We start from the raw sequence: 144179 nt of genomic DNA, 5'->3' as shown, positions 1-144179 counted from the left end.
CCAATACTCTATCTGCTGACTTTGCAAAACCCATACACACTATACCTCTTTTGTGGTCCTATTTCTGGATGAATTCACCAAAGCATGTAGTGCAAGGGCCTGCCTGATTACCTTCAAATTGTAACGTAGTAAGTTTTTGTCTCATATTATCTTGATAGGTAATTTATGAATGGCAAAATGTGCTTCAATTTGGACAGTGTGTATCCATATTTTTAGATTATGACACTTCTTGCCTGTTCACTGGGTTGCCAATAGTGTAAGTAAGGGGGGCTGGCCAAAGTATCACACATTATTTATGCATTCAGCTCTCATGGAAGTGGAGAGGGTTACCTGTCCAAAGCATCAATCTATTACCTCCCCCCACTATAACATTTTTTCTAATGGGGCACCAGAGGGGGTGCTGAATCTGAAAATTTGACCTTTTGTCTTTAAATACTCATTTCAATTGTATACTTATACTGGCCAAGAATGTTTCTGTCAAATCTGCTTCCAATGTTATGGTCAAAAGTAGTAATTTCTTCTTTCTTTTTTTACTCCACAGTTTGTGGAGCTATTGATGGGAAACATGTGAGGATTGTCCCACCACCTGACTTGGGCTCATACTACTACAATTACAAAGGCTTTTGCAGCATACTGCTGCTAGCTGTTGTTTCTGCAATGTATGAGTTTCTTTTGGATGTTGGGAAGAACGCTGCAACTCGGATGGAGGTGTCATCATGCAGATGAAGTTTTACCATCGGCTCCAGAATGGCACCTTAAATTTGCCACCTGCTCAGGACAATGTTGAGGCCCTCAATTTTGTTTTTGTCGCAGATGAGGCCTTTGTTCTGGGGGAACATGTTATTAAGCCCCTTCCTATGAGGAACCTCACCCCAGAGCAAAGACTCTTCAACTACAAGCTCTCTTGCGCCAGAAGGGTTGTTGAAAATGCCTTTGGCATCCTGTCAAGTCGCTTCAGGCTCTTTTTAACCCCCATCAACCTGGCCCAATATAAAATAAACTATGTTGCTTTGTGCTGTTGCATCCTCCACAATTTTTTATGGAGGAATGCAAGCAGCTATCTTTCATCACTTCCAGCTGATGTTGACCCTGCAGTGTCAGGCCCAGCTGAAGAGGCTGCAGCTTGTCCATCGGTGGGAAACATGATGGCTCTGGAACCTGCCCGTGCTGGGTTGCCCTCACAAAATTCCCATGATATCCGCCAAAAATATCTTGAATATTTTGTGGGTAGAGGGGCAGTGGCTTGGCAGCAAAATGTAGCTGATCAAGAATCATAATTTTATCATAAACTACTTTTTCAGTTGAACTACTGTTGTCTGTGTTTCTTATCTGTATAATAGGTTGTCAAATGGCCTTTTTTTGTCCCTTTTAGACAATAGTGCAAACGTGCCTTATTTGCTACATGTGGTGACAATCTCTTCTTCAACTAACTATTATGTTGTGCTGTGGGTCTGCTACAAACACACAATGCTTTTGTTCTTAATGTATCTAATGCATTCATTTCAAAAACATTATGCTTTTTCAACTCCTTAATTTCTTTGAGGCCATAAAATTGCCTGAGTTTGGCACATTTTAGAGCATATTGTTGTCACTGTAACACCAACTTAACAAATATACTGGTAATGAGCATTGAAATAGTAAGCCACACATTGTTTATTAAAAAACATTTTACTCAAAGCACATTCACATGCATTTTAAGGTTTTATAACAAACCAACATCTTGGTGTATAAACATGTGTTTGCCATTATTTAGCCTTTTTTGGGGCTAAACAGGCATGTTTCAAAACATAAGATACACATCCCTCTTACAAAGTTCGAGTTTGTTAAAGTAAAGGCCATATGAGACATTAGTATCACAAGACTATGTTGATGTTGCCTTCCTCAGATGGGGTGATCTCACCCCTCTAAAAGCCAAAATTTGAAGCCACGAACACGTAGAGGCATAACTGTTAAATGTCTCTTATTTAGGATCCCCTGCCTCAAATGTGTGTAGTTACAAACAGGTTAGTTTCTAAAGCCCCAAAACACACAGTGGGAGTCATTTACTATAGCGCCGAAAAATGATCCTGCGGTCCCAGAAAATAGCGCCCAAATAAGGCCAATAAGACTTCAATTCTCAGAAACTGAGCGGTAATGCAAATGGAAAGCAGCAATATTGCTGGCAAAAATGCCTGTCAGGTCACATATGCGAAAGTCAATGGGGCTCGAACCTGCAAAATCCAAAGTTTTCACTGAAGGCTAATATGCAAGTTCTTTGCCATAAAAAGTGGATGGAGACCTGGGTCCTGCCCCAGGGGACATGTATCAATTGGAAAAAATTTTTTTGAAACGGCCGTTTTTTCAGGAGCAGTGATTTTAATAATGCTTAAAGCGGGGGTCCACCTATCTATCGTTTTTGTTTTTTTTTGAGTTCATTCACAAACTTTTCTTCTCAGCATTACATACTCACATATTGTGTGTAATATGTCCGCCTGTGTCAGATTTCGTCGGAAAGAATAACTTATATTATTCACTGCAGGCGGTTTCCATCTTCATTGTGGGCATTTGAAGCCCACAAGCATTTATTTCCTGGATGCGGTGAATGCTGTGCTCCCAGCATTCACTGCTCGTTCCCGCACATGCTCAGTGGCATCCTGGGAAGCCTGAGACTACAGTGGGTGCCGCCGATATTGTGTCAATCTCGCCTCTGTTAGCGGCGAGATTGACACCTGCGAGCCCCGTCGCGGGAGCCAGCGCTGAGCTCTGTCGCTCATTCATTGTTTTATTTCCTCTGGATTCCTGCCTAAATCACTTTCACCGCTAGGTGTCGTACGCGCCTTGTTTTCTGTTTGGCTTTTATGCCCCCTTTGTCTCATGACGATGCATCTCGTGGGTCATCACACTACTACTGTGGCAAATGAAGGACGTGTGAAGGTGGTCCAGCGGCTGCGTGCCAGCCTTTAATGCCCAGTGTCCAGAGTTCGATTCCCCAGTTAATTTTTTTTATTGTCTTTTTTTTAATAGAGTATATTCGAGTACAGTACTGTATGTATAGTATTGGATACGTGTTACTGTATGTTTTAAATGTCTAATAATATATGCTTATTAAATAGAGTATTGTAAATGCAACTGTATGCAAATCATGTCTGCACAGATGTTTTTACTGTACAGTATCTTATCAAATATCTTAATGCTGTTTCAGGGTCCTTTCATACAGTACATGCACCAAGCATTTCAGTATGGGCTGTATTACAGCACAGAACCCCCATGATCCCGGCCTGCAGACGGTGGGGAAATGACGTGCAGGATTGTTTCCCTACTGTACTGTACAGTATAGTACAGTACCTGTACTCCTGCAGCCCTCCTTCGCCAGCTGAAGTCAGCATTGCACCCTGGCCGGGGGGGGGGGGGGACTCTGCACGGACCAATTAAAGTGTGTCTGCTCCATGCTCTTACACAACTGCTGCCCAGCCCGTTCACTGTACAGTACTGTACATGTGTGCCGCTCCGCGCTCATGCACCCTTCAGCCGGCGTGGGACGCCATTCGGCAACACTACAGTATGAATTATGGTCTTTGTAGTTCTGCCATGCAGTGACGTGTTCATGGTCTTTGTGGTGGAAGGGGCAGTTACCCTGTACAGTACTGTATTTGCTACAGGAAGTTATCACTGTCTTGTAAAAGCAGCCTAACCTACTGTAAGCCAGCGAGAAAACTGAATGTTTTTTTATTTTTATTTTTGTCTTCTCAAAACCTAATACTGTATAAACTAAGAGTACAGTACTGTACGTCCCAGTGCCTCTTGGATGCTTTTTTTTCCTTCGTCACAGGCATAGAACAAATCAAGACAGGCCGATCAACAGCTGAAGGCATGATACATCTCCACCCCATAACTGTATCTATTTTCCCGTAGAAATTTGCAACTTGCATTCCAATACACTGTACAGTACACGTGATGTACAGTACAGTACAACTGGCAGATACAGTACAGTAAGCAAGAGTTTGAATCTACTGTCAATCGGAAACCTTCTGGCTTTTAAAAGAATCATGGCGTGTTGGGAGACCGATGTCTGGGAGGTGCACATACTGTACAGTACTGTACAGTACACTACAGTACAGTTGCAATCATCAATTCAGAAAAAGTGTGAACCTTTTTCTCTAGCAGAGTCCCAACAGCCATTGTTCATCAATCTTCAAAACCAAGTCCTGGCGACATCATGTCTGGCACCATGACAACGTTTCCATTCAAATACAGTACAGTACAGTACCTGTACTGTCCTGGCTCAGCATTCTACTGTAATGGTTCACATTGCTGTACAGTAAAGTACAGTACTGTATCTTGTCTATCTGCCCAGATTTGTAGGTACTGTACTGCTTTTAGTAGTGAACCCGAAATGATTTCCCAGGACATACTGTACTGTAAGTAGACGAAGGCGGGAGAGGCATCTTGCCGGACATACAGTAGCATGAAACAGATCCAGTCATGGCTGCTGACGTGGGATATACAGTACAGTGCAAGCATCTCTAAGAGGTTGCAATGTGAACAGAGCGGGGGGAGGGGAGCGGTAATTTAAGCTTGCTGAGCCAGAGCTGTGAGCCACACAAATCAACAGCACATCCATGTCCTCCGCTGCCTATACTGTAGTGTTGCCAAACAGCCCTTTCCATGCTGTTTGCATTAAGGGTAAAAAGGTTTTAGATTATTATTATTATTACATTTTAAAGATACTGTACCTGTACTTTAGAGTATTTGTGTTTTTTTTATTTACTGTATGTTTAATGTGTACGGTAATTTGGTGTAAGGTTTTCCACCTGACAACGGGTTCAGTACAGTACTCTGCCACTCGAAAGGTTTGCTTGTGCCCCAAGGTCTGGCTCATGACATACAGTACTGTACTGTACAGTGTACAGTACTGTAAGCTGAAGGTTAGCACATTTCAACTACAGTAGTAAGGTTGGCAAAGTGAATAAATATTACATTTTATATACTGTATAAATAAACATGGTCTCTCATACTGTTCATAAACTATTTTTATTTAACGGAGTCCAGCAAAAATAAACAGTACAGTACAGTAATCACATATTGGTTGCTGCACCATTCCTCTCAATCACCACCGGCAAGACCTTCTTTATGTGGTCAATTGTGTCACAGCAGATTTTAATGGTCAGAATGTCTCTCCAAAACTTAAGAATCCCATCAATTAGCTCCACCTTGTGTGTCGGTTTGTGTACCCTTTTGAGGTACCCCTTCAGATGTGCCCACACCATCTCAATGGGGTTCATATCCGGTGATCTGTAAACACAGTGAGCATACAGTAAGTACACAAGCAAAAAGGTTCAAATTGCAATCTTTGTACAGTGTCAAAAGTGGAAAATGACTGAGCATGGTTGTTGTTAATAATTACTGTAAGTGTTAAACGTGTCTTTGGACTCTTACAGTACAGTACTGTGTTTTGGGGATTGTTTACTACTTTATATACTGTACAGTAAGCACATAACATGTACAGGTACTGTACAGTACTGTACAGTACAGTACTGTACAGTATGTTTAGCACTGTTAATGCACTTTGCAACCTACTGTACTGTAACCGTTGGATGTCTAGCCCTTGCTACACAGTACTGTACTGTACAGTATGTTTTGTATGTAATTCTCATCTAAAAATATTTGTAATAAATATTGGTTAAAAAACAAAAGTGGCAAATGAAACACAGAGACCAAATGTTCAAAATATCAAAACAAATGGACAAAAATTAATTAGAAATCATTGTAAAAAAAATGACAACAATAAAGAATAAAAAATAAATAAAAATTATTACTCTGGGGGTGTCCGCAACCAGTTAACCCCATTACTGGCCATAAATGGTGCAGCACAGGAATGTTTCGGATCATTGTCCATTATCACACGGCATCCATCTGGGTATACTTGCTTTAGGTATGGAACCAGCGCATTGGTGACTATATGCTCTTTGAAAAATGCGGTGTCCATAATACCTGTGATGACAGAAGACGCACGACATTAAAGCAATTGAATAAAAAGATTGAGGGAGTTGTAATCAGGTTGTGGCAGCTGTACAGTACTGTACCTTCAAATAGCACCAATGGTCCAGGTCCAAACTTTGAGATGCCACCCCACACATGGATTTTAACGGGATGTTTTGGCTGTGGCTTAGTAGACAGGTGTCCTTTTTTGCAGAATGCCATTGTATTGAATCTCACAAGCGAAATTGTGGATTCATCGGTGAAAAGCATATGATGGAAATTTTCGCCTGTTTCCAACCAGAGCTTGGCGTGCGCCACCCGTTTCTGCTTGTTGATTTCTCTTGTCATTGGTGAAAACCTACGGTAACAATGTACAGTACAGTAAACACAGAGGATTGTCATACTGTACAGTATTATTTAAAAGCGCATTTAAAAATCACACATCATACAGTAAGTGGGATAAATGGGGTAACGGATTATACATTAGTTATAATAAATTTTAAAATATTCATACTTAGCTCGTTGCCACTGCCAACCTAAAGCCCGACGGACTTTGAGAACAAGTCCTTTACACACGCTAATCCCATGCTCAGACAGCAGCAACCTCTGTACTTGTGCAGCAGTCTGTTCATCATCCTCACGCATTAATGCATCAATATGCACAGACAGAACTCTGCAGAAAAAAGAGGGGTGGTCAGTCTGGTTTTCTTGAATTCATGTTTTTGTTAAAAAAGAAAAAAGGAAAGCTCAGCCACAGTGCCCCCATTCAGTACAGTTTAGCTTGCACATGATTGGATGATAAAAGACTGCAGAGCTTCCCCTCATTTCAGATCTACTGTACCCCTCAGATCCACAGCGACTGCACTTCCAAGTGCACTTTCTGTGGAATTTCAAGTGCACTTTGCACTTGTAGTGCAAAGTGGATTTGCCTTTTGTACATAATGTGTCCTCTAAAATCTAATGTTTTTAGAATGTTGTACAGTAATTGTGGTTTGTGAGAAATAGAAACATACAGTTTTAGAAATGAAGAAAGCATTATTACTACTGTACTAAAGACATTATTACAACTAAAGAACTGACCGCAATACTGTATTTATAATCAACAGTTTCAGAAGAGGGACTGGCTCTCACAGAACGGCTGAGGAAGGGAGAGGAGCTAACATTTTGCCCAACACCTAAATTCCATGGACTCCATGCTGCACCTGAAATCTATGCACTGTTGGCTCCATCAGAAGCGCTTGCACGTAATGTAACCCCTGCACAGCCAGCAACACTTGAAGTGGATGACCTGCCTGGGCTTTCTGCAGCACCTGCATCCATAGTGCCTGTGCGCACTGTAACCCCAGCACAGCCAGCAACACCTGAAGTTGACAAACTCCCTGCATCTGAAGTAAAAAGGGTTCATGGACTTCAAAAGAGAAAGCATTTTTTGAAGCAGGCAGTTGACAGACAGCATAATAGTGAACCCCTTATGCATCTCAAGCGGCTGGAACGCCAGGTGCGCTTACTGCGTAAAACACTAGTGGGAGCAGTGGAGTGCATACTGCAGATTCACACTGGACATGAAGAACTTAAGTCTGGACAGGAAGAACTCAAGGCTGGGCAAGAGAGGCTGGAGCAGGAGTTTGCGAACACTTGGTTGCACAGAATTAGCCAGATGAATTTGCAAGGGGATTACATGGCACCACAAGAGATGGGTGGCGATTCACAGATTCCTCTTTCTCCTATTTTGCAAATACCTCTGACACCACCAATGTATGACAAAGTTACTGCTGTGGCACCCTTGGATTCTATGACGACCCCAGTCAGAAGCAATCCAAATCCAGTGTCCTTCACATCTGTCACACCCATGGATTCTATGACCACCCCAGTCAGAAGCAATCCAAGCCCAGTGTCCTTCACTTCTGCCACACCCTTGGATTCTATGACCACCCCAGTCAGAAGCAATCCAAGCCCAGTGTCCTTCACATCTGTCACACCCATGGATTCTATGACCACCCCAGTCAGAAGCAATCCAAGCCCAGTGTCCTTCACTTCTGCCACACCCTTGGATTCTATGACCACCCCAGTCAGAAGCAATCCAAGCCCAGTGTCCTTCACTTCTGCCACACCCTTGGATTCTATGACCACCCCAGTCAGAAGCAATCCAAGCCCAGTGTCCTTCACTTCTGCCACACCCTTGGATTCTATGACCACCCCAGTCAGAAGCAATCCAAGCCCAGTGTCCTTCACATCTGCCACACCCTTGAATTCTATGACCACCCCAGTCAGAAGCAATCCAAGCCTAGTGTCCTTGACATACCCAACGACAAGCGCTACAGGCAGCAGGGTATCGTCGGTGTCAAGGATGAAAAAGACCATGTCTCCATTACCAGACTGTGCCCTCCCAGTCATAACTGAAGAGGATACAGCCCTTATAGTCCTGCATTCGGTCAACAAACCGGGCAATATGGCCCGGCTTGTTTTTAAACATTTAATATCATGGGAGCAATACCAGCAGTGGACCAAGAGGGTTAATTTTGATGGTGATAATCGCAAACCAGGAATCCCCGCAAATCTGAAAGCAACCATTCTTGACTTTGTCCACAAAAGATTCCATGGGGACAATGTGCAAGCTTGTAGGGACAAAGTTAACAAATTCCTCAGGATGTCACGAGAATGCCCTTGGTCAAAGTTGTAATAAAGACACTAAAGTTACAGTGTTAAATAATATCATGTACAGTAGTTACAGTAATGTGCTTTAGACACTGCAGAAACTGTACTGTACCATTTTGCTGTGCTGTTGATTGGTGTGGGTGGGAGGAGGGACACCTTTCAGTGCTAGACAACCTTGTGGCCTACCTACAGTAACAGACTGCCTAAGGCTGAAACTTTTTATCTTTTTTCTCACAGCTCTGGCTTAGCAAGCTTAAATTACCGCTCCCCTCCCCCCGCTTTGTTCACATTGCAACCTTGAGAGCCGAGGAAGAGAATGAGCGCCATGGGCGGTGCCTGTAAATTGGCCCAACACCCCAACTGGCTGAGTAGTTGGGGGGGGGGGGGTGAAGTATGTTTCCTACTGTACTGTACTGTATGTCTATGGTACTTTTAATTTGGTCTTTCTACCATACAGTACAGTACATTATGTACAGTATCTATTCCTGGCACTGCTTAGACGGCAGAACCTCCTGGCAGGAGCAAAAAATAACTACTGTTATTAAACAATTTGTACAGTTTATTTTTGCTGGACTCCATTAAATAAAAATAGTTTATGAACAGTATGAGAGACCATGTTTATTTATACAGTATATAAAATGTAATATTTATTCACTTTGCCAACCTTACTACTGTAGTTGAAATTGGCTAACCTTCAGCTTATAGTACTGTACACTGTACAGTACAGTACTGTACAGTATGTCATGAGCCAGACCTTGGGGCACAAGCAAACCTTTTGAGTGGCAGAGTACTGTAGAGAGTAGAGATGCTTGTACAGTAAATCCCACGTCAGCAGCCATGACTGGATCTGTTTCATGCTATGCCCGGCAAGACGCCTCTCCCGCCTTCGTCTGCTTACAGTATGTCCTGGGAAATAATTTTGGATTCACTACTAAAAGCAGTACAGCACCTACAAATCTGGGCAGATAGACAAGATACAGTACTGTACTGTACTTTACTGTACGGCAATGTGAACCATTACAGTAGAATGCTGAGCCAGGGCAGTACAGGTACTGTATTTGAATGGAAACGTTGTCATGGTGCCAGACATGATGTCGCCAGGACTTGGTTTTGAAGATTGATGAACAATGGCTGTTGGGACTCTGCTAGAGAAAAAGGTTCACACTTTTTCTGAATTGATGATTGCAACTGTACTGTAGTGTACTGTACAGTACTGTACAGTATGTGCACCTCCCAGACATCGGTCTCCCAACACGCCATGATTCTTTTAAAAGCCAGAAGGTTTCCAATTGACAGTAGATTCAAACTCTTGCTTACTGTACTGTATCTGCCAGTTGTACTGTACTGTACATCACGTGTACTGTACAGTGTATTGGAATGCAAGTTGCAAATTTCTACGGGAAAACAGATACAGTTATGGGGCGGAGATGTATTGTGCCTTCAGCTGTTGATCGGCCTGTCTTGGGCAACTTCCAGTTAAACGCAACAGGAAGGTGTCAGAGAAAAACAAGGAAAATGTAGTTAAAATTGGCTAACCTTCAGCTACTGTAGTACTGTACTGTACTGTACTGTACAAGGTCTGTGCCCCCAGACCTTGGGGCACAAGCAAACCTTTCGAGTGGCAGAGTACTGTACTGAACCCATTGTCAGGTGGAAAACCTTACACCAAATTACCGTACACATTAAACATACAGTAAATAAAAAAAACACAAATACTCTAAAGTACAGGTACAGGTACAGTATCTTTAAAATGTAATAATAATAATAATCTAAAACCTTTTTACCCTTCATGCAAACAACATGAACTGTTACAGATAAAGCTTTCCACAAGCTGTAAATTTTTATACTGTACTGTAATTGGTGAATGGAAACATCTCCACTGCTCCCTGTGGAGAGCATGCGGGGGATCTGAGAAACGCATTACGAGTCTGGAGTGAAGCAGTGTACTGTATACTGTACAGTACTATACTGTACTGTACTGTCCAGTACTGCAGATTAAGGTGGATTTGTATAACAAAACTAGAGTATGGAGGTCCAGTAAAAGCCCTGTCAGATTTGTTCTATGTCTGTGACAAAGAAAAAAAAAGCATCCAAGAGGCACTGGGACGTACAGTACTGTACTCTTAGTTTATACAGTATAAGGTTTTGAGAAGAAAAAAAAAACATCCAGTTTTCTCGCTGGCTTAGGCTGCTTTTACAAGACAGTGATAACTTCCAGTGGGTGCCCATAAGGTTACCAGAAAAATAATATGTACAGTACCAATAGGAGTGCCAGACCAATGATAAGAGTCTGAATTGATTTATTGGCTTGCATTAAAGACATTCAACACATTTGAGAGACCTGAAGACCCCCCCAACTTCATCAGGGCATAAGGAAGTTACAGTACTTGCTGGACCAGGAGAGTTACTGTACAGTACTAGCCACCAACTTGGTGAACAGCGGTAAAGATCTTTTTGGGATTTTTTTTTTTTTTTGCATACAGTACAGTATATATACAGTATATTTATTTCATTTTCATTTCATTTTCAAACAATGGAAAATCACTCCCGATTCTGCTACAGGTGAGCACAGAAACAGTGTTTAGTACTGAATACTGTAGCAAATACAGTACTGTACAGGGTACTGTAACTGCCCCTTCCACCACAAAGACCATGAACACGTCACTGCATGGCAGAACTACAAAGACCATAATTTATAGTGTTGCCGAATGGCGTCCCACGCCAGCTGAAGGGTGCATGAGCGCGGAGCGGCACACATGTACAGTACTGTACAGTGAACGGGCTGGGCAGCAGTTGTGTAAGAGCACGGAGCAGACACACTTTAATTGGTCCGTGCAGAGTCCCCCCCCCCCGGCCAGGGTGCAATGTGTGCTGTACCGTGCCCACTGACTTTTTACCCTTAATGCAAACAGCATGGAAAGGGCTGTTTGGCAACACTACAGGCAGCGGTGGACAAAAAAAAAAGTACATACAGTACAGTACAGTAGAAGTACAGGTACTCTACTATACAGTACAGTAGGGGAACAATCCTGTACTGTACAGTACGTAATTTCCCCACCATCTGCAGGCCGGGATCATGGGGGTTCTGTGCTGTAATACAGCCCATGCTGAAATGCTTGGTGCATGTACAGTACTGTATGAAAGGACCCTGAAACAGCATTGAGATATTTGATAAGATACTGTACAGTAAAAACATCTGTGCAGACATGATTTGCATACAATTGCATTTACAATACTCTATTTAATAAGCATATATTATTAGACATTTAAAACATACAGTAACACATATCAAATACTGTACATACAGTACTGTACTCAAATATACTCTATTAAAAAAAGACAATAAAAAAAAAATTAACTGGGGAATCGAACTCTGGACACTGGGCATTAAAGGCTGACATGCAGCCGCTAGTCCACCTTCACATGTCCTTCTTTTGCCACAGTAGTAGTGTGATGACCCATGAGATGCATCGTCATGAGACAAAAAAGATTGGCCATGGCTGGGATCGAACCGGGGTCTCAGAGAAAGACTGAACAAAAGCTGACAGGTGTCCTTAGTATGCCTGTAAAGTAGCGCACTTTTCCCTTGTTTATTACTGTACCACAGCAAAATGACATTTCTAAAGGAAAACATTTCATTTAAAAATTGCTTGCGGCTGTAATGAATATAGAGTTAAAATCAAAGAAAAAAACGGTGTGGGTTCCCCCCCACCAGTCCATACCAGGCCCTTCGAGTCTGGTATGGATATTAGGGGAACTCCACGCCAAATGTTTTTTAAATAGCGTAAGGGTCCCTCCAAAATCCATACCAGACTCTTCAGGTCTGGTATGGATATTAAGGGGAACCTGGCGCCAAAATAAAAAAAAAATTGGTGTAGGGGTCCCCCCAAAATCCATACCAGAACCTTATCCGAGCACACAACCTGGCAGGCCGCAGGAAAAGAGGAGGGATGAGAGAGCGTCCCCCCCTCCTGAACTGTACCAGGCCACATGCCCTTTAACATGGGGAGGGTGCTTTGGGGTCCCCCCAAAACACCTTAACCCCATGTTGATGGGGACAAGGGGCCTCATCCCCACAACCCTTGCCCGGTGGTTGTGGGGGTCTGTAGGCAGGGGGCTTATTGGAATCTGGAAGCCTCCTTTAACAAGGGGACCCCCAGATCCCGGCCCCCATGTGAATGGGTATCGGGTACATTGTACCCCTATACATTCACCAAAAAAGCAGTAAAATGTGACAAATGACAATAGGCGGTTTTTGACAATTCCTTCATTAAAAATGTCTTCTTCTTTCCCTGCTTCTTCCTCTGGTCTTCTCCATCTTCCTCCGGCTTATTTTTCCCCCGGTCAGTCCTCCTGTCTTTCTCCTCCACTGCTCCCACTGAACATTCAAAAAATGAACCTCCTCCGATGCAGTAATGGGGCGGATGACGTGACTCTGAGACTCTGCCCCAACAAGGCCCGCCCCATAGCTATATATGAAATGTGCAAAATGGAAACGGACAAATCGGCTGGCCGCAGCATTGGAGGAGGTTCATTTTGATAGCAGAAAGACCAGAGCCGGAGGAAGATGGAGAAGACCGGAGGAAGAAGCGGGGGAAGAAGAAGCTGGAGGAAGATGGAGAAGACCGGAGGAAGAAGTGGGAAAAGAAGAAGACATTTTTAATAAAGGAATTGTCAAAAACCGGCTATTGTCTTTGGTCACATTTTACTGCTTTTTTTGGTGAATGTGTAGGGGTACAATGTACCAGATATCCATTCACATAGGGGGGGCAGGATCTGGGGGTCCCCTTGTTAAAGGGGGCTTCCATATTCCGATAAGCCCCCCACCCGCAGACCCCCACAACCACCAGGCAAGGGTTGTGGGGATGAGGCCCTTGTCCCCGTGTTTTGGGGGGCCCCAAAGCACCCTCCCCATGTTGAGGGCATGTGGCCTGGTACGGTTCAGGAGGGGGGTGCTCTCATGTCCCCCCCTCTTTTCCTGCAGCCTGCCAGGTTGCATGCTCGGATTAGGGTCTGGTATGGATTTTGGGGGGACTCCATGGCATTTTTTTCAAATTTTGGTGCAGGGTTCCCCTTAATATCCATACCAGACCTGAAGGGACTGGTATGGACCTTGGGGGGACCCCTACTCCATTTTTTGTTTACATTTTGTCGTGGAATTCCCTTTAAAGTCCATACCAGATCAGAAGGGCCTGGTATGCACTAGGGGGGGACCCCACGCCGTTTTTTCCCTTGATCTTTGAATAGCTGAATTTTTTAATTCCACACGATAATATTATTGAATAATTACATACCATTGTATGCCCTTGAAGAGTTAAAACGATGGAATAAACCAAACTGATGTGCATTCGCTAATTATGCTGCTGAGTACAATGTACGTTTTCAGGAGGTGAGACCATTGGTGGGATTCAAACCCATGGCTTGAACCTTTGAAGGTAGCAGGGCATATAACTACACTATGGTGCTGAGCACTATCATACATAGAAAATACTATCACTAATGTTTGATTCTTTTCATTGTATACAATAATGTTTTGAATTTGAGATATTAATATTATGGTACCAACCATGCTCATGTGCCATTGGGTAGGGATTAGCCGAACACCCCCGGTTCGGTTCGCACCAGAACTTATGAAGAGGCCAAAAAATGTGTGTGAACATCGTTAAAGTCTATGAGACAAGAACATGAAAAATCAAAAGTGCTAATTTTAAAGACTTATATGCAAGTTATTGCCATAAAAAGTGTATGAGGACCCGGGTCCTGCCCCAGGGGACATGTATCAATGCAAAAAAAGTTTGAAAAACTGCAGTTTTTTCAGGAGCAGGGAAACAATACAAATGAAATATTCCTTTTAATATCGTGCCTGGGGGTGTCCTTAGTATGCCTGTAAAGTAGCGCATCTTTCCCATGTTTAGAACAGTACCATAGCAAAATTACATTTCTAATGGAAAAAAATGTCATTTAAAACTGCTTGCGGCTATAATGTATTGTCGGATCCTGGCAATATAGATAAAAATCATTGAAAAGACGGCGTGAGTTCTCCCCCCAGTCCATTACCAGGCCCTTTGGGTCTGGTATGAATATTAAGAGGAACCCCACATCAAAATAAAAAAAAATTGCGTGGGGGTCCCCCCAAAATTCATACCAGGCCCCTTAGGTCTTGTATGGATATTAAGGGGAACCCCGCATCAAAAAAAAATTGTGTGGGAATCCCCCCAAAATCCATACCAAGCCCTTCAGGTCTGGTATGGACATTAAGGGGAACCCTGCATCAAAATAAAAAAAAATTGCGTCAGGGTCTCCCCAAAATCCATACCAGACCCTTATCTGAGCACGCAACCTGGCAGGCCGCAGGAAAAGAGGGGGGAACAAGAGAGCAGCCCCCCTCCTCCTGAACCATACCAGGCCACATGCCCATAACATGGGGAGGGTGCTTTGGGGTCCCCCCCAAAACACCTTGTCCCCATGTTGATGGGGACAAGGGCCTGATCCCCACAACCCTTGCCTGGTGGTTGTGGGGGTCTGCGGGCGGCTTATCAAAATCTGGAAGCCCCCTTTAACAAGGGGACCCCCAGATCCTGCCCCCATGTGAATGGATATTGGGTACATAGTACCCCTACCCATTAACCAATGAAATGTGACAAAAAACAATAGCCGGTTTTTGACAATTCATTTGTTGTAAAATAGCTCTGAGTGGTCTTCTCCCCCAAGCCGTGTCCTCTTCTCCTGGTGCTGTCTCTCTTGCCACCATCTTCTGTCACCGTCTCTTCCTCCACCGCCTACTTCTCCCGCTGCCGTGATCTTCCTCGCCGCCGTCCTCCTTCGTTGTGTTGTCCCCACTGTCTGGTGTCTCTTACACAGCCATGGGGCGTGACCATCCGTTGATGTCACACACAGAGCCCGCCCCTTTATTTTCTGGAAAAAAGAGGGCGGGCTTTCCGTGTGACATCAACAGATGGCCACACCCCATGGCTATGTAAGAGACGCCAGATAGCGGGGCGAACACAATGAAGGAAGGCAGCGTGGGAAGAAAAACATGGCAGAGAGGAAGAACGCAGCAGTGGGAAAAGTAGGCAGTGGCGGGATAGCAACAGAAGATGGCGGCAAGAGAGAGCGCACCAGGAGAAGACGGCGGGTGATACGGCTCGGGGGAGAAGACCACTCAGAGCTATTTTACAATAAAGGAATTGTCAAAAAACAGCTATTGTTTTTTCACATTTCACTGCTTTTTTTTGGTGAATGGGTAGGGTAGGGGTACAATGTACCCGATATCTATTCACATAGGGGGGGCCGGGATCTGGGGGTCGCCTTGTTAAAGGGCCTTGTTAAAGCCCCCCGCCCACAGACCCCCACAACCACCGGGCAAGGGTTGTGGGGATGAGGCCCTTGTCCCCAACAACATGGGGACAAGGTATTTTGGGGGGACCCCAAATCACCCTCCCCATGTTGAGGTCATGTGGCCTGGTATGGTTCAGGAGGAGGGGGGCCCTGCCAGGTTGCGTGCTCGGATAAGGGCCTGGTATGGATTTTGGGGGGACCTCCACGCAATTTTTTTTGATGCAGGGTTCCCCTTAATATCCATACCAGAACTGAAGAGCCTAATATGGATTTTGGGGGGCCCCTACGCAATTTTTTTTTGATGCAGGGTTCCCCTTAATATTTATACCAGACCCAAAGAGCCTGGTAATGGGGGGAACCCCACTCCATTTTTGTTAAATTTTGGCATGGGGGGTCCCCTCTGAATCCATACTAGACCCGAAGGACCTGGTATACTGGTATAGACTGGGAGGGGACCCCATGCAGTTTTTTTGCAATTTTTTTTTTGGCTGGCATTTTTTTGTACTTTCAGTGGGGAAGCCGCTGACAGCTCAAGATTCATTGGTTAAGGACACGGCAGCTGGCTTCCCGCCCCCCCCCCCCCCCCCGGTTAGCAACCAGCTACATACAGTGTTAAAATAATAACTGCAAAACACATCAAAAATCACATCACAAATGCAATAGTTGCATTTCTGGTGCAGTTCCATTGAAATCTATTACCCGCAAATTGTGTGAAAAAAGTCCCTAACCATTTCCAAATGTACCATAGGAAACCATGTTAAATGGGCTGTAGAGTGTTACTGAAAACTGTAAAACACACTAAAAAAGCATAGGTGTGAACCTAGGGTCAGGGCCAGTTCACACTGGAGTGAGAGGAGAGGCTCTTTACAGGTGCCATTTTTAGCATCTGTAAAGCGCCTCCAGTGTGAAAGCAGCCTAAGATGTAAAAGATCTTGCACTTCCCCAAAACCACTACCCCCAAAACTTATTAAAAAGAAGAAAGAAAAGAGAAAAAAAAAAACAACAAGCTCAATAATTTACTTTTATTTTGCCAGCAGAAACAAAATTATGTACGTTCATTTACTAGCTTCGAAAAAAATTTCTACAGGATATATGGTGCTACATTTCAGGGCCCTGCTCATAGGAGTTTACAATCTAAAATTTGTCTAAACCATAGAGTGGACACTAAGCTTTACTTTCAGTGTATAACGGGCAACACATCACATTTTTATCTGCAAGATTATAAAAAACATACTTAAAACGATGTTCCAGCCGCATTTTTTTTTTTTTTTAAAGTCAGCAGCTACAAACACTGGCAGCTACATCCTAGCTTTTATTAGATATTCTTTTATTCTTTCTTTTTTCCCCTCATCCCATTGTTCTTTCTGGTTTACTGAGTATTGTTGTCCATTGAAGTCTCGGAATACCATCACTATGTCCTTTGTATTATAGATCATTTCCCCTTTTTTATTTTGTATTTTTTCTATGAAGTTCGTTGATTTTTTTTTTCTTAACATCCTTGCTAGACACGTGCTATTTTTATTCCCCCATTGATATCTTTCCTTTGAGATTTTATTGAAGGTTTTCCTTATTTCCTGTTCTAATAATTGTTTTAATTCAACTCTTTTTATTACTAGTTCTTGTGACAGTTCCTGATCTTGCCCTCTCCCTTTTTTGTGTCTTTGCTCCAATAGATACATTTCTTCTATCAATTTAATCCTCTTTTTTATTCTTTCCTTCTTTCTCTTAGTTCCCATTGAGATCAGGATTCCCCTTATGTAGGCTTTATGAGCCTCCCACAGGGAATCGTGACTGGTTCCGTTTAAGCCAAAATATTGCTCTAATTCTTTTTTTATTATCTCCTCCCCTTGTTTATCTAGGAGATCTTCATTTTGCCTCCATGAATATGCTTGTATCTGAGTTTCTGGTATCTTTATTTTCATGGTCATTGGGACATGGTCAGATAGTGAAGTTATTTCTATATTGGTGAAGACTACCAAGTCTAGCATTCTATGTTCTATCAGCCAATAATCGATCCTAGTGTATGTCCCGTGTACAGGGAAGTAGAACGTATAATCTTGTGTCCTGGGATATTGTATCCTCCACATATCTACTAACTAGTGTTGGTATAATTTCTGTTTTATTGCCTTCAATTGGACGTTCCTCGTCCCCTGTACATGGAACATACTATCTTGTTTTGGATCCATACAAAAATTCAGATCCCCCACCATGAACACTTTCCCTTTTTTAAATTCCGATAATTTTTCCAGGGCTCCCCCCAAATATACAGTTGGGCCTTTATTAAGGCAATAAATATTAGCCAATGTGCATTCCATTCCCAACAGCTTCCCCCTTAAGAAGAAAAATCTTCCCTCCGGGTCAGTTAATCTGTCCTCTGGGGAGAACCGAACTCCCCTATCTATTCCAATTGCAAACCCTTTTGCCTTATTTGTCATTGAGTCGCCATAGTATCAAATTGGGAGCTGATGGGAATACAACCTCACATTAGTTTCATGGGACAGGTGTGTCTCCTGCAGGAAGACCACCCCGGCCCCATGATGCTTAATCTCTTTCAAGATTTTATGCCTTTTTGTTGGTGTATTCAGCCCTCGCACATTGTAGGTCAAAAAATTAACTGTAGTCATATATTTATTTGCAACCTGTTTTCATGGAGATGGGTTATTTGCATCCTATTTTCAAGTAGATGTAATCTGTTTCTGAGTTTACGATTATTCTTTATGGGGTCTAAGTCTAAGTTTTGTCCCCTCCCTCCCCCCCGCCTCTCTCCGGCTCCCGACTCACAAATGGAGTCCCTCTCCATTTCCCTCCTACAAGTCTCCAACCCTCGGGGTGTTACTCCAACCGTGGCGGCCGTTTTACCGCCACCCCCCCCCCACAAGGGGGGCGGGGGCGGCCCGCTCTTCCCTGGGGCACTCCAGGCTTCCCAACTGCTCAGGCAGCTTCTCCATTCCCATCTCCCCCCATCTCTCTCCTCCCCAACCCCCCCCCCCCCCGAGTCCACTTGAATAGTCTCTTCCCTTTTTTTTTTCCTTTCCTTTTTTCTCTGTTTTTTTTCTTTAGTGTTTCTTGCGGTTTTCTGCTAATATCTTTTCCCTCCTTTTTTATGACTTCATCCTTCTGTCTATCCCGGTATATCCAACTATGGAACACCTATTTCCTTACAGAAATCTTCTGCAGAAGTCCTCTGGGTATTTTAGTCTCACAGATCTACCTTCTTTCTTGGTTACTAGGGACGACGGGAACCCCCAGCTATATTTAATATCAGCCGTTCTCATTTGAACCAAGAATTGCCTTCTTCTTTTCAGTGTTTCTACTGATAGATCTGTGAAGATGTGAAGTTCTGCACCCTTGTATTTTAGTGGTGGTCCATCTCTCAATCTCTTCCATATCTCTGCCTTATCTTCTTATAGCTGAAATCGTACTATGATATCCTGGGGTATTTCTGCATTTAGATGCGGAGGTTTCCTAATCCTATGCACTCGGTCCATTTTGAGTTCTTGCTCTTCTCCTCTGACCAGTAGAGGGTTAAATATTTCCTTCATAGTTTTTTCAGCTCTTCACCTCTCTCTTCTGGAAGCGCTCTTATCCTTAGATTCTGGTGTTTGCTTTGGATTTCTTGATTTTCTATTCTGTAAAATATTTCTCTCTGACTGGTTTGCAAAGTTTTAACTTGTGTTTTTAGTTCTTGTATTTCTGAGGCTTGCTTTTCTAAAATGTTTAGAAACATTGTGTGTGACTAATCCTCTTTTAATATTGTTTAAATGTTCGGCTATGCGAACTCCCATAGGTCTGGAGGTTCTACCTATATATTGAAGACCGCAGTCGCACTGCAACATATAAACAACCCCTACTGTGTTGCATGTAATAAAATTTTTTATCTGATAAGACTTATTCGTGGCTGATGCTGTAAACTCTTTTCTCCTTTTGAGATTGTGTCTACATTGTTTACCTGCAGGACATTTCCCACAGGCGTAGAAACCTGATAGGAAATTAAAAATCTGGTTGTCTTCTTTAATCTTAGGGGGGTCAATCACACTTGGTGCTAAAATATCCCTTAACGTGGGAGGTCTTGCAGTGCGACTGCAGTCTTCAATATATAGGTAGAACCCGTGTGTACGCAGCATCAGACTTTTAAAGATGTTTAAGTGTAGAAATCACATTTTTCACAAGGTTTAAAAGTTTTTCAAAAAGTTTTCGATTTTGGAAAAATTTTCTCACCAGCGCTATAGTGAATACCGTTTTAGCACTAATTAGCGCTAATTTGCAGCAATTAGCGCTATAGTAAATGACCCCCAGTGTGTCAACATGTGCTATCTCCCACCACAGGGTATAAATGGATGCGTTTTGGGGGTGCAACTCCTTCCTCATAACTAAAGTAGGTAAGAGGAAGGGGTTGCACCCCCCAAAACGCGTCCATTGATACCCCATAATGGGAGCTAGCACATGTTAACCCACTGTGTATTTTGTGGCTTTAGCAAACTAGATGTAGGGAAAGACACACGTTAGGCATGGGATCATGAGGGAAATAAGAATATTTGGTCACCATTTGTGGGCATCTTCAAATTTTGGCTTTGCGATTCTTAAAAACACATAAAGATCACAATTAACATTACTTAGGGCAGTGTTTCCCAACTCTCATGTCTTCTCTGCTCTTTTACAGGTAAATGTCTTCTATCCATCTGTACATCTCTACTGAACTGACACTGCTGTAACATTTTTGGTAAATGTCTTCTATTCATCTGTACATCTCTACTGAACTGACACTGCTGTAACATTTTTGGTAAATGCCTTCTGCTGCCATATCTTTAAACTTCTATATTTAATGCTAGCTCTATAACAACCACACTGCAATAGCAATATTACTGGTGATTGATTCTCAACCTCATTTGGCTTGAGTGATCAAGAGAGGTAATTATCTTTATGACCCTAGCCTGTGTCTGTAGCTGGTCTGGTATTGGCCATCTCCTCTTCCATATTCAGGTGTCTCAAATCAGACCCAATGATGACCAACTGAGAAATGCATGCCTGCTCAGTTTACCTATAAATTGAAAGCAGCCTATGGGGTGGCGCAGACATCATGGCCCTGTCCTGAGTGGCTCTGTCACGAGTGATCACCGACGCAGTTTAACGAAAGCAGGATAACTAAAGCTGGATGAAGATACAACAAGCACTCTGCTCCACTCTGCAAGACGACAAGCAAACCGGCTTTTGACATTTTAGATTTTATATAAAGTCAGTTTCCCACTCTCTATCCACTAACATACTCCTTATTCTCTTCCTTTTCACATTGGTGTCTTTTATCCTCAAATTATCTTTACTCTACCCCTCCTCTCTTCCCTGCAGCATGCACATATCACCCTCACTCCTACCCTCTCCCTACTATGGCACCCATCATCTCCTGCATTTGCTGCACCCACATGCTGACATAAACACCAGGTCACTAGACACGTGCGCTCATGCACATCCCACTCCCATGTTGCCTTCTTAGCCCTCCTCCTTCTCCTAGTCTCATGTGACATTTCTCCTAATCCCTGTCCGACATTTTCCAACTGCAAGTCACATATCCAATACCCCTCCCCCTCTAGCAACCACCGAAATCCACTCAGTTTAATTTCTATCCCCCTGCTTCCTCAAGGCAGCCCACCAATCTCATGCGCCCTTTGGAACGCCCACTCCATCTGTAACAAGCTAACATCTGTACATGACCTCTTCATCTCTCATGGCTTTAACATACTCGCCATAACAAAAACCTGGCTTCAAAATTTGGACTCAGCTTCTCCTGCTGCCCTCTCCCATGGTGGTCTCCATTGGACTCACTCCCCCAGACCCAACAGACAGAAAGGAGGTGGAGTTGGCTTCCTTCTATCCCCACAAAGCACCTTCAAAGTCCTTCCTGTCCCTCCCTCTCTATCCCCCTCTTCTTTCGAGATGCACTGTATTTGTCTGTATTCTCCCATTTCTCTGATATTTACAGCAATTTATCGGCCTCCTGGACCGGTATTGTGCTTTCTTGATGACTTTGCTCCCTGGCTACCCTACTTTCTCTCCTCTGAAATACTCACTATCATTCTAGGTGACTTCAACATTTCTGTCAATGTTAACAGCCCAACTACAGCTAAACTTCTCGACTTAACCTCATCTTTTGACCTAACCCAATGGACACATACTTCCTCTCACTCCAATTGTAATACCCTTGACCTTGTATTCTCCCATCTCTGCAACCCTGGCAACCTCACCAACACCCCCTTTCCTCTCTCTGAACACAACCTCATTAATTTCACTGTATCCTTGCCTCCAACCACCCATTCCTCCAAGCAGCAAACAATTACTTGTAAAAACCTTCGCCACTTTAACCCTTCTCTTCTCTATTCTGCTACTGACCACCTATATGACATAATCTCTCCCCTGTCCTGTCCTGACCTGGCCACCTCTGTCTAAAACAGTTCACTCTCATCATCACTAGATGCACTTGCTCCTCTAATCACACGCAGAATCAGGCCTGACCGTTACAAGCCTGGCCAACTGACAACACTAGAAATCTCAAGAGACATTGCCATGCTCTTGATCGACTGTCTAGTAAAACCAAATGCCTGCAAGACTTCACCCTATATAAATCTGCCCTTCTAAAATACAATTCCTGCCTCCATGCTGCCAAACAAGCCTACTTTGTCTCTCTTATTAATTCCTTGTCATCCAGTCCCCGTCGGCTCTTCTCAACCTTCAACTCTCTGCTTCGTCCCCCACCCCCTCTACCCACTAACTCACTCACTGCCCAAGAGATTGCCAATCACTTCAAAGACAAGATTGATGCAGTTTGTGAGGACACCTCCACTGTGCGTACATCTTCCCCACCCAACATACCTTGCCTAACAGCACATTCAACACTCTCCTCTTTTGAACTGGCTACTACTGAAGAGGTTAAAAACTTTTCTCAGATGCCCACCTAACCAATTGTCCCTTGAATCCTGTTCCCTCACAACTACTACAGTCACCCTCTTCTTCTATCCCATGCTCCCTCACTCACATCTTCAATCTCTCCCTCTCTAATGGCACCTTCCCCTCCCCTCTAAAACATGCACAGATCACTCCCATACTTAAAAAGCACTCACTGGACCCTACCAACCTGAACAACTTAAGACCAATCTGTCACGAACACGTACTCACCGAGGCCGAGATGCCGAGAGCGGCTCGCCCTTACGACCACGCGCACCCAGACCCCCGAAATGGGTACAGGAGGCTGAGGGCACGCGGAGGCACGGGCTTCCGGACGGATAGTAGGTTCAGAAGCTGGAAGCGGGTATCCTGGGATCCGCAGGGAGCAGGGCTGCGAACACAAGCAGAGGTTAGGCAATAGGCAGGTAATAATCAGGGTGTCACAAGACCCAGCAGTGCGGTGGTTAAGCAGACCAGGATTCGGAGCACAGATCTGGCAGGTATAATCAGGACAGTCCAGCAGAGCAGTGGTTTAACAGGCCAGGGGTTTGGTACACAGATCAGGCAGATTATTGATAGGATTGTCCAGCAGAGTGGTGGTTAAACAAGCCAGGGTTCGGTACACAGATCAGGCAGAAGTACAAGGGAAAGTCCGGGAGAGTAGTGGTTAATCAGGCAGCAGAGGTTTGGTACACAGATCAGGCAAGGTACTTAGGGATAATCCGGGAGAGTAGTGGTTAATCAGGCAGCAGAGGTTTGGTACACAGATCAGGCAAGGTACTTAGGGATAATCCGGGAGAGTAGTGGTTAATCAGGCAGCAGAGGTTTGGTACACAGATTAGGCAAGGTACTAGGGAACACAGGCTCAGAGAACAGGGGAGAGCTGACGACAAACCAGCAACCCGACTGGGTGCTGGAGCCGTCAGATATAGTCCCCCTGCCCGGCGAGCGCGTCAGTGTGACGCGCTACCGGGCACCCGCACGGGCTACGGCGCGCACACGGGGACCGCCGTGCACCCGCGCGCGCCGCACCATCAGGCCGCGGACGGGTGTGCGGCGAAGCGCTCGTCCCGTGCGCATGCGCACCGGAGCCCGGCGAGCGGAGACGCTCCCTGGCTCCTGACAGTGCCCCCCTCCTAAGGGTGGACACTGGACGCCAAGGCTGGCCATTAGTTCCGGATGATCTTGATGAAACACTCGAATTAACTGTGGAGCGTGTAGATTCCTAGCGGGCTCCCAGGAATTATCTTCAGGGGGGTACCCCTTCCATTGAATCAGGTACTGTAACTGTCTGCCCCTCTTCCTGCAACCAAGAATGGATTCCACTTCAAATTCATTCTCGCCATCGATTCTGACTGGCGGAGGAGGAGGTTCTTTTCTTCCTGGAAAAGGGCTGGGCACCACAGGCTTCAATAGTGACACATGGAAGACGGGATGAATCCGGTATGTCTTGGGAAGTGTCAATTCCACAGCCACAGGGTTGATAATCCTCCTGACTTGAAAAGGCCCAATGAATTTAGGCCTGAGCTTTCGAGATGGCAGTGGCAATCTCAGATTAACGGTGGACAGCCAGACCTCGTCTCCTACGTCAAATTTTGGGTTCGCCTTTCTGCCCCGGTCGTACTGTTTCTTGTAGTCCTCCTGGGTTTTGCGTAATGTATCTTGAATTCTTTGAAAATTGGACTGTAACGAATTTATCCTATCCTGGACTGCAGGAACTGCCGTTTCGGGAATGTTGTTAGCGAAGGATGTGGGATGGAAACCGCAATTGGTCCAGAAGGGAGTCTGGTTGGTGGAGGCATGGATAGAGTTATTGTACGCAAATTCAGCGCAGGAGAGGAGGCTCGCCTAATCATCCTGAGAACCCGAACAGAAGCATCGGAGGTACTGCTCTAGTGTCTGGTTGGTCCTCTCTGTCTGGCCATTGCTTTGGGGATGATAAGCTGAAGAAAGACAAATGTTGATACCCAAAGCCTTGCATAGTTCCCTCCAGAATTTGGACGTGAACTGGACGCCTCTGTCCGACACGATGCTCCTTGGTATTCCATGGAGCCTAACAACCTCCTTTAGAAAGATGTTGGCCGTGTCTATGGCAGAGGGAGTACCCCTCATGGGCAGAAAGTGGGCCATTTTGGAAAGGCGGTCGACAACAACAAGGATAGTGGAGAAACTCTCTGAGCTGGGTAGGTCAACGATGAAGTCCATGGACACGTCAGCCCATGGTCGTTCCGGAATGGGCAAAGGTCTGAGCAGACCCCAGGATTTGGTGTTCTGGCCCTTGTTTCTCTGGCACAGGGAACAGGACGCCACATATTCCCTACAATCCCTTCTCCATCCTGGCCACCAAAAAGAACGAGAAAGGAGTTCAGCCGTCTTCTTATTCCCAAAATGTCCTGCCATCTTGTGATCATGACACATCTGAAGGGCTAAGGGCCGAGTCACTTGGGGTACAAATATTTTTCCTTTAATCCAGAAAAGGTCTTCATATTTTTTCAGGGAATGCACAGCTGGTTCCGTACATGCGCCTGATGAAGATTTGATGGAGGATATTAAGTCTGTTTGAGTTAGTCCGAGAAAATTTTGAGGAGAGAGGATCGTGCTGGGTGTTGGTATTTGGGAATCTGCAGAAAACATTCGTGAAAGGGCATCGGCCTTCCCGTTCTTTGCCCCAGGTCTGTATGCTATATGGAAATTAAAACGAGAGAAGAATAGGGCCCAACGGGCTTGGCGGGGTTTCAACCGTCTTGCTGTTCTGAGGTACTCGAGATTTTTGTGATCCGTAAAGATCATCACCGGATGAACTGCCCCCTCCAGCAGATACCTCCATTCCTCCAAAGCAAACTTTATAGCCAACAGCTCTCTGTCACCCACATCGTAATTGAGTTCCGGTGGGCTGAGTTTCCGAGAAGCGAAAGCTACTGGATGTAGGATGGCCTTTGGTCCCTGTCTCTGGGAAAGAATTGCTCCGGTTGCGATTTCTGATGCGTCTACCTCCAGTACGAAGGGTTGAGTCGGGTCAGGATGGCAGAGGATTGGAGCGGAACTGAATAGTTCTTTTAACTTAAGGAAAGCTTCTTGAGCGGCTGCGGACCACTGGAAAGAATGATGCTGCCGAGTTAGTTGGGTAATAGGTGCCACAATGGCCGAGAATCCCACGATAAATTTCCGATAGAAATTGGCGAATCCTATAAACCTCTGTACTGCTTTTTTATTTGATGGAGCTGGCCACTCCTGAATTGCCTGAATCTTCTGGGGGTCCATTGCAACCCCATTGGTGGAGAGTATGAATCCCAAGAATTGTATGGTTGATCTCTCAAACTCACACTTTTCGGCTTTTAGGTATAGCTTGTGTTGCAGAAGAATAGCAAGAACCGTTTTAACGTGCCTCCTGTGCATCTCTAGCGTAGGGGAAAAGATGAGGATGTCGTCCAGATATACCACCAGGAAGTCATCTAGATATTGTCGAAATATATCATTCACTAGATGTTGGAAGGTAGCTGGAGCATTGCAGAGGCCGAATGGCATCACTAAATATTCGAAGTGACCGAATCTGGATCTAAAGGCCGTCTTCCATTCGTCTCCAGCCCTGATCCTGACGAGATTGTAGGCCCCTCGGAGGTCGAGTTTGGAGAACACCTTGGCCGATCGGAACCTTTGGAATAACTCAGGAATGAGCGGCAATGGGTACCGGTTCTTAATTGTGATGTTATTGAGTTGTCGATAGTCTACGCAGGGTCTTAGGGTACCATCTTTCTTCCCAACGAAAAAGATACCTGCTCCGGCGGGTGAGGATGAAGGGCGGATGAAACCTTTCTCAAGATTTTCGTCTATGTACTGCTTTAGAGCCTCCAGCTCGGTTTCAGAAAGGGGAAATATCCGGCCAAATGGAATCTCGGAACCAGGAAGAAGGTCAATTGGACAGTCGTAGGCCCTGTGAGGTGGTAGGCGGTCAGCCATTTGTTTACTGAAAACTTCTTGAAACTCGAGATACTCGGAGGGGACATGTTGGAGGTTGTTTGGCGGTACCGCCATTGTGGCGCAAACTTTGGAATCCGGAAGCAGGCAGTGTTGGGAGCAATACTGAGAAGAGAAGGATACTGACTTGGTGCTCCATTTGATTAGTGGATCGTGGGCTTGCAACCATGGTAGGCCAAGTATGATGGGAAAGATTGGTGAGCGAATTAGGTCAAGCCGTAAGAACTCCCGGTGGCCGGAGTCTGTGACTACTGAAATAGGTTGGGTCTCCTGGGTGATGGGACCAGAGCAAGGAAGGGATCCGTCGGCCAGATGTATTTGTAGATCCTGCTCTTTGGTTTGTAGAGGGATCTTCAATCTGTGTGTCAAGGCGGAATCTATGAAGCAGCTGCAGGCCCCGGAATCAACGATGGCCTGCAGGCGAGTCTCCCTTTCCGGAAGCTGCAGAGAAACAAACAACATCACATAAGCCTTGGGAATGTTATGGTTAGGAAAGTTCAATATGTTTGACTGAGGGAACTTACTAGGCCTGATCGGACAGCTGCGCAGGAAGTGTCCGGTTCCTCCGCAGTAGAGGCAAAGGTTAGACTGCCGTCTGCGCTGCTTCTCCTCGGAGGTCAATGGACCTCGGACCAAACCAAGCTGCATTGGTTCGACTTCAGGGACCGATGCAGTGGTAACTGAAGATGAAGTTGAGGGTATCGTAGAGTGAGGTCTTGGCGACGCCCAGGCAGGGCGAGGCTGCTGAAACCGTTCTGAGCGCCGCTCCCGAAGGCGCCGATCGAGCTTGGTAGCTGCTTGAATGAGTTCCTCTAGGGAAGCAGGGGTCTCCATCCTAGCTAACTCATCTTTGAGTAATTCAGACAAGCCTTGGCGGTACTGGTAACGCAGGGCCGGCTCATTCCAGTTGGTGTCGGCCGCCCACTTACGGAACTCCACTGTATAGTCCTCAATAGGTCTCCTTCCTTGGGACAAATGGTGCAAGATAGCTTCGGCGGTGGCCATGCGTTGCGGATCATCATAGAGCTGGGTCATGCTCTCAAAGAATGCCTCGATAGTGTTCAGGGCAGGGCTGCTCTGTTCCATCAGGCTGTGGGCCCAAGCCTGGGGTTCTTCGGATAGCAGGGAAATGACAAACCCCACCTTGACGATTTCTGAAGAGAAGGTTCTTGGCTGTAGGGCGAAGTAAAGGGAACATGCGTTTTTAAAAGCCCTAAACTTCTTGCGATCTCCCGAGAACCGTTCAGGTGTAGGGACCCTGGGCTCAGGAAGGGCCATGACCACAGTTGGATTGGCCGGAGCTTGGGGAAGCGGACCCCCACTGCTGGGTGCAGGAGCTGCGGCTGCGGAGGGTAGTAACCCGGTGATCTGCTGCAGACGGTTATCAATTTGTGTATAACCTTCTTGTAGCTTCTGTACGGAGTCCGCGAGGGTAGATACTTGTTGGCACAGGATCTCCAGAGGAGAGCGCGCTCTGTCGGCCTCAGACATCTGGCTGGTTTGTACTGTCACGAACACGTACTCACCGAGGCCGAGATGCCGAGAGCGGCTCGCCCTTACGACCACGCGCACCCAGACCCCCGAAATGGGTACAGGAGGCTGAGGGCACGCGGAGGCACGGGCTTCCGGACGGATAGTAGGTTCAGAAGCTGGAAGCGGGTATCCTGGGATCCGCAGGGAGCAGGGCTGCGAACACAAGCAGAGGTTAGGCAATAGGCAGGTAATAATCAGGGTGTCACAAGACCCAGCAGTGCGGTGGTTAAGCAGACCAGGATTCGGAGCACAGATCTGGCAGGTATAATCAGGACAGTCCAGCAGAGCAGTGGTTTAACAGGCCAGGGGTTTGGTACACAGATCAGGCAGATTATTGATAGGATTGTCCAGCAGAGTGGTGGTTAAACAAGCCAGGGTTCGGTACACAGATCAGGCAGAAGTACAAGGGAAAGTCCGGGAGAGTAGTGGTTAATCAGGCAGCAGAGGTTTGGTACACAGATCAGGCAAGGTACTTAGGGATAATCCGGGAGAGTAGTGGTTAATCAGGCAGCAGAGGTTTGGTACACAGATCAGGCAAGGTACTTAGGGATAATCCGGGAGAGTAGTGGTTAATCAGGCAGCAGAGGTTTGGTACACAGATTAGGCAAGGTACTAGGGAACACAGGCTCAGAGAACAGGGGAGAGCTGACGACAAACCAGCAACCCGACTGGGTGCTGGAGCCGTCAGATATAGTCCCCCTGCCCGGCGAGCGCGTCAGTGTGACGCGCTACCGGGCACCCGCACGGGCTACGGCGCGCACACGGGGACCGCCGTGCACCCGCGCGCGCCGCACCATCAGGCCGCGGACGGGTGTGCGGCGAAGCGCTCGTCCCGTGCGCATGCGCACCGGAGCCCGGCGAGCGGAGACGCTCCCTGGCTCCTGACAGTGCCCCCCTCCTAAGGGTGGACACTGGACGCCAAGGCTGGCCATTAGTTCCGGATGATCTTGATGAAACACTCGAATTAACTGTGGAGCGTGTAGATTCCTAGCGGGCTCCCAGGAATTATCTTCAGGGGGGTACCCCTTCCATTGAATCAGGTACTGTAACTGTCTGCCCCTCTTCCTGCAACCAAGAATGGATTCCACTTCAAATTCATTCTCGCCATCGATTCTGACTGGCGGAGGAGGAGGTTCTTTTCTTCCTGGAAAAGGGCTGGGCACCACAGGCTTCAATAGTGACACATGGAAGACGGGATGAATCCGGTATGTCTTGGGAAGTGTCAATTCCACAGCCACAGGGTTGATAATCCTCCTGACTTGAAAAGGCCCAATGAATTTAGGCCTGAGCTTTCGAGATGGCAGTGGCAATCTCAGATTAACGGTGGACAGCCAGACCTCGTCTCCTACGTCAAATTTTGGGTTCGCCTTTCTGCCCCGGTCGTACTGTTTCTTGTAGTCCTCCTGGGTTTTGCGTAATGTATCTTGAATTCTTTGAAAATTGGACTGTAACGAATTTATCCTATCCTGGACTGCAGGAACTGCCGTTTCGGGAATGTTGTTAGCGAAGGATGTGGGATGGAAACCGCAATTGGTCCAGAAGGGAGTCTGGTTGGTGGAGGCATGGATAGAGTTATTGTACGCAAATTCAGCGCAGGAGAGGAGGCTCGCCTAATCATCCTGAGAACCCGAACAGAAGCATCGGAGGTACTGCTCTAGTGTCTGGTTGGTCCTCTCTGTCTGGCCATTGCTTTGGGGATGATAAGCTGAAGAAAGACAAATGTTGATACCCAAAGCCTTGCATAGTTCCCTCCAGAATTTGGACGTGAACTGGACGCCTCTGTCCGACACGATGCTCCTTGGTATTCCATGGAGCCTAACAACCTCCTTTAGAAAGATGTTGGCCGTGTCTATGGCAGAGGGAGTACCCCTCATGGGCAGAAAGTGGGCCATTTTGGAAAGGCGGTCGACAACAACAAGGATAGTGGAGAAACTCTCTGAGCTGGGTAGGTCAACGATGAAGTCCATGGACACGTCAGCCCATGGTCGTTCCGGAATGGGCAAAGGTCTGAGCAGACCCCAGGATTTGGTGTTCTGGCCCTTGTTTCTCTGGCACAGGGAACAGGACGCCACATATTCCCTACAATCCCTTCTCCATCCTGGCCACCAAAAAGAACGAGAAAGGAGTTCAGCCGTCTTCTTATTCCCAAAATGTCCTGCCATCTTGTGATCATGACACATCTGAAGGGCTAAGGGCCGAGTCACTTGGGGTACAAATATTTTTCCTTTAATCCAGAAAAGGTCTTCATATTTTTTCAGGGAATGCACAGCTGGTTCCGTACATGCGCCTGATGAAGATTTGATGGAGGATATTAAGTCTGTTTGAGTTAGTCCGAGAAAATTTTGAGGAGAGAGGATCGTGCTGGGTGTTGGTATTTGGGAATCTGCAGAAAACATTCGTGAAAGGGCATCGGCCTTCCCGTTCTTTGCCCCAGGTCTGTATGCTATATGGAAATTAAAACGAGAGAAGAATAGGGCCCAACGGGCTTGGCGGGGTTTCAACCGTCTTGCTGTTCTGAGGTACTCGAGATTTTTGTGATCCGTAAAGATCATCACCGGATGAACTGCCCCCTCCAGCAGATACCTCCATTCCTCCAAAGCAAACTTTATAGCCAACAGCTCTCTGTCACCCACATCGTAATTGAGTTCCGGTGGGCTGAGTTTCCGAGAAGCGAAAGCTACTGGATGTAGGATGGCCTTTGGTCCCTGTCTCTGGGAAAGAATTGCTCCGGTTGCGATTTCTGATGCGTCTACCTCCAGTACGAAGGGTTGAGTCGGGTCAGGATGGCAGAGGATTGGAGCGGAACTGAATAGTTCTTTTAACTTAAGGAAAGCTTCTTGAGCGGCTGCGGACCACTGGAAAGAATGATGCTGCCGAGTTAGTTGGGTAATAGGTGCCACAATGGCCGAGAATCCCACGATAAATTTCCGATAGAAATTGGCGAATCCTATAAACCTCTGTACTGCTTTTTTATTTGATGGAGCTGGCCACTCCTGAATTGCCTGAATCTTCTGGGGGTCCATTGCAACCCCATTGGTGGAGAGTATGAATCCCAAGAATTGTATGGTTGATCTCTCAAACTCACACTTTTCGGCTTTTAGGTATAGCTTGTGTTGCAGAAGAATAGCAAGAACCGTTTTAACGTGCCTCCTGTGCATCTCTAGCGTAGGGGAAAAGATGAGGATGTCGTCCAGATATACCACCAGGAAGTCATCTAGATATTGTCGAAATATATCATTCACTAGATGTTGGAAGGTAGCTGGAGCATTGCAGAGGCCGAATGGCATCACTAAATATTCGAAGTGACCGAATCTGGATCTAAAGGCCGTCTTCCATTCGTCTCCAGCCCTGATCCTGACGAGATTGTAGGCCCCTCGGAGGTCGAGTTTGGAGAACACCTTGGCCGATCGGAACCTTTGGAATAACTCAGGAATGAGCGGCAATGGGTACCGGTTCTTAATTGTGATGTTATTGAGTTGTCGATAGTCTACGCAGGGTCTTAGGGTACCATCTTTCTTCCCAACGAAAAAGATACCTGCTCCGGCGGGTGAGGATGAAGGGCGGATGAAACCTTTCTCAAGATTTTCGTCTATGTACTGCTTTAGAGCCTCCAGCTCGGTTTCAGAAAGGGGAAATATCCGGCCAAATGGAATCTCGGAACCAGGAAGAAGGTCAATTGGACAGTCGTAGGCCCTGTGAGGTGGTAGGCGGTCAGCCATTTGTTTACTGAAAACTTCTTGAAACTCGAGATACTCAGAGGGGACATGTTGGAGGTTGTTTGGCGGTACCGCCATTGTGGCGCAAACTTTGGAATCCGGAAGCAGGCAGTGTTGGGAGCAATACTGAGAAGAGAAGGATACTGACTTGGTGCTCCATTTGATTAGTGGATCGTGGGCTTGCAACCATGGTAGGCCAAGTATGATGGGAAAGATTGGTGAGCGAATTAGGTCAAGCCGTAAGAACTCCCGGTGGCCGGAGTCTGTGACTACTGAAATAGGTTGGGTCTCCTGGGTGATGGGACCAGAGCAAGGAAGGGATCCGTCGGCCAGATGTATTTGTAGATCCTGCTCTTTGGTTTGTAGAGGGATCTTCAATCTGTGTGTCAAGGCGGAATCTATGAAGCAGCTGCAGGCCCCGGAATCAACGATGGCCTGCAGGCGAGTCTCCCTTTCCGGAAGCTGCAGAGAAACAAACAACATCACATAAGCCTTGGGAATGTTATGGTTAGGAAAGTTCAATATGTTTGACTGAGGGAACTTACTAGGCCTGATCGGACAGCTGCGCAGGAAGTGTCCGGTTCCTCCGCAGTAGAGGCAAAGGTTAGACTGCCGTCTGCGCTGCTTCTCCTCGGAGGTCAATGGACCTCGGACCAAACCAAGCTGCATTGGTTCGACTTCAGGGACCGATGCAGTGGTAACTGAAGATGAAGTTGAGGGTATCGTAGAGTGAGGTCTTGGCGACGCCCAGGCAGGGCGAGGCTGCTGAAACCGTTCTGAGCGCCGCTCCCGAAGGCGCCGATCGAGCTTGGTAGCTGCTTGAATGAGTTCCTCTAGGGAAGCAGGGGTCTCCATCCTAGCTAACTCATCTTTGAGTAATTCAGACAAGCCTTGGCGGTACTGGTAACGCAGGGCCGGCTCATTCCAGTTGGTGTCGGCCGCCCACTTACGGAACTCCACTGTATAGTCCTCAATAGGTCTCCTTCCTTGGGACAAATGGTGCAAGATAGCTTCGGCGGTGGCCATGCGTTGCGGATCATCATAGAGCTGGGTCATGCTCTCAAAGAATGCCTCGATAGTGTTCAGGGCAGGGCTGCTCTGTTCCATCAGGCTGTGGGCCCAAGCCTGGGGTTCTTCGGATAGCAGGGAAATGACAAACCCCACCTTGACGATTTCTGAAGAGAAGGTTCTTGGCTGTAGGGCGAAGTAAAGGGAACATGCGTTTTTAAAAGCCCTAAACTTCTTGCGATCTCCCGAGAACCGTTCAGGTGTAGGGACCCTGGGCTCAGGAAGGGCCATGACCACAGTTGGATTGGCCGGAGCTTGGGGAAGCGGACCCCCACTGCTGGGTGCAGGAGCTGCGGCTGCGGAGGGTAGTAACCCGGTGATCTGCTGCAGACGGTTATCAATTTGTGTATAACCTTCTTGTAGCTTCTGTACGGAGTCCGCGAGGGTAGATACTTGTTGGCACAGGATCTCCAGAGGAGAGCGCGCTCTGTCGGCCTCAGACATCTGGCTGGTTTGTACTGTCACGAACACGTACTCACCGAGGCCGAGATGCCGAGAGCGGCTCGCCCTTACGACCACGCGCACCCAGACCCCCGAAATGGGTACAGGAGGCTGAGGGCACGCGGAGGCACGGGCTTCCGGACGGATAGTAGGTTCAGAAGCTGGAAGCGGGTATCCTGGGATCCGCAGGGAGCAGGGCTGCGAACACAAGCAGAGGTTAGGCAATAGGCAGGTAATAATCAGGGTGTCACAAGACCCAGCAGTGCGGTGGTTAAGCAGACCAGGATTCGGAGCACAGATCTGGCAGGTATAATCAGGACAGTCCAGCAGAGCAGTGGTTTAACAGGCCAGGGGTTTGGTACACAGATCAGGCAGATTATTGATAGGATTGTCCAGCAGAGTGGTGGTTAAACAAGCCAGGGTTCGGTACACAGATCAGGCAGAAGTACAAGGGAAAGTCCGGGAGAGTAGTGGTTAATCAGGCAGCAGAGGTTTGGTACACAGATCAGGCAAGGTACTTAGGGATAATCCGGGAGAGTAGTGGTTAATCAGGCAGCAGAGGTTTGGTACACAGATCAGGCAAGGTACTTAGGGATAATCCGGGAGAGTAGTGGTTAATCAGGCAGCAGAGGTTTGGTACACAGATTAGGCAAGGTACTAGGGAACACAGGCTCAGAGAACAGGGGAGAGCTGACGACAAACCAGCAACCCGACTGGGTGCTGGAGCCGTCAGATATAGTCCCCCTGCCTGGCGAGCGCGTCAGTGTGACGCGCTACCGGGCACCCGCACGGGCTACGGCGCGCACACGGGGACCGCCGTGCACCCGCGCGCGCCGCACCATCAGGCCACGGACGGGTGTGCGGCGAAGCGCTCGTCCCGTGCGCATGCGCACCGGAGCCCGGCGAGCGGAGACGCTCCCTGGCTCCTGACACAATCTCATTGCTCCCATTCACCTCTAAACTTCTAGAACACTTAGTGTACAACCATCTTTGCTTCTACCTCAGTGAAAATAACCTTCTTGACCCCTTACAGTCTGGCTTTCGCTCACAGCACTCCACGGAAACTGCCTTACTAAAACTCACTAACTGCTAAAACCAACAGCCAGTACTCCATACTCTTACTACTTGACCTCTCTGCGGCCTCTGATACTGTTGACCACCCGCTTCTTCTCAATAAACTAAATTTCCTTGGCCTCCGAGATTCTGCTCTATCCTGGTTCTCTGCCTATTTATCACAGCGCTCCTTCAGTGTCACCTACAACTCTGTCTCCTCCTCTCCATTGCCCCTTTCTGTGGGGCTCCCCCAAGGCTCTGTTCTTGGACCCCTTCTCTTCTCTATCTACACCTCCTCCTTTGGTCACTTGATAAATGTCCATGGCTTTCAATACCACTTATACGCTGATGACTCCCAAATCTATCTGTCTACTCCTCACCTCACTCCCTCAGTCTCCTCTCGCATTACAAACTTACTGACATATCAGCATGGATGTCGCACTACTTCCTTAAACTAAATCTTTTTAAAACTGAGCTATTAATATTCCCCCCTGTATGTGCCCCCCCTCCATGACTTTTCCATCAAAATCAACAATGCAACCATCAGTCCCTCCTCTCATGCCAGGGTACTAGGTGTAATCCTAGACTCTGACTTATCATTTCAGCCTCAAATCCAATCGTTGTCAAATGTTTGTAGAATACACCTCCGTAACATCTCCAAAATGTGCCCCTTTTTAACAAATGAAACCACCAAGCTCCTCATTCACTCCCTTGTTATCACTCGCCTTGACTATTGCAACTCCCCTCTAATTGGCCTGCCTCTCCATAGGCTATCCCCTCTTCAGTGTATCATGAATGCTGCTGCCAGATTTATCCACCTTCCCAACCGCTCAGTGTCTGCCAACCCTCTACTCCAATCCCTACACTGGCTCCCAATCACCCAGCGAATTAAATTCAAAATACTAACCACAATATACAAAGCCATTCACAACTCTGCACCGAGCTACATCACCAATCTTGTCTCCAAATATCACCCAAATCGTCCTCTCTGCTCTTCTCAAGACCTCCTTCTCTCAAGCTTTCTCGTCTCCTCCTCTCATGCTCATCTCCAGAATTCTCCAGAACCTCTCCCATCCTCTGAAGCTCTCTACCTCCACCTGTCCGGCTATCCCCTACTCTTGCTACCTTCAGGCAATACCTGAAAACTCATCTCTTCAGGAAAGCCTATCACGTCTCTAACTAATCTTTTACCACTTCCATCAGCTCATTCCCCACAGTTACAACCTTTTGTACCACCTGCCCCACCCTATTAGATTGTAAGCTTGTCTGAGCAGGGCCCTCTAATCCTCTTGTATTTTATTGTATTATGTAATGTACTGTAATAATAATAATGACAAGTCGCAGCCTATTGGAGGCAGTGGCACTGTTCCAATCGGTGCAACTACCGAATTAGCGGCGCCGCAAAAATTTGCAAAAGTAGCTATTGCACTCCTTTTGCCGATTTCAGGTGCAACTTCAATAGATATCTGGGCATGAAGCCACACAAATGTCTATCAGGTAGCACCTGAAATTACAATGACCTTGCTACTTAGAAAATGCACAACTTCAAGTGAAGTAATGCGATTTCCAAGTAGCATCAATGTGAACCAGGGCCTTAAAGTCATAAAAACATGAGAAATATTAAAAGTGCAAACAGGAGCCAACAAGTGGAACGAAACTTTAGGCCAGATGAACTTAAAATTTGGCAAGCATGTCGACATAATCAGGTATTCTTCTCTGTAAAGCAATGGCAGCTTCCTTTATTTGCTCAAGATCATTTAAACAGTGCATCATATCTGCACTCATTCAGCCAATTGTGCATCTTGGAAGTTCGGGACCTTGTAAGAAGAGAAAAAAGTATTAAGGGAACGATGGTCAAGTGGCTGAGGCCCTACATAGTGAAATATGGACAAGTTACTAGTCAAATTGTGTAAATACTTACCTACCCAATCTATTGCTGCTTGCAACCTGCTTGCCCTTCAGACACTTACACTACTAGGAATGTACACACTGCAACTACTCTGTAATCCTGGCCCTGGTGCCTGTGTCTCCAAAACTCGGGTACCTAGCAACACTGCCAGCTCCTTCCACCTCTTCCTTCTCCATGGTAATGTTAACGCACTACATACTTTGCTAATGTGTGGAGTGGGTGTTTGTTTTGGACATCTAAACACTTGACACGTAGACACATTTGAAACCAGATTCAAAGAATACTTACTTGTGCAAACAAGAGGCTCACAAATATATAGTTTCTTCCACTTCTGGGTCTCTTTGTCCCTCTGTTTGAATTGCTTCAGGGGATGTTACATCAACAAGTGGAAGGTCTGTGCTGGGTCAAGGTGTCAGATTCCACGCCTCAAAACCAACATCCTGGTTCAGCTGAACACACTCACTTTCCCATAAAAAGAAATAATACACCATTCATTAATCCACCCCAAGTCACATCTGTTTCTAGCATCCATTTTGCTGCATTACTTGACCAACCTTTCACTAAGGACAATGTTTGCTCATGACTAGTGGACTACACCATTCTGCACTGTGTTTTTTTTCCCCTTAAAAATGCATCTAAAGGGGAAGGAAGGAAGGAAGCAAACACTGAAAAACTCTTGCAGTTGCCCCCCACCCCTCTTGTCTCCTATGGGATAGGGGATATATGAGGATCATTCTAGCAGGCATGACTCTGTGTGACTGCGATCCCCGGGACCTCTCCTCTACCCATGTCTACACTGGCAAGGCTGCATTAATGGGCACTGATGAGCCAGGCAGCAACCAGAAAGTGTTCTTTAGCCCTTAACTTCCTCACCAAGCCCATGGCCTTTGGCCCACCTAGAATCACCCCTGTCCAGGGCCGATCCCAGACGGGGTGCAGTGCACCCCAGCGCCAGAGAGGTGGGGGCACTGTAGCGCCAGAGTGCTCCCTTCCCTCCTCCTCCTCCTCCTCCTCTTGTTTGTGTCCTGCGGCGCCTCTCCACTGGTGTTCTAAGAAGAAAGGCGCCGCTGTATTCAGTGCTCAAGCCACTCCCTCCTTCAGCCAGCCGAAGATGAGAATGGAGGCAGAGCGGCTGGTCTCTGTGTGGAGAGAGACCAGCCGTGCAGTGAGTGATGTTGCGCGTGCGGGGGGGATGGAGGGGGAGCGGAGCGGTCCGTGCTGACACATTCTCCTCTCTGTGTCTCTCACTCCTGCTGTGTACTCCTCTGTTCTCCACCCGGGCGGCGCAGCTGCACACTCTCCTCTCCAGCTGCCGCCCGGGTGTTTTTATGTACTGTACCCTAATGGAGGGGGGGTCTGTAGTAATGGAGGGGGGGTCCTGCCCTGGGGGGTCATTACTAATAGAGGGGGGCTCTGTCCTGGGGGGTCTGTAGTAATGGAGGGGGGGGCTCTGCCCTGGGGGGGTCTGTACTAATGGAGGGGGGCTCTGCCCTGGGGGGTCTGTACTAATGGAGGGGGGTTCTGTCCTGGGGGGTCTGTACTAATGGAGGGGGGTCCTGCCCTGGGGGGTCTGTAGTAATGGAGGGGGGTTCTGTCCTGGGGGGTCTGTACTAATGGAGGGGGGTCCTGCCCTGGGGGGTCTGTAGTAATGGAGGGGGGCTCTGTCCTGGGGGGTCTGTAGTAATGGAGGGGGGTCTGTAGTAATGGAGGGGGGTCCTGCCCTGGGGGGTCTGTAGTAATGGAGGGGGGCTCTGTCCTGGGGGTCTGTAGTAATGGAGGGGGCTCTGTCCTGGGGGGTCTGTAGTAATGGAGGGGGGTCCTGCCCTGGGGGGTCTGTAGTAATGGAGGGGGGTCTGTCTTGGGGGGTCTGTAGTAATGGAGGGGGGTCCTGTCCTGGGGGGTCTGTAGTAATAGAGGGGGCTCTGTCCTGGGGGGTCTGTAGTAATGGAGGGGGGTCCTACCCTGGGGGGTCTGTAGTAATGGAGGGGGGCTCTGTCCTGGGGGGTCTGTAGTAATGGAGGGGGGTCTGTAGTAATGGAGGGGGGTCTGTCCTGGGGGTCTGTAGTAATGGAGGGGGGCTCTGTCCTGGGGGGGTCTGTACTAATGGAGGGGGGGTCCTGTCCTGGGGGGGTCTGTAGTAATGGAGGGGGGTTTGTCCTGGGGGGGTCTGTAGTAATGGAGGGGGGCTCTGTCCTGGGGGGTCTGTAGTAATGGAGGGGGGTCTGTCCTGGGGGTCTGTAGTAATGGAGGGGGGCTCTGTCCTGGGGGTCTGTAGTAATGGAGGGGGGCTCTGTCCTGGGGGGTCTGTAGTAATGGAGGGGGGCTCTGTCCTGGGGGTCTGTAGTAATGGAGGGGGGCTCTGTCCTGGGGGTCTGTAGTAATGGAGGGGGGCTCTGTCCTGGGGGGTCTGTAGTAATGGAGGGGGGTCTGTCCTGGGGGGTCTGTAGTAATGGAGGGGGGCTCTGTCCTGGGGGGCTGTAGTAATGGTGGGGGGCTGTGTCCTGGGGGGTCTTTAGTAATGGAGGGGGGCTCTGTCCTGGGGGTCTGTAGTAATGGAGGGGGGCTCTGTCCTGGGGGGTCTGTAGTAATGGAGGGGGGCTCTGTCCTGGGGGGTCTGTAGTAATGGAGGGGGGTCTGTCCTGGGGGGTCTGTAGTAATGGAGGGGGGGCTCTGTCCTGGGGGGGTCTGTACTAATGGAGGGGGGGTCCTGCCCTGGGGGGTCTGTAGTAATGGAGGGGGGCTCTGTCCTGGAGGGTATGTAGTAATGGAGGGGGGCTCTGTCCTGGGGGGTCTGTAATAATGGAGGGGGGCTCTGTCCTGGGGGGTCTGTAGTAATGGAGGGGGGCTCTGTCCTGGGGGTCTGTAGTAATGGAGGGGGACTCTGTCCTGGGGGTCTGTACTATTGGAGGGGGGTCTGTCCTGGGGGGTCTGTAATAATGGAGGGGGGTCTGTCCTGGGGGTCTGTAGTAATGGAGGGGGCTCTGTCCTGGGGGGTCTGTAGTAATGGAGGGGGGCTCTGTCCTGGGGGGGTCTGTACTATTGGAGGGGGGTCTGTCCTGGGGGGTCTGTAGTAATGGAGGGGGGCTCTGTCCTGGGGGGTCTGTAGTAATGGAGGGGGGCTCTGTCCTGGGGGGTCTGTAATAATGGAGGGGGGTCTGTCCTGGGGGGTCTGTACTAATGGAGGGGGGTCTGTCCTGGGGGGTCTGTACTAATGGAGGGGGGGCTCTGTCCTGGGGGCTTCTGTACTATTGGAGGGGGCTCTGTCCTGGGGGGTCTGTACTAATGGAGGGGGGCTCTGTCCTGGGGGGTCTGTAGTAATGGAGGGGGGTCTGTCCTGGGGGGTCTATAGTAATGGAGGGGGGCTCTGTCCTGGGGGGGTCTGTACTAATGGAGGGGGGGTCCTGCCCTGGGGATCTGTATTAATGGAGGGGGGCTCTGTCCTGGGGGGTCTGTAGTAATGGAGGGGGGCTCTGTCCTGGGGGTCTGTAGTAATGGAGGGGGGCTCTGTCCTGGGGGGTCTGTAGTAATGGAGGGGGACTCTGTCCTGGGGGGTCTGTACTATTGGAGGGGGGTCTGTCCTGGGGGGGTCTGTTGTAATGGAGGGGGGTCTGTCCTGGGGGGTCTGTAGAAATGGAGGGGGCTTGGGGGGTCTGTAGTAATGGAGGGGGGCTCTGTCCTGGGGGGGTCTGTACTATTGGAGGGGGGTCTGTCCTGGGGGGTCTGTAGTAATGGAGGGGGGCTCTGTCCTGGGGGATCTGTAGTAATGGAGGAGGGCTCTGTCCTGGGGGGTCTGTACTAATGGAGGGGGCTCTGTCCTGGGGGGTCTGTACTAATGGAGGGGGGCTCTCTCCTGGGGGCGTCTGTACTAATGGAGGGGGCTCTGTCCTGGGGGGTCTGTACTAATGGAGGGGGGCTCTGTCCTGGGGGCGTCTGTACTATTGGAGGGGGGTCTGTCCTGGGGGGTCTGTACTAATGGAGGGGGGTCTGTCCTGGGGGGTCTGTACTAATGGAGGGGGGTCTGTCCTGGGGGGTCTGTACTAATGGAGGGGGGGCTCTGTCCTGGGGGCGTCTGTACTATTGGAGGGGGCTCTGTAGTAATGGAGGGGGGCTCTGTCCTAGGGGGTCTGTACTAATGGAGGGGGGTCTGTCCTGGGGGGTCTGTACTAATGGAGGGGGGTCTGTCCTGGGGGGGTCTGTACTAATGGAGGGGGGGGTCTATACTAATGGAGGGGGGGTCTGTCCTGGGGGGTCTGTATTAATGGAGGGGGGTATGTCCTGGGGGTCATTACTAATGGAGGGGGGGTCTGTCCTGGGGGGGTCTGTCCTAATGGAGGGTGGGGTCTGTCCTGGGGGGGGTCTGTACTAATGGAGGGGGGTTTTCCTGGGGGGGTCTTCACTGAGTAAGGTCTGTACTGAGGGAGGGGTTTATACTTAGTGTGGGTTCTGCACTGATGGAGGGGGTCTATACTGAGGGGCGACTATAGTTGGTGGAAGGGGGGGTGACCCCAACCCTAGTGATGCCAATGCAGCTGCGGGCTCTTCTTTCCCCCTTCCCTCTCCCCCCTCCCTCTCCCTCTTGCGCACGCTGCTGTACAGCTGCCCACTATGTATCTTCTCCTGCCTTCATATACCCAGAGAAGAAACAGAATAGAAAAAGGAGCAGAGAAGAGGATTGTGGGACATGTAGTCCCGAGGACTGGCAGCCCCACTGTAATATGGAAACTGCAGCTCACACAGCATGCTCAGCTAAATGGGAGAGAGAGAGATACAGGAGCCTGGGAAAGCTTTCAGGGAAGTACACCCAGGACTCCAGAGGGAGAGGACAGTGCTGAGGGAACACCATCAGAGAGAGAACCCCGCTGACCTGCGACACCAGAGGGAAAGCCACACAGCCTAGCGCCATCCCTGGCAGAGAAAGGAATGGAGTCATTGCCGGAATATAGATCTGGGCTCTACCCAACGGAGTCGCCACGGGCAATTCAGAGTGAGCTGACTCCTGATCAGAGGAACCATCGCTGTATCGCTGGGTCAGGTGAGAGGGCCGATCGGCCATTATCTACTAACGTTCATAGGAAATGCAGTCTCTGATCATCTCCTGTATTATGTCTGCAGTCTCTGATCATCTCCTGTATTATGTCTGCAGTCTCTGACCATCTCCTGTACTATGTCTGCAGTCTCTGATCATCTCCTGTACTATGTCTGCAGTCTCTGATCATCTCCTGTACTATGTCTGCAGTCTCTGATCATCTCCTGTACTATGTCTGCAGTCTCTGCAGTCTCTGATCATCTCCTGTATTATGTCTGCAGTCTCTGATCATCTCCTGTACTATGTCTGCAGTCTCTGATCATCTCCTGTACTATGTCTGCAGTCTCTGATCATCTCCTGTATTATGTCTGCAGTCTCTGATCATCTCCTGTATTGTGTCTGCAATCTCTGACCATCTTCTGTATTATGTCTGGGGGCTCTTTCTAACAGACTCTCTAACAGAAGCCCTCTCTGTGTGCATCAGAGAGACTCCCCTCCAGGTCTCATTAGTGTACCCTCTTCCTGTATTTTCTTGATTAAAAGATCACAGGAGGATCCTAGGGTAACAAAGACTTCTTAGGGGAGCATCTCTGTGTTTGAGTCGTTGCCATAGAAACATTTGTAAAGGGGAGAAGTTGGTAAGATGACCACGCCCATGTGGGGGGCGCCAGAAATATTTCTGCACCCAGGCGCCGGTGACTCTAGGATCGGCCTTGCCCCTGTCGGTGGCTAAATGAGTGTGTTTGAAGTTGGCACTTACGATTTTGAGGGGAAGATGGCCTTGTGGTCTCCCCTGTTGGGCCCGAGCGAGGGTAGACTCCCTTCGTCCCCTCTGGTGGCTTGTCTGTAGCCTCATTTTTTTGTGCCTCCCTGTTGAAAGAACAGAAAAACAATAGTTAAAAAAAAAAACAATTGCAACCCCCCCCAAAAAAAGGAATTTTCATATCTTCTTTATATCCACTTCAGCCCAGGAAAGATTTACCCCCTTCCTGACCACAGCACTTTTTGCGATTCGGCACTGCGTTGCTTTAACTGACAATTGAATGGTCGTGTGACATGGCTCTGAAACAAAATTGACATCCTTTTTTTCCCACAAACAGAGCTTTCTTTTGGTGGTATTTGATCATCTCTGCGATTTTTATTTTTTGCGCTATAAACAAAATAAGAGCGGCAATTTTGAAAAAATCACATTACTTTTGCTATAATAAATATCCCCCAAAAATATATAAAAAAAAACATTTTTTTTCCTCAGTTTAGGCCAATACGTATTCTTCTACATATTTTTGGTAAAAAAAAAATCGCAATAAGTGTTTATTGATTGGTATGCACAAAAGTTTACAAAATAGGGGATAGTTTTATGGCATTTTTAATAATATTTTTTTTTTTCCTAGTAATGGCAGCGATCAGCGATTTTTATCAGGACTGCGACATTATGGCGGACACATCGGACATTTTTGACACATTTTTGGGACCATTGTCATTTATAAGGCAATCAGTGGTATAAAAATGCACTGATTCCTGTGTAAATGACACTGGCAGTGAAGGGGTTAACCACTAGGGGGTGGGGAGGGGTTAAGTATGTCCTAGGGGAGTGATTCTAACTGTAGGGGGGATGGGCTGTGTGTGTCACTACACTGATCTCTGCTCCCGATGACAGGGAGCAGAGAACAGTGACACTGTCACTAGGCAGAACGGAGAGATGCTGTTTACAATGGCATCTCCCCGTTCGTCCTCTCCGTGAGGCGATCGCGGGTATCCCCACGGCGATTGAGTCCGCGGGACCCGCGACTCGACTCATGGAGTTTGTGGCAGGCATGCACGCGCACACCACCAGTGGGGCACGCACGCATACAGCGGCAAATTCAAAGTAACGTGCGGGTACGTTACTTTAAGCAGCTATGCCATTCTGCCGACTTATATCTACAGGAGCCGGTCAGGAACTGGATATTTAACTTCATCTTTAAAAAACAAATTCAGACAAAGGTTAGAGAAAACATTAACTCGATTTTTCAAGGCCTACTTGGAGAAAGCACATATACAGACAGCTAATTTACACATATACATATTGTTTAAATACAAATATTGCTTACTTTTTTTGATTATGTGATGGATGAACTCCATCTGTTCTTGCTTGCGGTGCTTTAGATCAGACCATCGCTTTCGGATTTGGTCCTTTGTTCGTTGCACCGAAAATTCTCCCTCCAAAACGGCGATGACCTTCTCCAAAATGAGGTCCTTTCGGCTGTTGGGCCTTTCATAGTTGTGCAGCTTGCAGTCATAGTCGTGCTTCTCAAAGATACGCACCATCTTCACAATCTCATCCTCGCTCATGGGGTGGCTTTGTGCCTCCTATAAGCTCCACCACCGTGGGCCTGCCTCGAATTCTCGGAATTTGCCATGGTGTCACTCCCAAATCTTCCGCCGTGTGTGTCTCATGCAGAAGAGAGGTGGTCACGCCCCAGCGTCATGATGCACTGAGAGCGGAGTTTCTGTCAGAGCTGGGCTCAGCCCTTCTTTCTCTGAGCTGGCCGCTCAGCTGTTGGCTAATTGCCAGCTCCTTTCTCTCCACAGTGACTCAGCTGTTGATGATCTGCTCGTCAGTCCTGGCTACTTAAAGCCGTCCAGCTCACTTCATCTCTGCCTTCGCCTTTTTGTCACATCTCACAGACTTTCTCCTGCATTCCTATTGAAGACCTGCTCGGCTGACGTCCCTTCTGGTTCCTGTTCCTGCTTGCTGTACTACTATGTTGATCTCTGGCTCTCTGACATTGGCTGACTACCCGATCTGGTTACTGAACTCTGGCTATGTATTGACTATGCTTACTCTGTTTACCTTTTTATTATTATTAAACAAGTGTGATTAACTGTACTTCTGTCTCAGTCTGATTCATGGTTTCTGACAGTTTCACTTATGCGCAGTGTATATAAAGCCATAACACGCAGTCGATGTAACAGCCGTAGGAACTACTGTATCTGGGAGTGGAGGATGAACAATCGCCATCGCCAACACGCAAAAGGAGCCATAAAACTAAGGTACAATTGTAAATTGGGGCATCGCTGTTAAGTGGCCTATACTGCTTAGATTGAGGCCTATATTTGGACCAGATTATGAGTTAAGCTTGACATTATGGTTTGTCTTGTGTTCTGTCTTGCAGGCATCAGAGAAATCATTGAAAATAGTGGATAAATTCACTGCGCCCGACTTTTTGCCTCAATTTATCGACCAATACCGGAAGCTTCCCTGTCTGTGGAAGGTGAAAAGAAGGGATTACGCTAATAAAATCAAGAGGAAGGCAGCGATGGAGAAACTTCTGGAATTGATGAAGCCTCTGTACCCCAGGGCAGACATCAATTTTGTGAAGAGCAAAATTTGGAACCTGAGGAGTATGTTTAATAGGGAGCAGAAGAAGGTCCAGGAATCACAGAGATCGGGAGCATCAGCAGATGACATATATGTCCCGGGGCTGTGGTACTACCACAGCCTGCTTTTTTTGTCCAACCCAGACCATCACTGTCAACACTCCCTTCCACATTTGCATGAGGCCACAGCTCCTGAGGTCCACCCTGGTCCTTCGACACAGGATGAAGATGTGGAGGTGCCCAGCTTGACCCAGGTATAGCATTGTTTAACATATTTGTATTCAAAAATAGAATGATGATAACTAGATGTTATTATTCCTTAATTTCTGCCTTAACTACTTCCCACCTGGCCACTATACATAAACGGCCGGGTGGGCGCTCTCTCCTTCTGAGTGGACGTTCAGGAATGTCCCTCAGAAGGAGGGGGATTGTGCGCGCGTGCCCGCTCAGCGGCGCAGTCCCGATGCGCTTGTGTCACCCAGACACGGCACATCTCCAATCGGCAGGAGGGCTCTGTGTTTGACCCTCCTGATCACATGACAGCCGTGTCCAATCACAGCCGTCATGTGTAGTAAATACAGAGTCAGTTGCTAGGCAATCGGCTCTCCTCTCCTCACACAGAAGTTGTCAGTGAGGAGAGGAGAGCGGATCGCTGCAGCCGGCTGGTAATCAGTGAGTAGGAGCTGTTTTTTACAACTTTTTACTCACTGATCACCAGTCTAGTGTCCCCACACAATGTAAAACACACATGTCCCCACACAATGTCCCCAAAACACATGTCCCCACATGTTCGATTTTATTGAATTTCTTTTAAAATAGAAATAGGAAAATATTGTTTTTTTTTCCAAATTTCCGCTCTTTTTCCGCTTATATCGCAAAAGAGAAAAAACAGAGTCATGAATAAATACCACCAAAAGAAAGCTCTATTTGTGTTAACAAAATGATAAAAAATTAATTTGGGAACAGCATTGCATGACCGCGCAATCGTTATTGAAAGTGCGAGAGCCCTGAAAGCTGAAAATTGATCTGGGAAGGAAGGGGGTGAAAGTGCTCAGTATTGATGTGGTTAACAAAGTGGTTTCCATATCAATAGACAGTAGTGGCAAAAAATGATTGGGACAAGAAGGAAAAATGCTGAGGTCAGAATGATAGTCTCTTCTATCTCTCCACATTCAATTTGCAACAGTCATGAGCTCAAAATTGTGTGTGATTGATGACCAAAATTTTTACAAAAATAATAATTATGTCCCATTTTCATACACAGGAAAGTGCCAGTTTAGAGGAGCCCATAGCCAGCAGCCGACACGGAGTCCCAGATCCCTCTCCTACGCCCTCCTGCTAAAAGGGCCAGGAAAAACAGAAACCTAGACTAGGCCACAGCTGCCTTCCTTAGCCACGCAACAACTGCCATCAGTATGGCCTCAGATGCAACTGAGGCATTTGGCTGTCTGACAACAAATAAGTAGAGGAATATGAATGTGGACCAAAGGAGGATATGCGAGGAACTAATCCTCTAGCTCCTCAAAAAGGGGGGAGAGGAGAAATTTCATTAAGAACCCAGATCTATGATTTGGATGCCCCACCACAGCAGCCCCACCCACCACAGCAGCATGCCGGACATTGGCAGTTCCAGCCCCAAGACCCCCAACAACCCCAACAACCCTGCTGGGCTGGGGATTTTCACTTCCGGCTCGTCTTTGCTTCCGAGCATGCGTCTTTGGACTTTTGTCCAACGGACTTGTGTACACATGCTCAAAAAATCCGACAATAGACATTTGTCCGCAGAAAATTTTAAAACCTGTCATCCAACATTTGTCCACGGAAAATCCGACAACAATCGTACGATGGAGCGTACAGACGTTTGGATTTTCTGCCAACAGCCTGTCATCACACATTTCCCGTCGGAAAATCCGATCGTGTGCACGTGGATTAAGGGACATTTTTCTTACTTACCACCAATGTAAGGGACATTCCTCCCTCTGATCACCAATGTAAAGAGCATTTTTCCCACTGATCACCAATGTAATAAGAATGAGTCCCTCTGATCACCAATGTAATAAGCATTCTTCCCTATGATCACCAATGTAATAAGCATTTGTCCCTCTAATCACCAATGTAATGAGCATTCTTCCCACTGACAACCAATATAAGGTGTGTTCTTCCCACTGTGCACTTGCACCAAGAACAATTGAGTACTGTCCATGATCATTTTTTTATTTGCGCTAATATCCAAATTTTCAGGACAAGCTTTCAGGGTGTGTCTCCTTCTTCAAGTTCCAAGCAGTACTCAAGTAGTGTACTGCTTGGTCCTTAAAGAAGGGAACACACACCGAAAACTTGTCCTAAAAATGTGGATGTTAGCGCAAATAAATAAAGTGAAATAATTGATCTTATACAGTATGGCCATATGGTTTTATTTGGAAAAATATATTGTGGCCATATTAGGTCAATGATGTTGTAAGCGTCCCTACCCCTTTGGTAAATGCAGCTGCAAGAAATGCCCTGGCTGAGGCTGATTGGGTGCTAATTGGAGTAACAGCTTACTTCTGGATCCAGTCTGAACCTACGTTCAAACCAAGCCTGTGCTCATCCCTAGTATTAAGGCATAAAGTGAAGGAGGAAGATATTTGTGCTTCATCTCCTTTTTTTGAGAACTACTGGGTGGTGTATTGGAACCCTCTGGATGATGTTGCATGGACTATACATTGTGAGAATATGTGATTGGTAAAAAGGGGGAAGCAAAGAAAAAAAAATGGGTTACAGGAGGGAGAAGTGGAGGTAAACCTCTCTTATGGACATGTCCCTAATTAACCCCTTGTGCCCCCCACATCCCAACTGGCTGCCCCACCCCCTTTTGGGTTTGTCCCTAATTAGCCCCCCTCCTAGCATGTCTTCACCCCCCAGGCAAAGCTCCCCCACATCTTTAGAATCAACCTTGGGTTTGAACCCCTTGCACTCCACATGCCAACACCTACTGCCACCCTTGCCTGCACCAAGCCCCCAGCCAGGTAACCCTCCCCAATCCCCTGCCCTATTAATTTTGCTGCCCCATCACCTAGCTATGCACCCCCAAATCTCTTGGCCCTGACAACCAGCTCCACCCCTTCTTCTCACCCACCTGCTCATCTCCCCACAGGAGCCCTCTTGAACTCCTTTTTACTTACTGCCACACCAATTTTGCAACTGGCACCCCTTCAGCTCCATATTACTATGCTGCACATGTCAACATTTTTTTCCCAGATGCTCCGCTCCCCACAGAAGTCCTGAGGGACTCCTTTAACTTCCTGCCACACCCCCACAATCAGCTCCTCCCCCACAACATGCAGCTTCTTGCTCATTTTGTGAGACTGCACCTAATGGAATACCAATTAATTTCTACCACATACTTACCATTCACCGATTTGAAATCATGACCTCTCGTTTGCAAGCCTGCTGCTCTACTGCTTGCGCCACCATCAGAGCTGCTTGCGAGGTGCCCTAAAATGCAGGGGCCTTATCATGTGCTTTTGGGGAAGCCTATCTAATGTTAACCACCTGCTACCCAGGCCAATTCTGACATTGCTTACATACAAAATCAGCATTTGCGAAAAAATAGCTCAAAACCTCCTAATCAAAGGCTCTGGAGAATAAAATGGGGGTTTTTGCCATTTTTTACATCACACAATATTTGTGCAGCCAAATAGATACCGACCATGTCATGCGTTAAAATTGTGATTGCCCTTGGAATGGCGACAAACTACAGTACATTAAATTACTTTGTGGAGCATGTCTGACAAGGCCCCGTTATTTCAGCGCTATTGTAAGTACCTACAGAGGTGGCGCTGTGAGTAAAGTGTCAGATGTGTTGATGTGGGGTTTGTGAGTTGAAATCTCTGTGGTCGGGGGGGCAGGAGGCGGAGCCTAGCGGAGCAGACATGCATTGTTAGAGCTCCACACCGCTGAGGAGAGAAGAGAAGGACAAAGCGGAGCCTGCAGGCTCAAAAGGTATCCATTTGAACCTTTTTGCCCCAGGGAACAAACTGTGAAAGTTTGGGAAGGAAATATGGTACTGGGAGGAAACCGTGGCAGAAATAAAAATCACCTCACAAAGAGCTCACAGGCACTCACTACAGCTGAAGCAGCTCCAGTCACCTCACAAGATACAGCATCAGGGCGCTCTCACAGACAGAAAATGTCACAGCAAGACTCTCCATTTGAGTCAGATACAGAACAAATCCTCTCACAAACTTCTCCACAAGCCTCCTCAGTATCCCCAGTAATATTATTACAATTTGAAAAGATGCTTCATAAGGCTTTAAAACAAACCTCAGACCAAATAACAAAAAGCCTAACCAAAGAAATAAGAGAGCTGGGAAACCGCACCGCAGCCTTAGAAATAAAAATGGATGAAATTGAAATTACAACCCAAGAAAATATAACAGAATTGGAACAATTAAAAAAAGAGAATTTAATACTTCAAACTAAGCTCGAAGATTACGAAAATAGAGCCAGACGTTCAAACTTGCGCATAAGGGGAATACCTGAAACTGTGACAGACCTGCAATCTACTATTACTGCTCTATTACAAGAACTAAAGCCAGATATCCCTATTGAACGTTTAGAACTGGACAGAGTACACAGAGCCCTCACAGCCAAAAAGAAAGATGGACCCCCACGTGATATAATCACAAAATTTCATTATTACAGAACAAAAGAACAAATACTAATTGCTGCAAGAGAAAAAAAGGAACTTAATTTTCAAGGACACAATTATCAAATTTTTGCTGACCTATCCCAACTTACTATTACTAAAAGACGATCCATGAAACCCCAACTAATGGAACTGCAACGCCACAACATTATGTATCAATGGGGCTTCCCCTTTTCAGTCAGATTTAACCACCAAGGTACAATTTACAGAAGCAGATCAGCAGATGAACTACAACAAACCCTTTTAAAATTAAATCTGACAGAACCCACAAGCAGCAACACTCCCACACGCAGAAGAATGGCATCATCTTCACCTTCAGGCAGCACCCAGAAAATTCCAGAACAAAATGGGAATCATCATTCTCACAAAAGAGGCCGTTATGCCACATCATCCATGGACCAAGAAGATTCAATGGACTGACATCCTAATTCCTGATATCTCTTCATTTATTATACTAAGAGATGGTTCTCTATAAAAAACCTGTATTTATAACTGAATGTAACTGCATTCTGATAGTCACACACCGTGTGGGATCATGTTACATTCCAGTTATATTTCTTATTACTTCTGATTCATATAGCCTTAGAATATATAAGTGAAATAAGGAAATTCTTGTTCAGTTATATATTATCAGGTAATAACAATAGATTTATTACTTTTTAGGACAAATATGTTCAATAATCCAGAAGTAATGGAAGCTTTTTCTTTCTTTTCTTAAAACAAATATATTATTACCTAACTAGTTCCTAGAATTATGTTTTTGTTTATTCTAATCTGAAGCAATACAACCTCAATTTTATGAGTTAACATATCTAAACAGTTACATATGAATAAAATATGTAATTGTTTACTCTAAAAGGGTTAAAATCCCAAAATAATTCAAACTATCTTCATCAATACCAAAGTTATTAACAGTACCTTTCTAACTGAATTATTTAGCCTAGGGCAAGACTAACCATATACAACCACCCTGGAATAAATAATTTCAACAAAAACTATATTCTGCACTCCAATTAACCACTTGAGCCCCGGACCATTATGCTGCCTAAGGACCAGAGGTCTTTTTCCAATTTGGCACTGCGTCGCTTTAACTGCTAATTGCGCGGTCATGCAATGCTGTACCCAAACGAAATTTGCGTCCTTTTCTTCCCACAAATAGAGCTTTCTTTTGATGGTATTTGATCACCTCTGCGGTTTTTATTTTTTGCGCTATAAACGGAAAAAGACCGAAAATTTTGAAAAAAAATGATATTTTCTACTTTTTGTTATAAAAAAAATCCAATAAACTAAATTTTAGTCATACATTTAGGCCAAAATGTATTCGGCCACATGTCTTTGGTAAAAAAAATGTCAATAAGCGTATATTTATTGGTTTGCGCAAAAGTTATAGCGTCTACAAACTAGGGTACATTTTCTGGAATTTACACAGCTTTTAGTTTATGACTGCCTATGTCATTTCTTGAGGTGCTAAAATGGCAGGGCAGTACAAAACCCCCCCAAATGACCCCATTTTGGAAAGTAGACACCCCAAGGAAATTGCTGAGAGGCATGTTGAACCCATTGAATATTTATTTTTTTTGTCCCAAGTGATTGAAAAATGACAAAAAAAAAAAAAAAAAAAAATATTTACAAAAAGTCGTCACTAAATGATATATTGCTCACACAGGCCATGGGCCTATGTGGAATTGCACCCCAAAATACATTTAGCTGCTTCTCCTGAGTATGGGGATACCACATGTGTGGGACTTTTTGAGAGCCTAGCCGCGTACGGGGCCCCGAAAACCAATCACCGCCTTCAGGATTTCTAAGGGTGTAAATTTTTGCTTTCACTCTTCACTGCCTATCACAGTTTCGGAGGCCATGGAATGCCCAGGTGGCACAAAACCCCCCCAAATGACCCCATTTTGGAAAGTAGACACCCCAAGCTATTTGCTGAGAGGCATATTGAGTCCATGGAATATTTTATATTTTGACACAAGTTGCGGGAAAGTGACACTTTTTTTTTTTTTTTTTTTTTTTTTTCATAAAGTTGTCACTAAATGATATATTGCTCACACAGGCCATGGGCATATGTGGAATTGCACCCCAAAATACATTTAGCTGCTTCTCCTGAGTATGGGGATACCACATGTGTGGGACTTTTTGGGAGCCTAGCCGCGTACGGGGCCCCGAAAACCAATCACTGCCTTCAGGATTTCTAAGGGTGAAAATTTTTGATTTCACTCTTTACTGCCTATCACAGTTTCGGAGGCCATGGAATGCCCAGGTGGCACAAAACCCCCCCAAATGACCCCATTTTGGAAAGTAGACACCCCAAGCTATTTGCTGAAAGGCATGGTGAGTATTTTGCAGCTCTCATTTGTTTTTGAAAATGAAGAAAGACAAGAAAAAACATTTTTTTTTTTTCTTTTTTCAATTTTCAAAACTTTGTGACAAAAAGTGAGGTCTGCAAAATACTCACTATACCTCTCAGCAAATAGCTTGGGGTGTCTACTTTCCAAAATGGGGTCATTTGGGGGGGTTTTGTGCCACCTGGGCATTCCATGGCCTCCGAAACTGTGATAGGCAGTGAAGAGTGAAATCAAAAATTCACGCCCTTAGAAAGCCTGAAGGCGGTGCTTGGTTTTCGGGGTCCTGTACGCGGCTAGGCTCCCAAAAAGTCTCACACATGTGGTATCCCCGTACTCAGGAGAAGCAGCAGAATGTATTTTGGGGTGTAATTTCACATATTTCCATGGCATGTTTGAGCAATATATCATTTAGTGACAACTTTGTGCAAAAAAAAAAAAAAAAAAAAAAAAAATTTGTCTCTTTCCCGCAACTTGTGTCGCAATATAAAATATTCCATGGACTCGACATGCCTCTCAGCAAATAGCTTGGGGTGTCTACTTTCCAAAATGGGGTCATTTGGGGGGGTTTTGAACTGTCCTGGCATTTTATGCACAACATTTAGAAGCTTATGTCACACATCACCCACTCTTCTAACCACTTGAAGACAAAGCCCTTTCTGACACTTATTGTTTACATGAAAAAGTTTTTTTTTTTTGCAAAAAAATTACTTTGAACCCCCAAACATTATATATTTTTTTAAAGCAAATGCCCTACAGATTAAAATGGTGGGTGTTTCATTTTTTTTTTTCACACAGTAATTGCGCAGCGATTTTTCAAACGCATTTTTTGGGGAAAAAACACACTTTTTTTAATTTTAATGCACTAAAACACGCTATATTGCCCAAATGTTTGATGAAATAAAAAAGATGATCTTAGGCCGAGTACATGGATACCAAACATGACATGCTTTAAAATTGCGCACAAACGTGCAGTGGCAACAAAATAAATACATGTTTAAAAGCCTTCAAAAGCCTTTACAGGTTACCACTTTAGATTTACAGAGGAGGTCTACTGGAAAAATTACTGCCCTCGATCTGGCCTTCGCGGTGATACCTCACATGCATGGTGCAATTGCTGTTTATGTTTGACGACAGACCGCCGCTTGCGTTCGCCTTAGCGCGAGAGCAGGGGGCGACAGGGGTGTTTTTTTTTTTTTTTTTTTTTTTCTTTATTATTTTTTTGCTTTTTTAATCTTACTTTTAAACTGTTCCTTTCATATTTTTTTTTTTAATCATTTTTATTGTTATCTCGGGGAATGTAAATATCCCCTATGATAGCAATAGGTAGTGACAGGTACTCTTTTTTGAAAAAATTGTGGTCTATTAGACCCTAGATCTCTCCTCTGCCCTCAAAGCATCTGACCACACCAAGATCGGTGTGATAAAATGCTTCCCCAATTTCCCAATGGCGCTATTTACATCCGGCGAAATCTAAGTCATGAAATACTCGTAGCTTCCGGTTTCTTAGGCCATAGAGATGTTTGGAGCCACTCTGGTCTCTGATCAGCTCTATGGTCAGCTGGCTGAATCACCGGCTGCATTCTCAGGTTCCCTGTTGAGACAGGAGAGCCAGAGAAAAACACAGAAGACGGTGGGGGGGGGGGGGCATTCCCTCCCACGGCTTGTAAAAGCAGTCTAGAGGCTAATTAGCCGCTAGGATTGCTTTTACATGAAAGCCGACCGCTGGCTGAAAAGAATGATACCAAGATGATACCTAAACCTGCAGGCATCATTCTGGTATAACCACTCAAAGTCGTGAATGGCGTACCTGAAGACAAAAAAATGGTTAACAATGGTTAACAATAAAGCACAGTAAAGTGTAAATAATTACACACCTGAAAAACAAACATGATAAAACATAATAACAATAACAATAACAATAAAACATTGCAGAATAGAATACAGTAAAAAAGAGCAGAACAATAGAGAGAGAGAATAGAGAGAGAGAGAACAATAAAACAACAACTATTTTTTTTTTTATTTCATATTTTTTTTTTTTTTTTACACTTTTTTTGTAACTAACTTTTATAACTGTAACCGGTTCCAGGTTCGGGTCTCTCAAAATGCGATGGCATCTTGGGAGACCCTGTGAAAGTGTGCCTAGTCTGTGCAATGCTGTACCCTACGCTAATACTCAACTAGTGAATGGTAGCGTTCAAAACATTCACCAATGCAAAGACCAGGATTGTCAGGACAGGAGGGACAATAATAGCGGGTGTCACGCCTATATCCGCGCTTGCTGCAGACACGACATCTTTTTTGGGGGTTCGTTGGGTAGGGGTACTCGGGAGGACATAAAAATGCCTCTCATGCAGCCGACTGCATTTGGTTGGGGATGTGAATGGGGGAAGTACGGGCGCTGCAGAAGCGGTGGGTTCCCAATTAGGATTGGCGAATGCAGCAGGAAGGGCACTATGGGCACGATGGGCCTGTGTTTGTCTTTTTGGTGGCAGCGGGACACTACTTGTGCTTGCCACCTCACCAGCTTCAACTGCACTTATGGGACTCGCCACGTCACCACGTGTTACTGCAGTGCTGGTTTGACTACGACCGGGGTGTACTAGGCCGCTGGCGCTTGCCAGTTCACCAAAACGCTACCAAAAAACGTTAGCGATCGCAGGGATCAGGCCTGACTCTGCGAACGCTGCAGTTATGCGTTTAGTGTTTTGTAAGTGACAGTGATCGATCGATACTGCACTTGGGTGGGCTGGGCCGGGCCGGGCGGAGGGGCAAAACGCAGGTGCTAGCAGGTATCTGGGCTGATCCCACTAACACTGCGTTTTTGGGAACCCTAAACTGCTGGTGACGCTAGTATAGATCTGATCGGATCAGATATTGATGCGATCAGATACTATACCACTAAGGGAGGTGTACGGTGCGTGCGTGGGTGTTAGCGGTACTGGCGCTAACCTGACGCTGCCTGGGGCTGGTGCTTGCCAGTTCACCAAAACGCTACAAAAAAAACTGTTAGCGATCGCAGGGATCAGGCCTGACTCTGCGAACGCTGCAGTTATGCGTTTAGTGTTTTGTAAGTGTCAGTGATCGATCGATACTGCACTTGGGTGGGCTGGGCTGGGCCGGGCGGAGGGGCAAAACGCAGGTGCTAGCAGGTATCTGGGCTGATTCCGCTAACACTGCGTTTTTGGGAACCCTAAACTGCTGGGGACGCTAGTATAGATCTGATCGGATCAGATATTGATCCGATCAGATACTATACCACTAAGGGAGGCGTATGCTGCGTGCGTGGGTGTTAGCGGTACTGGCGCTAATCTGACGCCTGGGGCTGGTGCTTGCTAGTTCACCAAAATGCTACCAAAAAAACTGTTAGCGATCGCAGGGATCAGGCCTGACTCTGCGAACGCTGCAGTTATGCGTTTAGTGTTTTGTAAGTGACAGTGATCGATCGATACTGCACTTGGGTGGGCTGGGCGGAGGCACAAAACGCAGGTGCTAGCAGGTATCTGGGCTGATCCCGCTAACACTGCGTTTTTGGGAACCCTAAACTGCTGGGGACGCTAGTATAGATCTGATCGGATCAGATATTGATCCGTACAGATACTATACCACTAAGGGAGGCGTATGCTGCGTGCGTGGGTGTTAGCGGTACTGGCGCTAATCTGACGCTGCCTGGGGCGACGCATATCACCGCCGGGCGATCAGGGGGCTAAACCTTTATTTGGTAATAAACGGCGGGTGCCCTGACACTATAAAAAATAAACAAACTAACCAGCGTCAACCGTAACAGTTATACGGTGATCAGTGGTGAAAGGGTTAACTAGGGGGCAATCAAGGGGTTAAAACATTTATTAGGTAGTATATGGGGGTCCCTGACGCTATAAAACGCTGACGGCGAACCTAAATATTTACCTCACTAACTAGCGTCACCAGCGACACTAATACAGCGATCAGAAAAATGATCGCTTAGTGACACTGGTGACAGGGGGTGATCAAGGGGTTAAAACTTTATTAGGGGGGGTTAGGGGGGTACCCTAGACCTAAAGGGGGGTAATACTCACTGTCCCAACACTGTAACTGTCACAAACTGACACTATGCAGTAATCAGAAAAAAAAAAAAAAAAAAAAAAACTGCTGGTGTCAGTTTGTGACAGGGGGGGGGGGGGTGATTGGGGGGGGATCGGGGGGCGATCGGGGGGGGGATCGGGGTGTTTTGTGTGCCTGGCATGTTCTACTGTGTGTAGTGTGTTGGTGCACTCACATAGATGTCTTCTCTCCTCGGGCCGGAACGGAAAATACCGACCCGAGGGGAGATGACATCACTTCCTTTGCTGCTGTTTAGCATACAGCAGCAAAGGAGTGTTTTCATTGGCCGGCGGCGATCGCGAGGGGGGGGCCACGAACGGATGGTCTCCCCCTCATCACCGATCGCCGCTGGACAAAAGACGACCGCCTCGGGCACCGGGGGGGGGGTCCGATCGGACCCCCCACCCGCGGAAGGCAAATCACGTACCCTGTACGTGATTTTGCCTGTCCGTGCCACTTTGCCGACGTACATCGGCGTGAGGCGGTCGTCAAGTGGTTAACCACTTCAGCCCCGGAAGGATTTACCCCCTTCCTGACCAGAGCACTTTTTCCAATTTGGCACTGCGTCACTTTAACTGCTAATTGCGCGGTCATGCAATGCTGTACCCAAACGAAATTTGCGTCCTTTTCTTCCCACAAATAGAGCTTTCTTTTGATGGTATTTGATCACCTCTGCCGTTTTTATTTTTTGCGCTATACACGGAAAAAGACCGAAAATTTTGAAAAAAAATGATATTTTCTACTTTTTGTTCTAAAAAAAATCCAATAAACTCAATTTTAGTCATACATTTAGGCCAAAATGTATTTAGCCACATGTCTTTGGTAAAAAAAAATGTCAATAAGTGTATATTTATTGGTTTGCGCAAAAGTTATAGCGCCTACAAACTAGGGTACATTTTCTGGAATTTACACAGCCTTTAATTTATGACTGCCTATGTCGTTTCTTGAGGTGCTAAAATGGCAGGGCAGTACAAAACCCCTCCAAATGACCCCATTTTGGAAAGTAGACACCCCAAGGAAATTGCTGAGAGGCATGTTGAGCCCATTGAATATTCATTTTTTTTGTCCCAAGTGATTGAACAATGACAAAAAAAAAAAATTACAAAAAGTTGTCACTAAATGATATATTGCTCACACAGGCCATGGGCATATGTGGAATTGCACCCCAAAATACATTTAACTGCTTCTCTTGAGTACGGGGATACCACATGTGTGGGACTTTTTAGGAGCCTAGCCACGTACGGGCCCCCGAAAACCAATCACTGCCTTCAGGATTTCTAAGGGTGTACATTTTTGATTTCACTCTTCACTGCCTATCACAGTTTCGGAGGTCATGGAATGCCCAGGTGGCACAAACCCCCCCCAAATGACCCCATTTTGGAAAGTAGACACCCCAAGCTATTTGCTGAGAGGCATGGTGAGTATTTTGCAGCTCTCATTTGTTTTTGAAAATGAAGAAAGACAAAAAAAAAATTTTTTTTTTCTTTTTTTAATTTTCAAAACTTTGTGACAAAAAGTGAGGTCTGCAAAATACTCACTATACCGCTCAGCAAATAGCTTTGGGTGTCTACTTTCCAAAATGGGGTCATTTGGGGGGGGTTTGTGCCACCTGGGCATTCCATGGCCTCCGAGACTGTGATAGGCAGTGAAGAGTGAAATCAAAAATTTACGCCCTTAGAAAGCCTGAAGGCGGTGCTTGGTTTTCGGGGTCCCATACGCGGCTAGGCTCCCAAAAAGTCTCACACATGTGGTATCCCCGTACTCAGGAGAAGCAACAGAATGTATTTTGGGGTGTAATTTCACATATTCCCATGGCATGTTTGAGCAATATATCATTTAGTGACAACTTTGTGCAAAAAAAAAAAAAAATTTGTCTCTTTCCCGCAACTTGTGTCACAATATAAAATATTCCATGGACTCGACATGCCTCTCAGCAAATAGCTTGGGGTGTCTACTTTCCAAAATGGGGTCATTTGGGGGGGGTTTGAACTGTCCTGGCATTTTATGCACAACATTTAGAAGCTTATGTCACACATCACCCACTCTTCTAACCACTTGAAGACAAAGCCCTTTCTGACACTTTTTGATTACATGAAAAATTTTTTTTTTTTTGCAAGAAAATTACTTTGAACCCCCACACATTATATATTTTTTTAAAGCAAATGCCCTACAGATTAAAATGGTGGGTGTTTCATTTTTTTTTTTCACACAGTATTTGCGCAGCGATTTTTCAAACGCATTTTTTGGGGAAAAAACACACTTTTTTACATTTTAATGCACTAAAACACACTATATTGCCCAAATGTTTGATGAAATAAAAAAGATGATCTTAGGCCGAGTACATGGATACCAAACATGACATGCTTTACAATTGCGCACAAACGTGCAGTGGCAACAAAATAAATACATTTTTAAAAGCCTTTAAAAGCCTTTACAGGTTACCACTTTAGATTTACAGAGGAGGTCTACTGCTAAAATTACTGCCCTCGATCTGACCGTCGCGGTGATACCTCACATGCATAGTGCAATTGCTGTTTACATTTGACGCCAGACCGACGCTTGCGTTCGCCTTAGCGCGAGAGCAGGGGGGACAGGGGTGCTTTTTTTTTTTTTTTTTTTTTCTTTATTATTTTTTTGCTTTTTTATCTTATTAAAACTGTTCCTTTCATTTTTTTTTTTTTTTTAATCATTTTTATTGTTATCTCAGGGAATGTAAATATCCCCTATGATAGCAATAGGTAGTGACAGGTACTCTTTTTTGAAAAAATTGGGGTCTATTAGACCCTAGATTTCTCCTCTGCCCTCAAAGCATCTGACCACACCAAGATCGGTGTGATAAAATGCTTCCCCAATTTCCCAATGGCGCTATTTACATCCGGCGAAATCTAAGTCATAAAATGCTCGTAGCTTCCGGTTTCTTAGGCCATAGAGATGTTTGGAGCCACTCTGGTCTCTGATCAGCTCTATGGTCAGCTGGCTGAATCACCGGCTGCATTCTCAGGTTCCCTGTTGAGACAGGAGAGCCAGAGAAAAACACGGAAGACGGTGGGGGGGGCATTCTCTCCCACTGCTTGTAAAAGCAGTCTAGAGGCTAATTAGCCGCTAGGATTGCTTTTACATGAAAGCCGACCGCTGGCTGAAAAGAATGATACCAAGATGATACCTAAACCTGCAAGCATCATTCTGGTATAACCACTCAAAGTCGTGAATGGTGTACCTGAAGACAAAAAAATGGTTAACAATAAAGCACAGTAAACGGTAAAGTATAAAAAATTGCATACCTGAAAAGCAAACATGATAAAACATAATAACAATAAAACATTGCAGAATAGAATACAGTAAAAAAGAGCAGAACAATAGAGAGAATAGAGAGAGAGAGAGAATAGAGAGAGAACAATAAAACGACAACTATTATTTTTTATTTTATATTTTTGTTTGTGTTTTTTTTTTTTTTTTTACACTTTTTTTGTAACTGTAACTTTTATAACTGTAACCGGTTCCAGGTTCGGGTCTCTCAAAATGCGATGGCATCTTGGGAGACCCTGTGAAAGTGTGCCTAGTCTGTGCAATGCTGTACCCTACGCTAATACTGAACTAGTGAATGGTAGCATTCAAAACATTCACCAATGCAAAGACCAGGATTGACAGGAGGGACAATAATAGCGGGTGTCACGCCTATATCCGCGTTTGCTGCAGACACAACATCTTTTTTGGGGGGTTCGTTGGGTAGGGGTACTCGGGAGGACATAAAAATGCCTCTCATGCAGCCGACTGCATTTGGTTGGGGATGTGAATGGGGGAAGTACGGGCGCTGCAGAAGTGGTGGGTTCCCAATTAGGATTGGCGAATGCAGCAGGAAGGGCATTATGGGCACGACGGGCCTGTGTTTGTCTTTTTGGTGGCAGCGGGACACTACTTGTGCTTGCCACCTCACCAGCTTGAATTGCACTTATGGGACTCGCCACGTCACCAAGTGTTACTGCAGTGCTGGTTTGACTACGACCGGGGTGTACTAGGCCACTGGTGCTTGCCAGTTCACCAAAACGCTACCAAAAAAACTGTTAGCGATCGCAGGGATCAGGCCTGACTCTGCGAACGCTGCAGTTATGCGTTTAGTGTTTTGTAAGTGACAGTGATCGATCGATACTGCACTTGGGTGGGCTGGGCTGGGCCGGGCGGAGGGGCAAAACGCTGGTGCTAGCAGGTATCTGGGCTGATCCCGCTAACACTGCGTTTTTGGGAACCCTAAACTGCTGGGGACGCTAGTATAGAGCTGAACGGATCAGATATTGATCCGATCCGATACTATACCACTAAGGGAGGATACGGTGCGTGCGTGGGTGTTAGCGCGACCGGTGCTAACTTGATGCTGCCTGGGGCTGGTGCTTGCCAGTTCACCAAAACGCTACCAAAAAAACTGTTAGCGATCGCAGGGATCAGGCCTGACTCTGCAGTTATGCGTTTAGTGTTTTGTAAGTGACAGTGATCGATCGATACTGCACTTGGGTGGGCTGGGCTGGGCCGGGCGGAGGGGCAAAACGCTGGTGCTAGCAGGTATCTGGGCTGATCCCGCTAACACTGCGTTTTTGGGAACCCTAAACTGCTGGGGACGCTAGTATAGATCTGAACGGATCAGATATTGATGCGATCAGATACTATACCACTAAGGGAGGTGTATGCTGCGTGCGTGGGTGTTAGCGGTACTGGCGCTAATCTGACGCTGCCTGGGGTGACGCATATCACCGCCGGGCGATCAGGGGGCTAAACCTTTATTCGGTAATAAACGGCGGGTGCCCTGACACTATAAAAAATAAACGAACTAACCAGCGTCACCCGTAACGGTTATACGGTGATCAGTGGTGAAAGGGTTAACAAGGGGGCAATCAAGGGGTTAAAACACTTATTAGGTAGTATATGGGGGTCCATGTCGCTATAAAACGCTGACGGCAAACCTAAATATTTACGTCCCTAACTAGCGCCACCAGTGACACTAATACAGCGATCAGAAAAATGATCGCTTAGCGACACTGGTGACGGGGGGTGATCAAGGGGTTAAAACTTTATTAGGGGGGGTTAGGGGGGTATCCTAGACCTACAGGGGGCCTAACACTCACTGCCCTAACACTGTAACTGTCACAAACTGACACCAATACAGTAATCAGAAAAAAAGAAAAAAAAAAAAACTGCTGGTGTCAGTTTGTGACGGGGGGGGGGTGATTGGGGGGGGATCGGAGGGCGATCGGGGGGGGGGATCGGGGTGTTTTGTGTGCCTGGCATGTTCTACTGTGTGTGTGTGTGTTGGTGCACTCACATACCTGTCTTCTCTCCTCGGGCCGGAACGGAAATTACCGAGCCGAGGAGAGATGACATCATTTCCTCTGCCTCTGTGTACAATACAGAGGCAGGGAAATGATCCCATTGGCTGGGAGCAATCGCGAGGGGGGGGCCACGAATGGATGGCCTCCCCCTCACCACCGATCGCCGGGGGAGATTTGCCGACCGCCGCAGGCACCGGGGGGGTCCGATCGGACCCCCCACCCGCGGGCAGGCAAGGACGTACCTGTAAGTCCTTTTGCCTGCCCGTGCCGCTCTGTCGACGTACATCGTCGTGCGGCGGTCGGCAAGTGGTTAATGAAACATCATTTTGATGTCTTTTGACATAGCACTTCTCTCCTGTAAGCGGAAGATCCGTGTACCCCCATTAGCCCTCCTCATTCTCCCAACCATATTATGTGGGAGTGTGACGAAGGCACTTATTCCCCTGAGAGAGATATTTATTCTCTTTCTTTTTTAAATTGTGATTACTTGCAAAAAATAATTTATACAATGTATCATCTAATCTCATATGTTTTTTGTTTACTCTTTACTCCAGAATTCACTGGTTTCTTTTCTATCTATTCATCTCTTCAGTCCACACAGGTTGATCTGCGCAGTCAGCTCTGCATAACAAAAAGTAAGTCAAAACTATTTGATCTATTGCCATGGCACCACTAAATATACTTTCCCTGAATGTTCAGGGAATAAATGTCCCTCAAAAAAGCACCAAAGCCTTCCGTACTTTCCATAACAAGAAGGCTCACATAGTATGCCTCCAAGAAACACACTTCACCAAAGATTCTACTCCAAAATATATTTCTCCTTTTTATCAACAAATTTACACGGCTTCTGCCTGTACCAAGCAAAGGGGAACTCTAATTGCATTTCACCGATCCACACCATTCACCTTATCATCAGAAATTAAAGACCCAGAAGGTAGATACCTGATACTCATGGGTTATATAATGGATACAGCAATCACGGTGATTTCCTACTACGCTCCTAACAAACAACCTACACCATTCCTCTCACATATATTACAAGTGATTAATACACACAAAATAGGAACAGTGATAATGTGTGGGGATTCGAACCAGGTCCTCCTCCTATTTCTAGATAAATCACCTTTTACACCATCCAAAATAACCTCTAGATTACCTTTTTCTCAACTTCTTTCCAAATACAATCTGGTAGATTCGTGGAGAGAAAGTAACCCAATGAAAAAGAAATTCACTTATTTCTCGCACCCTCATCAAACCTTCACCAGAATAGATCATATTTTTCTAACAATAGGAATGATACCAGAAATTATTGCATCAGATATAATTCCGATTCCGTGGTCTGACCATAATGCAGTATACACTACTATATCCTCAGCCATACCAAAAGCGCATGACCCAACGTGGTACTTACCGGACATAATGCTCAAACACCCACTACATCAGATGGCCATTGAACAAGCTTTAAAGGAATACATATCAATTAATAATACAACAGACATCTCCCCAATAACACTGTGGAAAGCTCATAAGCCTGTCTTGCGTGGTACAATACAAAGACAAATGGCACTATTTAAACGGGAACGCAAAAATCTAGCAAAAAAACTAGAACTCAATTTTAATGCAGCCTACATATCATTTCAAGATAATCCATCTCAGAGTACAAAATCTCATCTGGAAAAATCTAGATTGGAATACGATCTATTTCTCACTGAGTCAGTTGATAAATCCCTCAAACACTCCAAACACAATTTCTACATGAATACAAACAAACCAGGTACATATTTGGCTCGGGCATTAAATTCAACTAACAAATCTTTCAAACCAATACGTTTGAAATTATCAAAAAATGTTTACACTTGTAATCCAGTTAAAATAGTCCATAAATTTCACTCACATCTCGCAACTTTATACAAGACAAACAATGAATTTAATCCTACAGAGGCTGAATCCTTCTTCTCAAAAATAACCTTACCTGAGTTATCTCAGAATCAAAAAAGCAGTTTGGATGAGCCTATAACTATAGATGAAGTTGCTAACGCCATAAAAGACCTAAAACTTAACAGAAGACCAGGCCCAGACGGCTACTCGGCTTTATACTATAAAACATTTTCAGAAATACTCTCTCCCATTCTCACTGAAACTTTTAACAAACTTCTAGATGGACATTCTTTTCGGCAAGAAACACTAATGGCAATTGTTTGTATGATCCCAAAACCCCTTTCTGATGATACTTCCTGTGTGAATTATCGGCCTATCTCTCTGTTAAACCTTGATATTAAATTATTAGCAAAAATAATAGCAAAACGCCTCAATAGCATTATAGGAAAATTCATACATAGAGATCAAGTAGGCTTCATGCCAAATAGACAGGCAGGCGATAATATACACAGGGCAGTGTTATTGGCACATATTGCTAAAAAACGGAAAATCCCTTTATGTTTTCTATCTCTCGATATTAAGAGGGCATTTGACACAGTATCCTGGCAATATATGCAATATTCATTACAAAAATGGGGTTTTGGACCCCACTTTTTAACATGGATCAAAGCATTATATAATAAACCCAAAGCCTATATAAAATATGCTGGATACAAATCTGAAGCCTTTAATATCGAAAGAGGTACCCGACAGGGTTGCCCATTATCTCCCTTATTATTTGCCCTTATACTCGAACCCATGGCCCAATACATCAGAACAAATCAAACTATAACTGGCATTGAAGTAGGAGGTATTACACACAAATTATGTATATTTGCAGACGATATATTACTTTTTCTATCATCACCACAGGTCTCTGGTCCTAACTTAATACCAGCTCTTGATGGATTTGCAGCCCTATCCGGCCTTATGATTAATCCTAAGAAATGCCTAGTGCTTAATATTTCACTCACAAACATGGAATTGATCCCGTCATTCTGACTTATTCTCAACCAATTATCCTCCTGTATTAAGACAGATCACAAATCTAATAAAACAATGGTCGCAACTTCCTTTATCCTGGATAGGGAAGATTAATGCAATCAAAATGACTATTCTACCCAAATTGCTTTATCTATTCAGAGTCCTCCCTATTCCAATTCCTTCCTATTTTTTGAGAATAGTACAAAAAAGAGCAACTTTGTTTATATGGGGCTCTTCTAAACCACGTATACCTATACACACACTACATCTTCCCAAAAATAAAGGAGGCCTGGGATACCCTAATTTTACTAACTACTACAGAGCAGCACATTTGGCCAGTCTGTCCAAATACCATGCAAAACAGGAAATCCCATTATGGGTATTTATAGAGGCTTCAGAAAATGACCCTCTATTAATATCAAATTTATCATGGCTTGATCCTAAAGACCGCTTTAAAATTCATAATCCCATAACTAAACACTTCTTATCTCTCTGGGATAAACTAAAAACCAAATATCAGTTACAATCTCCACACAATCCTCTCCTTTCTTTTATCAGAAATCCGGCCTTTTATCCGGCATGGATCTACCCAAATTCTTTTAAAGCTTGGACAACATCAGGCATTCAGACACTAAATGACTTCATAGCATCTAAATCATTCCTTTCATTCCCATCGCTTAGAGAAAAATATGATCTACCAAACTCTGAGATATTTAGATATCTCCAAATCAAAAATTTCTATACACCATTCCTAAAGGGGGATACACCATTATCCCAATTATCCATTTTTGAATCAATCTGTACAAAAGATCCATTTGCTAAAGGTACAATTTCATCACTTTATAATCAATTATATGGAGTAGCAAATCTTAATAGACCCTCTTACGTTCAGAGGTGGGAGGAGGACCTGGGACGAACTTTAGAAGACACGGACTGGTCTAACATATGGCTCACATCTAAGTCATCTTCACCCAACATCTTAGCACTGGAGACAAATTATAAAGTCCTAACTCGCTGGTACCTTGTACCCGCTAGAGTGGCAAAATATTCACCTAATACCTCAGCTCTTTGTTTTCGAGGATGCCCAGAAATAGGCACATATTTACACATATGGTGGACGTGCCCAGTAATCCAAACCTTCTGGAAGGAAGTCTTCGTGATTGCATCTAAAATATTTAAAAAAATAATACAACCAGATCCATATTTAACCTTACTTAATCTAAAACCGGAATGGTTAACACTCTCTCAATTCAAACTTATGATCCAACTAATAACGGCTGCAAAACAAACAGTGGCCAAGGCATGGAAATCTCCTACATTGGTACTAGCAGAAACAATTCACAGAATGAATAATACAATGTCCCATGCTAAGATGATAGCCATCGATCAAAACCAAATTCCAAAATTTGAAAAACTTTGGCATCCTTGGATAAAACAACAGTTCCTGTCAAACTTCAATGACTGCCATGGTAACAGATTAAATGACTTACAGAGACACCCATTCTAAAGCTTCAAAGAGAACTAAAAATAATAATAAACTGACGAGCGGGACAACCTTGTGGACCATACCTCTACCTTTCAACCCTTTTTCTTCTTTCTCTTTCCTTTTCTCCACCTTATGATTAAAGCTCATTATCAGAATTTATTTGACCTATATACACTCTACTTGTAAACAATATGTATAGTAGGTATAAATCATTTAAATACCTACAAAAGTAACTAAGGAAATGATATATATCTTTAATTTAGGTTTACGTGAACCCAATGTTTAATATTTGAAATTTCATGATATTTACCTATATAAACCCTACTGTAAAACAATGAGCTTACTTTATAGATCCTTGTAAACTTACTTTATGTATCTTTATAACATTGTATACTCAATAAACTTCTTTTGACAAGAAATATCTGTGGTCAGCTAGATTTGGGATGTGTGGTGCGATTACCAGGGCTTTTTTTCAGTGGGAACGCGCGGGGGGGGGGGGGGACGCAGTTCCGGTACCTCTTGGACTGACTGTATGTAATGGCAAGGGGTGCTGGGGTGTGCTGCAGGGTATTGATGCTCACTACTGGGGATCTATTTTTGCAAGGGGGGGTCTATTGTTGCTGAAAGAGATCTACTGTTGGGGGTAGGGGTCTATTGTTAATGTCAGCCAGACAGACTATTAAGGCTGGCTGTGCAGAGATCTGTTGATGCTGCTGGGAGTCTATTGTTGCTGGCGGGGAAATTTTATTGTGGTTGGTCCATTGTTGTTAGGGGGATCTATTGTTGCTGGCTGCAGGGGGATCTATTTTACTGCTTTTCTTTACCAAATTCCATACAAATTACTTAGCACCTCAAAATGATACTTGGTTCTATATTGTCTAAAAGGGACGGTACTGGGATGTGGGTAGGGGCGGAGAAAAGGGGTGACTCAGAAAGGGGGAGTTCCTGCACCTATTGTCTGAGAAAAAAAGCTCTGCTCTGGACTAACATCATAATGCCATTCTGTGAGCGGGTTGGCCACCAGTATCATAGTAGCCAATGATTCTCTAGGTCCAGGACACATGGCATCACTGATTGCTATGGTGATGGAAAATGACTTGTCCACTCCATAGCAATGCATGTCCCTGCTACCCATGATTCAGGACAAAAAGGAGTTCCACCTCCTCTGGACCTGCTATACCTCCTGCCCTCTGCTGCTCAGCTGGAGCCAAAAGGTAGGGCTCTGATTTGAAGAGGGGCTGGGTGATTGAGGGCTCTGTGTTGGGGGCTGTGTGACTGGGGACTCTGTGTAGGGATACTGCGTGGTTGGGGGGTTCTGTTATGGGGGGGCCCTAAGGTGAAGAGGGGACTTTGATGTGGAAGGGAGGCTCTGATGCAAAGGGAAGCATCTGATGTAATTTAATTACCACGGTTGTATGCTTTTTCCTAGGCTCAGGTCTTCCATTGGGTTCCTTCATGACATGAACACTTCCTATTGGATGTCCAGTTGTGGAGTTCTCCCAGGACCCAGAAAAGGACAAAATCACTACAGGGGGGGAGGAGGGGACCAGTGATCTAGGACTCCATTACACAGCTGGATTTGCAGTCCTTTGGGACAGGCAATGGTGAGGAATCTGGAGGGGGATCTTAGGTGAGTATATCTGGCTTAACAAGAGAAGAGGGAAACATGTCTAGTTGGATGGGTTAGAAGGGGGTGAGAGGCAGGGTTGTGAAATTTTTTTTGTTTAGCCCAGAATGGGCTCCTATTGGTTATTTCGCATATAATGTATTCTGTGTCCATCCAGTTTGGAATTTATCTTTTTACCTATGCTGATCTACTTGACTTACAGTATAATGCCATCCATTCAATGTAAGGAGCAATTTTTATCTTCATTGTTCTCAGAGGTTTTTCAGGAGAAGGGTGTGATCTTTATTACCAGGACACAATAACACAATACATTTCATTGTCTAGAACATACTAAGTTACAAATATTTGCATATTGTTTGTACATATTTGTCATCAGTCCTTTGTTTAGTTGGATTGTGCAAGTAAGCTAATATCCTATCAGTATATATAGAGGAATGTTGGATCTATTGCACTACACTTGATTCAGATTTCTCAGTGCTGGTCGGTGAGTAAAATTAGACTATCGGGTACTATTTGAATTATATTTATAGGATTCCATTTCTATATACTTACAAAACAGAATAGTTTCTGCAGCTGCTTTGTAGCCACTTCAACAAGCACTCCAACATGGTATTTTCTCAGGATAGGTTTCAAGATGGTAACAAGAGTGGACCATACTCTGTTGGAACTCCATTTGATGGGGGGACAGAGCAGGAGCACAGAGACATGGAAAGCATAGGACGTGTTTAAACAAGGACCTTCATGGCAGGATTGTCAGGGGTTATATTACTAAAAATTGCTGATTTAAAAAGATTGGAAATGACTTTCGAAATGACATTAACACGTTACAATTTGATATGATACCTTAGGGATTGGGGTTACATCAATTTTTTTCAGTTTATTGAATTTTTGGATGGTTGCGTTAGTTTGCTTTTCCTGGCCCCAATTTGAGCTGGTTGGAGCTTACACAAGAGCCAAGACTGTAGGTATGTTTGGTGAGGCCCTGTAGCTAAACCATTAAAGGGGCCCGCAGTAATGTCCATCTGAAAGACTATACCTCTAGTGATATAGAATGCTAACTGTTATTGTACATAAATGAGAGGGGGGAGTTTTGGGACTTTAAATGAGGCACAATAAATGTACCTCCATCCCTGATTCAGGTAAATAAGAAAGGAACATGGGACTTTGAATGAGGCAATTGACTTGTAGAAGTCAAGTGGTTAGTAAACATTATTTATTTATGACAATAGTATGAAAAAAGTAAAAAAGTATTTTCATATATATATATATATATATATATATATATATATATATATATATATACACATACACATACTGTATATATATATAGATAGATCTATAGATATATAGATCTATCTATCTATATATCTATCTATATATCTATATATCTATATATCTATATATATATATATATATATACAGTGGATATAAAAAGTCTACACACACAATGTCAGGCTTCTGTGATGTAATTTTAGTTTTTTAGTTTTACTTCCCTCCACTTAAAAGATTTCAGTTTGTTGTTCAACTGAGTTGTACAGTTAATAGGTCACATTAAAGGTGGAAAAAGATCTGAAATTACTTACGTGTCTTATTTTTTAATATCACAGAAACCTGACATTTTAACACGGTAGTGTAGACTTTTCATGTCCACTGTATATATACCTGTATCTCTCTCTCTCTATATATACAGTAGATAGATAGATAGATAGATAGAGGACAGGTTCATCTCATAAAATTAGAATATAATCAAAAAGTTAATTTATTTCGGTAATTCAATTCAAAATGTGAAACTCATATATTCTAGATGTGTTACACACAAAAAGATATATTTCCAGCATTTCTTTCTTTTAATTTTGATAATTATGGCTTACAGCTAGTTAAAAATACAAAATTCAGTATCTGAGAAAATTAGAATATCACATCAGACCAATAAAAATAAAATATTTTTAATACAGAAATGTTGGCTTACTGAAAAGTATGCCCATGTAGAGTATAGTATGCACTCAATACTTGGTCGGGGCTCCTTTTGCATGAATTACTGCATCAATGCAGCGTGGCATAGAGGTAATCAGCCTGTGGCAATGCTGAGGTGGTATGGAAGCCCACGTTTCTATGATAGTGGCCTTCAGCTTGTCTAAATTGTTGGGTCTGGTGTCTCTCATCTTCCTCTTGACAATACACGACAGATTCTATATAGGGTTTAGGTTAGGTGAGTTTGCTGGCCAATCAAGCACAGTGATACCATGATCATTAAACCAGGTATTGGTACTTTTAAAACACATTACATACAGTCAGTCCAAGAGGTGCCGGAACTGCGTTCCTGCTGAAAAAAAGCCCTGGTAATCGCACCACACATCCCAAATCTATCTTACCTCCACTACTCCCTCCCAGAACCCATTTTTATTTTTCCTCCACTTCCACCCCTATCCCCACACCCTCCTTTCCATGAGCACTTTGCTCTTCCTTGCCGACCCCTTTCCCCTCCCACCCAGTGCGTACATCTGTCTGTGATCACACGAACCAATTATTATACACTTAACAGGATTTTTTTTACCAAAAACATGTAGCAGAATACATTTTGGCTTAAATTTATGACAAAATTTGATTTTATTGGATTTCTTTTAAAATAGAAAGAAGAAAATATTGTTTTTTGTCCAAATTTCCGCTCTTTTTTCACTTATATCGCAAAAAATAAAAAAACGGAGTCATGAATAAATACAACCAAAAGAAAGCTCTGTTTGTGTGAACAAAATGATAAAAATTTAATTTGGGTACAGCATTGCATGACCACGCAATTGTCATTGAAAGTGCGAGAGCACTGAAAGCTGGTCTGAGAAGGAAGGGGGTGAAAGTTCCCAGTATTGATGTGGTTAAAGAGATATGTCATACAAAAATTAAACCTTTCTTTAAAAAGTATTACATTTTATTCAATATACATATCATTAAAAGATATCCATACCAATATACAAAATCCTTTGATATACCAAAAATATTTTTGTCAGCAATTAAAAGGTGCAATATAGCAATAAGAAGAAATAAGAGTGGGTTTCAAAAATGTGCCATAACTTAATATACTTAAGGAATGAACATGATAAGTATCCCAAACATACAAATAGATAAAAGTGAATAAAAGTCCAACTAAAAGCCCAATGGTAGGAGTTAGTTCCAATAAATGTAAAAATCTCATATGGGTAACTGTTTTGATACCAAGATCTGGACGTAGTTCTTCCTCTTGGTACCTGGATGTCTTTACAGATCCATCAGAATCAAGCAGGATTCCTTATCTGATTATCTGATGAGCCTTGTTTGACCTTTGGGTCATTTTTGGAGGTGAGCGGCCAGTTCATAAATATAACAGTCGATGTTTGGATTGATGTGTTGTCTGTTTTTTCTTCTTCTATCAAGTTACCCATATGAGATTTTTACCTTTATATGAACTAACTCCTACTGTTGGGCTTTTAGTTGGACTTTTATTCACTTTTATCTATTTGTATGTTTTGGATACTTATCATGTTCATTCTTTAAGTATATTAATTTATGGCACGTTTTTGAATAAGCGCACCCCTCTTATTTCTTCTTTTTACATTTGATTACGCAGTGGTTTTTTTTGGGTACACTACTAAGTGATTGCAGCTAATTCACGGTCACTATACATTTATTATATTTTTTTTTTCTTTTTTGAGTTTATTTTGATTATATTCACTGTAGGTTGATGATTTATATTTTCTTTAAAAAAAATTACACATAGTAGTGCGCAAGTTTATTCCTTTATAGCAATGTAGCAATAAACAAGGGAGATTATCAAATAATGCAAATGTTATTTCCCTCTACAGAACAGCTGTATTTGGAATATGTCAATTGTGAAGGTTCTTGGTCTACTTTTGCTCCATGTGGCATTAGTGACTCCAGGAACACAGATATGCCAAGACCCTGATGAGAATGCCTACTCAATCATTACATGTGGAGCTCCCGGGAAGAACGGTCTACCAGGCATGAATGGGGCAAATGGAGCAAAGGGGGAAAGGGGTGAACCAGGTAAAAATAAACACACCTTTAATACCATTAAAGATCTGTAGCCCAATACTTCACCAGGTGGTTTCTGCGGGTCTGGTAACCCCCCAGTATTATACCAACATGTTATTTAGCAGGCTCGTACTTAACAATAGCCATTTCCAATCAAGAAGAGCTGATGTCAATAGTACAGGAAGAGCCTTCAGAATTGTTGTTACCAGTCACAGATCCCCTTTGCAGGTCGTGCACTAAGAAGAATTTGACTACCTCTCTTTGTAGTGTAGGTTTATTGTCCTCAGAGATTCTGGCCAGCACTAAAATTTACCCTGTATGACTAATGCAGTCTTCCTGAACAAAAAGTGATCTAGAGTGTCTCCTCAGTTAAAAACTGAGAGCTGTTTGTAGTTCTTAAAAAAAACAACATAATTTAACCTTTTTGTATCATATCCAGTACATACAAAGTGGTTAAACTGTTTCAGTTTTGCTCAGCAGGCTCTGAGCTTTTTGTTTAAATGTGATTTGGGCAGCTGTAGAGTTGCCCGACCACTGTTATGTTCTTGCAGAGCATAGAGTGCACAAGGTCCCTCATTAATGGTTAATAAACTCATGAGTTGTAGTTACCTACTGATCATTTTGACTTCCATAATTTTTTGCCCTTTTACAGGGGTTGCGTTGTTTTTAGGTTTGACATGTTTGGAATCTATTTACATGACAGTACCTCTTTTATTTTGTAAAAAATACATATGGATTAAATTGTGTTTGTGTGCATTAAAATGTATTTTGTGTATTAGGTCACTGGGGGGCCTCATCAGAATTTGCTGGTGGGCCTCATGAACATTTTGCTCTGGGGTTCTATGATAAGTAATTATTCCCGTGCTTAACATGAAACAATATATCTGATGAGAGATCAGCTTTTAACTCTTAAAATGCATTCCATAACTAGGTCTGCCTGGACCATCGGGAAAAACTGGACAAACTGGACCAAGAGGAGTGCAGGGGCCAGCAGGACCAAAGGGAGAAAAAGGAGACAGAGGAGCTTCAGGTAATCTCTGAACTGTAGAAAAACATAATAGATTTCCTGCCTATTCAAGAATTGACTCCATGCTATAAGGTGTGCAGTAGTGGTCTTCATTGGTTGAAAACAGGTGAAACATAACAAAATATTCAGTAATAGAAAACTATAATGGAAATTTTGGTTTACAATTTTTAAAAGCAAAGTTTTATATCTGAGTTTTTTTTCACTATGTATATAAAATATTTGTTTTAAAATAAAACATCTAAAACAGTGTTTACTCATGACGCAAAGCACTATGGGTCTTTAAAAAAAAGAAGTACAGCAGGAGATGTTTGCTTTCAGACACTTTGTCTGACTGAGACTCTATAGAGAGCTGTCTGGTGGGAAGGAGCCCAGCTGATCCGACTCACACGTGTGTACATTTTGAGGCTTTTGTTAGTAAAGCAGTTAAAGCTGAACTTTAGTACTACCTTTGGTCTTGCACATTTGTACAGTCTCCTTTCTTGTATTGAAAGTACATACAGGCAGGGGCGGACTGACAACTCATGGGGCCCCCGGGCAATAGGAGATCCTGGGGCCCCCTGTCCCCGCTCATGTGTTCCCACCCACACTCAAGCCACACCCACACAAATCCGCACCTACATTTTGCACTGCCCACACTACATGCGTTCGTCACAGAATTACATTAAAGAAAGTGCAACAACGGTACCTTACCAAAATTAAAGTGATTGTAAAGGCTCGGTTTTTTTTTTTTTTTTTTTTTTTTTAAATAACAAACATATCATACTTACCTTCACTGTGCAGCTCGTTTCGCACAGAGTGGCCCCGAACCTCGACATCTGGGGGTGGCTCTCGCGGCTCCTCCCCACATCAGATAACTCCCTAGGAGAAGCGCTCTCCCGGGGGGGGGGGGGGGGGTTACCTTGCATGTGGGCTCCCGTGTCCAGCATTTGCGTCTATAGACACATGTTTACATACATGTGCTCATCCTACATAAAGCTTTTCATATAGAGCATGTGCTGGGATCATGGGGGTGCTTTACATTTTTTTTTAATTATTTTTCTTAACTTTATATAATTTTCACTGATCACCAATGTAAGGAACATTCTTCTCACTGATCACCAATGTAAGGAACATTCTTCCCACTGACCACCAATGTAAGGAACATTCTTCTCACTGACCACCAATGTAAGGAGCATTCTTCTCACTGACCACCAATGTAAGGAACATTCTTCTCACTGACCACCAATGTAAGGAACATACTTCTCACTGACCACCAATGTAAGGAACATACTTCTCACTGACCACCAATGGAAGGAACATACTTCTCACTGACCACCAATGGAAGGAACATTCTTCTCACTGACCACCAATGTAAGGAACATTCTCCTCACTGATCACCAATGTAAGGAACATTCTTCTCACTGACCACCAATGGAAGGAACAATCTTCTCACTGACCACCAATGGAAGGAACATTCTTCTCACTGACCACCAATGGAAGGAACATTCTTCTCACTGACCACCAATGGAAGGAACATTCTTCTCACTGACCACCAATGGAAGGAACAATCTTCCCACTATTTATTTAATCCATGTTGAGCACTATATTTGATTGGCTGCTTCTGCTTGGCACACACGCACAATCACGCACATGATGATGGAGTCAGCATCATATGCGATTGTGCGTGTTTGCCAGGCCTAAGCAGAAGCAAACAGCCAATCAAATATAGTGCTCAATATGGATTCAATAAATATGCATAGCCATAGATATCATAAATGACTACAGGAGATAACCAGAGACTACGGATGCAACTACAGGAGATGACCAAAGACTGCGAATGGGACTACAGGAAATAACCAGAGACTGGGGATGCGACTACAGGAGACAACCAGAGACTACGAATGCGACTACCGGAAATAACCAGACTGTGAATGCGACTAGAGGAGATGACCAGAGACTGCGAATGCGACTACAGGAAATAACCAGAGACTGGGGATGCGACAACAGGAAATAACCAAAGACTGGGGATGCGACTACAGGAAATAACCAGAGACTGGGGATGCGACTACAGGAAATAACCAGAGACTGGGGATGCGACAACAGGAAATAACCAAAGACTGCAAATGCGACTACAAGAAATAACCGCGAGACTGGGGATGCGACTACAGGAGATAACCAGAGACTGCGAATGCGACTACAGGAAATAACCAGACTGCGAATGTGACTACAGGAAATGACCAGAGACTGGGGATGCGACTACAGGAGATAACCAGAGACTGCGAATGCGACTACAGGAAATGACCAGACTGCGAATGCGACTACAGGAAATAACCAGAGACTGGGGATGCGACAACAGGAAATAACCAAAGACTGCAAATGCGACTACAAGAAATAACCGCGAGACTGGGGATGCGACTACAGGAGATAACCAGAGACTGCGAATGCGACTACAGGAAATAACCAGACTTCGAATGCGACTACAGGAAATGACCAGAGACTGGGGATGCGACTACAGGAGATAACCAGAGACTGCGAATGCGACTACAGGAAATGACCAGACTGCGAATGCGACTACAGGAAATGACCAGACTGCGAATGCGACTACAGGAGATAACCAGAGACTGCGAATGCGACTACAGGAAATGACCAGAGACTGGGGATGCGACTACAGGAAATAACCAGAGACTGGGGATGCGACAACAGGAAATAACCAAAGACTGCGAATGCGACTACAGGAAATAACCAGAGACTGGGGATGCGACTACAGGAAATAACCAGAGACTGGGGATGCGACTACAGGAAATAACCAGAGACTGGGGATGCGACTACAGGAGATAACCAGACTGCGAATGCGACTGCAGGAGATGACCAGAGACTGGGGATGCGACTACAGGAGATGACCAGAGACTGCAAATGCGACTACAGGAAATAACCAGACTGCGAATGTGACTACAGGAAATAACCAGACTGCGAATGCGACTACAGGAAATAACCAGAGACTGGGGATGCGACTACAGGAAATAACCAAAGACTGCGAATGCGACTACAGGAAATAACCGCGAGACTGCGAATGCGACTACAGGAAATAACCAGACTGCGAATGCGACTACAGGAAATAACCAGACTGCGAATGCGACTACAGGAAATGACCAGAGACTGGGGATGCGACTACAGGAGATAACCAGAGACTGCGAATGCAACTACAGGAAATGACCAGACTGCGAATGCGACTACAGGAGATAACCAGAGACTGCGAATGCGACTACAGAAAATGACCAGAGACTGGGGATGCGACTACAGGAGATAACCAGATTGCGAATGTGACTACAGGAGATGACCAGAGACTGGGGATGCGACTACAAGAAATGACCAGAGACTGGGGATGCGACTACAGGAGATGACCAGGTAGCCAGTTTTAAAATTTAAACTTTCAGCAATGCACAGCTATACAGGGGGGTAAACAACATTTCCAGGGATGGTTTAGGGAAAAAAAGGGGTCTACAGGCCGTGTATATAATGTAGGCAGAAGGACCTACCTGACCAGTCGGGCTCACCTCCCGCTCTCAGAGGTCCAGGGGCGGAGCTTTCGTCGGTAGGGGGCGGAGTTTTGTCGGTAGGGGGCAGGGCTTTCGTCGGTAGGGGGCGGTGATCTTTGTGGTCCAGAGCGGAGCTCTCACAAGTGCAGGAGAGACGCTCTAATTAGGAACACACTCAGACTACATGAGGAGGGGCGGGCAGGGCAGGGTCAGAGCGTCAGTGGAGCTCCCTGCCCCGCCCCTCCCTGCTGACAGAGCCTCTCTCAGCCTAAGCCGAGGTCTGCTCGGCAGCGGGCTGGCTGCGGTGCTGGGAGCTGAAATAATGCAGGAGGACGGGGTTTTCGTGCGGTGCAGCGGGCGGCTTTTTTCCACTACTGACTGAGCCGCTCATGGGGCCCCTCCTGACGTCGGGCCCTCGGTCGGCGACCGAGTGACCGAATGGTCAGTCCGCCCCTGCATACAGGCACTGGTGACTTAATGCAACAATCTTTGGGAGTATGGATTCTTACTACACAGAAGGCCATTTATTTATTAAGTTAATATTCTCAGGCAGGAAGTGCACAGAATTTGTACAGAAACAAAAGCTACAAATGGACAACAAAGAAGAAAAAAAAAAAACCATACAGACATTTGGCCAATTTCCATTAAATGAAAAGGGAGAAAAGCAAAAATAAACTTTATCATTTTGGGAAGTATATGCTATTCTGCTGGTGGGAGCACACCGAACATTCCAGCAATCTGCCTTGTTTAGAACAAGCTCCTGATGAATTACAATGTTAATTTTTCCATAATTTATAGAGGTAGGGATGCAGGACAGACTCAACTCAACCCAACCCAAAAGATTCAACTCATGGCCAATCACAATTGGAGGTGTTAGCTCACCTACTGTGAGGAGGGTTCTTGTTTCTTGATTTGGCTGGGTCAAAGTTAGGATCTCTGAAACCGTTAGATTATCCCGATCATGCAAGTCCAAATACTGCTTGGCTGCTGTGAGTGGAATCTACCGAACTCTAGGTAGCTCTGTACAACCAAGACATATCATTTTGCACCTGCGTATTGGTTATAATGTGTACTATCAGAAGAGATCATTTTTGATTGGTATTTTGATTTTTATTAGAGATGAACATATTCACTCTGATCTTTTATAAAGTGAGTGGTGGTTCCCAAACAAATTAGAGTCAGTCTGTAAGGACCTCTTCCTTCTCACTGCTTGTGCAACTGTAGAACTTTTTGTCAGAAACCATGAATCAAACCGAGACAGAAGTGTAGTTAAAATCACACTTGTTTAATAATAATAATAATAGTAAAAGGTAAACAGAGCAACATAGTCAAATCATAGCCAGAGTTCCGTAACCGGAACAGATAGTCAGACAAGCCAGGACATCAGGGAGCCAGAGATCAGTGTACTACAGGACAGGACAGGAAACTGGAGAATCAGCATAGTGGAACAGCAAACAGGATCAGGAACCAGAAGGGACATCAGCTAAGCAAGTCTTCAACAGGCACACAGGAGAGAGTCTCTGGATGTGTTGACCAAAGCGAAGGCAGGCAGTTACTGAACTGAACAGCTTAAGTAACCAGCAGGACTGACGAACAGGATATCATCATCAGGTGAGTCACTGTGGAAAAGATTGGAGCTGACAATTAACCAACAGCTGAGCAGCCTGCTCTGAGAAGGAAGGGCTGAGCCCAGCCCTGAACCTTTTTTTAGGGTTTTAAGGGTACAGGTCCTGTTAAAAATTGGTTGAGGGTGACGGAGGAACCAGGGAAGTAAAAAATTAAGCAGGTTAAACTAAAGCTTTTATTCTTTCTTGACTGATTAGGCTCTCCTGGATTACAAGGAGTTGCCGGACCACCTGGAGCAAAAGGGTTAAGAGGAGCCAACGGGGCACCAGGTAACTGGGAACTTAATTAAAGTGAACCCTCTGTGCTTACATGAATAATTTGTATGACTTTAAATTAAACCACAGAAAATAATATGTACCATAGCTGAATGTGAACTGGTATAACTAGGTTTTCAATATAGGGGGCCTAGGTGTATGGAAGCTCATATTAGAGGTAATATGGTAAAGGGGCTGGGTGTGCAAAATAGGCCCTTGAGCATCAGTGTTTATGAGAGCTATTATTATGGATAATATGGTAAATAGGAGCTATTTTAAGTCTACAATATTGGCCATTTGGCAGCTACGGTATATTCAAAGGCAATGTGGTAAATAGGGGCATCTTTATTTAAATTGTATTTCACTGCAAAAAAAACAGATGAAACACTTTTAATTGCATTTTAACATGCCAAAAGAAACGTTCATTTTTAGGGCTTACATAAATGTTGAGAGGTTTAATATTAGGGGAAATATGATAAATGGAGGCTATTTCTAGGTCTGCAATATAGGCCCTTAGGCCCCGATATTTATGGGAGGCTTATTCTAGGGGTAATGTTTTAAAAATGGCTATCATTAGATCAGCAACATAGTTCACTGGCCACCAAACTAGAGTTTGAGGTGGATAGGGGCAGCCAAAGTTTTGTTGTATCAAAATATAATTCTATATGTTGTTTCATCTTTAATTCATTTGGTCACTGTATTACATGGCTTTTTAGGAGCATCTGGTACACAAGGGGTCGCCGGGCCAACAGGCCCAAAAGGAGAAAGAGGAAGCAGCGGGCCTTCAGGTAAATAAGGAACATATTGTTTGTGTACATGAAGGAAATTAAGACTCATTTTTTCTCTGGTCTGCTTTTCAACCAAAGCTTCCATTTATGGTATCTCACCAAACTCTGCTGCAACTAAAACCCAACTTCAGCAAAAAAGCTTTTGCTTTGGATACAACAAGGGAAGGTTAGTGTGACACACACTGGGGGTCATTTACTGTAGCGCCAAAAAAATTCTCCTGCAGTACCAAAAAATAACTCTCAAAAAAGGCCAGAAAGACTTCAACTCTCAGAAAGTCAGCGCTAATGCAAATGGAAAGCAGCGCTATTACGGCAATAATTCCTGTCAGATCACATATGCTGGAATAGTGGAAGTCAATGGGGCTCGAACCTGCAAAATCCAAAGTTCTCCCTGAATGCTTATATGCAAGTTCTTTGCTATAAAAAGTGTTTGGAGACCCGGGTCCTGCCCCAGGGGACATGGATCAATGCCAAAATTTTTTTTTAAAAAGGCAGTTTTTTCGGGAGCAGTGACTTTAATAATGCTTTGAGTGAAACAATAAAAGTGTAATATTCCTTCAAATGTCGTACCTGGGGGTGTCTATAGTGTGCCTGTAAAGGGGTGCATGTTTCCCGTGTTTAGAACAGTCTGACAACAAAATGAAATTTCAAAGAAAAAAAAAAGTCATTTAAAACTACTCGCGGCTATTGATGAATTGCCGGTCCGACAATACACATAAAAGTTCATTGATAACGGCATGGGAATTCCTCACAAACACGCGAACATGCGCCCCTTTACAGGCATACTATAGACACCCCCCAGGTATGAAATTTAAAGGAATATTACACTTTTATTGTTTCACTTTAAGCATTATTAAAATCACTGCTCCCGAAAAAACAGCCATTTTTAAAACTTTTTTGATAGATGTCCCCTGGGGCAGGACCCAGGTCCCCAAACACTTTTTATGACAATAACTTGCATATTAACCTTTAAAATTGGCACTTTTCATTATATGTTCATGTCCCATAGACTTTAACCACTTGCCTACCAGGCCAATTCTGACATTTCTCTCCTACATGTAAAAATCATAATTTTTTGGCTAGAAAATTACATAGACATTATATATTTTTTTTTTAGCAGAGACCCTAGAGAAAATGGCAGTCATTGCAACGTTTTATCTAGCACGGTATTTGCGCAGCAATTTTTCAAATGCATTTTTTTTTAGGAAAAAAAAAAGTTTTGGGCTTTAAAAAAAAACAAGAAAGTTAGCCCAATGTTTTTGCATAATGTGAAAGATGAAGTTACGCCGAGTAAATAGATACCCAACATGTCACACTTCAAAACTGCACACGCTCGTGGAATGGCGCCAAACTTCGCTATTTAAAAATCCCCTTAGGCGACACTTTAAAAATTTTTACTGGTTACATGTTTTGAGTTACAGAGGAGGTCTAGGGCCAAAATGATTGCTCTCACTCCAACGTTCACGGCGACATCTCACATGTGTGGTTTGAACACCGTTTTCATATGTGGGCGGGACTTATGTATGCGTTCGCTTCTGCATGCGAGCGCACGGGGACAAGGGCGCTTTAAATTTTTTTTTTTTTTTATTGTTAATTTTACTTTATTTTAGCTTGACACTTTTTTTCCCAAAAAAACATTTTTGATCACTTTTATTTCTATTACAAGGAATTTAAACATCCCTTGTAATAGGAATAATCATGACAGGTGCTCTTTACAGTGAGATCTGGGGTCAATAAGACCCCACATCTCATCTCTAGGCTTAGAAGCCTGAAATTTAAAAAAAAAAAAAAAAAAATCTCCGCTTCCCAGCCGAAGCGGCGCCGTTTTATTGAATACAGAGGCCGGGCGTGATGTCATAACATCATGCCCGGCCTCCGAACGATCATAGAGACTCCGGCGACCATCTGGTCCACCAGAAATCTCTATGCTAAACATCCAGGGCTGGCGGATCCTGTGACCAACTCACCGATCGTAGCGGTGCGTTGGGACAAGCACCGAAGGGAGGCGGGGGGGGGGGATGTCCCCTCTCGCCTCCCATAAGAACAATCAAGTGGCAGGACACTCTTTTGATCACCGCTGCGAATATTTGATTGCAACCACTATTAGAATTGTATTATTTTTGTTTATTTGCAGATATGCAAATTTAAAGGTGTTCGATAAGAAATGGTGTCCCTGGGTTAGCAGCGGGAGGAAATCATTCAGCTGAAATCACACTCATTCCCGCATGTCAGTCCCGACTGCAGGGGGAATTTCAGAGACATCAGTGCAGGTTTCTGCACTGATATCAATACAAATTGCACCCCAAAGTCACACCAATTTAAACAGTGCAACCGCTTTGACATGTCAAATCGCACCAATGTGAACTAAAGCTGACACATACAACACCGCCTATCCACCAGCTGAATTCATTACCCGCAATTCTCCACAGCGGTTATATCTAAAGATTCCACCTTTATCATTAACTTACAGGTGTGCTGAAGCCTAGGTTTACATTGGAGTGATTTGTCATGCGATTTGAGAGATCAAATCACATGACTATTGGCAGCAATGGCACTGTTCCAATCGATGCAACATTTTTTTTGTGGCACCGCACCAATTCGCTAAAGTAGTTACTGCACTACTTTTGCCGATTTTAGGTGCAACTTCAATAGACATTTGTGTATGAAGCCACACGAACGTCTATCAAGTAGCACCTGAAATCACGCTGACCTTGGTACTTTGAAATCGTGCTACTTCAAGTGAAGTAGCGCAATTTCAAAGTAGCATTAATGTAAACCAGGGCAAAGAGATTCGTTTTTTGGTGCACAAATACATATTGAAATAAAATATAAGAGATATTGCACTTTCCCAAAACCACCACCCACAAAAACTAAAGAAAAAAAAAAAAAAAAAAAAAACCACCACACACACACACACACACACACACACACACACACACCACAACAAAGCTCAATGGATGTACTTTTATTTTACCGGCAGAAAAACAAACAAAAAAAAAAAAAAAAAAAATTTACATTCATTTACTAGCTTCAAAAAAAATTTGGACAGGATATATGGTGCTACATTTAGCAATTGGATTTTAAGGGCCCTGCTCATAGGAGATTACAATCTAAAATTTGACAAAACCTTAGAGCGGACACAGCTTTAAATTTCAGTGTATAACGAGCAACACAAAACATTTTTATCTGCAAGATTATAGAAACATACTTAACAGTCATTCTTACAAAGCATTCCGACATAATATTAAAAGACTTATTCAAAACACCCACCACCAGCCCACAATCCACAAATACATACATTGGTGACCATGTTCTGCTGGAAGCTGCATTTCTGTGCACACGATTAAACGAGATCAAAAAGAATAAGTCAGCAGAAGCTTCCAAATGATGTTTGCATGATCAGACCGGAACATTACACGCACAACATTGACAGCATGGTCACATAAACCCACTTTTGATTGAAAAAATGCACAATTTCATCAAATCTGCCAATATCATTCCTTCTCCACAACAAAAAACCTGACCTTCTCAGGCCAAACCAACCCCCCTACTGCAGGCCTTTATGTAAGCGAGGTTGTATTGTTAGCACACTGACACACCCAATAGAAGTACACGCCCACCAGTATCTTTCAATCTGTCTCTTCATGTATGTCTAAAGTGATTGCACCTGATGAGCAGGAACACATAATACTATTCGCAACTGTGCTAGCCGTCGGCTATGTGCATCAAATCTCCAACTACAGGACAAAGATCAAAGTCCATTTGCATCCACATAAACAAAGCAACAGTTTTCAAAGCATATGTACCCGTGCAGTGTAAACCCTACAATTTGAAATGTCCAAGTCCCTGGGCATGATTAGTGCTAATAAACATTAACATCAGTCCCTGGCTGCAATGAGCTTCCAATCTAAAGTCCAAAATTAACTTTCTTACATTATAACCTATTTCGACAGGAGACAAATGAAATGCCAGCATGTCTTTGGATTGTGGTGAGAAACACACACAGGGAGAACATATAAATGTCAACACAAGCATTAGCATGTTGGGGAATTGAACCAACATCCCAGATGCTGCTAGACAGAACTGCTACCCACTTGGCCACCAGGCAGCCCCACACATGTTCTCTGCATCTCTGTGGCATGAATCAGTCCTAAGTCTATAGCCAAGCTCAGTGTCACAAGCAATATACAATATATTGGCCTAAGTATTGGGACGCCTGCCTTTAAACGCACATGAACTAGTCTATAACGGCATCCCAGTATTGGTACTGGGTTCAAAACTCATTTGGGCCACCCTTTGCAGCTATAACAGCTTCAACTTTTCTTGTCCACAAGGTTTAGGAGTGTGTCTATGGGAATGTTTGACCATTCTTCCAAGTGCATTTGTGAAGTCAGGCACTGATGTTGGACGAGAAGGTCTGACCTACAGTCTCCTCTCTAATTCATCCCCAAGGTGTTCTGTTGTGTTGAGGTCAGGACTCTGTCCAGGCCAGTCAAGTTCCTCTACCCCAAACTCCCTCATCCACGTCTTTATGGACCTTGCTTTGTGCACTGGTCAAAAATGATTTGGTGGAGGGGGGATTATGATGTGGGGTTGTTTTTCAGGGGTTGGGCTTGGCCTCTTAGTTCCAGTTAAGGGAACTCTTAAGGCGTCAGCATACCAAGACATTTTGGACAATTTCATGCTCCCAACTTTGTGGGAACAGTTTGGGGAAAGCCCCTTCCTGTTCCAACATGACTGCATACCAGTGCTCAAAGCAAAGTCCATAAAGACATGCATGAGCAAGTTTGGGGTGGAGAAACTTGACTGGCCTGCACAGAGTCTTGGCTTCAACCCGATAGAACACCCTTTGGCTGAATTAGAGTAGACAACATCAGTGCCTGGCCTCACAAATGCACTTCTGGAAGAATGATCAAACATTCCCATAGGCACACTAAACCTTGTGGACAGCTTTCCCAGAAGCTGTTCTAGCTGCAAAGGGTGGGCCAAATCAAATTTTAACCCTACAGACTAATGCCCCATACACACGGTCAGATTTTCCAACGAAAAATGTGTGATAGGACCTTGTTGTCGGAAATTCTGACCGTGTGTAGGCTCCATCACACATTTTCCATCGGATTTTCTGACACACAAAGTTTGAGAGCAGGCTATAAAATTTTCCGACAACAAAATCCGTTGTGGGAATTTCCGATCGTGTGTACACAAATCCGATGCACAAAGTGCCACGCATGCTCAGAATAAATTAAGAGACAAAAGCTATTGGCTACTGCCCCGTTTATAGTCCCGACCTACGTGTTTTACGTCACCGCGTTCAGAATGATCAGATTTTCCGACAACTTTGTGTGACCGTGTGTATGCAAGACAAGTTTGAGCCAACATCCGTCGGAAAAAGTCCTAGGATTTTGTTGTCGGAATGTCCGACTGTGTGTATGGGGCATAAGACTGGGCTGCCATTAAAGTTCATGTGTGTGTAAAGGCAGGCGTCCCAATACTTTTGGCTAAACAGTGTATCTGGAAAAGACTTACAATGGTGGTGGAACCCTCGTACACATAAATACTACATTTAGAGATAGTTATAGGACCTGGGTGATTAGACAACTTCTCTACATGAAGCAACATGGTTGGGTTTTGAACCCACACACTCAGGGATGCTAAGCAGAAGTTCTAACCTCTAAGCCACAGAGCTGCCATGTGTGAGAACCTCCTACTCATAACTACACATAAATACACATAAATACTGCATTTCTTTGGACATACAGGTGATGGAATTACATTACTCAAGAGTTATTCTTCTTGATTTATTTTGTGATATTCGGTGGCTCTTTGTGGGTCAGTGTAGAATAGTGATATTATCCTCAAATTTTTGGGAATTACATTTTGCTTTATGATGTTGGTACACATATCACATTTTTTGGGCTCAAATTATGAATATTTGGAAATAATAAAAAGCACAAAAAATTGTGATTCATTTTAAATTTGCATCAGCAATGGTATTGTTTGTGGATTATAAAGACACCTGTGTGAGTTTAGATAAAGATTGTTGTGAGATGGAGAGTAACAAGTGAAAGTGACAGAGAAAAATATATTTTACCAAAACATCAAAACATTCCACATTGTAGCATTCTTAAAATCAAAATATTTTAAGTAGAAGCAACAATGTTGCAAAGGAAAATTTATTTAACAGAAGATACATTTTAATCTCAACATTAAAAGGTTTTTTTGTGAAAGTTACAATTGTTCCATTAGAATCAATGGCTAATACTTAATTTGGACTATAATAGAGCAGATTTTCATTTTAAAAAAATGCTCTCTAATTAGCTCTCATTTTGGTATTTACTATAGCGCCAGCTAAAAAAGACACTTGCGTTAAAATGAGAGTTATTTTCAGGTCTGAGCATGCTCAGTTGTGTTGGCACCTAGTTGTCCAAAACGGGGAATTTTTCACTTCTCAGACTTTTAAAGATATTTCACCGTAGAAATCACTTTTTCACACAGTTTAAAAGCAGATTACCTTTAAATAATATACCGCATATTTCAGTACCATTTAGGCAATTATATCATGCTCTAAACATTATTTCCATGTGCACTACTCCAGGTTTTAGCAGAGTAAGGGTTTGGGCATTATTTGGTTTCAGGGAACTATAGTAAATTCGATTTTGGGAGTATTTTCTCACCAGCACTATAGTGAATACTGTTTTCGCGCTAATTAGCGCTAATTAGCGCCGCAGCTCGATAGTAAATGACCCCCACTGTCAGCCTCACTGTACAAATAGTATTTCCCACTTGCAGTACACCAATCTAAGTACCAGCAGATTGAGAGTTAACCCTTTACACACACATGGTAGCCACCACCACATATTTTAATAGAAACATGCACCATTCACTGCATCCACTACTGCAATTCTGACCTTTAACCCCTTCATGCTGACGTAACACACATATGTGGCCTGACTGCACTGGGCTTTTTTACGTGGGGCCGAATATATGTGTCTCTCCCTTTGTGCTGGAAGTCTCACTGAGAGGCCCGGGCCCTGTATTAAGCCTCCGATTGGTACCACAGTGATCAGTCACTGTGAACCCCGCCCCTGTGTTTTTTCTTTCTGTTGATGGAGAAGAAGGATACAATGTATCTTTCTCGTTCCTTGCAGAAAAAAAGAAAAAAAAAGTGTTTGTTAAAAAAATTAACCGCCCATGCTATAGCCAAAAGACGGCTACAGAGTGGGCCTAAATTGCCAGGAGGGCATCCATGTACATCCTTCCATGTATGAGCTGCCTGTGTGAAACCTCAATGAGACTTGGATGGTCACAGATCGGAGTAAGGGGCTGATCCCGGCCCCTTACCACATGATCAGCTGTCAGCCAATGACAACTGATCACATGATCTAAACAGAAGATCGTAATCAGCTTTTTTTCCTGTCAAGCTAATAGTGTGAGGAGAAAAAAAAAAGGTGATTTCAGAGGTACATCGAACACCCACTGCTGATAAGCAGTGCCCACCAGTGCCACCTACCAGTGCCCACCAGTGCTGCCAATCAGTGCCACCTATCAGTGCTGCCTATCAGTGTCACCTACCAATGCCCATCAGTGCCCTTTCTCATCAGCACACATCAATGAAGGAGAAAAATTACCTGTTTGCAAAATTTTATAACAAACTATGAAACTGCAAAAAAATTTTTTTTTAAATGTTCAGTCTTTTTTTTGTTTTTTAGCAAAAAATAAAAAATCCATCAGTGATTAAATACCACCAAAAGAAAGCTCTATTTTTGCTGCCTGACTGCGCAATTGTCATTCAAAGAGTGACAGCACGGAAAGCTAAAAATTGGCCTGGGCAGGAAGAGGGTTTAAGTGCCCAGTAAGCAAGTGGTTAAAATAAATACATTATAAAAAAATCAAGAAAAATACCTAGATCAAGGTTTGATCTAGGTCAGTGCCAGGGTTAATGTTTGGGTCAAGGTCAGCGTCAAAGGTCAGGGTCAAAGGTCAGAGTCAAAGGTCAGGGTCAGTATATTTTGGACAGGATATTTTTTTTTTAAATTATCATCAGTGTCAGTTAGTGTCGGTGTGTTTTAGGTAGGACAAAAAAAAAAAGCAAAATGCGCACTAATGCTTCTGGGTGTACTACAGCTACAAACAACAAATAACATACACATACAGTATGTGGTATCGCTGCGATCATCAGGAGCAGGAGAATTTATTTTGGGTTGTTCTTTGGTGGTAGATTATGGTAGTAACAAGAAATATACAGCTAAATTTTAAAAAAAATGTTTGTTTTTTTACTATTTTGGGCTAGTTTCATTTGATATTAAAACAAAAATCAGAAGATATCCATAACCATTTACCACTAAATGAAAGCTTAAAATGCCCTGAAAAAAACAAGGTATAATCCACCTGGATGCACAAAGTAGTTGTGATGACAGGTACGGTTTACTAACACATGTTAAAACTGCAAAATTGTGCTTAGGCATTTAGATTTATTTTACCCTTAGGTACAGTATGAAGGGATTAAAATATGTCTGTGTCACTTGATACCATGCCCAGATAGGAATGTAACAGTGTTTGCACTGCTATTACAGATATGAGCAACAGTAAAAAAAAAAATGATTTTAGATGAAAAAAATAGTAGTGTATCGTTCAAATGTTAAAACAAGTGCTCCCAGCCATTTGTGCAAAGCTAACTACACCCACTCAAAATATCCAAGGGGTTCATTGTAGGTGTGCTGAAGTGTTTTTCTTATATCCAATGGGAACAACATTTATGGCCACAATCCTGAGTGTCTATATTTTTATAGGACAATGCTCCACAATCAGAAAACCACTATAACCTTTATTAGGATGAACTTATGATTTGTTCAAAATAAAACTTGATACACTGTATATCTGATATAAAGTATATTTATCCTAGGAGGTCTAATTAGTCCTACTAGCCTTCTAGCATAGCAATGTTTGATGTCTGAATGGTATGTTCTTCTACCTTAAGGTAACATTACAGAAAGAATTATAGAGAAGTTAGGAGGTTGAACTCTGTCGATCATTAGAGGCTGCTAACTCAGACTCATAGATTTCTTAAACTTCACTACATATACAATGGAACTATTTTAGGACAGGGCCTTATCAGAAGTCTTTGAAGACCCCTGGCTAATGGAAGTTCATGATGCTTCTGCATTCCTTCGAGCTTGACTGCTTTTTAAAAATATGTTGCCTTCCATGACTGCTTAGCGCAGACAAGATATTTTGATATCACTGTCCTTTTACCACCCTTTGAAACCCCACAATGTGAGGTTTGTTAGACTTCATTATAATTATAGTTAGAGCCTCCGTTTTTATTGCTGTCCCTATTGGGCAGATTCATCCTCACTTTCTCTCAGGACAAGAAGTGATAGGAAATCTCTCCAAGGATGACACAGACAAAAACACATTTCTAGTAGAGTGGGGAAGGAACATAACATCTAATAATGTTTTTATTGATCTCTGTACCTTCTTTTTCTGTGACATCTGCTCCTTCCATTACTTTTTTTTCAGTAGTTTTTTTATTCGTATAAAAAGAAAAAAGCATTTTTATACAACTTTCTCTTTTAACCCACCACCCCAACATTTAACAAGCACCCATTTGTTTATAAAATTCACTACAGTTCATTTTTCTCCTATCTATCAAGATGAATATACCATTTTTATTTATTCGCTATACATCATTTCAAGAAGCAAAAAAGAAGATGAAGAGATTCATGGAATCCTTGAGAAAAAAGACCCTGTTAACCTTAATTCTGCACTGCACCCTTCCCTTATCTACTAATCCAGCATTCCCATATTTTTTTTGAACATTTTGGCATTTCCCCTTTTGTTTTACACAAATCTTTCCTTTCTTATTGTTTTATCAACCTCATCCTCCCATTCTACACGGGTTGGTGGATTTGACGCCAGCCACATCAATTTCCGTGCCAAAAAAAGGCATCTAATTATTGCTATTTGTCTCCCCCACATATTATTATCCTTTTCCATACAGCCCAATAGGCATATCTTGGGGTCTAAGTCAAGAATTATTCAAAATACCTTATTTATTATTCAGATAACTTCACTCTAGTATAATTTAGGGCATCTCTTCATCATATGAACTAGATCTCCCTTTTGGGTTCCTCCATCTTGGGTATTTAGTGTTCGACCTCTACCCATATAAGAATAATTTCTGAGGTGTTTTATAGGCTCTATGCAACAGCATTAACTATGACACTGTCTGTGATGATAATAGGGTACCTAACCACTTCAGCCCCGGAAGGATTTACCCCCTTCCTGGTCAGAGCACTTTTTACAATTTGGCACTGCGTCGCTTTAACTGCTAATTGCGCGGTCATGCAATGCAGTACCCAAACGAAATTTGCGTCCTTTTCTTCCCACAAATAGAGCTTTCTTTTGATGGTATTTGATCATCTCTGCAGTTTTTATTTTTTGTGCTATAAACGGAAAAGGACCGAAAATTTTGAAAAAAAATATATTTTCTAATTTTTGTTATAAAAAAATCCAATAAACTCAATTTTAGTCATACATTTAGGCCAAAATGTATTCAGCCACATGTCTTTGGTAAAAAAAATGTCAATAAGCGTATATTTATTGGTTTGCGCAAAAGTTATAGCGTCTACAAACTAGGGTACATTTTCTGTAATTTACACAGCTTTTAGTTTATGACTGCCTATGTCATTTATTGAGGTGCTAAAATAGCAGGGCAGTACAAACCCCCCCCCCAAATGACCCCATTTTGGAAAGTAGACCCCCCAAGGAAATTGCTGAGAGGCAAGTTGAGCGCATTGAATATTATTTTTTTTTTCCCAAGTGATTGAATAATGACAAAAAAAAAAAGAATTACAAAAAGTTGTCACTAAATGATATATTGCTCACACAGGCCATGGGCATATGTGGAATTGCACCCCAAAATACATTTAACTGCTTCTCCTGAGTATAGGGATACCACATTTGTGGGACTTTTTGGGAGCCTAGCCGCGTACGGGGCCCTGAAAACCAATCACCGCCTTCAGGATTTCTAAGGGCGTAAATTTTTGATTTCACTCCTCACTACCTATCACAGTTTGAAGGCCATAAAATGCCAAGATGGCACAAACCCCCCAAATGACCTCATTTTGGAAAGTAGACACCCCAAGCTATTTGCTGCGAGGCATGTTGAGTCCATGGAATATTTTATATTTTGACACAAGTTGCGGGAATGTGACAAATCTTTTTTTTTTTTTTTTTGCACAAAGTTGTCAATAAATGATATATTGCTCACACAGGCCATGGGCATATGTGGAATTGCACCCCAAAATACATTTAACTGCTTCTCCTGAGTATGGGGATACCACATGTGTGGGACTTTTTGGGGGCCTAGCCACGTACAGGGCCCCAAAAACCAATCACTGCCTTCAGGATTTCTAAGGGCGTAAATTTTTGATTTCACTCCTCACTATCTATCACAGTTTTGAAGGCCATAAAATGCCAAGATAGCACAAACCCCCCCAAATGACCCCATTTTGGAAAGTAGACACCCCAAGCTATTTGCTGAGAGGCATGGTGAGTATTTTGCAGCTCTCATTTATTTTTGAAAATGAAGAAAGACAAGAAAAATATTTTTTTTTTCTTTTTTCAATTTTCAAAACTTTGTGACAAAAAGTGAGGTCTGCAAAATACTCATTATACCTCTCAGCAAATAGCTTGGGGTCATTTTGGGAAGGTTTATGCCACCTGTGCATTCCATGGCCTCTGAAACTGTGATAGGCAGTGAAGAGTGAAATAAAAAATTTACACCCTTAGAAAGCCTGAAGGCTGTGCTTGGTTTTCGGGGTCCTGTACGCGGCTAGACTCCCAAAAATTCTCACACATGTGGTATCCCCATACTCAGGAGAAGCAACAGAATGTATTTTGGGGTGTAATTTCACATATTCCCATGGCATGTTTGAGCAATATATCATTTAGTGACAACTTTGTGCAAAAAAAAAAAAACAAAATTGTCTTTTTCCCGCAACTTGTGTCACAATATAAAATATTCCATGGACTCCATATGCCTCTCAGCAAATAGCTTGGGGTGTCTACTTTCCAAAATGGGTTAATTTGGGGGGGGGGGGTTTGAACTGTCCTGGCATTTTATGCACAACATTTAGAAGCTTATGTCACACATCACCATCATCATTTTCTAACCATCTGAAGACAAAGCCCTTTCTGACACTTTTTGTTTACATGAAAAAATTATTTTTTTTTGCAAGAAAATTACTTTGAACCCCAAACATTATATATTTTTTTAAAGCAAATGCACTACAGATTAAAATGGTGGGTGTTTCATTTTTTTTTTTTTCACACAGTACTTGCGCAGCGATTTTTCAAACGCATTTTTTTGGGGAAAAAAACACACTTTTTTAAATTTGAATGCACTAAAACACACTATATTGCCCAAATGTTTGATGGAATAAAAAAGATGATCTTAGGCCGAGTACATGAATACCAACATGACATGCTTTAAAATTGCACACAAACGTGCAGTGGCGACAAACTAAATACATTTTTTAAAAGCCTTTAAAAGCCTTTAAAAGCCTTTACAGGTTACCACTTTAGATTTACAGAGGAGGTCTACTGCTAAAATTACTGCCCTCATTCTGACCTTCGCGGTGATACCTCACATGCATGGTGCAATTGCTGTTTACATTTGACGCCAGACCGACGCTTGCATTCGCCTTTGCGCGAGAGCAGGGGGGGACAGGGGTGCTTCTTTTTTTTTTTTTTTCTTTATTTTTTTTTTGCTTTTTTATCTTATTTTTAAACTGTTCCTTTCATTTTTTTTTTTTTTTTTTATCATTTTTATTGTTATCTCAGGGAATGTAAATATCCCCTATGATAGCAATAGGTAGTGACAGGTACTCTTTTTTGAAAAAATTGGGGTCTATTAGACCCTAGATCTCTCCTCTGCCCTCAAAGCATCTGGCCACACCAAGATCAGTGTGATAAAATGCTTTCTCAATTTCCCAATGGCGCTGTTTACATCCGGCGAAATCGAAGACATGAAATGCTCGTAGCTTCCGGTCTCTTAGGCCATAGAGATGTTTGGAGCCACTCTGGTCTCTGATCAGCTCTATGGTCAGCTGGCTGAATCATCGGCTGCATTCTCAGGTTCCCTGTTGGGACAGGAGAGCCAGAGAAAAACGTGGAAGACGGTGGGGGGGCATTCCCTCCCACTGCTTGTAAAAGCAGTCTAGAGGCTAATTAGCCGCTAGGATTGCTTTTACATGAAAGCCGACCGCTGGCTGAAAAGAATGATACCAAGATGATACCTAAAAAACCTGCAGGCATCATTCTGGTATAACCACTCAAAGTCCAGCAACATACCAGTACATTGCTGGTCCTTGTTGGGCATATATTGTAATCTTTTTTTTTCATGCAGCCTGTGGGCTGAACGAAAAAAGAGATTGATCGGTGAGTATGCCCACCATTAGAATACCTCCCTTCATCCACCCACTTCTAATGATGGGCATACATGCACCATTTATATATTCCGAAGCATGGGGGCATCTGCCCCAATAGTTAGGAGCAAATCACTTCTCCGCCCCTGCTGCCCCCATGCTTCGGCATAGATCACCTCCGCTGGAGTCACAGCTTTATATATCGTGGGAGCAAACGCTGTTGCTGTCAAGATAAATAAATCTGCGCTGCAGCTGAATGGCGTACTTGAAGAAAAAAAAAATGGTTAACAATAAAACACAGTAAACAGTAAAGTATAAAAAATTGCATACCTGAAAAGCAAACATGATAAAACATAATAACAATAAAACATTGCAGAATAGAATACAGTAAAAAAGAGCAGAACAATAGAGAGAGAATAGAGAGAGAGAGAGAGAACAATAAAACGACAACTATTTTTTTTTTTATTTTATATATTTTTTTGTGCTTTTTTTACACTTTTTTTTGTAACTGTAACTTTTATAACTGTAACCGGTTCCAGGTTCGGGTCTCTCAAAATGCGATGGCATCTTGGGAGACCGTGTGAAAGTGTGCCTAGTCTGTGCAATGCTGTACCCTACGCTAATACTCAACTAGTGTGTGGTAGCATTCAAAACATTCACCAATGCAAAGACCAGGATTGTCAGGACAGGAGGGACAATAATAGCGAGTGTCACGCCTATATCCGCGCTTGCTGCAGACACAACATCTTTTTTGGGGGGGTTCGTTGGGTAGGGGTACTCGGGAGGACATAAAGAAAATGCCTCTCATGCAGCCGACTGCATTTAGTTGGGGATGTGAATGGGGGAAGTACGGGCGCTGCAGAAGCAGTGGGTTCCCAATTAGGATTGGCGAATGCAGCAGGAAGGGCACGACGGGCATGACGGGCCTGTGTTTGTCTTCTTCTTGGTAGCAGTGGGACACTACTTGTGCTTGCCACCTCACCAGCTTGAACTGCACTTATGGGACTCGCCACGTCACCAAGTGTTACTGCAGTGCTGGTTTGACTACGACCGGGGTGTACTAGGCCGCTGGTGCTTGCCAGTTCACCAAAACGCTACCAAAAAAACTGTTAGCGATCACAGGGATCAGGCCTGACTCTGCGAACGCTGCAGTTATGCATTTAGTGTTTTGTAAGTGACAGTGATCGATCGATACTGCACTTGGGTGGGGTGGGCTGGGCTGTGCTGGGCGGAGGGGCAAAACGCAGGTGCTAGCAGGTATCTGGGCTGATCCCGCTAACACTGCGTTTTTGGGAACCCTAAACTAGGGACGCTAGTATAGATCTGATCGGATCAGATATTGATCCGTTCAGATACTATATCACTAAGGGAGGTGTACGGTGCGTGCGTGGGTGTTAGCGCTACTGGCTCTAACCTGACGCTGCCTGGGGCTGGTGCTTGCCAGTTCACCAAAACGCTACCAAAAAAACTGTTAGCGATCACAGGGATCAGGCCTGACTCTGCGAACGCTGCAGTTATGCGTTTAGTGTTTTGTAAGTGACAGTGATCGATCAATACTGCACTTGGGTGGGGTGGGCTGGACTGGGCTGGGTGGAGGGGCAAAACGCAGGTGCTAGCAGGTATCTGGACTGATCCCGCTAACACTGCATTTTTGGGAACCCTAAACTGCTGGGGACGCTAGTATAGATCTGATTGGATCAGATATTGATCCGTTCAGATACTATACCACTAAGGGAGGTGTATGCTGCGTGCGTGGGTGTTAGCAGTACTGGCACTAACCTGACACTGCCTGGGGCGACGCAGACCCTATCTGACCTTAAAACCTAAGTTATATCACCGCCAGGCGATCAGGAGGCTAAACCTTTATTAGGTAATAAACGGCGGGTGCCCTGACACTATAAAAAATACACTAACTAACCAGCGTCACCCGTAACAGTAATACGTTGATCACTGGTGAAAGGGTTAACTAGGGAGCAATCAAGGGGTTAAAACCTTTATTAGGTAGTATATGGGGGTCCCTGACGCTATAAAATGCTGACGGCGAACCTATATATTTACCTCCCTAACTAGCATCACCAGTGACACTAATACAGCGATCAGAAAAACGATCGCTTAGTGACACTGGCGACGAGGGGTGATCAAGGGGTTAAAACTTTATTGGGGAGTTAAGGGGGTATCCTAGACCTAAAGGGGGCTAACACTAACTGCCCTACCACTTATAACTGTCACAAACTGACACCAATGCAGTAATCAGGAAAAAAAAAACTGCTTGGTGTCACTGTGACAGTGGGGGGGGGGGTGATTAGGGGGTGACCAGGGGGTGATGGGGGGTGTAAAGTGTGCCTGGTGTGTTTTACTGTGTGTGTTGTGTTGTGCACTCACATCGATGTCTTCTCTCCTTAGCGGCGGAATGGAAAATACCGAGCCGAGGAGAGATGACATCACTTCCTCTGCCGCTGTTTACTATACAGCAGCAGAGGAAGATTGTCTGTCATTGGCTGGGAGCGATTGTGCGGGGATGGCCACGAATGGATGGCCTCCCCCTCACCTCTGATCGCTCGGGGACAGGAGCCGACCGCCTTGGGCACCGGGGGGGTCCGATCGGACCCCCCGCCCGCGGGAGGCAAGTAACGTACCCATACGTTACTTTGCCTGCCCGTGCCATTCTGCCACAGTATATCTGCGTGAGGCGGTTGGCAAGTGGTTAAGGGACCTATTTCCAGGATGTGTTTCCACTGTTCATTTGTTATGTCCCCAGATCTTCCTCCCATCCCCTCCTACAGGGAAGCTCCTCATTTCCCCTTATTACCCTATCACATATATTGTTGTGTATTAATGAGATCAACCACTTAGACATATCGGAATGAATTATTTTTCGGAGAATGGTTACCTCATTCCACTCCACTAGCCTCTCTTTGAATTGTGTCCTCAGAGCGTGTCTGACTTGGAGATATTTAAAGAAGGACTGATTTGGTATGTTATATGCTCCTTCCATTTCTTGCACTGGCGTCACATTTACAGTAAGTGAGAAGTAGACATGTGCAATTTGTTTTGTTACAAATCAAAATTTTGGAGTAAATTTTTGTTATGCGGATGTATCTGAATTTCCAGATCACAATAGTGTAGCATCCTCCCAGGTAGGTGCTAGAAGAGAATATAGTTTTTGGTCTTTCTGCTTACCAGGAAAATGGTTAGGTAAAACTTAGAGTGCTCTCTGCTTACCAAGGAGCAGGATTTATTGGTTAGGTCTGCTCATTGTGCTCAGATGCAGACAGGGGCGGACTGATAACTCATGGGGCCCCCGGGCAATAGGAGAATATGGGGCCCCCAGGCAATCAGAGATTATGGGGCCACACAGTATACACACACACCGTATACAATCACACAGTATACACATACATGTACACACAGTATACACAGACAGATGTAAAAAAAACCCACAGATTTTTACATACTGTCCCTGGTTTTACTGAGGCTGGCAACCCTGATGGGGCCCCCTAGTGGCCCAGGGCCCTCGGGCAGTGCCCGAGTGGCTCAATGGTCAGTCCGCCCCTGGATGCAGATCAGCTTGTCGGACTGTCCTACACTGGTCCAATAGGGAGGCATATTGGACAGTGGGAGCGGACCTGGCAAGTGAGGGCACAGGCACTGTTACAGCCCTGGCTATTGGCAGAGGAAAAGTGCCACATTGCATGCTGGGATATGGTATAAATGCCAAAGGCACATGTGCTCAGGAGTTGAGTTGGAGAGCATGGTCCAGGAGGGAGAAGGGCGACTGCCCCTTCTCTGTGGAGGCTGTTGTACGGCCTTGTGTGGTCAATCCAGGAGCTGAACCCAGAGGTCCTGCAGAGCTGACTAGAAGGGGGACACTAGCAAGGATCTGATTCTGCCTACAGTGAGTACAGATCTGTATCTTTTGGGCCTGTCCTGTGAGGGCCACTGCTTCAGCTAGAAGAGTCAGTGGATGGGTGTCAGTCAAGGGAAAGCTAGAGAGTATCCTGAAGATAAAGTAGTTGCATCAACACTGCTGCTGGAGAGAGCAAGAATACTTCATTCTTCCATACATGTGGCAGTATGGTAAAATCAATGTGTCTACTTCCACAAATCTTCTAGTAAGGCCAAGTGAGAGTTGTCCTTATCTACTGTGAATAGTTCAAGTTGGAGTATCCCACTCATCCCTCCCCCCATCCAAGTTCCAAATAAATATACAAAAACACATATACCCTGGACTGTTTATTGAGTAATGAGCAAGCAGGAGTATGGGTTGATATGTGAAAAACCCCCAGAAACTATCTGCAGCTAATCAGAGGGAGGCCTAAGAAGTCAACACGCAGCAATCCCTATGGGGACAGTGCTACAATAGTAACGCATTTTAAGGAATCTGAAATAGATAACAAAATAAATTGTCCGATTTCAAATTTAAAAATGAATTTGAATTTGAAAATGAATTCAAATTTGAAATGGAAACCTATTGTAATAAATACAGTAAGGTATAAATGTGAAATAAGATAACAATTCCTACTTAGGCTGCATTATAGAATGGAATAGAAACAAATAGAATAAAATAGAATTAAATATAAAATAATAGAATCGAATATATAAGAATTGAATAAAAGAGAATAGAGTAATATAGAATGGAAAATAAAAAAGTTTAATAGAATAGAAAATAAAGGAATAGAAAATAAAATAATAGAATAGAAAATAATAGAATAGAATAGAATAGAAAATAATAGAATAGAATCAAATAGAATATAACCGCCATTTAAGATTCCAATTTTGAATAGAATAGAATAATATAGAAAGAATATATGTCTCCCGGAATTCTAAATGTGAATAGAGTAGGACAGAATAGAATAAAATAGAAATATTACTGTTGCCTCCTGAAATTAAAATTTTGAATAGAATAAAATGAAAAGAATATATCTGTCTTCCAAAATTCAAACTTCAAACAGAATAGAACCAGTTATTCTTCACAATGAATTCAAATCGATTCTATATATTCGGAAAAAATGTAATCCGTTTGAATATGAATAAACAAAACTAAACTAAACAAATTTTGTTACGAATGCAACAAAACAAAATTAGTAAATTAACAAATCGATCTGAAGTGAAAATAAACAAATGTTTCTGTTCTGCACATGTCTAGTGAGAGGAAATCTCCCCAATGGGGTCACCGGTAGAAATAAAAATTTTAATAGCTCAAGTGAGGAGGAGTGCTGAATAACTCAGTTTATATTTGTAAGAATATGAAGTCCAGAATCATTCTATTTAACCACTTCAGCCCCGGAAGGTTTTAGCCCCTTAATGACCAGGCCATTTTTTGCGGTACGGCACTGCATTGCTTTAACTGACAATTGCGCGGTCATGCGAGGTTGTACACAAATAAAATTAATGTCCATTTTTTCCCACAAATTAAGCGTTCTCTTGGTGGTATTTTATGACCTCTGTGGTTTTTATTTTTTGCGCTATAAACCAAAAAGCCCGACAATTTTGAAAAAAAAACAATATTTTTTACTTTCTGCTATAAAAGGCATCCAGTAAAAAGAATCTAATTCCTTTACCAATTTAGGCCAATATATATTTTGCTACGTGTTTTTGGCAAAATGTATAGCTTCTACAAATGGTGGGATATTTTCATGGAATTTTTATTCACCGTATTTATTGGCGTATAACACACACTTTTTCCCCCTTAAAATCAGGGGAAAATCATGTGTGTGTGTTATACACGCGAAAGGCTGGCTCAGAGGGGAAGGAGGGAACAAGCACCACCAAAATAAACAGAGCAAAATCTCCTGTGTACTCAACTCTGCTCGCTGTACTCAACTCATGCCCAGTCCCGCCTCCTAGCATTGACGTCCCACCATTGGACCGGTGTTATGCCCATCATAAGAGCCGGGCCAAGGGGCGGGACTGGGCGGGACTGCGAGCCGAGCCGAGTACACAGGAGATCCGGCTCTGTTTATTTCGGCAATAACAAGGCTGCAGATGCGCACTGATCATGCCTAAAGAGGGGCAAGACTGCAGATGGGCACTGATCATGCTGCAATGATGGGCAAGGCTGCAGATGGGCACTGACCATGCTGCAATGATGGGCAAGGCTGCAAATGGGCACTGATCAGACTGCAATGATTGGCAAGGCTGCAGATGGACACTAATCATGCTGCAATGATTGGCAAGGCTGAAAATGGGCACTGATCATGCTGCAATAATGGGCAAGGCTGCAGATGGGCACTGACCATGCTGCAATGATGGGAAAGGCTGCAAATGGGCACTGATCAGACTGCAATGATTGGCAAGGCTGCAGATGGACACTAATCATGCTGCAATGATTGGCAAGGCTGCAGATGGGCATTGATCATGCTGCAATGATGGGCAAGGCTGCAGATGGGCACTGATCAGACTGCAATGACTGGCAAGGCTGCAGATGGGCACTGATCAGACTGCAATGATTGGCAAGGCTGCAGATGGGCACTGATAAGGCTGCATTGATGGGCACTGACCATTATTTTGCTTCAAAGTAGTCTATTTAAAAAAAATGTTTTTTTCCTGAAATGTCCCTCTGAAATTGAAGGTGCGTGTTATACGCCTGTGCGTGTTATACACCGATAAATATGGGTATTTATTTTTTACTAGTAATGGCGGCGATCAGGGACTTATAGCAGGACTGCGACTTTGCGATTGCGATTGACTAATCGGACACCTAACTGACACTTTTGACACTTTTTTGGGGACCAGTGACACCAATACAGTGATCAGTACTATCCACTGTTATTGTACTAATGACACTGGCAAGGAAGGGGTTAACATCAGGGGCTATCAAAGGGTTAAATGTGTTCCCTGAGAGTGCTTGCTAACTGTGGGGGGAATGCTCTGACTAGGGGAAGACAGAGATCCATGTTCCTGCTTAGCAGAAACACAAGATCTCCATCTTTTCCCCTGTCAGAACGGTTTTCTGCCTTGTTTACATAGGCAGACTGATGTTCTGCCTCTCTCGGGAATGGTCGCGGGTGGCCGGCAGACATTGGGTCTGCTGGCCCCCTGATTGGCTCCCCCTCTGTCCAATCAGTCTCCAGCGGCACATGCACACCCCCTAGAGCAGTGATGGCAAAGCTTGGCACCCCAGATGTTTTGGAACTACATTTCCCATGATGCTCATGCACTCTGCAGTGTAGTTGAGCATCATGCGAAATGTAGTTCCAAAACATCTGGGGTGCCAAGGTTCGCCATCACTGCCCTAGAGGCTATTGCACAAAATTCCGTACAGGTATGATTTTGCACAATAGAGACACTTTGCCGCAGTAAATGTATTTGGCAAGTGGTTAAAATCACCAAGGAAAGGCTAACTTGTTTCAGGGGTTAAAAAAAAACAAAAACACCCTTCCACAGGGTTCAATGGGCTGTAGAAAATGGGATCTGCACTGAATAATATTAAACAGAAGCAGAGTTTACTAGGAACAATGTAACTGATATGAGTGTAGCACATTTATTTTTTACACCTATTGAGCAGATACAGTATAACAAAATGCTTTCAATAAAATATGTAACAGACCAAACGCAAGCAAGAGGACAAAAGATGGTCACCAGCATGGCCTGTGGTCTCTCTGTGGCTGATCTTTTCCTATTACTGACTTACCAGGCAATGTTCTGCACTGTGTCTCTGTATGGAGGCGGCAATCTTGGAAGAGGCAGAGCTTTGCTTTCTTATGTCAGAGCCTCCAGCAAGGAATGAGTAGCACAGTGGTGACATCTCCAAATCTTAATCCACATTCTCTCTGACACAGTCAGGGGCAGCAGTGCCTTAGACCTCACACTGCAGATATACAGTTATTGGGCTGTAGGTACAGGCGTGCCTAGACACCCTCACACATCCATTAGAGAAAAGTAAACAGACAGACTGTCATCATCAACACCTTTGTTTAAAATAATGAGACCAACAGATATTCATAGGCCTACATTTATTTTGACCTTCTCCTGCACAGATAATTTAAACTTTTAACTTTATGGGTTTTGTTTTAATTAACTCTCCCATTAAATATGTTCTATAACTGACAGGACCACCAGGACCGAAAGGGGAAAGAGGAGACAGCGCGATTCCAGGTAACAGGCCATGTCATTTGTTGCTTACATAATGACATATTACATCAATTTAATTCAGTATTAAAGTTAGGCCAGGATCACACCTATCTGGTATGCTTTTATTTTGTGTATTTTGTAACGTGCGTTGTTGTATGTCTACACACGTGTAAGAAGTGGTCTGAGTAGCACCTTCCAGTGACTAGAGTTATTAAGACTGGATGCCTCCCCTTTGTGGTGCCAAGTGTGCCTTCCCAAACTAGGTGCTTGCTGCATGACCTGAGCACACACTGTACCTCCCCTGCCTTTCTTTCAATAGTATTACTGCAGTTGTCCATCCTTCCTCTTCCTCTTTCTGGGTAGGACTTTGGTCCAGCAACATCTCCTGATTCTCTCCTGTAGACACAATATAGCAGCTATCATGCTTCCTGGGTTGCTTTGGGCCCCCACTCTACTGCTGTGGAGATCATGAATAACCCTCTGGAAGCCATATATTCACAATCATGGCAGATCTTTTTCAAGGAAAAAGGACAGATGGTCTTACTAGCTCAGGCTCAGCTCTTAGCTCTAATAGGTGTGGTAGTTTATTCACTCAGGACCCTTGTATTCAGTTGTATCTGCTGTTGTAAGGATACCCGATGATAGTGAGACATTACCATGCCCATGGCTTACATCAACCATAAAAGAGGCATCAATAGTCATGCCACAAAAGAAAACAGAGATCTGCAGGGTTCAGCCATGACCGTACTCAGAGGCAGCTCTAGGTTTTGTGAGGTATTAGGCAAAACTTAGACATGAGGCTCACTCACACCCATAATGCGAAACTATAATCAAGCAATAAAAATGGCTGCAGAAAGATGCACGGATCTAGCAAACAGTTCATCGGCACCACTTCCAGGGCACCCTCCTCACCCATCAAACATTTGCAGCCAATAAAACATCTGGGACCCAGGAAGGTGACAAACCCTCTAGGAATTTTCCAAGTGCCTTGGGAGAATGAGGAGGGGTGTCACTGAGTCATTCTACATCCGCAGGGGAAGGAGAGGGGAGATCCCAGAACAGCACAGGGAGAGAGGGGGAGAGAGAGGGGGAGGGAGAAGAGAGAGAGGGGGGAGAGAGAGAGGAGGGAGAGAGAGAGGGAGAGAGAGAGAGAGAGGAGGGAGAGAGAGGGGAGGAGAGAGAGAGAGAGAGAGAGGGGAGGAGAGGGGGGACTGAGGGAGAGGGGGTGAGGGAGACAGAGATCCCTAGCTTTGTCCCTGTCTGCAGCCCTTCCTGTTCCCCATGTCCCAGTCTGCAGTCCCTGTCTGTGGGTACCTTCCATGCCAGTAGGATATCCATGATGGCCAGCAGCAGGCAGGGTCTGTTCTGCCCCTTCTAGAGGATCTGTTTGGTGTGAGATGGAATGGTCCCTGGCCACCTGCACCTTCTACCAGTCCTCATTTTCTAGATCCAGTCAGCCCGTTCTGGGAGGTCTTCAGAGCTCTTCTTCCAAGGCTATCAGTGCTTGCTGCTCATCTTTCTTGCCAGGCCTGCACTGGAACAAAAAAAATAGGCCCAGCATTTTAGACTGAACAGCCCATTATACTGGTCCCTTCACTGCTCTCCACCCTGACAGATCCCCTGCAGCAGTTGGCGGGAGAAAGGAGGGGGGAACCTAGCAGAGCTGCAGGGAGTGAGGGGGCCAGGAAAGGGCACAGAGGTGGTGAAGAACACTGGGGTAGTGGAGAGAACTGGGAGAAGTGGAGAGCAGGGGGCAGCGGAGAGCAATGGCGGGGTTGGAGAGCACATGGAGATCACATGGGTGGGGGCAAAGAGCAGGGGGGAGTGAAGAGCACAGGGGTGGGGAGTGGAGAGCACTGGAGGGAGCCAAAAAAACAGGGGTGGAGTGCACAGGGGGGGCAGAGAGCACTGGGGGGCTGGAGAGCACTGTGGGGGGGGGGGGGGCAGAAAGAACAGGGGTGGAGAGCATGGAGGGCTGGAGAGCACTCTATGGGAGCTGGAGATCACAGGGGGGTGGAAAGCACAAGGGTGGGGGCTGGAGAGTGATGGGGGGAGCTTGAGCATCGAGGGGCATAAAAATCAGGTGTGGAGAGCACAGGGGCTGGAGAGCACTGGGGGGGGGGGGTGGAGAGCACATGGGTGGGGGCTGGAGAGAGCTGGAGAGCACTGGAAGAGCCAGAAAGAACAGGGGTGGAGAGCATGGGGGGGCTGGAGAGCATTGGGGGAGTGGAGAGCACATGGATGGGGGCTGGAGAGAGCTGGAGAGCACTGGAAGGGTCAGAAAGAACAGGGGTGGAGAGCATGGGGGACTGCAGAGCATTGGGGGAGTGGAGAGCACATGGATGGGGGCTGGAGAGAGCTGGAGAGCACTGGAAGGGTCAGAAAGAACAGGGGTGGAGAGCATGGGGGACTGCAGAGCATTGGGGGAGTGGAGAGCACATGGATGGGGGCTGGAGAGAGCTGGAGAGCACTGGGAGGGTCAGAAAGAACAGGGGTGGAGAGCATGGGGGACTGGAAAGCACTGGGGGGGTAGAAAGCACAAGAGTGGGGGCTGGAGAGCATAGGGGGGAGGCTGGGGAGAGCTTGAGAGCACTGGGTTGGCCAGAAAAACAGCGTTGGAGAGCATGGAGGAGGGCTGGAGAGCACTGGGGGAGACAAAGAGCAGGGGGGAGCAGAGAGTACTGAGGGGGGGCAGAGAGCAATGGGGAGTACTGGAGAGCACTGGGGGAGACAAAGAGCAGGGGGGAGCAGAGAGTACTGCGTGGGGGGCAGAGAGCAATGGGGAGAACTTGAGAGCACTGGGGGGCCAGAAAGAACAGGGCTGCAGAGCACTGGGGGGACAAAGAGCAGGGGGAGCAGAGAGCCCTGAGGGGGGGCAGAGAGCACTGGGGGGGTGGAGAGCACAAGGGTGGGGGCTGGGGAGTGATGGGGAGAGCACTGGGGGGGTGGAAAGCAGAGGGGTGGGGGCTGAAGAGTGATGGGGGCCAGAAAGAACAGGGGTGGGGAGCACTGGGGGCAGAGAGCATGGGGGAGGAGCCAGGGAGCACAAGGAGGGGCTGGAGAGCACAGGGAGGAAAGTAAAAGAAGTTGGAATAGGAGGAACGGTGGGGCGGCTGCATATAGAGGAATTGAGCTTTCCATATTCCTCCATGCAGTCGTTGAATGCTTGATTCTCCTCCTCCAAGCATTCAGCAGCTGCATGGAGGAATATGGAAAGCTCTATTCCTCTATATGCTGCCACTCCTTCTATCGGGGGGGGGGGCGCTGCACGGGCACTTACTTTTGCATTGGTCACGGGAGTCAGCCAGGCAGCATAAAAAGATTGGAGCTCCATCCTTCCTCTTCACAGTCATGGGGACTGCTGATTAGAATAGGCGGCCGGGCAGGTGTGGAGCGGCGCAGGCTGCAGGAGCAGTCCCAGCTGCCTTAGGACCCCATATGGACATGCTGTACGCACGTCTTGTGGAGATGGCACTTGGAGCCAGGTGCCGTCATCCAGACACTGCCGCCACCTAGAGGCCTTTGCTGTCCCGCACCTGCTGCCACCAGACGCTGCATGACGAAGCCCCTGTGAGTGCGGGGCCTTAGGCGACCGCCTAATTTGCCTAATTAGAGTGCCGCCTCTGACCTTAGTCCCCCTCCTAGATTGTAAGCTTTAACCAGCAGGGCCCTCTGATTCCTCCTGTATTGAATTGTATTGTACTTGTATTGTCTGCCCTAATGTTGTAAAGCGCTGCGTAAACCGTCAGCGCTATATAAATCCTGTATGATAATAATAATAATAATAGTCCCCATCGCAATCAGGCAGACTTTTTCAATCATCAGCATTTAAATCCAGGAGAAAGGGCTCTCCTTCCAAAAGTATTTCAGGCCCTTTGCCACAGATGGTGGGCGAAAGACATAAATCTGCTACTGTCCAGATTCAACATCAAACTGGACAGGTTTTTGTCAGGTCCAGGGACCATCAGGCCTTTGCAGGGGACTTTCACTAGTTCAGCCTTTCTGTCCCTCTAGATTGGTGGTCTCCAAACTGCAGGCCCAGGGGCCATACGTGGCCCATTGCTTGCCTTCAACTTGCCCTTGGGGCATTATTCCACCAACTAACACCAATAATGAGGCACCATTCCACCTATTGACACCATCAATGGGGTACTAATCTCCCGATGATGGGGCAATGATGCCAGGGCATTTTCTACTCCCACTGGTCACAGTCTGGCCCCCCTAAAGCCTGAAGTATAGTAAACTGGCCCTTTGCTTGGAAAGTTTGGAGTCCCCTGCTCTAGATACTCTCTTGTCTGCTCTGCATTGGAAGGCATTCTGGTGATACTTATTGCATCGACTTGGCCCAGAAGTACGTGATAGTCAAACATACTCAGGCTCCTGACAGGTCCTTAAAATCATCTGGACCTTCTGCACTAAAAGAAAGTGTTTCATATTGCTTCTCAGTCATTGGTTTTAACAGAATGGCTGTGGAATTTATGGTCCTGAGAGACGGAGGTCTTTTTAGCTTCGGTCATTCCTACTCTCTTAAAGCCTAGAAAATCAACTTCCCACAAAGTCTACCATCACACCTGGAATGGAACTATCATCCCAGAAAGAGCTCTGTGGGATGTATTCTGTCTTTCCTTTAGTCTGGTCTGGATCAACACCTGGCTTTGAGTACCTTTTAAAAGCCAAATCTGAGCATTGCCTTTTCTCTTTCAGAGACCTTTGGTCTATCACTCCTTTGTATAGTTAGTAGATAAATGTCTGCATATGTGAACTTTCTTGTGTCCCCCTGGGACCTTAATCTGGTTCGCTTAGCACTACAGAAGTCAGAGGGTCCCTAAGTTAGCAGCCTTATCTTGTAAGGAGCTGTTCTTAGCATTGAAAGATGGTAGCAGCGGACACTGTAGCAGTGACTCCAGGCAAAGCAGCAGATGTTCTGGGTGCAAAAGTTTTCTCTCCCAGCTCGCTGGGCCTTGATGTCCTATGGTGACACAGACCAGCAAAGAGATGGGTGGCAGTCTCTCACTAACTGTAATATGCAGCCATGGCCTTGTGCGTCCCTCTGGTGGTGGTGGCCTCTGGTTAGGTGTAGTTGTGTAGCCCCTATCCAGAAAACACATGTAAGCACGGGTACTCAGCAGGGTCACCAGCCTCAGCAGCCCAGCTTTCTCTCTCCTTGGCTCTCCATGTAAGACTTTTTTAGAAGGTACTTTTCAGAACATTTTTCCTCCAGCTCAACCGAAGAATCTTCATATTCAAGGACACTGGAGGAAGAAAAACACCAATAGACTAGTTGAAGTACTTATTGTTGGAAAATAATTTGCCTAACTGATCCAATAGTAGATCCTGCTTTCCCAGTAAGTAGACTGCTGTTAACTGCCTGTAAGCGTCTCTCCACCCAGCAAAAAGTTTGTTGCAAAATGTAAAACAACAGAAAGATTCTGAAAGGCTTGCAGTGCTAGAAAAAACTGCCTTCTATTTAAGACAGTCAAAGCATTTGCATTTCACCAGGCTCCAATGGCCTTGCACTTGTCTCCTCAGACTGGAGACAGACTGGCTTTCAATGTCAGAATTATTCCATCTCCTGGGCAGAGAGGCACTCCACAAGAAAGCACACTGGTCATGTCCAAAACTCCAGTTCTTGCTAATTTGTGCAGACACAAAGATCTTCTTATCCATAGACAGCCCATCCCATTGACTGAGGAAAGCAAATTGAAAAGCCCCCACCTGGCACATTCACCTGACCCAAGGCAACACTGGAATGGCCGCTGTAAAATGTCCAATGCCATACCTCGCTGACATAAATGCTGTTTCCATGACTCTTTGTACGCAGCTTTTCATTTTGGAAATTTTACAGTTTTGAAAAACAACTTGACTTATTCTGGCGTGAAATACTACTCCAAGGGAAGGCGCATGCGCGTAAGTTCCCAAAGATGGCTGTATAGCCACGGAGCTCCTCACCGTTCCGGCCCTTTGATCCCCACTGACAGAGTCCTCGGACCGAGCCTGCTCCACCGCAGATCGATCGGGGACACCCCCGGTCACAACTTGATGTCAGGATGCCACGCTAGGAGGGACCTCTCCTGTCAGCTGGAATCGACTCTACAGCAGCTCAGCCTATCCAAGATGGCGGCTGCGGCTACACGAGGCACATACACGGGGACAGACAAATAAATTGCAGATCAGGACGCTGCTCCAGCACCTGCCTCCACACTGGGGAACGCCACAGTGAGTACACTTCATCTGGCCATACTATCACCGGCATCTACTGAATCCCTAATAAGCAGATCAATGGGAAACTTCCACCTAACCCCCATGAGTGACTTGCTGGCCACCCCACATATCTCTGATATTGAGAACCACACAACCCCCCACTCCCCTGCTGACCTGCCTGCTATGGTGACAGCTTTCTTAAACATGTTATCCAGATGACTGGCTCAAACAGCAGCTCAAATCACTTCAGCTATATATACGCTGATCTTAAGCATTTAGGGGTGCAGATTGAACATATTGAGAAGAAAACTGATCAGTCAGCAGCCATTAAAAATACAGCCAGAATCCAAGACATTCAGGATCAACTTTAAATGGCTTAATTCAAGATTCAAGACCTTGAGAATAGATCCAGACGGTACAACTTTTTTAGAACCCAGGGCCTCCCGGAATCTGTAAAAGATGTGCAGCTGGCAGTCCGCTCCCTCCTCAGGGACCTCATTCCGGACATTCTAGAACACAGGTTAGAACTGGACAGAGCACTACAACCTATGTGGAAGGATGGCCTCCCCAGGGACATCATAGTTAAGCCCCACTTCTACGCAGTTAAGGAAGAGGTGATGAAGGCTTTGCAGAACTCTGATAAGCTCTTGATTCAAGACCAACGTATACAGATTTTTGCAGATCTTTCTCCCTACACTGTTCAGAAATGACGATCTTTGAAACCTTTGCTCCAGATCCTAACGCAAAAACAAATCATTTACAGATGGGCCTTCCCCTAAATCTCTCCCACCAGAATAAGCCCTATGGGTTCTCATCCTTTTCTGAAGGTGAACGTCTGCTTGTACATCTGAGACTGATCACTCAGGAGACACCACCGCCACCCACCAACAGAGGACCCCCTTCGGCCAAACGTCCATCTCTACCTAGTCCTCTAACACCTGTCTGGCAGAAGCAGCAGTCGAAAAGATCTAAGGACTCTCGCCCACCATAACGGGTAATACAACAAAGTTGGAAGTCCTGCTCTACTTAGTTCCCATTGAGACCATCCTTTTGAATCTTAGCGGATTCCACCCAAATCTACTTGAACGTTCACTTAAACCCCTCCAAGGGGGGCGGTTCTCAACTTGATTGTTCTTTAACAACCTCAGCCTTCTACAGTTTTAAAAATTTTGTTTTGTTTTCTTTTTTTTCTTTTAGTTTTTCCCTTTGAAGGTTGTTTCATATAACACATCACACGGCCTGGAGCTAGTTGCTCTTTTTGGACACCCTCCCCCCCTGAATTCCCCACCTTTGTTCCCCCGTGTTACCAACAGTTGGGGACCCAATCATCCACAAAATCTTCCCTTCCTAATTCCTCTTTTACTGTTCTCCTAACTGAAGGTTAGAGCAACAGAATGCTGCAAAGTCTTGGAAAATATTGAACTGCTTAGGAATATTTTCTGATTTTGTCAGGTAGTAAAGGTGGGCGATCACAGTTGTTTCCTGGGGAACCAACGGGGGACCCTATGGTTTTGGGGTTCACCGATGGGACCTCAGGTCTCCTGGGGAATGCCCCCCCTTGTTTTTATCTAGGTTTTATTCATGGGGACGGGGCTCTGTCTAACAGTAGTTAACGATATGATTTTTTGGCGGGGGGGGACCGAAACGGTCACACTGCACCTAACTCAGTCCCTGAGAGGATGTTGAATGCCTTTTGGAGACAGATTGACTTCCCTGGGGTGAGGGAGGAGCTCCCTCTCCTGGGAGCAAAGGGAGAAGGAGCTGGCCCTTTCCCCTCTTGACCTGTACGCTTGATTAATATCTTCATGTATGTCTTAATCATTTTTTTGTTTTCTATCCCTCTTTCTCTTCTTTTTCCCCCTCTCTCCTTCTTTCCCCATCCAGTTTTCACCAAGGCCAAGACCATCCAAGGGAATTTCCAGCCTCAATTCGCACCATGTGAGCATACTACCTTACAAGGTTACCTCTCTTTTTTGGGTAAAAAACTGTTAAATTTAGAGCATATTCACTTCTGTGATCCATGACTTACTCCATACCCCCAACTCGAAAGTTACTGATCCTCTTTCACAACATCCAGGGACTGAACTCCCCGATAAAATGGAGAAAACTGCTCCAATAGTATCATACCCTAAAGGCAGATATAATCATCCTCCAAGAGACACACTCCCCTTTCTCCTATAATCCACCATTCCTCCACCAGAATTTCCCCCACTTCTACCTAGCTAAGGCTGAAAACAAAAGTAGAGGGGTAGCAATAGGCTTCGCAAAAAAACTCAACTTCTCAACATCAAAGGTTATCAGAGATCCAGAGGGCCGATACTTACTGACCAAGGAAACCATAGATGGAGGGTCTTATACTTTTATCTCATATTATGCCCCTAACAATGGTCAATGAAAATTCTTTGAATTCATGATACTTAAACTACGACCATTCTTTAAGGGAACGGTTATTCTAGGGGGAGACTCGAACCTACTTTTTGACCTCTCCTTAGATATGTCCAGAGCAAAGAAACCCCAAAATGTACATCCTCCCAGACAAAGCCTAAAAATAGCGTATCAACTAAACACCTTAGGCATGGTGGATATTTGGAGAGAACTCAACCCTCATGCAAAAGATTATACTCACTATTCCGCCCCACACCAGACCTATGCCAGGATAGACCACATTTTCTTACCAGCCTCCGACATCCCTCTTGCCATTTCCTCCAAAATTAGGGACACGTCCCTATCGGATCACTAAGGTGCCCTCTAGGGGTAGAGAGACCCTACAAATGGTGTCTCAATGAGTCGCTACTGAGCAGTGCACTGCACTGTTCTTGAGAAATCCCTGCAGGATTTTTTCAGTGACAACGACATTAGCTCAGTTTCTCCTTCAACACTTTGGGCGGCCCATAAGACGGTGATGAGAGGGAAACTTTTCAACTGGCCTCTAAATTAAAACACAAGCGTAAAGCAGAATGCTTTTTTTAATGAGTTTTATCTATATTGCCGAGACCCGACAATTCATTACAGCCGTGATCAGTTTTAAATGACAATTTTTCCTTTAGAAATGTCATTTTGCTGTGGTACTGTTCTAAACATGGGAAAAAATGTGCCACTTTGCAGGCATACTATAGAACAGAGGAATTCCTCTCAATACGCAAATCACATAAACGTAATCCCAGGTCTGATTCTTTATCCAAATTATAGATAGTCCAGGTACAACTCAATCTAGCCCTGACCATTGTGGCACGGCAGAAAAACATCTTAGATGGACGGGTGCTAAGTTTTATTACCAATCAAGCAAGATAGGAGCTAAACTACCGACAAAACTGAGCCCTAAAACACGCACACAAAGTTATCCTCCTTCCCCTAACAAAATAGACTCCTTTCTCCGAGATATACCTCTTCCTAAGATCATGGATAGCCATAGGGAACTCCTAGACAAACCCTTCTCTTCAGAAGAGGTCTTGAAGGTGATAAAATCACTTAAACAGGGCTCAGCCCTAGGCCCATATGTTTTTTCGGGTGACTATTACAAAAAATACGGACCCCCTCTGGCACCTTACATGACACGTTTTTTTAATTCTCTACGGGATGGAGCCTCCCCTGGACAAAGATTTAAATACAGCCTTTATTTTATAATCCCTAAGCCGGGGAAAGATACTAGCGAGGTCGGGAATTATCGCTATCCCTTATAAACAATAACATCAAAATAATTACGAAAATTCTAGCTACAAGAATGTCTAGCTGTATTGTGAACTACATACACAAGGACCAGGTGGGCTTCATACCGGGGAGACAGGGCCCGGACCAAGTCAGCAGGGCCATAGATATTATCTCTTTGCTACGATCCCATTGGGACGGAGGAGCTCCCCAGAAAGGTCTTCTGATCTCAATTGACCTGCAGAAGGCTTTTGACTCTGTTTCATGGCCCTACCTATTCAAAATTTTGGGAAGGTGCGGATTCGGCCCTAATTTTATGGGAACTATTCACTCACTAATCTGGCTAATGGGTCATTACTCTGACAGCTTTAACATCTGGAAAGGCACTAGACAGGGATGCCCCCTATCGCCGCTCATTTTTGCAATAGCTATCGAAACAAGAACACAAATGCGCGTTATTCGTGGACGATATGTTGCTCTTCATAACGTCCCCATTGATCTCCACCCCCATTCTGCTCTGCACACTCCAAGAGTTCTGTACTATATCGGGCCTCAGAGTCAATGCTTCCAAATCACTCGCTTTAAATATCTTGTCCCCCAAACTTTAGTTGACCAATTGAAACACTGCTTCCCCTTTACCTGGGCCTCGGAATCAATACCATATTTAGGAATCACACTCCCCGATAATGTAAACAAACTGTATGTATCTAATTATCCCCGATGTTCCAGAGACTGGAGGAGGACCTTAATAAGTGGTTGAAGTGTGGTCTGTCCTGGCTTGGAAGGATAAACGCAGTAAAGATTATGTCAATGCCCTGTATTCTCTACCTTTTTCCGGTCCCTCCCCATCCCTATATCCAAAAAGGTGATTGCTAAATTTCAATCTAAAATCATAGGTTTTGTCTGGGGAAAAAGGGTCACTGATGCTCTAGAGCAGGGGTCTCAAACTGGCGGTCCTCCAGCTGTTGCAGAACTACAAGTCCCATCATGCCTCTGCCTATGGAAGTCATGCTAGTAACTGTCAGCCTTGCAATGCCTCATGGGAATTGTAGTTTTGCAACAGCTGGAGGGCCACCAGTTTGAGACCCCTGCTCTAGAGACATTCTCTTCCGGCTCAAAAATCAGGGAGGGCTAGAACTCCCAAACGTTTGGTGGTATTATCAGGCAGCACAACTAGCCCAGATCTCCATGGTCTATTCGAAGGGACCCAAACCAGACTGAATTGCATTAGAGAGACAGGCTGTCCCTCACCACGCAATAGACTTCCTTTTGTAGAGTCCCCCAAAACAGAGACCCCCCATCTTGGCTCCCGCCCTTTCTCATTCTCGGATGCTTTGTGATATACTCCACAAACCGGCCACCCTAATATCAACCATAAAATCCTTTGCCCATCTTTTCCACAACTGGAACTTTCAGCCAGAGATGAATATTCTAGCCTTTAAATGGTGGTTAAACAAAGGGTTATTTAAAATAGGTCACTTCTTCACCTCGTCAGGTCCTATCACACTGGGATATTGTTTCAGCAAACCGGAGATGCCTAATGCTGAAAAGTTCAGATTTTCCCAGATCAGGCATTTTCTACACACCTTATTGATAGATAAACCTGTCCCTCCCAAACCCACTATCTATGAACAATGGTGTTCCAACCTCATGGATCAGAGAGGTGGCATTTCGACCATATATGCCTTGTTGGCACAAAATTCAAACTCATCCACTTACCGTATGCTCGAGCTTGGGAATCAAAACTGGAACTTCAACTGGAACCTGAAAAATGGTTTCTCTTCTTCCGATGCTCCTACAAAAATATTTTGAACATCGGACTAATTGAAGCACATGTCAAGTTGCTCACTAGATGGTGCTATATCCCCACCAGACTAGCAAGGATTTATCCAGATGCCCCCCCCCCCTTCTGTGTTTTAGGGGCTGTAATCAGATGGGTTCCATGTACCAAATTTGGTGGACATGCCCACACATCAGAAGTTTCTGGAACAAATTCTTCCATCTAGTGAGGTAGGTCACTGGTATAGCAGTTTCCCATGACCCACATTCACTCTGTTGAATCACAGAATAGACAACACTCCCAAACACATTTAAACTTTGATTTTCTTTATGTTTTTGGGAGCCAAAATTTCTTTGGCAGGGGCTTGGAAGAAGCCCAGAGTCTCGATTCAGGTGACAAAGTGCAAAATCTCCTGGATCATGACCCAAGAACAAATGACAGCAACACTTTTAGACAAAGTACGGAAGTTTTAATCCATTTGGGAACCTTGGGCGTTATATATCAAAGTCCCTCTCTACCCGGGTCATATCACTCTCTAAAAAGGAACTCTGCTGGATGCCTCCCCCTTCTCCTTCACCTCTTATCCCCCTTCCTATACTGCTACTCTTTCTGCTTTATTCTCACCTCCATTCTTCCTGTCCCACATGGCCCTGTCAAGTTTGGACATTAAGGTATTATTAACTTTTACTATAAGTTCATATAGTAATACCTTGATATGTTACTGAAGATATCCATGGGAAGAATTGTTATCCCAACATAAGCAATACATACTCTTCAGGGAGCTAGGGGATGGTGATATATCCCACTCCTGTATTGGCAGAAGGGGGGGGTGGGGGGCCGATTTGGGATGCCTGGTCGGCCCCAGGTGAGCCATGTGGGCCACAGCGTGATCCCTTTAGGGTGGTCTATGGGGCCTGCTGGGGCTATGGGGGTCTGGGGTTGGCTCCACCACTTCCCCTGGATTCCCCCCATCTTATTTATTTTCCTGGATCAATGAGATTATATCACAATTTTTCTATAGGGATGTCTTATGTGCAATTATTGAGTTATATATATTTATAAAAGTTTACATTCTGTTAATTTCAAGCATATAATGTTGACTGTATATCTTACATGTATATGTCCTCCTCGATTGGCCATGTTGGCCTTTGTTATGAGTCAATGTCTGTATTGTTACTTTATGTGCCTTTATTGCAAATCTCAATAAACACATTGCACTACTCCAAGATCCTTCAAAGATTAAGAAGGAGTTAACTGCTTTCCCTGTTTGTTAATTAGTCGACCGAACTTGGAAAAGGACTTCTAGGACAAGATTGTGATGCTTTGCCAGTTCCTAGCTTACACATGCAGCAATCAAAACGTCGTCCAAGTAGTGGTAGAGCCTTATCCCCAAAGACAAATTACTGCCACCACTGCCAATAAAATGTTTGAAAAGATTCTTGGTGCTATGCCGAAAAAATGGCAAACACCAGAACTGGAAGTGACAGCCAGTCACTGCAAATCTCAATGTCTCTGGTGTTTCGCACTGATTGGTACATGGAAGTATATGTCAGCCAGGTCGATTGACACTAACCGGTCTTCATACTGAACTATCACGATGACTGTTTGCAGGGACTCGGTCTTGAACCTTTTGGTGTGTATGTACCTATTTGATTTCTTCAAACCCAGACAGTAGGGAAAGCTCCTGATGCCTTGGGTACTAGAAAGAAAGAAAGAATGTTATTTTGGTGGCACCAGCACTATGGACTTGTTGCAGTATAATTCTTATATGCAATCTTGCAATAATTCTTTCTTCTTGAGATCTGTTGGTCATGAATGAAAGGATTTGGTGATTGCACTCCCAGCTAACTGTCTGATGTTTGTCGCCCAAACTCTCCAAAAGGAGGTTATCCTGGCTCTCACTGTAAGAGACTGGTTGGGCCCAGCTTCAAAAGACTTTCCAGATGTCTAGAAGCCTGCTCTGGATTTGATTCCTTGTAAACAGCAAGTCTAAACCACCTTCACTGTGATCTGGTAAATTTCATCCTGGCCTATAAGATTTGGCCTCCTGGACCCTTCTGAAGATTGACCGACTTGAACAAAATGATGGCTGCTTCCTTTTATTAGACTGTGGTCACAGTCTGGACATTTCTTCTGTCACTCGCTTCATCCAGGGTTTTGTCAAACAACAACCTTCCATTATGGAGACTGTTACAAAGGGCTTGTGTGGAAGCTTCATCCACCCTCCATTGGCGCAACCACAAAGCTCTCATGGCTGTGACTGAATGTGCCAGCCCTAGAATTAGGTCTGTTGAAGCCTCTGCCAAAAGTCAGCAGCCAGGTTCAAGTCCTCTAGAACCATACTCACTCCTGCAGGTTCCACTTGAATTAAAGGCAATTTTCTTAATACTTTAAACATCACAGTTAATGTTGTTGCTAGTCAACAGGCAAAAACCTGCTACAGTATAGATTTTCTACAAGTCTAAGGGCCAGTTCACCACAATTTCTGAGTTGAAGGGGTCTTTCTGCATGCGTGTTTTTGAAGTGTTCAGGTGCTTTTTCAATGCGTTTTGCCATGTTACAGATGCGTTCCATAAAGAAAAAATGCAACATGTTCTACTTTAGTTGACTCTACTGGAACACACTCCACTGGTGTGATGTAGGCCGTTGGAATCCATGGTAAACACTGTTCATGCATTTTTGACTCGAATAAAAATGCATTGGACTGCATCTGGTGTGAACCAGCCTTAAATCCATAGGATCCCTAAAGATATTGAAAGGCAAAGACACTTGCACACCAGATGCTGGCAGGTCCCATCCACTACTGGAGACACAGAATCTGAGAAAAACAGTCAAACTGTCTAACCAACCTAACAAACAGCACAGGAGGGGAGCAAAGAGGAACAAGTCTGTTTAAGCTGCTGCTTGGTGACTAGCGGTCACTACCCCACGCCGCCCCATCTCTCTGCCCTCTGTGACATCATCCACCACCATTCTCAGACTGAAAACTGTCTTGTATAGGCACGCTGCCTATACAAGACAGGAAAAAACCCTAAGGGAGAGGCCAATAGTGACATTGCAAAGCTTACTTATACCACACCTGTAGAATGTTCATGCTGTTTAAGCAACATTGCCCATGGCTCGGCACACAGGGCACCCAGTTTCAGGAGGGTTTACCATCCAACAGTCAGGGTCTTCAAACTCCAGGAGAGGCTGAACCTTGAGGGGCTGTGCGATAGGGGGGATATACTTGCAGCAACCAAAGTACTTACCAACTGCAATCAACAGGTAGCCTGGAGCATGACCAAAAAAAAGAATACTTCAGTGGGGAATGGGTTGTCTTTTATTTAGTTAGGAAGAGGTGGTTCTGTGGGTTCCAGAGGAAGCATTAACCCATTGTGTGCTGATGGGAGGTAGGGCCACAACCCTCTGTGTTTGTGTCTAATCAACTGAAGGTAAATGTATAAAACCCAATCATAATGATTAAAGAGCGTGTGTCACATACCATACTCCTCGAAATAATGGAACCAATAAGTAAAAAATCCTATTTTTAGTGTCTGGTAAATGCTAAAACGGTAAACCCTGGACACTGTTATCCATCTCTCGGGAACTCTGTTGGTGAGATCTCTGAGTTAATGGGTGTGCACTTCTGCTGCTGCTATTATGAAGGGCTCCCACCACCGCTGCTAGATTTGTATTTATTTTATGTTATAGAGAATGTAACATGAGAAGCTGGAACACTACAGGGGGCAGAAACACCCAAAACTTCCAGGGGGAAAGGATCAAAATTTGTAATTATGACGTGGAGATCTCATTGGCGGAACATCCAAGACATTGCTTTTGGGTTCAAGGACCTTTCTTTTTATTTTGGTGGACCATAAACTGACCAAAGCAACTACCTATTAGTATCTATAAGTATGTTCGGGGATAAAATAAAACAAAAAGTGTTTTTATACTTTCACTGCTGATGTTAAAGCCCTAGGAACACATGCAGTCCATACAATGGTCAATCTTGGGAACCTGTAAAGTCAAATGGAATAGTTGAACTTAGTCAATGTTTAATAGACTAGACTTGTCTATAGGAGGTTTCTACTTTGATTAAAATAGTGGAAATGTTCCTTTGTTTTGGCCATTGATCAATTAAAGGCACATTTTTTATGGTGCCAGATCCAGTCACTGGAAAACTGGAATGAAAAGTTTCTTCTCAATTCTCAATGTCTCCTGACCAAAAAGAAGTAGAAACATTTTTGATTTTTACTCCTGAACATATTTAAGAAAGAAACAAATGATTTTCCATGTGATATATTCACTTTAATTATGTCAACTCTTTTTTTAGCAATCAAAAATCTTAAATTGCAAATGGCTGGTATGGATGGACAGATAAGAGATCTGCAATCAAACATTGAAAAGCTGGGAAAAGGTTAGCTGGATGCTTTATACGGAGGTTACTTTCACCTGGGTAATGTATATCTTGTGTTTGGGGCCAATAGGTAGGTAGGAAGAAGTTGCCTTGCACTCTTCAGTGGGGAAAGAAGAGCTAAAAGGATTGGAGGTCCAATCTCTGCTGCTGAAGCAGATCACAGCTCTTAGTCAGGAGCAGATTACAGACCAAACAATACAAATGCTTAAAATTAGTGCAGCAAGCCTAAAGCCCAGCAGTTTTGCTTACCCAACTCTTTGCTCACCCATGCTCTAGCAGTGGACTGTTTCCCAGTGTCCTTATGTCCACTGCAGAGCTACAGTGTGGTCCCTGCATTGGTCTTTTTGAAATCAGAAGACCTTAGACTGCAGAAGTATAGGAGAGAAGAGGCTGCCGGGACGGCTCTAGCAGTGCAAAGGAATTTGCAGGAGAGGAGGATCAGGTTAGTAAAATTGTTTTACCAAGTCCTTTAGTCTTTAGACTTTTAGGTGTCCTGGAGTGCATCTTTAGATGAACAAGACTGTGGTTTAGGAATCTGGATTTTAAGCAGCTGAGCCCTATAAATGACAATTATTAGATGGAGATCATCAATGGCTGCCACAGTTGTTCACCTACAGAATTCCTTTAACTTAATAGAAAGTGGCAGATGTTACTGTTTGCTATGTGTTCCAAGTCTTGTGATGAAAATATATATTTTTCCTATTCTTCCCACATTTACAGCTCTTTCATTTAAAGAAGTCTTCGCTAGAAGTGGCAACAAATTCTATATTATAAATGGTGTTAAAGCCACATATTCCCATGGCATGTTTGAGTAATATATCATTTAGTGCCAACTTTGTGCAAAAAAAAAATGTTGTCTTTTTCCCGCAACTTGTGTCACAATATAAATATTCCAAGGACTCGACATGCCTCTCAGCAAATAGGTTGGGGTGTCTACTTTCCAAAATGGGGTAATTTGGGGGGGTTTGAACTGTCCTGGCATTTTATGTACAACATTTAGAAGCTTATGTCACACATCACCCACTCTTCTAACCACCTGAAGACAAAGCCCTTTCTGACACTTTTTGTTTACATGAAAAAATTAACACAAAGGCCCTACATATTAAAATGGTGGGTGTTTCATTTTTTTTTCACACAGTATTTGAGCAGCGATTTTTCAAACGCATTTTTTGGGGAAAAAACACTTTTTTAAATTTGAATGCACTAAAACACACTATATTTCCCAAATGTTTGATGAAATAAAAAAGATGATCTTAGGCCGAGTACATGGATACCAAACATGGCATGCTTTAAAATTGCGCACAAACGTGCAGTGGCGACAAGCTAAATACATTTTTAAAAGCCTTTACAGGTTACCACTTTAGATTTACAGAGGAGGTCTACTGCTAAAATTACTGCCCTCGATCTGACCTTCGCAGTGATACCTCACATGCATGGTGCAATTGCTGTTTACATTTGACGCCAGACCAACGCTTGCGTTCGCCTTTGCGCGAGAGCAGGGGGGGACAGGAGTGCTTTTTGTTTTTTTTTTTTTTCTTTCTTTTTTTTGCTTTTTTTATCTTATTTTTAAACTGTTCCTTTCATTTTTTTTTTTTTTTTTTAGCATTTTTGTTATTGTCTCAGGGAATGGAAATATCCCCTATGGTAGCAATAGGTAGTGACAGGTACTCTTTTTTGAAAACATTGGGGTCTATTAGACCCTAGATCTCTCCTCTGCCCTCAAAGCATCTGACCACACCAAGATCGGTGTGATAAAATGCTTTCCCAATTTCCCAATGGCGCTGATTACATCCGGCGAAATCTAAGTCATAAAATGCTCGTAGCTTCAGGTTTCTTAGGCCATAGAGGTGATTGGAGCCATTCTGGTCTCTGATCAGCTCTATGGTCAGCTGGCCGAATCAACAGCTGCATTCTCAGGTTCCCTGTTGGGACAGGAGAGCCAGAGAAAAACATGGAAGACGGTGGGAGGAGGGCATTCCCTCCCACTGCTTGTAAAAGCAGTCTAGTGGCTAATTAGCTGCTAGGATTGCTTTTACATGAAAGCTGACCGCTGGCTGAAAAGAATGATACCAAGATGATACCTAAACCTGCAGGCATCATTCTGGTATAACCACGTAAAGTCCAATACCAGTACCTTGCTGGTCCTTGTTGGGCATATATTGTAAACTTTTTTTCATGCAGCCTGTGGGCTGAACAAAAAAAAGAGATTGATCGGTGGGCATGCCCACCATTAGAATACCTCCCTTCATCCACCCACTTCTAATGATGGGTGTGACAGACCTAGCCGGGAGAGAGACTTTTGGAGGGGACTGAATGCTAGCCTCTTGCAGATCGATCATGGGCCCTGGCATTTGGGGGAACGGTGCTTTTTGTGAGCTGTATGCCTGGGGAGCCTTAAGGTGGTATTACTGTGGATTCGGGTTCTGGTCCCCCAGGACACACAGACTCTGGGGACCCTGGATTTGCCATATTAGAAATACTGGTTGATTCATAATGCTGGGACAAATACTGTTAGGAGATGCTGATGTCAATTCCAGCCACCTGTCTGTCTGTTGCCTGCTAGAATGTCTATTGTAAATAAGTCTAGTATGGGATCTAAGAGTCATTAGATCCCCATTGTTGTTTGTGTTAATTAACTCTGCTATTGTGTGAACAAGAGTTCGGTGTTGATTTGTGATAATGTTGATTGTGTTTTCTGAGCTACAAGATGGCCATTCTGGCCTAAAGGTCATGTCTGAGTCATCTAGGCTGTCTAAAGGGATTAGTCAATTCGCCCATGTTAATTAGGTTTCTGGTCACAGGTGTATGTTCAGAGTAATATGAGCAGGAGGTATACACTTCCTCTTTTACTGTATAAAAGAGCCTGTATTCCTTTCAATAAAAGAGATTCCTGGTTGAACTTACATACAGCCTGCCTGGTGTTTGTTCTGAGCTACACAACTGGATTAGAATGGCACATAGCTGTAGTTCTATTCCCGGAGCATCGGATGACCGAACCATCAGATGTTGCGATCTGCAATCTGATTCTATAGCTGCAGAGGAGTGTTGGGAAAGTGGAATCGAGTGAGCAGGGGCTCGTTACATTGGTTGGCAGCCGTGGGATTTGCTCTCCAGTTACTGGGACACTCCAAACCAGCCTGCAGGAGAGCCACGCTGAAAGACTTACTTGAGAGCTGTGGAGGGAATGGTGGGATCGTGCTTCCTTGCCTTGAACACATCCAAACCATCACCTGGATCCAAGGTCCAGATAGCAGGAGAGGAGAGGTACAGATACCAGCCACCATGGAAGAGGAATTCAGAAGGAGGTTGCGAGAGATGCAGATACAGCACAGAGGACCAGTATCACAGCAGGTCCTGCTAGGATGGTTTGATTCTATCCGCTGCAAACTCTGGAAGGAAGCACTAGCCGTGAGCAGTGAAACCAGGGAAAAGTTCTCCCCTCTATCCATGTAAGGTACTGGTCGCAGTATGAAGTGCGAATGATGTTATTGGGGGAACAGCCGAACCAGGAGTGGATAGCTGAGTTAAGCAGGCTGATCCAGGCAGAAATGCGGTTGGATGAGAGCTACAGAGCCCTCCAGTGGTATGTAGCCCAAGTGTGCCCGTGGACAGCGGATGACAGCCCCACGGAAGGCTTTGACTACAATGGCCTGGGATTGTTGTACTGGAGGCTGTCCAGGGACCCTGACTTTGGGAGTGATCGGGAGTGGCGTTTGGAGGAAATAATGGAGCACAGAGAGCGAAGACTGAATGTCTCGGAAGTGCACTGGGCACAGGAAGATTTGGAGTTTCTGGCCGTTCAGGAATGGGAGCTTGAGATGGCCTACAGACAGCTGCTAGACTCCACTCAGCAGCACGGTGGGGCTCCCTTTGCCTGGGACTATCGGGAAATATCAGTTGACAACTCTGAAATCCTGGCTGAAGAGTTGACAATGTGGCAGACTAACAGTGGGCTTTGCCAACCTGCCCCCACAGCTAGGGAGGCGGCGGTCTTATGGCGGATGCAGCAAGTGCTGACTGACCTTGATGATCCTGTTTCTGCATGGGATGATCTTGGATGGAGGAATGTGCCTGTCCAGCAGCATGCCAGAGAATCGGCAGTGGAAAATCTGAAGATTGCCGTCCCCAAACCTGAAGTGCTGACAACAGGGAAGAGCTCTGCTAACCTCTGCCCAGCACTGATAGCATCTTCTGGATTCCACCGAGAGGAGATTGTGAACCTTTATCCCCAGACACCAGTTGCAGAGACAGGGGATTTGATAGACTTTTCTGCTGAGGAAGAACAACCTGGTGAGCCTCCAGCAGAAGAAGAGCTGTTATTAGGGTCAAACTTCACTGTGCTCTGCCCAGCACTCATAGCATCTTCTGGGTTCCACGGAGAGGAGATGGTGAACCTTTATACCCAGACACCAGTTGCAGAGACAGGGGATTTGATAGACTTTTCTGCTGAGGAAGAACAACCTGGTGAGCCTCCAGCAGAAGAAGAGCTGTTATTAGGGCCAAACTTCACTGTGCTCTGCCCAGCACCAACAGAAGTATCTGTGAAGTTACAAGGAACTTCCCCAGCTGAAGAGCTGGCCACCGGACAGAGGGTCCAAGATCTCTGCCCTACACCTGCGGCGGGTTCCGGAGGCTCAGGGTGAGAAGGAGGTGGTCACTTCCCAGCAGCAGCTCAGGATACAGGGGGAGAAGGGAGAAGGGGTGTTCGTCGTCCCTCCCCAGCAGTTGGCCAGGGTGGAAGAAGCGGTCTTTCCTCCCCAGCAAAGATCCGTGCACCTGGGAGACTGTACCACAAACATATCGTCCCAACATCCAGATGAGGGAATGGAAAAGGAAGCAGCCGGCTCACCTCCCCAATGGTGGCTACACAGTTTGGGAGTGGAGGAAGCCAGCCTCCTGCCCCAACGGTTAGCTGGAGTGGAGGATGCGAAGTCCCCAGCAGAAGTGCTGGCAACAGGGCAGAGTGCTACCAACCTCTGCCCAGCACTGGCAACAACTACAGAGTTCCAGGGAGGCGGGCAGTCGGCCTCCCTCCCCAACACTTACCTGGAGCAGATGGTGTGGGGTTTCCAGCAGAAGGGCTGGCAACAGGGCCAAGTACTGCTGGACTCTGCCCTCAACTAACAGAGGATGGATTTCCTGTGAAGGTGGATGGGACTTCAGTCTCCACCTGTATACCCCAGGGATGCTGGGCAGTCGGCCCAGATCCCCAACAGCATGACGGAGTGAGCACAGACACCCTGTCTTCTCTCCATCGGCAGAAAGGACTCCAGGGAGAAAGGCCAGTCTAGGCCTCTCCCCAGCGGCAGATATGTTCTCTGAGAGAGGCAGAGGTTGGCTGGGTGAGTAATGCTTTGTTTGGAACAATTTGTTTGGTGTACTGTGTGGGTACAGGCATTAGAGGACTGGAACTACTGACTAACTTCGGAGTCAACCCGTCTGGGGTCTCCTCCTGTGTTAGTCTCCTGCCAAAAGGGGAGAAATGTGACAGACCTAGCCGGGAGAGTGACTTTTGGAGGGGACTGAATGCTAGCCTCTTGCCGATCGATCGTGGGCCCTGGCATTTGGGGGAACGGTGCTCTTTGTGAGCTGTATGCCTGGGGACCCTTGAGGTGTCATTACTGTGGATTCGGGTCCTGGTCCCCCAGGACACACAGACTCGGGACCCTGGATTTGCCATATTAGAAATACTGGCTGATTCATAATGCTGGGACAAATACTGTTAAGAGATGTTGATGACAATTCCAGCCACCTGTCTGTCTGTTGCCTGCTAGAATGTCTATTGTAAATAAGTCTGGTATGGGACCTAAGAGTCATTAGATCCCCATTGTTTGTGTTAATTAACTCTGCTATTGTGTGAACAAGAGTTCGGTGTTGATTTGTGATAATGTTGATTGGGTTTTCTGAGCTACAAGATGGCCAGTCTGGCCTAAGGGTCATGTCTGAGTCATCTAGGCTGTCTAAAGGGATTAGTTAATTTGCCCATGTTAATTAGGTTTCTGGTCACAGGTGTATGTTCAGAGTAATATGAGCAGGAGGTATACACCTCCTCTTTTACTGTATAAAAGAGCCTGTATTCCTTTCAATAAAAGAGATTCCTGGTTGAACTTACATACAGCCTGCCTGGTGTTTGTTCTGAGCTACACAACTGGATTAGAACGGCACATAGCTGTAGTTCTAGTCCCGGAGCATCGGATGACCGAACCATCAGATGTTGCGATCTGCAATCTGATTCTATAGCTGCAGAGGAGTGTCGGGAGAGTGGCATCGAGCGAGCAGGGGCTCGTTACAATGGGCATATATGCATCGTTTATATATGTCGAAGCATGGGGGCATCCTCCCGCAAAAGGTAGGAGCAAATCGCTCCTCCGCCCACTGCTGCCCCCACGCTTCGCCATATATGCTGAAGTATGTAACTGTGGTGGTTAAATCACCTCTGACAGCATTGGAGTCACGACTTTATGTATCGTGGGAGCAAACACTATTGCTGTCAAGATAAATAAATCCGCACTGCAACTGAATGGTGTACCTGCTAAGCAAATGATGGTTAACAATAAAACAAAGTAATATTACAGTATAACAGTAAAACTTACCATACCTGCAAAGCAAATACAAAAAAAACATAGTAAAAAATAAAACATTTAACGCAACCTGTGCCTAAAATATATATATGCCGAAGCATGGGGGCATCCTTCCGCAAAAGGTAGGAACAAATCGCTCCTCCGCCCACTGCTGCCCCCATGCTTCGGCATATATGCTGAAGTATGTAACTGTGGTGGTGAAATCACCTCCAACAGCGCTGGAGTCACGGCTTTATGTATCATGGGAGCAAACGCTGTTGCTGTCAAGATAAATAAATCCGAACTGCAGCTGAATGGTGTACCTGAAAACAAAAAAATGGTTAACAATAAAACACAGTAAACTATAAAAAAATTACATACCTGAAAAGCAAACATGATAAAACATAACAACAATAAAACATTGCAGAATAGAATACAGTAAAAAAGAGCAGAACAATAGAGAGAGAAGAGAGAGAGAGAGAGAGAGAGAGAGAGAGAGAACAATAAAACTATTTTTGTTTTTTTTATTTTATATTTTTTTGTGTATTTTTTTTTTTTTACATGTTTTTTTATAACTGTAACTTTTATAACTGTAACCAGTTCCAGGTTTGGGTCTCTCAAAATGCGATGGCATCTTGGGAGACCCTGTGAAAGTGTGTCCTAGTCTGTGCAATGCTGTACACTACGCTAAAACAATGCTGTACGTAGCGCTCAAAACAGTCACCAATGCATAGACCAGGATTGTCAGGACAGGAGGGACAATAATACCGGGTGTCACGCCTATATCTGCGCTTTCTGCAGACACAACATTTTCTTTGGGGGGCTCGTTGGGTAGGGGTACTCGGGAACATAGGGAAAATGCCTCTCATGCAGCCGGCTTACTGCATTTGGTTGGGGAAGGTGAGGTGGAGCACCGTCTGGATACAGAATATACAGGGCTCTGACGATCTCTTCCTGGAATTTAAGGAAGGATCCACTCTGTCTTTAAGCTCTGTATAGCACATGAGCATTCAGCAAAGCCAATTGAAATAAGTATACAGACACTTTTTTGTACCAGCGTCTGACCTTACGGGCAACCAGGTACGGCGCCAACAACTGGTCGTTGAGGTCCACCCCTCCCATATTTTGGTTATATTCGTGAACACAAAGGGTTTCTCCACAACACCAGTCGCCATAGTGATTTGGACCGTCGTGTCTGCATGAAGGGAGGTAAGAACGAAAACATTGTTATTGTCCCTCCACTTCATAGCAAGCAAATTATTACACCACAAGCAGGCTCTCTCCCCCAGCCTAAGACGGGAATCTACAAGCCGCTGGGAAAAGCCTCGGCGATTAGATCGCACGGTGCCACATGCTCCAATTTGATGATCAAAAAGGTGACTAAAAAGTGGCACGCTTGTGTAATAATTGTCCACATATAAATGGTACCCCTTTCCGAATAAGGGTGACACCAAGTCCCACACAATCTTGCCAGCGCTTCCTATGTAGTCAGGGCAGTTTGTCGGCTCTACGTGACTATCTTTGCCCTCGTAAACCATAAAACTACATGTATAGCCTGTGGCCCTGTCACAGAGCTTATACATCTTGACCCCGTATCTGGCACGCTTGCTGGGAAGGTACTGTTTGAATGCCAAGCGGCCAGAAAATGTAATCAGGGACTCATCAACGCAGACAACTTGATGGGGAGTAAACAAGTTTGCAAAATGTTGGTTGAAGTGATTTACGAGGGGCCGAATTTTGTAGAGCCGATCGTATTCAGGGTCTCCATGAGGACGACAGAGTTTATTGTTGTTGAAGTGCATGAACCGCAAGATCTGCTCGTATCGTGCCCAGGTCATGGAGGCAGAGAACAAGGACATATGGTGAATTGGGTCAGTGGACCAATATGACCGCAACTCACTCTTTTTAGTTATGCCCATGTTGAGGGAAAGGCCCAGAAAGAGCTTAAATTTGGAGACCGTAATTGGTCTCCAATCTCTGGCAAGGGAGGACTGGGGAATAGTGGCGATGTGTTGACCAGCGTATAAATTGCTTTGGTTCACAATAGATCTATAGAGATCTTCGGTGAAAAACAGTGAATAAAAATCAAGTGGCGTAAAATCAACTGTTTCCACCTGAATTCCGGGTTGGCCAGTGAATGGGGGAAGTATGGGTGCTGCAGAAGTGGTGGGCTCCCAATTCAAGTTGGCGAATGCAACAGGAAGGGCACTATGGGCACGACAGGCCTGTGTTCGTCTTCTTGGTGGCAGCGGGACACTACTTGTGCTTGCCACCTCGCCAGCTTGAACTGCACTTATGGGACTCGCCACGTCACCAAGTGTTACTGCAGTGCTGGATGTACAACCAGGGTGTACTAGGCCGCTGGTGCTTGCCAGTTCACCAGAAGGAATAGCGGTGCTAGTACTGCTCTACTCCATACGAGAGCCCTGCGGTTCTTGCACGTCAAGGACAGAAGAAGAAGTTTGGGGTCTGGTACGCCTGACCTTGGCAGGGACCACAACTCCATCGTCAGAGCTATCTGTCATGGAGCTGCTGTCTACAGGATTGTATTCTGAGCCTGAATCTGACAGATGAATGACTTCCACTTCACTATCTGTCATGCTCAGAAACGTGTAGGCCTCTTCACTGCTTGATTTGCCATTTTGGGCTCTAAATTTAGTGGTACACTAGTGAGACTCACAGGCAAAAAAGCTCCTGACTGTCAGCGACTGCATCAAAACGCTACCGAAAAACTGTTAGCGATCGCAGGGATCAGGCCTGACTCTGCGAACACTGCAGTTATGTGTGCTTAGTGCTTTGTAAGTGTCAGTGATCGATCAATACTGCACTTGGGTGGGCTGGGCTGGTCCGAGGGGCAAAACGCAGGTGCTAGCAGGTATCTGGGCTGATCCCGCTAACACTGCGTTTTTGGGGACCCTAAACTGCTGGGGACGCTAGTATAGATCTGATCGGATCAGATATTGATCCATTCAGATACTATACCACTAAGGGAGGTGTATGCTGCGTGCGTGGGTGTTAGCGGTACTGGCACTAACCTGACGCTGCCTGGGGCGACGCAGACCTTATCTGACCCTAAAAACTTAACTTATATCACTGCCGGGCAATTAGGGGGTTAAACCTTTATAAGGTAATAAACGGCGGGTGCCCTAAAACTATAATAAACAAACTAACTAACCAGCGTCACCCGTAACACTTATATGGTGAACACTGGTGAAAGGGTTAACTAGGGGGCAATCAAGGGGTTAAAACCTTTATTAGGTAGTGTATGGGGGTCCCTGTCGCTATAAAACACTGACGGCGAACCTATATACCTGCCTCCCTAACTAGCGTCACCTGTGTCACTAATACAGCGATCAGAAAAACGATCGCTTAGTGACACTGGCGACGGGGGGTGATCACGGGGTTAAAACTTTATTAGGGGGGGTTAGGGAGTACCCTAGACCTAAAGGGGGCTAACCCTAACTACCCTACCACTTATAACTGTCACAAACTGACACCAATGCAATAATCAGAAAAAAAAAACTGCTTTGGTGTCACTGTGACAGGGGGTACAGGGGGGTGATCGGGGGGTGACTGGGGGGTGATGAGGGGGTGAAAAGTGTGCCTGCGTGTTCTACTGGAAGTGTAGTGTTGTGCAAACTTACTTGGATGTCTTCTCTCCTCGGCGCCGGAACGAAAAGACCGCCTCGAGGAGAGATGACATCACTTCAGCCGCTTCTGTTTACATTACAGAAGCCGAGGAAGCATTTCATTCGCCAGGAGCGATCGCGAGGGGGGAGCCACGAATGAGTGGCCTCCCCCTTACCTTTGATCGCCCTTGGCGATAATCCGACCGCCGCAGGCACCGCCTGCGGGCAGGCAAGGACGTACAGGTAAGTCCTTATGGTGGTGGGTTGATAAAGGACTATATAGGATTGGACAGTTCTTCACGGCCTCAGGCCCCTTCACCCTAAAACATTGCACCAAACGCTTGATCTGCCCTTATCCAAAAAATTTAGGTTCGGCCAAATATCTCACTTCTTACAATCGTTATGTAAAGACAAAGGCCTCCCTCCAAAATTTACTGACTATGAAATGTGGTGCGGTCAAGCCAGAGACCAGAAGGGTGGGATCTCTGTGATCTACTCGTCACTTACCTCTCCATGCTCGAAGACGACTTTCATGGAGGCCTGGGAGTCCGAGCTCCAATTCAAATGGAACCTGGAGAACTGGCAGAGGGCCTTTTTCAAATCCTTCCAGGGTGTCTTGAACACCACTTTGATGGAGGCCAGCCTGAAAGTGATTTCCAGATGGTACTACACTCCTAACAGACGGACTTTGGTGGATTGTGTGTAGGCAAGTCTGTTCATTCAGAAAGTCCGTCATAAAGTCCGTCGAAAAGTCCGCCGGGCAAAGTCTGCTGTAAAGTCCGCTCGTGTGTACGCGGCATAAGGTTCATGTCCAATCTGACCTACAAGTAGACCAGAACAGCTGCCACCAGAGGCACAGTAAGAATAATATCTTGCCATGCAAAACAGAAAAAAACACAAGTTTGTTCCAGATCTTGGCATAGAGGCTGTTAGTAGAGTGCCTTTCGCACCCCCCAAAGTAGAGCTCACTCTTGGAGCAACTCTGGAGAACTCTAGGTTCTGCGGTTTCCCCTTCCCGCCATTATGCTTGCATCTCTGGTCTGTGCATGTGTGAAGGGGAATCGACTTCTGTATTCTGAAGTAGAAAGCCAGGAAGCACTAAGACTCCTATGGTCAGAATAGAGAGGTGGTCGTGACTACCATGCTCATTCTTGCAGCTTCCAGAGGAATTTCATTACGAGAGAAGTTGGGGAAACATATACAGTTGGCTTGCTTGCAGTTTCGTGGAGAAACTCAGCTTCTATTCTCTGCTTTGGGGAGCGGAAACCGAGTCAGACCTCTTCTTAAATTGGCCTTTGCTGTGAGAAGCAAAGAAGCCTGTCTGTGGTAGGCCACCCGTGGAAAAGCCTCCCCCTCATGCTCTGGCAAGCTTGCATGATGGACAGTATGTCCGTGTATTCCAGTCCCCTAGGAAGTAAATTACTTCTTGGAATTTGCTGGTGATCTTCCTACCCAGACATTCTGGGTTCTACATCTCTCAATAGCATATTGCCGCGAGATCCTCCCTGGAGCTGAAAATACGCAATTGCTGTCCTGTTGCTCAACCGCAAGATGATTGGTCACCCTTGATTCTGTGTAGCAAGGTCAAAGTAATGAAAAGGCTGCCTGACCTTCCAACGCTTTCGAGACTACCTTCCTTGGCTAGCAAACTCCGCTTGCCTTGACCAACAGACCCTCGCAGGGTGTCTTGCCAATATGATTCATCACATTGATCCAGTCAGATGGTTCATGACATCCTCAAAGTCTTTCCATCACCGTGAACCGCTATACATGCTGCGTGCCACTGACCATAGCTGCGCCGGATTCCGTTTCCTCTGTTGTAGTTGAAACTACCAACGGTGCCCATGTACCCAAGGTATCATCGGTATGAATGACAACATTACGGCCAGGAGGCTGAGACACCTAGAAGTCCTCCCAGAAGTAGAGGAATCTGATCTCAGAATTCTCCTTATGACCGTCACCGTCCTTTTTTGATGGAAGCAAAACAGAGGAACCAGTAGAGCCTCCACAGGCACTTTAACTGTTGGAAAACAAAAGTTGGCATTTTCTTTTTTTTTTTTAATGTATGAAGGAATGACGCCCAGGTAGTGGCGAATCTGGAGACCCTGCTCTCCAAGAGGAACTTACATGGCACTGAAACCTCTGTGAATATTCTTAGAGATATTCATAGGCTAAAAGGTAGGCTGATAAAGCGGAGATGTGTTCAACCAATCATCAAATTTACTTACTTTGGAATAAAAAAGAAAAGAAAACATTTTCGGGTTGTGAGGCTAAGAATCCTGACGATCTAGCGAGAGCCTCCAGCCATCTGCTGCAAGCGAATGCTTCTCTCCAACCCCCACAACTAGGGATGAGCTTCGAGTTCGAGTCGAACTCATGTTCGACTCGAACATTGGCTGTTCGCAAGTTCGCCGAACAGCGAACAATTTGGGGTGTTCGCGGCAAATTCGAATGCCGCGGAACACCCTTTAAAAGTCTATGGGAGAAATCAAAAGTGCTAATTTTAAAGGCTAATATGCAAGTTATTGTCATAAAAAGTGTTTGGGGACCTGGGTCCTGCCCCAGGGGACATGGATCAATGCAAAAAAAAGTTTTAAAAACGGCCGTTTTTTCAGGAGCAGTGATTTTAATAATGCTTAAAGTCAATCAATAAAAGTGTAATATCCCTTTAAATTTCGTACCTGGGGGGTGTCTATAGTATGCCTGTAAAGGGGCGCATGTTTCCTGTGTTTAGAACAGTCTGACAGCAAAATGACATTTTGAAGGAAAAAACTCATTTAAAACTACCCGCGGCTATTGCATTGCCGACAATACACTTGATAAAAACGGCATGGGAATTCCCCAAAGGGGAACCCCGAACCAAAATTAAAAAAAAAAAAAAATGACGTGGGAGTCCCCCTAAATTCTATACCAGGCCCTTCAGGTCTGATATGGATATTAAGGGGAACCCCGGCCAAAATTTAAAAAAAAAATGACGTGGGGTTCCCCCTAAATTCCATACCAGACCCTTCAGGTCTGGTATGGATTTTAAGGGGAACCCCGCGCCAAAAAAAAAAAAAAAATGGCGTGGGGTCCCCCCAAAAATCCATACCAGACCCTTATCCGAGCACGCAACCTGGCAGGCCGCAGGAAAAGAGGGGGGGACGAGAGTGCGGCCCCCCCTCCCTCCTGAACCGTACCAGGCCACATGCCCTCAACATTGGGAGGGTGCTTTGGGGTAGCCCCCCAAAACACCTTGTCCCCATGTTGATGAGGACAAGGGCCTCATCCCCACAACCCTGGCCGGTGGTTGTGGGGGTCTGCGGGCGGGGGGCTTATCGGAATCTGGAAGCCCCCTTTAACAAGGTGACCACCAGATCCCGGCCCCCCCCTGTGTGAAATGGTAAGGGGGTACATAAGTACCCCTACCATTTCACGAAAAAAGTGTCAAAAATGTTAAAAATGACAAGAGACAGTTTTTGACAATTCCTTTATTTAAATGCTTCTTCTTTCTTCTATCTTCCTTCATCTTCTGGTTCTTCTGGCTCTTCTGGTTCTTCCTCCGGCGTTCTCGTCCAGCATCTCCTCCGCGGCGTCTTCTATCTTCTTCTCCTCGGGCCGCTCCGCACCCATGGCATGGGGGGGAGGCTCCCGCTCTTCTCTTCTTCTTTTCTTCTCTTCTTCATTTTCTTCTCCGGGCCGCTCCGCAATCCATGCTGGCATGGAGGGAGGCTCCCGCTGTGTGACGGCGCTCCTCGTCTGACAGTTCTTAAATAACGGGGGGCGGGGCCACTCGGTGACCCCGCCCCCCTCTGACGCACGGGACATGACGGGACTTCCCTGTGGCATTCCCCGTGACGTCACAGGGAAGTCCCGTCAAGTCACCGTGCGTCAGAGTGGGGCGGGGTCACCGGGTGGCCCCGCCCCCCCCGTTATTTAAGAACTGTCAGACGAGGAGCGCCATCACACAGCGGGAGCCTCCCTCCATGCCAGCATGGATTGCGGAGCGGCCCGGAGAAGAAAATGAAGAAGAGAAGAAAAGAAGAAGAGAAGAGCGGGAGCCTCCCCCCCATGCCATGGGTGCGGAGCGGCCCGAGGAGAAGAAGATAGAAGACGCCGCAGAGGAGATGCTGGACGAGAACGCCGGAGGAAGAACCAGAAGAGCCAGAAGAACCAGAAGAACCAGAAGATGAAGGAAGATAGAAGAAAGAAGAAGCATTTAAATAAAGGAATTGTCAAAAACTGTCTCTTGTCATTTTTAACATTTTTGACACTTTTTTCGTGAAATGGTAGGGGTACTTATGTACCCCCTTACCATTTCACACAGGGGGGGGGCCGGGATCTGGGGGTCACCTTGTTAAAGGGGGCTTTCAGATTCCGATAAGCCCCCCGCCCGCAGACCCCCACAACCACCGGCCAGGGTTGTGGGGATGAGGCCCTTGTCCTCATCAACATGGGGACAAGGTGTTTTGGGGGGCTACCCCAAAGCACCCTCCCAATGTTGAGGGCATGTGGCCTGGTACGGTTCAGGAGGGAGGGGGGGCCGCACTCTCGTCCCCCCCTCTTTTCCTGCGGCCTGCCAGGTTGCGTGCTCGGATAAGGGTCTGGTATGGATTTTTGGGGGGACCCCACGCCGTTTTTTTTTTTTTTTTGGCGCGGGGTTCCCCTTAAAATCCATACCAGACCTGAAGGGTCTGGTATGGAATTTAGGGGGAACCCCACATCATTTTTTTTTTTTAATTTTGGCCGGGGTTCCCCTTAATATCCATACCAGACCTGAAGGGCCTGGTATAGAATTTAGGGGGACTCCCACGTCATTTTTTTTTTTTTATTTTGGTTCGGGGTTCCCCTTTGGGGAATTCCCATGCCGTTTTTATCAATGAACTTCTATGTGTATTGTCGGCAATGCAATAGCCGCGGGTAGTTTTAAATGAGTTTTTTCCTTCAAAATGTCATTTTGCTGTCAGACTGTTCTAAACACAGGAAACATGCGCCCCTTTACAGGCATACTATAGACACCCCCCAGGTACGAAATTTAAAGGGATATTACACTTTTATTGTTTGACTTTAAGCATTATTAAAATCACTGCTCCTGAAAAAACGGCCGTTTTTAAAACTTTTTTTTTGCATTGATCCATGTCCCCTGGGGCAGGACCCAGGTCCCCAAACACTTTTTATGACAATAACTTGCATATAAGCCTTTAAAATTAGCACTTTTGTTTATTCATGTTCGTGTCCCATAGACTTTAACGGTGTTCGCGTGTTCGAACGAACTTTTTTCCTGTTCGCATGTTCTGGTGCGAACCGAACAGGGGGGTGTTCGGCTCATCCCTACCCACAACCTACAAACAGGGGTGGGTAGGAAAACTACAATCTCTCCTGTGAGATGGGACCAGGACAGCTCCCCACTGAGTCTGAAGTGTCTGTAAGTATTGTAACCGCCATGGTTGCGGTGGATCTGGCAGCTCCGAGGGGGAGAAAAAGGTCACCTCACATACATACATACCAACCAACATAAGAACACACACATATATATATACAAACATATACATACTGCAGAGGGTAAGCCTGGGGCAGGGTTAAGAAGGGGTTAATCGAAGAGGGCAGGTATTTCCCCTTCAGACCTGCTAATTGTCAGCTGGGCTGAAAGTCTCAGAGAGGAGCTGTTTGAGTAGGAATGAGAGACACAGGAGCATGCTGTGTGTGAAAATGTCCATTGCTGGAAGGTGTGCTGGGTGAGCTTACCACATAAAGACTGTAGCTCTGATTGGAGCCATGAACTATTATCTATAAGCCTGTGTGCTGCTGAACTGTGAGCTGTACCTGTGTGCACAACCTTAAGATAAGACAAGTCTGTCTTATCTTATGTTTAATTTGCCATTTTGCTGAATAAAGCCACTTTTTTTTAATGGGCTGTCTCTGAGCCAGCTGTCCACCCCTCTGATCCCCTACAATACACACACATACATAGCTCCCAAGCTACTCTGGCACTTTTAGCAGCCTGATACTGGGACTTCGTACTGGGAGAGGCTTAACCCAGCCAGCAGCTGCCTGGAGGCAGAGGGGGGAACATAGTACTGCTTACTCTTCACTGGTGCATGGAGGTATGAGGACAAAAAGAAGAATGGGGCAGGGCCTAACTGGCCTTAAATTTATGCTATTTCATTGGTCCTGAGGGAGGGGAGAAAGGCGGAGCCTATCACTAGTATGCTGCCATGGTGGCCTCAGGAAAGATTTTTTCTGCAGCCAGTAAACTCCCCAGCATGTTATCCTATGTGTCAATGTACACATATGCTGTTATCAGCATTTTTTGGCAGGGGCTTTTTCTGGCTGTAAAAAAAACCCAGAACCAGTGGGTTTTAAGAGGGGTTTTCCACCTGTAGAAACGCTCTAACTCTGATAAAAGCTTAAAAACGCAGAAAAATTTGACTATTCTGCGTTTATCAACGTTTTTGGTCCATAAGCTTTTCTTAGGAGTATAGTTTTGCTCATAAAAAAACAAAAAAAACCTCTACAGCTAAAAAAACACTGAAAAGCACTACTGCAAAACTCTTTCTACAGCTACAGCTTACATTACTGGCGTTTTTTATAATGTCCAGTGTGCATGAGGCCTTAAAAGCAAAAGAAAGAAAAAAAATGACACTTTGACTTTAAAAATAAAAAGATAATTTCTATATGCCGGTGAACGGGAAGAGACGTCAGAGGTCGTTCTGGTCCTCCAAGGGCATACAGCCAATTGGGGGCATCTTGCCGTCACTCGACTTCCTGCCTAGCCATTGGCTGCATCGGATTGCTTACAGGTCTACCGACAGCCCCCGGAAACCCAGGAATGACCAGGAATCGTTGGATCCTAGATACTGCCATAACCCCGGTATTAAATGACAAAATAATGACGTGTGTGTGTGTATATATATATATATATATATATATATATATATATATATATATATATACAGTATCTCACAAAAGTGAGTGCACACCTCAAATTTTTGTAAATATTTAATTCTATCTTTTCATGTGACAACACTGATGAAATGACACTTTGCTACAATGTAAAGTAGTGAGTGTACAGCTTGTATAACAGTGTAAACTTTCTGTCCCCTCAAAATAACTCAACATACAGTCATTAATGTCTAAACCAATGGCAACAAAAGTGAGTACACCCCTAAGTTAAAATGTCCAAATTGGGCCCAAAGTGTCAATATTTTGTGTGGCCACCGTTATTTTCCAGCACTGCCCTAACCCTCTTGGGCATGGAGTTCACCAGAGCTTCACAGGTTGCCACTGGAGTCCTCTTCCACTCCTCCATGATGACATCACGGAGCTGGTGCATGTTAGAGACCTTGAGCTCCTCCACATTCCGTTTGAGGATGTCCCACAGATGCTCAATAGGGTTGAGGTCTGGAGACATGCTTGGCCAGTCCATCGCCTTTACCCTCAGCTTCTTTAGCAAGGCAGTGGTCTTGGTGGTGAGTTTGGGGTCGTTATGTTAGAATAGTGCCCTGCAGTCCAGTCTCGGAAGGGAGGGGATCATGCTCTGCTTTAGTATGTCACAGTTCATGTTGGCATTCATAGTTCCATCAATGAACCAGTGTCAGCAGCACTCATGCAGCCCCAGACCATGACACTCCCACCACCATGCTTGACTGTAGGCAAGACACACTTGTCTTTGTATTCCTCACCTGGTTGCTGCCACAACACACAGTTGACACCATCTGAACCAAATAAGTTTATCTTGGTCTCATCAGACCACAGGACATGGTTCCAGTAATCCATGTCCTTAGTCTGCTTGTCTTCAGCAAACTGTTTGTGGGCTTTCTTGAGCATCATCTTTAGAAGAGGCTTCCTTCTGGGATGACAGCAGACCAATTTAATGCAATGTGCAGCGTATGGTCTGAACACTAACAGGCTGACCTCCCACCCCTTCAACCTCTGCAGCAATGCTGGCAGCACTCATATGTCTATTTCCCAAAGACAACCTCTTGATATGACGCTGAGCACGTGCATTCAACTTCTTTGGTCGACTATGGCAAGGCCTGTTCTGAGTGGAACCTGTCCTGTTAAGCCACTGTATGGTCTTGGGCACCGTGCTGCAGCTCAGTTTCAGGGTCTTGGCACACTTCTTATAGCCTAGGCCATCTTTATGTAGAGCAACAATTCTTTTTTTACAGATCCACAGAGAATTCTTTGCCATGAGGTGCCATGTTGAACTCCCAGTGACCAGTATGAGAGAGTGAGAGCGAAAACACCAAATTTAACACACCTGCTCCCCGTTCACACCTGAGACCTTGTGACACTAACAAGTCACATGACATTGGGGAGGGAAATGGCTAATTGGGCCCAATTTGGACATTTTCACTTAGGGGGGTACTCACTTTTGTTGGCAGCGGTTTAGACATTAATGGCTGTGTGTTGAGTTATTTTGAGGGGGCAGCAAATTTACACTGTTATACAAGCTGTACACTCACTACTTTACATTGTAGCAAAGTGTCATTTCTTCAGTGTTGTCACATGAAAAGTTATAACAAAATATTTACAAAAATGTGAGTCGTGTACTCACTTTTGTGAGATACTGTATCTCTCTCGATAGATAGATAGATAGATAGATAGATAGATAGATAGATAGATAGATAGATAGATAGATAGATAGATACTGTGGGCAGTGGGGAAGTGGTTAATGATGTGTTGGTCCATAACCTAAAAGCAAGGCATAGCAACAGGATGACTTAAGTGTCAGCCCATCACCATCAGCATTTGATATTTTATGCATGATTAAGATACAGGGGGTCCCCGGGTTACAAACAAGTTAGGGACTGTAGGTTTGTTCTTAAGTCGAATCTGTTTGTAAGTCGAAACAGGTACATTTTTTAAGTGTAGCTCCAGCCAAAAAAAAATATTTTTAAGCTTTTTGGATAGCATAGGGAAGGGTTAACACCCCTGTAACATTTGTTTTGCTGTGTGTGCCCCTGTTCAGAAGATTTCACCTCACTTTCTGTCCCAATGACAATTGGATTTTGAAAATTTTGGGTTGTTGTGGAAACAAGCCTTGGTGATAAAGCATCAGTGGAGGTACCTTTTCCCCATAATAGCTCTTACAGGAGTGAATTTCCCTTCCTAGGGGTAGATTTCCTCTCACTTCCTGTTGTCTGCCTCCGTTTGTAAGTAGGAGTCGTTTGTAAGTCGGATGTTTGTAACTAGGGGACCCCCTGTACTTGTAGTGGGCCTTGTGATGATATAATTTTTTTCTTTTATCTTTCTATTGCAGCATTTTCATTTTTCAAGGGAAGAGCTGTAAGTGGTAACAAATTCTACGTTTCTAATGGCGTCGAAGGCACTTTTTCTTTTGCTAAAGCAAGGTGCGCAGAAGCAGGAGGTATTATGGCCTCTCCAACGAAACCTGAAGAGAACACAGCAATACAGTCCATCAGAAACCAATACGGCTCACATGCTTATCTCGGAATTAATGAACTTGACACAAAGGGGATTTACAGATATCCAAATGGTAAGCGGATCTCCTACACCAACTGGAAAGCAAATGAACCCAACAATCATCAAGGCACACCGGAGTACTGTGTAGAGATGCAGGAGACAGGACAATGGAATGACAAACCTTGTAATGCTAATCTTCTTATCATTTGTGAGTTCTAGCACTAGATATTAAATAATGACTAACTTTGTCACTTTTATTTGTATGGGGTGTTTTGGCTTTTGAGGTCTTAAAAAAGACCACATTAAAAGAAAGGCTGAAGCATATCTAAACGCCAGAGCTAAAATGTAATCAGGTGAATAGAAAGAAAAACGATGTAAATAACAGAACAAATGCATCAGATTTCAGTAGTTTATCAATCATCAATAAAACCTGCCTTTTGCTTACATACTTTTAAAAAATCATATGTCACATAAAAAAAAAAAAAAAAAAAAATAATGATTATATAAACAAAAAAAAGAGCAAAAATTTTGAAAAAAAAACAACACAATATTTTCTACTTTCTGTTATAAAACATACCTGTATCCAATAAAATCAAATTTCTTCGTAAATGTACACAAAAATGTATTCTGCTACATGTCCTTGTCAAAAAATAAATAAATCAATAAGCGTATATTAATTGGTTTGTGTGAAAGTTATAGCGTCTACAAACTATGGTGTATTTACTGGAATTTATGCAGTTATAGATACTATACTTTAACCACTTCAGCTCTGGAAGGTTTTACCCCCTTAAGCACTTCAGGATTTACCCACTTCCTGACCAGGCCATTTTTTGCAATATGGCACTGCGCTGTTTTAGCTGATAATTGCGCGGTCATGCAACGCTGTACCCAAATAAAATATATGTCCTTTTTTTCCCCACAAATAGAGCTTTTTTTTGGTGGTATTTGATTACCTCTGCGGTTTAATTTTTTTTCGCTATAAAAAAAAGAAGACCGACAATTTTGAAAAAAAAACCTCAATATTTTTTACTTTCTGCTTTAAAACATACCCAATAAAAAAAAATGTAAAAAATCGCATTGCTTCATAAATTTAGTCCATTATGTATTCTGCTACATATTTTTGGTAAAAAAAAAACACCAATAAGCGTATATTGATTGGTTTGCGCAAAAGTTATCGCGTCAACAAACTATGGGATATATTTTTTTCTTTACGTAATGGTGGCGATCAGCGATTTTTAGCAGGAGTGCGACATTGCGGCGGACAAATCAGACACCTAATTGACACTTTTGACACTTTTTGTGAACCAGTGACATTATTACAGTGATCAGTGCTAAAAATATGCACTGTTACTGTACTAATGACACTGGCAGGGAAGGGGTTAACACCAGGGACGATCAAAGGGTTAAGTGTGTCCCTAGTTGGTGCTTGTTAACTGTGTGGCGGATGCACTGACTGGGGGGAATAGACTATCTCTGTGTTCTCCTCTGTCAGAACGTTTAGTTTACAGATTGCCGTTCTGCCTCTCTGGGGAACGATCGGCGGGCCCCGGCGGACATCGCGTCCACCAGACCCACTGATTGGCTCCCCCTCTGGCCAATCAGCACGTGCGCTCCCCCCGCTGTCTATTGCACAAAATGAAGTATGGCGGTCTTGAAGTAGTTAATGGCTGTGATCAATGACTAATACTGTAGTCAGATTGTGATAGGGTGGCAGGCAATCTGGTGCAGACACTGGCTAGGAGGATGATTGCCTGACACTGACGTCTCCAGTGACACTAATACAGTGATCAGTGATAACACTGTACTAATGACACTGGCTGGGAAGGGGTTAAGGACACTCAAGGGGTTAACCGTGTGCCTAACAATGTATAATGTGTGCTCCTTTTACTTACTAATCTGGCTGTTTTTTCTCCCTGTTTTTCAGGGGGAAGAAACAGCCAGATCGCTGTTCACTGTACACAGAGTTCTGTGTGTTTGTAGAACTCTGTGTGTGCAGGTTTCAGTCGAAATCATTGGCTGAAATCTGACAAACACATGCTGTCTTATGTGCACCCGGAAGCAAGATGGCAACTTACATATGCGTTGCCGTGCCTTCACCAGCTGCCAGTTTGCAGTATATTTACTGTGAGCGGTTGGCAGGTGGTTAAAATGTAACTTCTGCAACAACTTTTTTTTTATAAATTATTTTGTTCAAGAGGAAGGTAAAATGATACAATAATATTTTTCACCGTTGGTATTTAGATATATTTTCACATAGGCACACATAGTTAGAGACATAATGCACCTTTTCATTATTGGTAACAACTTTATTTAAAACTTTCACTTTATTCACGTTCTTAATCCATGTCCACATTGGAGAGACTTTTCCCTCACTTCTTGCTCTGGTGGTGACATGCTAACTGGAGACAATATTCCCATCCCCTTCACAACATTTCCAAATACTACTAGGTGTCCAGCAAAAAAAATTATATTTTATTCGTAACAAATGTATTCACTTTACCAACACACAAACCTAGTCACCCTTGGTCATCGCAACTTTTCCAAATCAATGGGCCATGTTTCCATCAACTGTCCTGATATAATAAGCCAAGATCTATGTATATACCAGTGGTGGCTAGTGCCCATTTTTTTTGAGGGGGGGGCGGCAAACAAACCTGGCCCCCTCACTCTTCCTCACCCCCCGTTTGATCGCCCACTCGCCCATGCGCCCACCAGACTGCCCGCCAGCCCTGCACTTACCCCATCCAGGTTGCGGCTTCGGTGCCTTCCCTCCTGCATCTACTCCTGAGTCCCGGCGGTCGCTTCTCCTGCTGGCCAATCAGGTCTTAGGACTCCCGGCCAATCGGGTCTCAGGACCCACTTCCTGATTGGCTGGGAGGAGAAGCAGGAAGACATTAGCAAATATTAACCACTTGCTTACTGGGCACTTAAACCCCCCTCCTGCCCAGACCAATTTTCAGCTTTCAGCACTGTCACACTTTGAATGACAATTGCGCGGTCATACAACATTGTACACAAATTACATTTTTATCATTTTTTTCACACAAATAGAGCTTTCTTTTGGTTGTATTTAATCACAGCTGGGTTTTTATTTTTCGCTAAACAAAAAAAAGATGGAAAATTTTGAAAAAAAAAAATCATGTTTCATAGTTTGTTATAAAATTTTGCAAACAGGTAATTTTTCTCCTTCATTGATATGCGCTGATGAGGCGGCACTGGTGGGCACTGATAGGCTGCACTGGTGAGCACTGATAGGCTGCACTGATAGGCACAGATAAGGTGACACTGATAGGCACAGATAAGGCAGCACTGATAGGGACAGATAAGGTGGTACTGATTGGCACAGATAAGGCAACATTGATGGCCACTGATAAGATGGCACTGATGGGCCCTGATAGGTGGCAATGATGGGTGGCACTGATGGGTGTCACTGATGGGCACTGATAGGTGTTACTGATATGTACCACTGATAGGTGGCAATGATGGGTGGCACTGATAGGTGACACTGATGGGCTTTGGTAGGTGACACTGATGGGCAGCACTGTTGATGAGGCACTGATTGGTGACACTGATAGGTGGCACTGTGGGCACAGATGGGTGGCACTGTTGTGCACTGGTAGGTGGCACTGGCAGGTGGCACAGGTGGGCACAGATGAGCTGGCTGGAGCTCTCCTTGATCGGGACCGATGTCCCTCTGAGAGCCGCGGGTGATCGGCTTTTTTTTCTCCTCGCGCTGTCAGCGCGAGGAGAAAAGATAGCCGATTACCTGCTCTGTTTACATCACATGATCAGCTGTCATTGGCTGACAGCTGATCATGTGGTAAGGGGTCGGTATCGACCCCTTACTCCGATCTGTGATCAGCCGAGTCTCATAGACTCGCTGATCACAGAGTGCGCTGGGCATGCCCTGCAGGGAGCGCGCAGGCCACCCAGGCATGGGAGGTAACCTATTGACATAATCCCGGCAAAGTAGGCCCTCGCTGCAGCCGTCATTCGGCTATAGCACGGATCTAAAGAAGTTAACTTGCTAATGTCACACAAGTGGGTGGGCTCTGCGTCCACCCTTTTTGAAGCCAATTAGAGCCTCAGGCTCCCCCACTGAAATCCATGCATCTGGCGCACTGCAGGGAGATTAGGGGCCGGACGCATGGATTAGGGGGTGGCTACCACTGGTGAGCTGCTACCACTGGTGTATATAATAAATGGCATGATACAAATGCAAGGAAGTAATTTTAATATGTGGAAAACAAAAATGTATAATTTAAAAGAAAAATCATACAGTGCCTTGCAAAAGTATTCACCCCCCTTGGCATTTTTCGTGTTTTGTTGCAACACAACCTGGAATTAACAAGGATTGTTTGAGGATTTGCATCATTTAATTTACAGAACATGCCCACAACTTTGAAGAAGTATTTTTTTTGTGAAGTAAACAACAAATAGGACAAAATTACAGAAAAAGTCAATGTGCATAACTATTCACCCCCCTAAAGTCAATACTTTGTAGAGCCACCTTTTGCAGCTATCACAGCTCCAAGTCGCTTCAGATAAGTCTCTATGAGCTTGCCACATCTTACCACTAGGATTTTTGCCCATTCCTCCTTGCAAAACTGCTCCAGCTCCTTCAAGTTGGATGGTTTGCGCTTGTGAACAGCAATCTTTAAGTCTGACCACAGATTTTCTATTGGATTGAGGTCTGGGCTTTGACTAGGCCATTCCAACACATTTACATGTTTCCCTTTAAACCACTCAAGTGTTGCTTTAGCAGTGTGTTTGGGGTCATTGTCCTGCTGAAAGGTGAACCTCCGTCCTAGGCTCAAATCACACACAGAGTGGTACAGGTTTTGCTCAAGAATATCCCTGTATTTAGCACCATCCATCTTTCCCTCAACTCTGACCACGTTCCCAGTGCCGACTGCTGAAAAACATCCCCACAGCATGATGCTGCCACCACCATATTTCACTGTGGGGATGGTGTACTTTGGGTGATGTGATGTGTTGGGTTTGAGCCAAACATAGAGTTTTCTATGATGGCCAAAAAGTTCAATTTTAGTCTCATCAGACCAGAGCACCTTCCTCCATACATTTTCGGAGTCTCCCACATGCCTTTTCGCAAACTCAAAACATGCTATTTTGTTTTTTGCTGAAGGTAATGGCTTTTAATGGCTTTCTTCTGGCCACTCTGCCATAAAGCCCAACTCTATGGAGCGTACGGCTTATTGTTGTCCTATGTACAGATACTCCAGTCTCTGCTGTGGAACTCTGCAGCTCCCCCAGGGTTACCTTAGGTCTCTGTGCTGCCTTTCTGATTAATGTCCTCCTTGCCCAGTCCATGAGTTTTGGTGTGCGGCCATCTCTTGGCAGGTTTGCTGTTGTGCCATGTTCTTTCCATCTGGTTATGATAGATTTGATGGTGCTCCTAGGGATCATCAAAGATTTGGATATTTTTTAAAACCTAGCCCTGACTTGTACTTCTCAACAACATTGTCCCTTTGGAGAGTTCCTTGGTCTTCATGGCAGTGTTTGGTTAGTGGTGCCTCTTGCTTAGGTGTTGCAGCCTCTGGGGCCTTTCAAAAAGGTGTGTATATGTAATGACAGATCATGTGACACTTATAGGGCGTACACACGGTCGGACTTTGTTCGGACATTCCGACAACAAAATCCTAGGATTTTTTCCGACGGATGTTGGCTCAAACTTTTTTTGTCTACACACGGTCGCACAAAGTTGTCGGAATTTCCGATCGCCAACCACGCGGTCACGTACACCACGTACGACGAGACTAGAAAAGGCCGGTTCAGAACCAAGCGCGGCACCCTTTGGGCTCCTTTTGCTAATCTCGTGTTAGTAAAAGTTTGGTGAGAGACGATTCGCACTTTTTCAGACTCGTGGTTTTCAGATCGTTTTCTGCCATTCAGTTTGTGCTTGTGGGTTTGTATCTGCTCTTCAGTGCGTGCAAGCAAGTTCCGCGTGACTTTAGGTAGTCATTGTATTCTTGTTCGTTCGTTACTGTTTTTCAGGTCGCTCTTCACAGGCCTTGCCGTTCTTCAGTGCGTTCTGTTACTTCGTTCTGAGCAGCCGACCGTTTTCTGGCCATGTTTCGCATGCGTACTCCTCGTAGAGTTTGTGCTGTGCGGGGGCTTGGTGTTGGGGTCCTGACACAAGTCCAGTCCATGAACAGGGTGGGGAGGAGTTCATGGACCAAGAATTGGTTGCTTCAGCGTGACCAGTTCTCTCATATGCCTTTGCTCCGTGAGATCCGTGAGAATAATCCTGATGATTTCAGGAACTTTTTCAGGATGACGGACCCCGTGTTTCACCGTCTGTTGGCTTCACTGACCCCCTATATCAGCAGGCAGGATACCTGCATGAGGCAAGCCATCACTCCGGAGCAGAGGTTGGTCGCTACCCTGCGGTATTTGGCCACATGGAGAAGTCTGCAGGACTTGAAGTTCTCGACAGGCATCTCCCCCCAGGCTCTGGATATCATTATCCCAGAGACCTGTTCTGCCATCATCCAGGTCCTGCAGAAGGAGTATATGAAGGTAAGATTTTTATCCTTTTATATCACATTTTATTGTATTGAATGTTTGCTAATATATTGTATTTCTTTCCTCATTCCCTAATTACCATGATTGTAATATGCTGTGAATGTCCCCTTTGTCCTCATGCATGCTGGATTTTTATGTAATTATTATTTTAGGTCCTTCATACATATTTGCCCTTCACTAACCTCCCCAGCATGGTGTCTCCTGCCCTATATTCACCTCATGTAGTCACTTAACAATGTATTTTATCAGCTCCATAGTAGTGCTTTACCCCAAACACCCCCTAAAATGTTTGGAAATGTTATTTTTAATCTAAATTCAGGCAGAGTGGCAGAGGCTTTTTTTGTGGTGTCCCCAAATAATTTTTAGTAACCCTCCCTCCCCCAACTGCTAAGTCAGCTGATCCCAATTCTCTATCTATCCTCAATCATCTATCTGCTGACTTTGCCAAACCCATACACACTATACCCATCTCTTTTGTGGTCAGATTTATGGATGAATTCCCGAAAGCATGTAGTGCAAGGGCCTGCCTGTATACTTTCCAATGGTACTGTTTAAAGTTTTGGTATCCTATTATTATCTTGATAGGTAATAGCAGAATGTCCAAATGTCCTCAAATGTGTACAATGTGTATTTATATCTTTGTATTATGACACTTCTTACCTGTCCAGTGGTCTGCCAATAGTGTAACTAAGGAGGGGCTGTTCAAAGTAATACCCATTATTTAGGCATTCACCTCTCAATGAAGTGAAGAGGGTTACCTGTCCAAGATTTACACACACCCCCTATAATGTTAGAAATGGCCCATGAGAGGGGGGGAGGGGGAATATGATAGGTGTACCTTATACATTGGCCTTGTTAAATTCCCCTTAATAAATGCTATCTGGAGGTTGCCCCATAATGTTTGTGTCTAATCTGCTTGCCATGTTTCAGAGTAAAAATAGTAATGTTTATTGTTTTTTCCTCAACAGTTTCCTTCCATGCCACAGGAATGGCAGACTGTGGCCTCCCACTTTGCCGAGCGGTGGGACTTTCCTAACTGCGGAGGGGCAATTGATGGGAAACACGTCCACATCTTCCCACCACCCAACTCTGGGTCGTACTATTATAATTACAAGGGGTTTAATAGTATAGTGATGTTGGCGGTGGTGTCGGCTAATTACGACTTCTTGTATGTGGACGTGAGGAAGAATGGCCGGATGTCCGATGGTGGAGTCATCGCCCAGACGGAGTTCTACAGGCATCTCCAGAATGGCAGCTTGGACTTGCCAGCTCCAGAGGACAATGTGGAAGGACTCCCATTTGTGTTCGTTGCTGATGAAGCGTTTGCGCTGGGGGACCACCTGATGCGGCCATTCCCAATGAGGACCCTCACCCCGGAACAGAGGGTTTTTAATTACCGGCTGGCCAGAGCCCCGAAGAGTGGTGGAGAACACATTTGGAATCCTGGCCAGCGGGTTCCGACTATTTCTGACACCCATCCATATGGCAGAGTATAAACTGAACCATATTATACTGGCGTGCTGTGTTCTCCATAACTTTTTAAGGAAACATTCGGCCAACTATGCTGGCTCAGTTGGGCCTGAGACCGGAATCCTACATCAAACCACACTGACGGCGCTTGAAAGTGGCCGTCCTAGCTTGCCCTCCCTGAGTGCCCGTGATGTCCGGTTACGCTACCTGGAGTTCTTTGCGGGTAGGGGAGCTATCAATATGCCAGACAATCTGTGAAGCCTTTTTATAATAAAAAAAAAAAGAAATTATTGGTGGACATTTACTGCTTGTGTTTGTTTTAGCTGACCCTGACAGAAATGTGTTGAGTCCAGAAAATGTTGTGATTGTGTAACCTTATACAAAGCA

General features: G+C 44.9%; 1 protein-coding gene and 1 long non-coding RNA gene across 3 annotated transcripts; one reads left to right on the top strand and one right to left on the bottom strand.

Moving 5' to 3' along the window:
• Positions 1 to 5154: 5154 nt before the first annotated feature.
• On the bottom strand, positions 5155 to 6303 carry LOC141105378 (uncharacterized). Its single transcript, XR_012235584.1, has 3 exons — positions 6063 to 6303; positions 5796 to 5970; positions 5155 to 5271 (listed from the first exon to the last, which is right to left on the bottom strand). It is a non-coding gene; the product is annotated as an uncharacterized lncRNA (long non-coding RNA).
• A 61485-nt stretch (positions 6304 to 67788) lies between these two features.
• On the top strand, positions 67789 to 136451 carry LOC141106427 (uncharacterized). 2 transcript variants are annotated; one of them, XM_073597202.1, is made up of 8 exons: positions 67789 to 67902; positions 71252 to 71453; positions 72373 to 72471; positions 77807 to 77878; positions 78580 to 78651; positions 100134 to 100178; positions 116096 to 116179; positions 135613 to 136449. In XM_073597202.1, exons 2-8 carry the CDS (start codon positions 71270 to 71272, stop codon positions 135993 to 135995), a joined length of 939 nt encoding a protein of 312 aa, XP_073453303.1. In that variant the 5' UTR covers positions 67789 to 67902; positions 71252 to 71269; the 3' UTR covers positions 135996 to 136449. The 2 variants fall into 2 exon arrangements, with proteins under 2 accessions (XP_073453303.1, XP_073453304.1); XM_073597203.1 differs by lacking the exon at positions 67789 to 67902 and having other exon boundaries at positions 135613 to 136451.
• Positions 136452 to 144179: the final 7728 nt, after the last annotated feature.

This window comes from Aquarana catesbeiana, linkage group LG08, assembly GCF_042186555.1.
Source record: "Aquarana catesbeiana isolate 2022-GZ linkage group LG08, ASM4218655v1, whole genome shotgun sequence".
NCBI lineage: Eukaryota > Metazoa > Chordata > Amphibia > Anura > Ranidae > Aquarana > Aquarana catesbeiana.
Note: the sequence above shows the minus strand (reverse complement) of the source record. Positions and strands in the feature narration are given on the sequence as shown.

Coding starts and splice junctions, on each gene's coding strand:
- LOC141106427 (XM_073597203.1), top strand. CDS start 71,270: ATGTCAATTGTGAAGGTTCTTGGTCTACTTTTGCTCCATGTGGCATTA. Junction 78,652..100,133: donor AGGAAGCAGCGGGCCTTCAG/GTAAATAAGGAA, acceptor TATAACTGACAG/GACCACCAGGACCGAAAGGG. Junction 116,180..135,612: donor CATTGAAAAGCTGGGAAAAG/GTTAGCTGGATG, acceptor TTTCTATTGCAG/CATTTTCATTTTTCAAGGGA.